Source organism: Solanum lycopersicum, chromosome 6 (genome assembly GCF_036512215.1).
Source record: "Solanum lycopersicum chromosome 6, SLM_r2.1".
Classification (NCBI taxonomy): Eukaryota; Viridiplantae; Streptophyta; class Magnoliopsida; order Solanales; family Solanaceae; genus Solanum; species Solanum lycopersicum.
The window spans coordinates 44,061,112-44,205,290 of record NC_090805.1 but is presented as its reverse complement, the minus strand read 5'-3'; the positions used below and the strand labels follow the sequence as shown (position 1 = coordinate 44,205,290).

The following is a 144,179-nucleotide window of genomic DNA, read 5'->3' as shown; positions in this document are numbered from 1 at the left end:
AGGATGTAATTATTAGGAGCTTCTATAATCAATCAATTTGATCAATAAAGTTTCTTAAGCGCACCTGTTTATAATCATTAAAATGTAGGGGTGAAATTGGATAAACTCAAAAGAACAATCAATCATAGCTTTAATGATTATATTAATGAAATTCAATCATTGGCCTCATTTGACATGTAAATAATAGAGGTGCAATTAATTACAGTTGCTAGGCCATAATGAAGCCACGTGGATTTTTCTCCTATGAAGGGTTACTTGCCCATGATTAATTCCACACTCGTACGCTATTGAAATTAATTGAGCCAAGGTAGCACACGCATCTCTCTTATGAACTTGTGAAATTATAATAAATTTAATTAAAAATATTTAGTTAATATAATTTAATTTAAAATAGTCGAAGAAAAGTATTTGAAAGTGATTTAAAAGAACTCTCGATCTAGAAAATCAGCAACCCCATCTATAATTAAAATAATAGAATATTAAATCTCTAAATGCTCATAATATGTGTTTACTTTAAAAACTTAATTAAGTGTCAAATATACCCTCCGTTAAAAGGTTTGGTTCACTCATGCACTGTCCGTCCAACTTTTGGTCCAAATATGCCCTTATAGCGTTAGTTGTCATGTTGGACATATCCAACTCATTTTTTATTTCTTTAAATGCCATATGGAATTGTCATGTCATCATGGCCTTACCACATAACGTTATATGAAAATGGAAAGATATTCGGACTCATAAACACCTATTTCGATCCATAAATCAACCCCTTTTAAATAAATTATCTGACCAATTTTCAACAATTTTGTTTAATTTTTATTTTTTCGATAACCTTCGAAAATGAGTAATTAATTAACAAAAAAAAAGGAAAATATAAAAAAAGTATAAAATTAACGCCAAAAATTCATAAATAAAAAGTAGGAAAATATGAAAAAAATATAAAATAAAAAAAATTATTGAAATTATTGAATTTAAGTTAACTATATTTATTTGTGAATTTTGACGTATATTTTTTTATTTTGTTTTCATATTTTTCCCTTTTTATTAAAAAATTATTCATTTTTGGGATTTGCCGAAAAATATAAAAAATTTAAAAAAATTGTAGATTGAAATTTTACTATATTTATTTGTGAACTTTTGGTATTAATTTATATTTTTTTCATACTTTTCATATTTTTTATTAATCAATTACTCATTTTCGAGATTTATCAAAAAATAAAAAATCTAAATTTTTTTTGAAATGTTAGATTTAAGGTTACTATATTATTTGTGAATTTTGGCATTAATTTTATATTTTTTTCATATTTCTTTTATTTTTTATTAATCAATTACTCATTTTCGTGATTTACCGCAATAATAAAAATTAAACAAAATTGCTAAAAATGGGTCGGATAGTGAATTTAAAAGGATTGATTTATAGGTCGGATTAGATGTTTATGAATCCGAATATCTTTCCATTTCATATAAATATTATGTGGTAAGGCCAAAATGACATGTTAATTCCATGTGGCATTTAAAGAAATGAAAAATGAGTTGGATATGTCCAACATGGCAACTAACGCCCATAAGGGCATATTTGGACCAAAGTTGGACGGCGATGGCATGAGTGAACCCAACTTTAAACGGAGGATATATCTAGACCTTTTCGAATAGTATAGGGGTATATTTGACCCTTTTCGCTTCCTATATTAAATACTTCACTGGGTCCTTTTGGAAAAACTCCTATATATACCACTCACTCATTGCTTCTCATAAAACACACCAAACTCCTTTCATTGAACCAACAAAAACTCACTTATAGACAGAGAAATGGATCAAAAATTGCCTATTGTAGCTAAAAAGTTTTGGAAGATAGTTCGTGTGGTTTACTTCATGCTAAGAAAAGGATTATCATCAAAGAGGAAATTAACGTTCGATCTCAATTTATTGATGAAACGTGATAAGATTGCTGGTAAAGTTGCCTTCCAAAACCTCATGTTCCATGACCATAACATTAATCATGGCCATTAATCATCGTCAAAAGAATATTACGAGTTCAGCTGCAGTAATAATCCAACTTTCCATCTCCCATTCCACATCAACAAGCGCATTAATAAGCATAGTCAGCTTAAACATGCCAGTGAATATGAGGACGTTTCAATGATGAACAATGTTGTTTTAAAGGCATTAGAAATGCTTCAGAGTGAAACAGAATCACCTGTTTTGCCTGAATTTGGAAGGTCTCCAACGCTTAGGAAATTAAGGATTACTGACTCGCCTTTTCTTCTAAGATCAGACATTGATAATGGTGAAATGATCAATTACGTAGCTGATGAATTCATTTCTCGATTCTACAAAGAATTGAGAAGAGAAGCTTCTGATTTCGCTTAATTTGGTTGTTGAGTTGTTGTTGCGATATTAATAATTATTTTTTTTTAAAGAGAGGATAAAATTTTTTTTTATAAGTTGTAATGATAGTTTATATAGTATCATTTTATAATAACTCTTAATTTAATAGTAAACTAGGGGAAACTAAATCCTGTAATGTAATATTGAACCAAGTTTTTTCCTTTTTTTTAGAAAAATCTAATTTAAAATTACTATTTGAATCCAAGTTAATTGTTGACACCCAATTTTGGCCTAACATTTTAAAAATTCTTTATTTTGGAGCTTTATTTATTTAATAGCAAATTTTGGTCCGATGATTTTAAAATTCATACATTTAGAGTCAAATACAAAAAAAATAAAAAAATTAATTACCTTTCCCACATTGTCACTCAAACAATTTTCAATTTTACAATAGTCCCACATTGGTAGTTTACCCTTTTTGAGGATTTTTGGGTTTCTATATAAACCACTTCATTCAATATTTTAGAGAAGGATTTGGAGGGGAAAATTAAAGAATACTCATAAAATTTTGAGAATTCTTAGTTCCCATAGTTCAAAAATTTTAAAGTGTTTTTGTGGTTTTTCGAGTTGAGGAGGTGGAGTCGTCTCTTTCAAATTCGGAGTTTCGGTTCGCTGGTTCGCTGTCCAGAACCAGGTAAATTTTTTTTTAGCCTTGTTTTATTTAATTTCCAGCTCTTTTATGTTTTCTGTTTATTATATGTAGCTTGTTTTGTTTTTTAGTTTAATGTAGTTCTAAAAGTCAATTAATATTTGTGTTTATTGTAGTTTTAATATTAGCATTATTTTACGATTTGATGTTTATTTATTTATTATTACTATTATTTTGAAATTGTTAGTCAACTATTTGCTATCTTAACTTTTCAGGGTTTTGTTATTATTTTATTTTAATGTTATTTTTAATTTTTATATATTACGTTATTGTTGTTTCCATTTCTAATTATGTTATTTTAGTTTGGTTGTTGTTTTCCATATTCTCTTGGGATAAGTTTGTTATGTTTTGTTGATGTTTAGTTTATGTATTTTATATGTTGAAAAGGGCCGATGAAGAAATAACCGTCGATTTCCAAGGCCTCTCATGTCAATAAGACGGATTTTTATTCTTAAATTATTATTTGAGTTATTCATTTTTAGTTATATTTATTTGGCCTTAACTCTTTTATCAAGTGTCTTTACAGGTACAGGTATCCGGAGGTGCTTCTCCTTGAAATTATTCGAAAAAGTTCGAATTATATTTCATTAATTATTTTGTGAATATTGACGTTAGGTAAACTTTAGGCCGATAATTATTGCTTTATTGTGTATATTGTGTGTTTATTATATGTGTTTATTATATTCTTCCTCAATTTGAAAAAAAAAATTAATTCAGTCGGGAACCACATTTGTGGATTCCGAAGGGTGCCTAACCCCTTCTCTTCGGAATAACTTGAACCCCTTACCTAGAATCAAATTGGTTTCGTAGATTAATAATTGGTTTCCTAGTTTCCCTAAAATTAGGTGGCGACTCTTTTTAAAACTCGTTTATTTTTACAACTTTATTAAAATTGAAACAATTAATTTATTTTCGAGTTGCCGCGACGTTTCGCCCTATTTCGAAAGAGTAGGGATGTAAACATTAATTAAATATTACCAGCCTATTAAAACTAACATTGGGAGCTTGGAGAGTATGCCCATGCAAGTTTATAATGGTTATCTCAATGGATTCAAAATTCATAAGAAACAATAATACAGTGTCCTTACATGATTTTGTAGATTTTTGGATGTTAGCATTTAGTGTAAATTTTTATTATACTTTATTTAACTTTTATGTAATATTATCTCAATAAAATTAGTGATCTAAAATTAGTTTTGTGTATAAGGTGTTAAAGTATATAGACATATATGAACAAAACAAAAATGGTATTTAACTGTTCTTGGTTTTTCGTAGCTATTGTTTTTAGTGTAATATTATTGTAGTATACTTTACATGGTAAAATTATTATTTATAAAATAAAGGTTAATTTAAATTAATAAGATTGCAGTTATGTGTTCTCAATATAATACTTAAATAATAATGTAAAAATAGTATTTATTATTATGAAAATTTGAGTAATTTAATCTAAAATTTTAAAATATTTCTATTAAAATACATAAGTTCCTTTTTTTTTTTAAATATAGATATTGTACAACTCTTTTACAATCTTTAATATTATTAAAGAAAAAATTAAAACTTTTTAAAGTCTCAAAATGTAGATGTCCTAAAGCAAAGTTTTCTCACTCCCTCATGTCCCTTGAGCCACCCCATTGACCCCGGTCAAGGACACAACTATTAATAGGCTTGTATTTTTGCAATAATTTTTTTAGGAAAATATTGAATTCAATAATCAATTTAAAAAGTGTATTGATCTGTGTTATCAATATTTTCGCTTATATTTGTCTAATATGTTTTTATCCCTTATAAAAGACTATTATTTGCATTTTAGACTATTAATTTTTCGTTATTTCATTTCATCAAAACTCTATTGCATATTTATTTACGTGTTTACTAGAAAATGTGTTGTTGAAATTAAGTAGGTTAATGTACTCGTAGTTGAAAAAGTGAGGGAGTTAATTACAAATCAGTATTATTTTATCAAACTTTATATGCAAGTATAGAACTCATGGGTTGCTTGAATATTTAAAAACATAGTTGAAATTTGATTTGAGGAATTTAGGTAAGATTATAATAATTGACCACCTCTTGTATCCCTCTTTCTTCCGGCCAACATTTCAATCATAATAAACAGAAAATAATGCGGAAGATTTAAAAACTCATTAACGAAATCAATAAATAACTTCTAAAACTCAAAACTTATTATTATCCCCAAAATCTGGAAGTCATCACCACAAGAACGTTCTATCCTCAAATTTCTAAATCTAAGAGTGTCTAGGAAGCTAAAATAAGTAAAGAGATAGTCCATGTCCGAACTTCAAGGACATCAAGACGCGAAGGAAATAATCCAGTCCGAGCTAGGAATAATAGCTCACCCTGAAATCTGATTATGCTGAAGTCTGGCTAGAGTTGCGGTTGAGTTGAAGACGACGGTACGTTTGCTGCACTCCACAAATAACAAAGGGAAAACATACAAGTAGGGATCATTACAAAACACAAGTACTGAGTAGGTATCATCGGCCAACTCAAAATAGAAAGCAATATACATCAAATAATATCATAAAATCAACTACAATACTCAACAGGTGACAACAACAAGTACCATAACCATTGGGCACAACCCAAGCACATCTATGAGGACTCAAGCCTCCACACCATACTCATTTGGGAAACAGATTCATTAAATCTGAGTATATTAGCATAATTCAAGATTCATTCTCTTTACTATCCTGGTGGCGGAACGTGACACTCCGATCCTTTACTATCCTGGTGCCGGAACGTGACACCCGATCCATACTATCCTGGTGTCGGAACGTGACACTCCAATCCTTTACTATCCTGGTGTCGGAACGTGACACCCATCCATACTATCCTGGTGTCGGAATGTGACACTCCGATCCTTTACTATCCTGGTGTCGGAACGTGACACCCGATCCACTAACCTCATTCTTTTAGTTCATCAAGCCTTCTTTTATACCAAGGCATCATCATTAACAAGGGGGTTTTAAGGTTTAAGATTCAACAGCCTCATCATGCTTATTTTTATCACAATTATATAATCACATCATGCAAGCACACAATTAAGCATATAGAAGACTTTACGAAATTACCCAATACATATCATTCGCTATTTAGAGTTTACTACGGAATAGCATAAACCATAACCTACCTCCACCGAAGAATCGTGATCAAGCAATCTACTTTCCCAAAGCTGCGTTCTTCTCTTTCTCTCGCTCGTTCCCTCTTCTTCTTTCTGATTTTTCCTTATTCAAACTCTTTTCTTTTACCCTAATTACCATATAATTAAGTATAAAAGATGGTAAAAGTAACCCACTATTTATTCCAAGGTTGTCCCCTTTAACCCCCAAGTAATTGAATTATTAACATTAAACCACTAACTTTATAATCATAAGCAGGAATAGTCCAAAACGCCCCTTAAAAACATTTAACAGAAATCCGACACAGTCAGGTTTACGCAGCCTGTGACGGCCCGTCGTGCCTGCGACGGTCCGTCCTGCAGCTTCCGTCACAAAGTTCAGAGACTAAATTTCACTAAAGGGTCTGTGACGGTCCGTCGTGTCCACGACGGTCCGTCCTTCCATGTCGTCGCGAAGTTCAGAGAGTTGTTCTCAGTACCCAAGTTTTTAGAATCTAAGTGTTTTGGAACGAGACCCCCTCGACGGTCCGTCGTGCCCATGACGGTCCGTCGAAGGATCCGTCGACTCAGACAGTTATTACCAGAAATAAACTCTACTGCTCAAAACGACTAAACAGGTCGTTACAATGTATATATATATAACTACTATGTATATGTATCATTGATTGTGTTTGTATATCTTCATAAAATTTGAATGTGAATCGAGATGATTGTGTTGTATAATTTGTGTTTATATAAAACAAGAAAGAGAGAAAGACAAAGGAGAACTGATAGGGGAAGATTTGTATTTGCATAATTATAAGTGTATAGGAAGAAAATATATGTATTTTTATATGCATATATAGTTTTCTCTTGCTTTATAAAAATACAGAATTTATATATTTTTGTTTGTCTCTCGGTTAGAGAGGCGAGCGAGATCCGTGGCGAGCGAGATTTCTAGGGAGAGAGTTGAATGACAAATATTTTTTATGAATTAGAATTAATTGAAATTGTATTATAACATTTAATTTGAATTAATAATTTGTTATTTCATACCATTTTACCTACATTAAAAGCTATGAGTAGTTAGTAGTCCAGAAATACAAAAATTCTCTCTTAGTTTAATTTTTGTGTTCTTGTTAATTACGTTTTTTTTTTCGAATTGAAAATTAGAAAGCAAAAAAGATAAATTAGAAATAATTACAAGTCGAAGCAAAGCAGATTGTAATGAACCAGGTTATCTAAGTTAAAAATTATTCCTCCCTTCGAGTCCAAGAGAAAATGTGATTATAAGAGCAGTTCAACGTTATGGTCACCTGACAAATTATATGCATACTAGAAAAATATCGTATCTAATTATTGGACTAATTTGATCTATTAAGTTACGTAACCACTTGTTTAAAATCATTAACTAAGTTTTTGTTACGCTTAAGGTGAATGTTCGGATGCAAAAAGAACAAATCAGTCATACCTTTAATGATTTATAGAAGGAATTTTAGTTATTGGCTTCATCTCTTATCTACATTTAACTTTTGTATGAATATTTTTATCCTAGTTTTATATGTTATATTTCACTTAATGAGAATTAAATTAATTAATTTTGAAGCTAAATTGAAGTAGATTATTTTGATATTTATATTAATATGATAAAAGAAAATAAGATAAAATGTTGATAAAAGATAAATGATGGATAAAAATGAAAGGACTTTTCAAAATGTTAATTAATGTAAATGCTGGAGACCTTTTAATATAAAGTGATCATGTGAATATATAAAAAATCTTGCATATTCATACTCATCTCTTTCTTTAATAATTATTGTTGTACCATAGAATGGATATGAAGACACATAATAATATCCACTACTAACACTGAATATACAGTTATTTTAAAAAATATACTATAGAATACTTCACTGCGTCTTTTTCCTCTATATGAAAAATCCCACTATATATACCCCACTCACTCAATTCTTCTCATAAACCACAATAACAACAACTCTCCCTTTCATCAATATTTGTCTCTCCTTCTTAAGTTAAACCAACAAAAACTCACAATTCAAAAAAAAAATAAAAATTCTCCCGTACGTGAAAATGGATCAAAATTTACCAGTTATAGGGAAAAAGTTCTGGAAAATAGTCCGCGTGGCTTACTTCATGTTGAGGAAAGGATTATCATCAAAGAGAAAACTAATGTTCGATCTCAACTTATTAATGAAACGTGGTAAGATTGCAGGAAAAACCGTCTTCCAAAATCTGATGTTCCAGGGCCATAATAATAATAATCATGTTCATCAATCAACTTCAAAAGAGTATTACGAGTTCAGCTGCAGTAACAGCCCCACTTTTCACCTCCCTTTCAACCTCAACAAGCGCATTAATAAGCACAATCACAATGCAGTACCTGTCACTGAACACGACGACGTTTCAATGATGAACGCTGCCGTTTTGAAGGCATTAGAAATGCTACAGAGCGAAACAGCATCACCTGCTTTGCCTGGATTCGGAAGGACTCCAACGGTGAGGCAATTAAGAATCACTGACTCGCCGTTCCCACTAAGAGAAACTGACATGATGAGCAACGTTGATGAGAAAGCTGATGAATTCATTTCTCGATTTTACAGAGATTTGAGAAGAGAAGCATCCGCTTTTGCTTAATGTTTTGGAGTTTTTTTTTTTTTCACTTTTCTAATTGGGGTATTAATTCTGGAAATTTTTAGAAAAAGTTGAACGTTAAGAGTTTATATATGTAATGATACCCTCCCTTCGCTACTTTGTTTCATCATATGGTTAATATATTCAAGGTCTGAAAGTCCTAAAATTTTGAATCCACAAAAATTCTTTATTAGGTAGTTTTTTTTTTTTTTTTGCTTCTTGAAAATCCATACATCGAAAAGCAAAAAGTTCAATTAAAACTAGTAAGTATTACAAGTTAAAGTAGAGAAAATTAATGTTGATGCATGCCAATATATCAAGTCCCGTAAGAATTTGAATCTTTACCAATAAAGTAAAAATTTAGAATGCTAATTAATTTGTTGAACAATTAAAATTTTCTAGATAACTAAGTTAATTTTCGTGCAAAACAAAAAAAAAATCTTCGAACTTCAGTTAGACAGTATCACACGTCCATTAGTTAGCCACCGTGGTCCAAACACAAGGCAGAATTCTTTTATTATGTAATTTGGTCTTTGCCTCTCTTTTTTAACTTTTTATTATAGTGCTTTGTAAAGCAAATCTTTTGCTTTTTAGGTTGGTCATTTACCTGGAAAACTCCTTAGGCAGATACGTCCATACACATACACTATATTTTATTCATTTTTTAAAAAATATATTTGAGAGGAATTGTGGTGCTTATTACTAAAGTAAAGCTGTCAATAATGTATGCTTTTTGAGTGTTAGACCTTATTTTTTGAAATATTCTAAACCTCCTCATGGCAAATGTGCAACCTAACTTGGACAAAGACCAAAATCATAAACTAATTAACTCAAGAGTTTTACATCTAGATATTCATATGTATGTTAATCAGATTTGGACTAGACATTTATCAAAGACAAAGATACTTTAAGAGGTGTGAAATTTAGTAACTATTGAATTGTGGTTTCTTTTAGCCAGATTGATTTAGATTTGAGCGAATCATGATGGATTAAATTAATAAAGAAACTAGTTATTTACTCATTCAAGAGCTCTTTTGGTGGAATGGACTAAAAATATGGATCAAAATTCAACCATCTAAATTTGTATTAAGTCTTAGTTACTCAAATATTTTAATGAGTATCAAATTTGAATTTGATTTTGATAAATTTATAGTTAAAATATTTTAAACATCTTGAATATATAATCTCAAATTCACGTTTTGTTATGAACCAAGTTCAGCCTAATATGTCCATCAAGGTCACACAAGTAGCTATTGCGCCTAGAACGAGCAATAGGATCAAGATAATTTGGGCTCCGGGGTTAGTAGTTAACATGAAACGGTTCCATCAAAAAAGATAGTGAAAAAATTGTGAGAAAAATGTCTTGTCCTCTCATATCCTTTTTATGAATTTCCTTATATTTCGAATTACAAATTAAAGAAACAAATTTGTAAGTCATCTGAAGTTGAATTGAGTTGGTCTTATTATTGAGCTTGTCACACGTTTACTGGCAAGTTACGGTAATTATAATCGTAAAAGATGTTAGAACTAACATTTTCTTTTTTCCCATACACACGTAAAGCACTCAAACTTTATTAAAAGCAAGTAAAGTAAAACGACGTTCCTTTTGATAAAAAACACTTGTCAAACTTTGAACTGCTTTTCAAGCATCTCAAAACGCTTCAACGTGTCATTCAAACTCATCATAATTTCCTTAGATATCTTAGGTTTCAACGTGTCATTCAAACTCATCATAATTTCCTTAGATATCTTAAGTTTAGGTCCTGAAATAGAATAACTTAAAAGATAAGTTGATTTACCATTCAAATCGATCTAAAAGAATAACAATCATAAAATATATTCTTAGACAAATTGCAAAAGACAAATAATTTAAAACTTAATAAGATTTGTAGAAGGTTGAGTAATGAACCCAACTTTATTTTATTTCAATTCAACTCATCTATCCATTTGGTTTTTTATAAATTCAACTCAATCCATCTATTTAGCAGCTTGGATTGGGTGTACATTATTCAAATTAAAGTGAAAAATCAAATCATATTTTAATTTGAATTGATTTTTTGATTTGTTTTTGAATTTATAATTTACTTTGATTGGGTTTTTGTTTGATTTCGAATTTAGAAAAATGAAAACCGAAAATTAAAAAACAAATTGAATAATCAAATCGGATAGAGTAAAAACCAAATCAAATTTATTTTGATTTGATTTGTGTTACATTTTTTTAAAATGAAAAATAAAAAATTCAAACCGAATATTAAAGAACTAAACAATGAAAACAGAATGCAGACCTAATAACCAGAACAATATTAATTTAAGATAAAGAAAATATATATATATATATTATACCAAAGGAAAAACATATGTTTCCAGATAGTGCAGTAGAATAGATATTTGGATCGGAGTTGTTAATTTTCTTATTGGCTTTTATTGGTGGTCCATTTTTGGCCAAAGTATTCGTGCATTATGGACTTTATGTTGCACAAAGTTTTCTTAAAACCATGAGTAGAGAAGGTAAAATATTCATCTCTTTATAGCCAAGACTTGCCCCCTTTTTTGAAATATTAAAAAAGTGGCCTATTATTACTTTTTCGTTTTGGAAGGTTTGCAATAAAAATTACTATCATAAGAGTTTTGAAAACTTTAAATAGAAAGTAATTCCATTAGCCAAAGCTACCCTCCATATACAACAAACAAAAATGATTTCTTGTTTTTCTTTTTCTTTTTTTTCTTATTTTGTTTTTACAGAGCCTGCAAATCTTAGATCTTTCCGTCCCTGCCACGCACTAGGGCTGTTCAAGATCGAATTGAAATCGATATGTCGAATCGATAAAAAAGTTATTTGTTTATAGTATTGGGTTATTAATTTAGTGGTTTTGATAACAGTTTTGATCTTTTTTGTTATCGGGTAATCGGTTCTTAACGGTTTAATGTTTTTTCTTAACGGGTTAACCGACAAACCCCATAGTAAATTAAATAATTTTATTTATACCATTTTGTATATAAAGTCCTCGACTTAGAATTTGATTTCCTACTTTTATTTTTGTTGTCTCAAACACTTGATTATTCTACAATGTAAATTATTTGCTTTTGAGCAAGATGTAACTTATGAACTCAAGTGCAAGGTTTATTTGGTTTGTCACCTTGTTTCTATGTGATTTTCAATGTTTTTTCTTTTGTATCAAATTTTAACGGTTAAATCGATAATCGAACCGATAACAATAAAAAAATCGATAAACCAATAACCGATAAACCAATATCTTAATGGTTCTATAATGGTTTAGCATCTCTACTAGACGATAACCAATAAGCCATCCCGATAAACTTTAAAACCGAATCGAATCGGACGATACACAGCCCTACCACGCATACTCCCACCCTTAGATATATAAGGAAACAGAAATAGCTTTTCGTGATTTTCTCTCTCTCTATATATATATATATATTAAAATCAACTGTCATTGAATTCAATGTCGTTATATACAGGAACATTTCTAAAAAATCTTAATTGGTGTATATATATATATAAATTATACTAAAATTATCTGTCATTGAATTTAATGTCGTTATATAGAGGAACATTTCTAAAAAATGTTAATTGGTGTATACAATTTCCTTTAAGTGATACTTAATGTAAAGGTTGGACACATAATAATCATATCCACTACGTACATTACTTGTTTTTTCCTCTATTGTTGAACGACACTTTCGGAGGGTACGAGCTGTACCCTATAGGCTCTACTTCGAAAAATTTTTACCGGATATTTACGTCAGGTTTTTGTCCAATTTAGTGTTAAATTGACCATTATTAGATTAGGAAAAGAAGCTAAACTATGTTGTCTCCTTGTATGATTTTGTATAATTAATCCTCATTTCATTAGCTGGCGGCTGGAATTGAATTGTCTAAGATCAAACATCTATTATTAATATGTTATATTATGAGGGTCATACATATTCGTATTCTTGATTAAATCAATATTGGAAACTAGTATTATATTGTTCATATTGGATCTTACAGTTGATATTAATGAAAGAAAATGAATCATTATCTCTGAGTTTTCAATTATACTTACCTACCATAAATTAACATTTGAAATTGACTTGAGACGACGGTTCATATTCTTAAGAGTTAGGTGTCCTTTGTCGCCATATATATAGTTTAGATTTCAAATTCGGGTACAGTCCTAAGTTGTACTTTACTTTAGTAAGCACCATAATTTGTCTCAAATTTTACATAACAATCATGTGCATCAATAATTAAAATAGGGTAGGTACTGTATCGACTATCGATCTTTCTGTCGAAAGAGGTTACTGGCCAACCTAAAAAAGCAAAGGAGTTGCTTTACAACCCACTATAAATAATAATAGTAGTAAATAAAAAAGATAATATTAAGTAATTAGAAAAAAGGATAGAAAATTATTTATAAAATGTCAAACCATACGATTACATGAGGGGAAATCACATTGGTCTATTTTGTTAATTGGAGCATTATTTGTCTTCGGGGATGGCCCACCCCTACATAAGGGATGTCATCGGAAACTTAGATCGTTTAATGAGATTAAATTTGGTTTTAATAAGTATATGTATACGAGTATGACACTTTTTAACAAAAGTTAAAATTTTAATCTAATAGTTAAAATATTCGTAGAATTTCTTGAGATTGTGTGTTCTCCACGCGTACATAAATGAACTTCCAGGTTAATCTCATAATTTTATCTGTTTTACATGAGAATTAACTCTAATTAGCAATTTTTCTTTTCCAACTCCAGGTTCATAACAACAATAATATAGGGACTGGATCAAGCATCTTGGACCGTGCAAAATGCGTATGAAGATATCAGTCAACTAATTAATGTAGTTTGTTTTTTCTTTTATCAAACTAAGCAAATTAAAAATTCTGGTCCGTCTTTACCTTTACTTGTATATTAATTCCAATCCCCCAGTTGTCGACAATCAAATTTAAGAGGGATTATTTCTTTCGTTCGGTATTATTTGTCATATTATATTTTTTGAAAGTTAATTTGATATAATTTTTAAAATTAAATTAAATCATATTAATATTATATTTTAAACAAAAAAATTAGATATTCTAGAACTATATGAAAAGTACTATAAATTGCAATTTTTTGCACATCAATATGATAGAAAAATATATCTTAAAATGTTAATCAAATTTTTTATAATTTAATTCTAAAAGTAGAAATTATGACAAGTAATATTGGACGGAGAGAGTATTATTTATTATTATCACATTTAAAAGCTCGTAACATTATTTTATTTTACTTCTTCTATGTCAAAAATTTCCCGAATACCGGAGAAAAGAAAAAGCACTTCAAAAATTTAAGCAAAGGCAGAAGCTTCCCTTCTCAAATCTCTATAGAATCGAGAAATAAATTCATCAGCCTTTTCGTCTATGTGGCTGATGTTATCAGCATCTGATGTTAGAGGAAAAGGCGAATCAGTGATTCTTAATTGCCTGACCGTTGGAGTCCTTCCAAATCCAGGCAAAGCAGGTGATGCTGTTTCGCTCTGAAGCATTTCTAATGCCTTCAGAACGGCAGCGTTCATCATTGAAACATCGTCAGGTACTGCATTGTGATTGTGCTTATTAATGCGCTTGTTCATGTTGAAGGGTAGGTGAAAAGCAGGGCTGTTACTGCAGCTGAACTCGTAATACTCTTTTGAAATTGATTGATGAATATTATTACTATGGCCCTGGAACATCAGATTTTGGAAGACGGCTTTTCCAGCAATCTTACCACGTTTCATTAATAAGTTGAGATCAAACATTAGTTTTCTCTTTGATGATAATCCTTTTCTCAACATGAAGTAAGCCACGCGAACTATCTTCCAGAATTTTTTCGCTATAATTGGCAAATTTTGATCCATTTTCTTGTTTAAGTATCACGTGTAGATATCTCTTTATTTTATATTTTTGAATTATGAGTTGTTGTTGGTTCTGGATAGACAAATATTTATGAAAGAAAGAGGTTTAATTTAGAGGAGGTGTAGTTTGTAGTTGGTAGAGAATTGTGGTTTTATGAGAAGCAAAGAAGTGGTGGTATATATATAGGGGGATTTATATATTAATTACATATAAAGGAAGAGGATGTAGTGAAGCAATCTATATGTTGAAGTTTTTATGTTTAGCCAATATTCTAATAGTCCAATTATTAGTGGTGATTTTCAACATCTAGCTTTAGGACTGTCTTTTAAGTCATTTTCACCCATCAAAGAAATTTCGTAGTAATCTTTTTCCCTCTCCTTTCACGTGGATTACAAATTTGAGGCTAATGGGATTAGGGGTATTGTCAAACATATGGAGATTACTGTTGAATTATTACAACTTAAAATAAGTTGAATCAATAAGTAAGTTAGTTAATCTAAATGAATGACTAAACAATGGATTATGATTCAACTTGCTTAAATAATCTTATCAAGTTTGAAGAAAAAAAATGAACTGGACAAAACATGACTGGAAAATTAAACGCCCACCGTGGGGCTCGAACCCACGACCACAAGGTTAAGAGCCTTGCGCTCTACCAACTGAGCTAGACGGGCTTATTAATATATTTTAGCAACTAACCTTTATAAAACTAAATATTATGTGACATTTCAATAGATCTTGACTTGTTAGAGGATTAGTATAACTAAATGGAACTTAATAATTCTTTTGTACCAAGCACAATATATATCTGTATCATTTATCAAAGTCCAATATATTACCTTTAGGCATATTGTATACTCTCAAAGGCATGACAATTGAAATGTTATAATCAATAAATATTGCAACTGATTAATTAATTAGTCTACAAATTCTCGATCATGTATCCTCGTTAGAAATTTTTTTGTAATTTTTTTTTTTTTTTTTTGCATAAAATGATAGAAACTTTCCCTGGTAGGGGAAGATGAGATTCTAAAGAAGTGTGCTTATACATAATTTCCGAATTATTTATGATTATTTCTGCACGTAAATAAAGTTGTAAATTTGTGGCCTGTAAAGTTTTTTGTATGAAAAATTAGGTTTTCGTAAACAAATTGTATGACTTTTACAAACACAAAGTTACAACTCCAAAAGCAAAAGCGACTCTCCCTTGAAACAATAGAAAATTGATTACCGTCCTAATTTTTATTGTTCATTATTTTATAAATAAACTTTTACTTTTGTTTCACTTTTAATATACTAAGAAATTTTCTTTTCTTATATAAACTATTAATTGTAAAGATATTTTGGAACTAAACCATAAATGAAAGACATTTTTATTTTTTCACATAGTTTAAACTTTAAAGGCTTTTTGTTTGACTATTTTTCCTTGATTATTAATTTCCTAAATCATTTTACAAGACCTAATATGAAACATTAATTAATATGAATATAACACACATATCAATTATTATTTGTTAAAAAGATGTATAACATTCAAAATGGATAAACAAAAATAAATGAAAAAATATATTTATATTTATTTTGGTGTGTGTGTGGGAGGGGGGGGGGGGTGTTTAGAGAGTAGTGCTCAAATTATTGAATTCCACTGATGAAATCTCTCTTTCGTATTTCCTTTTCCTTTAAATTATGTATTTTTAATTATATACTAGAAAAATATTGGATCCTCTTTGATACTTTTGACTTCCAAAAGTTAAGGCACTCAGGTAGTGTGAGGCCTCCTTCCGTATTGCAAATAATTTAAGGAAAAGAAAACAGTACAGAGACTATATAATAAACTATAACTTAATATACCATTCAGTTTTCGAAACGTGGCACAATCTTAAAGAAAAACAACAAGTAGATTGTTTTGTTTTATAGAATTATTTATTCAACTAGTAGATAAAGTGCTTGAATTTAACAATATTTTTTCTATGCACCCTTACCTTTAGTTAAAGGGACTTCACTTGTATATCCAGAAAATTGTTTTGTACCCACTCACGAAGTTTTTGTTCTTTATCACTTTTTTTTTAATTTCTTCTTTTATTAGTGTATGTTCTTTTTGCAATTAGTAATGAGCCTTTTAATGTGCATGATTCGAATTTAGTCGAAGCTTGAATGCATGCTTCAAACGTCAGATGAAAAACTAAAAAGAAAAGAATTATTAGAAATGAGAATGAACGTCAACACAATAGAGTGGGTATTATCAAAAACCAAAAATGACCCTTTAGAGGCTTGCGAAGTACGAAGGGAACTTAAAAGGGCCATATCTTTTAACAGAGCACATTCAAGTGCTGGCCCAGTATCAGATGCCCAACCCAAACACACATCACAACACTAACTTTTTCTTACACAAATATTTTTATCGTATTTACTATTTTTTCATACAGTTTGATATAATTACATTGTATCTAACTATTTAATAATTTTATACTAAATTTCAAGTTAGATACATGAGAAGCACTCTAGATACACACTATATACATGTATCAGTGATTCGTATACGTTTAAAATACCATATATCGATATACGTTAGCGAGATATGAGAGTGGCAAGCGATCGAGATGGAAGGGAGACAAGCTAAATTTGTCTATATATCTCATATACATGTGAATCTACTGGGATTTAGTGTATTTAGAACAAATTACATCTAATTTTGATTCTAGATCTATCAAGATACTTGTACCTAAACGTATTTGAACGCATCAAAATACGATATTATTCGTAATATTGCAAACTGATATGTATCTAAGTAATTAGTTCCTTAACTAGTGAAATTTCTGTAAGTTACCTTTGTTCCATGGGCAAACCTAAAGGTAACCCAACAATACATTTTTAACATTTACATAATTTTATATCTCATTATAATACTTTTTTAACGTTTATATAATATTATTTCTCATTATAGATTGTTACAAAACCATATGCGTATACAACGATAAATGCGGATTGTTGTTTTGTATTTGTAGACCATGTTGTTTTTTCCTGGATCTTTTGGATCCACCTTATCCGTCGTTTTTCTGTTTCTGAATTTTTTCATTATTTTTAGCATGGCAAACACTTGATAATATATTGAAGAATTAGAGCAACATCATTTACCAGAAGTATTTCTTCTTATTGAAAGCAAATTGTCACAAAGTAAACAATTGAGCACACATTCATAATAGTGATAAAGGTCTACAAATATTTTACATCCTTTTTCAAATTTCACCAACAATGTTTTTGTGTTAAAACTGAATTGAAGGAATGAAATCACTTAGGGATAAAAGCACGAGTAATTAATGAATATCCTTAACCAAGGCAAAATAATTTCAATTTGCATGTCTAATCATTTAACGCCAAAATTTCTACAGCAGTAACAAATTGAGTAGGTCGCTTAGTACAGCTCGATCTATTGCCACTGTATTATTGATAAAACGGGAAAGGGTCAAAAATATTCTTAAACTATAAGAAATAGCTTAAATATATCCTTGAAGTATATTTCGGTTCAAATATATCCTTATCGTTAAATTATAGGGTCAAAAATACTCTTTTCATTAACAAAATCGGTTAAACGCCACTAAGATGCCATGTGGATGTCACATGGCATGCCACATAAGCCAATAAAGTTTCATTCATGCCACGTAGACTAATAAACTTACTCCTAATTTTCCTCAATTTTCTCCATTTTCTATAGAATTTAGAAACGATTTCACTGAAAAATATAAAACCCCTTTTCCTCATTTCTCCATGTTCTTAGAATGATTTCACAAAATACATAAGTTCTAAGAGAAAGGGGTTCTATGTTCTTCAGTGAAATCATTTCTAAATTCTAAAGGAAATACAAAAAATTAGGGAAAAGTTTATTTTCTACATGTATTGGAGATAATACAGAATTAAAGGAATAATTATATATGTTGATTAGTTAGTTAGTTAGGAGTTAGTTAATTTGTTAATGAGTTAGTTGGGTTAGTTAGGAGTTAGTCAATACATTCCACATGTATATATAGTACCATACTTCATCTTTGTAAGTCAGTTTTTCATATATACAAATCAGAAATTTCCCAAACTGATTTCTCTCTTCTACTCTGTTCATATTTGTTCAACATGGCACGAGTGGAATTCTATTGGCTTATGTGGCAATGTCATGTGGTATTCACATGGCATCCAAGTGGCGCTTAACATATCCTGTTAATGTGAAGGATATTTTTGATCCTATAGTTTGAGGGGAAGGGTATATTTAAGCCGAAATATAGTTCAAGGATATATTTACGCTATTTCAAATAATTTAAGGGTATTTTTTATCCTTCCCCGTTGATAAAATAATAAAGGATAGTTTGATGACTTAATTGTTATAGCAAGAAAAATTTAATAATTTACTGTCATAATAAGTAAAATTCAATTACTTTACATGACATGAAGAATTTACCAATCATAGTAGATATAATTTGGTAATTATATTTGTAATTAACCCAAATAAGTGCATCAAGGTAACTGAATTGGCAAACTTAAAGTCCAATATAACTACTCAAACCATTAGCCTATCTGCCTTCTTTCAATTTCACTCAGCAGAAACTTCAGTTTTTCTATATACACAAACATCATGAAGGGATATTGGCGTTTTATACACAAACCAGGTAATTAATGGTCTCTGTTTATTATTGTTATTTGATATTTTTTGTGAAAATAGGAAATATATTCCGTCACAAATAGTAATGGAAGGAACCTCAATTTGCTCGTGATGGAAGAGACAGATCAAATTTCCAATCTGCCAGAGCCAGTTTTGATCACATTCTGTATTTCCTTGACATCAAAGATGCTGCGAAAATGAGTACATTGTCAAAGGTTTGGAATTCTATTTGGACTTACCTTTCCTCTTTAGATTTTGGTGATAATTATTTACATAACTCCAAAAACACTGTGGTTAATTTACCAAATTATCGGTTTAAAGCTCTGGATGATTTGATTAAGGTACTTATAACCGGTAATATCAAAGAGTTGTTCATAGATGTTGGAGTATACACTCACAACAAGTTTCTCTGAAGCAATTTTTGCTGCTAAATCATTAAATGTGCTTATGTACGCGAATTTAAGCTGGAACTACCCTCTTATCGCGTTAATAATCTACGAGTGTTGTACCTCGAGGACTCATTTTTGGATGAGAAATTACTTCAAGCTATATATGCAATTTGTAGTGATTTAGAAGTTTTGTATTTGAAGAGATTTCATGGATTAACCAGTTTACAAGTTGCGGGAATGTTGCCTAAACTAAGGACAGTAAAGTTGAAATTTTGCCCCTCCTAAATTCAAGAAGGTTGATATTGTAGCACCTAATCTTAAAGACCTTTATATTAGTTCATTTAATCTGGACCAACGTGTAATCGAGATAACTGCTTGCAAGTCCTTAAAGTGTTTGAAGCTTACTGATGTGGCTGTCAATAGCGAATGGTTACAGAGCCTCCTTCCAAATCTATCAAACCTTGAAGTCATTTATTTGAATCATTGTCAGTCCTTGAACTTCGTGAAGATTTCAAATAGTTGCGTTAAGTTTCTGAAAGTAGTCGCATGCTCTCATTTAATTGCTGTTGATATGGATGATGCTCCTAACTTATTAAGATTTTCCTATGATATTCATCATGGAAGAAATGAACTACTGGCTATTTTGAACCCTAACTGAAAGCTTCGCGATTGCAGGAGGTTATTGATCAAATTAATTTTAGAAGCTCTTGACACTGAATGGTACTCCAAGCTCATAGAGTCTATTGGTAACTTTGATAAATCCAGGGCTATTACACTTAGTTGTGACTCTGATAAGGTACGTGCAGCGAATTGGCTACTTGCCCTGCCAGAAGAAATTGTTCTGGATTTCTCATTGTTCTTATTATTTGTTTTTGCAGGTGATAGTTAATACCGAAAGAAATGAGAGAAAACTTGGTTCCTCCACTAAACATATACATATAAAAATTAGGGACAGGACGAATTATTCAGTAGTGGACGTTGTTGATAGTTTACTTTGGATTTCTCCTCACCTGGACACCTTATCTGTGGACCAGGGTCGAAGCATACAGAGCTTGATCAAGGCAATATGCTTATCTTTCAAAAGCACTGGCTAAGGTTTCTTATCTCTAAAGTTTTTTTGCAATTAGTTTCTTTTGATTCATTGTTTTAGTAACATAGCATCCTTCATGATTGGTTCAGTATCTTTTGTTTAGAGTCCAATTATGAGAAGATTAACCATAACCTAGGAGATAATGGTCAAAAACACATAGATACTAGTCGAGATGTGTTTTTGATAAATAGTTGGTAATAGTTCAGATAAGAAACACAAACACCTTATAGTTGAGGTAGGAACTTGCAAAAAGTGACACTCCAGGTGTGTTTCGGACCATTATCTCCAAAACATAACGGTTTGTAAATCAACTGCTTATATGTATTCTGTCGACTAAAGAAACTTATATGAGCATATCACGTTTTATATATTATACCAACATGCGGTTCATATTTATGATCGGTTGCCTGTTTTACCTTTGTTCCTGTTGTGGTTTTCTCTGGTTTCTTAGTTTACATACAGAAATGCTGCTGATGATAAAGATCGCAAACGTAATTGGGCATCTCTAGCGTGGATATGTTGGAGTCATGGGCTGAAGAGAGTTCAATTGCAAAACTTTACACGTACGGAGCTAGAGAAGTTGAGAAACTATTTTCTAAAAATTTCAAATACTTTGAGCATAATTGAAGATCCACCAGAATGAAGCCTTTCCACTTCTCTTCAATAAATGTACTTGTGAATAAGTTTATACATTATGTGTTGTTGAGTTTAGCTAATTTTATGTTTTGAATAATTTTGTTTTGGTGATTTACTTGTGGGACATTTGTTTGCAATGACATTGATCTGATCTGTTTCTAATTTGAAGTTTCAGACATCGAGCAAATTATCCCAAAACTTTCTCAGTGTATGATTGTCCTGGTGCACAGCTTGACAAATGAACTGATACAGAACCAATTTGATTGAAAGAGCCAGGTATAACAAATTTTTCATGATTCATGAACTTTTGGTGCCCTTGTTTTTCTGTAGATCGGGAGGTGGGTGTTGTCCATTGAGGCAAGGGTCTATAGTTAACAAATAAAATTTCCGCACATACTATCTCCCTAGACCTCACTCTACGTGACTATATTAACTACTCCGTAGTTAAATGAATCTATAAGATTTGTTGTTGATTGTTTTGACAAATTTGTGATTGAATTTTTTTGAAATTGATATACAAAACTTATAACAGCAACATACAAAGTGTAATTAACAAATGGATTTGAAAAAAATAGAGTGAACATAAAGTTTAACCCTATCTCAGAGAAAAAGAGAGAGGTTTCTTTTATGATAAACACTCGACTTAAATGTAAGAAATCAAAGTAATCGTGAAAAAGGAAAAAATGACAAAGAAGAAAACATGTCAATTAACAACGAAAACGGTATAAGAGCATTAAAAAAACAATAATTACAACAGAATGGAGTGATATGATAATTGAAACATAATAAACAACCGTTGATAACAAATATCAAAAGCAAGAAATTACATGCACAAGGTTAATACTACGATATTCGTCACACAAATTAAATAAGGACCCTATACGTGGATATTTGTGCACTTTGCTCTTTACAAGGACCTTGAACAAACCCAAAACTCTTTATTAAAATATAGGTCAAATCCATCGGTGACTTTCTAAAGTTGGCACCAAATTTCATATAGACATCTCAACTATGATATGTTTATTTTAGACACCTCATGTAGGGTTCCGTTATATTCTTTCGACACTTTTCTTACAATAAGAAAAAAGTTGAAGGAGAGTGTAATATACTCGTTGATAATGTGGCAAACGATGAATTAAATGATTACATATGTTATTTTAAGTTAAAAAATATTTTAAAATCTATTTAGTAATTAAAATAAAAATATTATTCTAAAAAAAACAATTTAACCCCTCCCCACCCCCGCCTCCCATAGTAGTTGTCTTCTCTACTATACCCAACAATTTTTTTAATTTGCTCTCTAAAATTGTTTTAGATTCTATTTTTCTTTCTATTTTAGTGTTGTTTTGAGCGGAGGAGGAGGGAGGAGGCTAGGAGAGGAAAAAAGAAAAATTATAAAATATGAGCGTTTATATTCATTTTTTGACGAAAAAGGTGAAATTGAAAATCGTCTTTTTTCATACACTCTATATTTCTTTTGTGCTTTTTTCTTTTCTTTTACTATTTTTCTTTCTTTTTAGTGTTGTTTTGTGGAAAGAGAAGAAGGAGCCATCAAATATGAAATACGGGTGTTGGTATCTGTTGATCCTGCAAAAAAGGTAGAGGGATGTGATAGTAAATTTTTAAAAAAGTAATACACTGAAGAAGAAGAAGAAAAATGACTTAAAAATGGATTGATAAAAAAAAATTAACCTCCATTGAAGGAGTTTAAGCTTGAAAAAATGGTGGGAGGTGGTGACATGAAAATTAGAGAAGAAGAAAAGAAAATAAAATAAAATCATATTTTTCTAAATTGTATCAAATATATTTGTAATGTAGAGAATTATTAATTTATAAAATAAATCGGATCATATATTTATATATGGGTATTTTGAATATCTTATTATCTTATCTAAATGGGTGATTTTTTTCATTAGCTCAAGTTGGGACTAGAGAAAAATAATATCTTAGAGAGATTATTAATTTATCGAGTATCAATTTAATGAAATTTTACTATAAACAGTTTCGCGTGATTTATGAACGATATTTAGAATCCAAGTTAATTTCCAAAATTTCACTAAGTTAAGCTAATTTATACGGGTGCCATCTATGGCTGTAGGAACTCGGTATAATCATGAGTTTTTAATGATGTCTTTTGATTTGACTAATGTTTCGGCGGTGTTTATTTCAATGAAGGTATGAGAAATAGTTGAAGGCAATGAAGTAGATGGACTTCGATACATTTAGAAATTAGATAGAAGAATAAAATATTTATTTTTAATAGTACTCTATTAAATAAATAATTCATTTCATTAAGATAAAGAATAAAAAATAGGCATTTTTTTTTTTTTTTAAAAAAACAATGTAAGTTGTCATAATTTAAGTGAATTGCTCTATTATCTCATCACTTAAATTGTTATAATATTTTCTTTTTTAAAAAAAAATTTAAAAAATTAGTTCAAAAATCAAACAAGTAATATGATAACTTTGTGATATTTCAAAATTTGCTACTAACGGAAGTCCAAAAGTTGCCAAGTGGTGGAAAACCTACAAAATATCAAAGACGTACCTTTTCGTTTGTCGAACAAAAAAAGAAAAACAAAGTAATGTATATCCTCAATTTTCTCCTACTCCAATTCCTAATGTGAACGTGCTCTCTTTCGTGTTTCGACCCTTTATAGCCCCTAAAGGAACAAACCCTTCTTCTTCTTCAGGTTTTAGATCTACCGCGTGTTTTTTTTTCCTTAATCGGGTATTTACAAGTCAAGAAACCCCTTTTTCTTCATATTTGTTACCCTTTTATCTTTTGGGTCTACCCCAAAATTCAACTTTCGCTTCTATAAGAGTTTGAATTTCGAATTTCCGATCCGTTTGTTGGTCAATTTCTCCATATTTTCTCTTTAAAGATTGAATCTTTGGTCCTTATATCGAACTACCACAAGAAGTTTTTAAATTCTGTCCTGTTTAAGTGATGGGGGTTTCCAATTGTTCCATTACTTTGCCACCGACCCAGCAGGTTCCACTGCCTAAGGAGTATGGGGTAACGAAACCCTTGTCTCTAGCAGGACCTATGGAGGCTGATATTCAGCGTACCAAAGAGTTGGAAAAGGTTTGATCTTTAAGGTTCCTTTTTGTTTACTATGTTGATTTTTGTGCTTCAGTATACGATGATGATGACTGTGAATTCTAGTTCTTGGTCGGTGCTGGACTTTATGAAAGCGCTGAGGAGGCTGCTAAGAGAGAAGGAGTTCTCTGCCAGCTAAAGCAGGTAATTTCTCTTTTCCTTTTATGTTTTGGTGATTAAGGAGGAATTCTGGGAGATCAGAAAAAATAGTAAGTTGGTTGAGACTCAAAGAATTGAATATGAAGTAACATATGATTATGAGACAGTGGAGTTTCAATGAATCCTGAATACTAAGTGTTCTAATAGTGAAATTGAATTGGTCCAAATGGATATTGAGAATTCATATAGCTGATCTAACTATTTCGTCTCAATTTGCGGTTGTAATTGCTGATGTCTGAACATGGGATGAGTAGACTGTGAATGGTAACTGCATACAATTTGGATTGGTCAAATATTGGATGGTGGTTTAGATTTCAGCACAGAGAGAACTGATCATTGCTGTGTTTTTTTGGGAATTTCTCTTTATCTTACTGAACTTCGTGAAATAGAAAATGTTGTATCCCCATTCACCTGCATTTATTAATTGTTGACCATCCATTTGATGCTTCTTTGTTTTTCCCTGTTTGGATTTCTTAGTCTGATTCGGCACTAGATTATTACTCACTAATTTGCAGTAACATTCGATGTATTAAATGTAACTTTTTTCTAACTCAGCAGTGTAATATCTGATCACGAAATATTTTCAGTTTTATCTGCTCCAAAGTTTCCTTCTTTCCAGTTTAGTGGTGGGATTGTTTCCCTGATCTCTCAATGAACAAAATGATGTCATTGCGGATGTCCTTTCATGTTAGGCCGTTCTAGGCTAATAGTTTTTTTTTTGCCTTACTCTGTAGTATTCATAGGTTAATACCAGTGTTTTGGAGGACGAAAGGCAACAATGATCTCGTGATGCCAGTAAATACCAAAAAATTAGAATAGTTAATTGCATATATAAACAATCAAAATCTCAATAGCAATAACATGTTAGCAAATATTTCAAGTTAAAAACTGAAAATAGATAGTACATACTAAAGTCTAGAACTTGAATGAGGAAAAACAGAACAAAAGTCAAAACATCGAGAAAAAACACAGTGGTAAAAGTAACTCTGAGCTCTGAAGAAGAAGAAATGTTTATTGGTTGGACTTTGGATTCACCGGAAGAATTTGGCTGGTTCCGGAGAAGTCTTGTTGTGTCGACAGGTTGGAGCCTCTGTCGCAGTCTAAGAATGCAACTGGACATATTTGGAAAGAAACCCCTAAAATTACATTTTAACTTTTAAAACCCTGAATTGGTCGCCTCCTTTAAGAGATTGCAAAAGACTATGTTTTTCTTGCCACGGCATCGCCTTTTGAAGATCGCCTCGCCACAAAGCTAATAGGCGATGAATGGCGTGAGACGATCACCTTTCACAACACTTTTTAATACTAAGATGAAGGAAATCAAATGATATTCCTTAGTCGATGGTAAGGAATGAGGATCACGGGGTGGGTGTTGGGGGGGGACTATTTCTCTCCTTTATATTTTTTTGTTTGGGTTAGTAAAATTAAAATAGAATTTTGTTTTCAGTTTACCCCTCAATGTCTTGTGGAAAGAGTGGAAGAGTAGCCTTAGTTTTTAGCTTGTTATCTTCTTATTTCCTTTGCATTTCAAAATTTTCGTTTCTATTTTTTTCTCAACCCAGTCTAGTGACATTTTTGGATCTTTACCTTCTCAGATTGTGAAGGACTGGGTGAAAGATCTTACTCGACTGAGAGGGTACATTGATCAGATGGTTGAGGATGCAAATGCTGTCATTTTAACTTTTGGTTCTTATCGACTTGGGGTAAGCAGCTTCTTTCTGAAGTTCCCTTGGACAGTATATGTTTAATGTTTTGCTCAGATATACATAACAAGAAATTTAATTGCAGATCTAGAAATAGTCGGAAAGTTGTTTCACTGTGCCACCTAGCAAAGTCTTTGGTGTTATTATATTATATCACAAGATGTGAAATTAACTGTATGCAAGCATGAAATAGTTGGTTTTAATTGTTACAGTTTTTGGGTCAGAGTGGTACAAGTATGCCACAAAAACTAGAATAGTGTCCAAAACAAGCTTGCGTCTCTGGTCCTAAATTGATGCAACTCATGCATTATACTTGTTCTTCAGACTTCAGACTTCTGAATTTTGTATTTGTACCAATCTGATCGTTTTTCACACGATAATATTCCCTTTTGTGACTATTCTCAATTTTCAACCCAAACATAACTTCACTCAGTTGTCCTTACTGTTATTTTTCGTTAAGATAGATTCTTCTACAGGAGCTCTTTGCTCAAAAACACAGTTGGCGCCTGTCATTGGGAGGAGTTCTTTTTTTGGGTGGATGGGTGAATTGGGTGGGTCTGCAGTGCTCTATGCTGTTTGTTTTCTTGAAGCTGCACCTGCTCCCTTAACACATGTAATTACAATTATGTACTATTAAGCTTTACAGTTTGCGGGGAATGACCGATTGTTTGATGTCCCTGAGCAACTCTATTTGACTAATTAAATATGATTTCTTTTTGTAGGTGCATGGTCCTGGAGCTGACATAGATACCTTATGTGTTGGACCATGTTATGTGAACCGAGAGGTCCTTTTGGTTTCTGGTTTTCTTTTCAAGTTTAAGTTGGCCATTTTATATTGCATCTAATATCAACCTTGTTTGCCAGAATGACTTCTTTTTTGTATTGCATAATATTTTGGTGGAGAGGGAAGAAGTTACTGAACTACAACCAGTCCCAGATGCACATGTCCCTGTTATGAAGTTTAAGTTTGATGGGATCTCAATTGATCTTCTTTATGCAAGCATTTCTCTTTTGGTTGTGCCAGATGTAAGTGTTACATCTTTGTGAAAGCTGCCATTTCCTTTTGGCCTCCTCCTTATAACGGACACCTTTTCTATAGATCAAACTTCGCTTCAGAGGAAATCTATTTTCCCACACCAACATTTTGTTCTGGAAAAAGGCCCTTATTTTTCTTAGACTTCTGCTTGTACTCCGGATGCTAATTCCTTTTCACCTGCAGCAATGTGAATTTCAGCTTAATCCTTTCTGGATCCAGGGCTTTTACATTGTTGAATTTCTTCATTTGTTATATTCATGGTATACCTGACCATTCCTGGAGCTTACCAAGTCATGGGATCCAGACAGGACTGGAATACGTGAATGCTCTATTTTCTCTGAATGGAACTGACATTCAATTTATGGCATCAATCAGCTGCTTAGACCACTAATAATAGTATGCCTGATGTTTCCTTTTACATCTTCTTGTGACAGGACTTGGACATATCCAGTGAATCCGTGTTGTTCAATGTTGATGAGCCAACTGTAAGGAGCCTTAATGGCTGCAGGGTGGCAGATAAAATTCTTAAAGATGTTCCAAATATTGAGGTGATGGTCCCCAACCAAAAAGGAAACAGAGGCCAGTAAATTTTTCGATATTCTAGTTCTTGCTAGTAATAACCCATTTGTCTTCTTCAATGCAGTTTTTCCGGATCACACTTCGATGTTTAAAGTTTTGGGCTAAACAGCGTGGTGTTTATTCAAATGTAGGTTCACTTTTTTTTGTACTCCCTCCTCTCCGGCTTAATTAATGTTTGCTATTTTCTATGACTTGTTCGTCTTGGATTCTTTTTTAGGTGACTGGATTTCTTGGTGGAGTTAACTGGGCTCTTCTAGTTGCTCGGGTTTGCCAACTTTATCCAAATGCTGTTCCGAGTATGCTGGTTTCTCGTTTTTTCCGCGTATATACACAATGGCGCTGGCCAAATCCTGTGATGCTTTGTCAGATAGAGGATAAAGAATTTGGATTTTCTATCTGGGATCCACGAAAAAACCCTTGGGACCGGACACATCAGATGCCAATTATTACACCTGCCTATCCTTACATGAACTCTAGCTACAATGTCTCTTCAAGTACTCTTCGTGTTATGACAGAACAATTTGAATTTGGTAACAACATATGTCAGGTATGAATTATTCCCCTCTGTACATTATGTTGTGTAATTAGCTAATACTGGCTTTTACTCCTTTTTGCTTTTCCATATCAGGAAATTGACCTCAATAAAGCCCGGTGGACTGCATTGTTTGAGCAGTATCCTTTCTTCGAAAGCTACAAGAACTATTTGCAAGTTGACATAGTTGCAGCTGATGCTGATGACTTACTTGTATGGAGAGGCTGGGTCGAATCCCGGTTAAGGCAACTTACTTTGATGGTAACATCTACACTTTTTGAAATAAGTGATACTCGAGAGGCTCTGGTTCCTTTGTGTTTGAGCCTCTACAGAAGAAAAAAGAGAAGGTAGCAAGTGAAGCAGATGTTTACCATTTACTTATAATTCTTGTTGTATCCTTGCAGATAGAACGGGACACATTTGGGAAATTGCAGTGCCATCCTTGTCCGCACGAGTATGTGGACCCGTCCAAACAGTGTGCTCATCGTGCCTTTTTCATGGGTTTGCAGAGGAGGCCAGGGGAGTTGGTTCAAGAATGTCAGCAGTTTGATATTCGTGGGACAGTTGACGAGTTTAGACACCAAGTAAACATGTATATGTATTAGAAACCAGGAATGGAAATGTTTGTGTCCCATGTTCGTAGAAAGCAGATTCCCCCTTGTATTCTATCAGATGGTTATAAACGAAACCAAACACCAAGGCTAATGAGTGGGCAGCTGGGAGAGAAGCCTGTCACTAGTATTTTTAGGTCAAGATCCAGAGAAAGAGGAGGTTTGGAAAGGAAAAGAGAGCTTGAATGTGTGGAAGAGAGTCACCAGAGTTTGGACAAAAGACCATCAATTAGCCCTCCAAGAAGGGAATCACCTTCGCCTGAACTTATTGTTGGTGAGAAAAGTGGCATGTTGTTACAACAGTGTTTCTCGACAGTTACTGGAGGGAAGAGAAAGAGTGAAGAAATTTCAAATAATGTGACGAATGATAAGATGCAGTTTGCTGTTCCTGATGAAGATGTTTATATTGAACAAAGGAAGTCACAAAGAGCACAATGTGTGGAAAGTGCAGATGGATGTGTATATCAGTCTGGTGGTGTCACAAACCTTGTTGAAGCTGGTACCTCTGGAGCTCCTGCGCATGAATTGCTCCGACTCGGCCATGATGGTTATGCAGCGGGCAGTACTGGTGGCAACTCTCTCCGTTCCTCTCAGGGTGACTTATACAGAGCAGAGTCCAAGTCTCTTTTGAATAATGTATGTGAAAATGGTTCAAGATTTTTAGAAGATGCGTTGCGGGAGTTAGAGGTTTTGAATCAGTCGATTTTGCCTCTTTTATCTTTCTGACGTCATTGATTTTTATAATTCATACTTCCATTTTTAGCTTTTGCCATAACTTTGACCAATTCTATTCTTTTTGTGTTTCATGAAGCCAAAAGCTGCTCGTGGAGTTTTAACATCTCCGGATAGCATTCGATCGGAGTCTGTACAAAAATCCTCTATAGGGCATGTTTCACGATTTGATACTTGCACTTACTTTTTGTTTTATATATCAGTCCTTTTGTCTTTAAAGGTGCTGTATTTTGGTTCTCTTTTATAGTCTTGTAGGTAAAGTGTTGCATCAACAGCTTGAAAGAAGTGGAGTCGCAGCATTGAGGGATGAAAAGCCAACGCAACATGGTAAGTATGATGTTACTTGTTGGCTGTCATTTCTCTATGTTTTTCTATTCCAGGCAGCTTGCATGTCAAACATTCAGAGGGAGAGTCCTGATATTTTGCGGAGAGTTGGACTCCTGTACAGTTCAGTTTATATATAAAAAGAAAAAAAACACTCGAAACACTGCTGAAACTCTCAATTGATCTTTAGTTCATGGAAAATCTCAATTGTAATCGGTTTATTGGAGAGTTTCAGTCTCTTAATTGTATTTGTATTCCGATGACAATTAATGACACACCATATTTCCCAATTTCCCTTTTCCTTTGTGCGTGTGAATTAGGGTCATTGGTACTTGATGTTTGTAATAACATCTCCTGTGAAATCCCAGAGTCTATGCTAGGCAGAATATATGCAAATTTTACTATCATCTTATCCTTGGTGGTAATTGATGTCTTTAGGATCATGAAAACTGCTTTTCATTAATTGCTCTTTTATTGTTTGTTAAATTAATAAAATAATTTTCGTTTCATATTAATGTGACTCTATCCAATTTTAGAAACTTGGACGGTTTATAGAATCTGAAACACTACTAAATCAATAGATTTATCAATCAAAGAATATAAGACTGAAATTTGAATTAATATATTTGGTTGATGGAACACGCAAAAATTGATGGTGCCTATGAAAGGTCACTGTAAATTGGTTCAGTGTATAATTTGTGTGTGGTCAAAGTAATAGAAACTCTTTTCTTTCTGGATTAAAGTGAGAATTACAACAATATACTAGTTGTTATAAATCTATTGAATTAAGTGGATTATTCATTAAGCTTATCATAAATTTATCCTTATCATGGATATATATTCTCAAGGTGATATGAACCTTTTTGGGATAGAAATGTATCTAGTAATGTGACATTAAATATGGTGACCTTTTGATTGATTTATCTACCTATAAATAGAGATATCACTCATCATTGTAATATATACTTAAATAAGAAAAAAGTCTTCTCCTACATCTACTTCTTTTGTCTTCTTCCTTCATATTTATATTATTCTGAGCTTAGATTTTATAACACGTTATCAGCACGAGTCTCTAGCCAATTGAGAGTGAGTTTTAATTTTTCTTTAACTCATGTTTTGGTTGATCTCATTATGAGAATCAAAGTATTATTTGCATAAAATCAGGTATGTATTTTCTAAAATATTTTATGATTTAGAATAAAATAGTATCCAGTCACTAACAATTATCAGGAACCAAAGGCATATACAACTATTGATTGAATATGACATGCTATACAAAACTTCTTAAATGGAAGAAAGTATATATAAAATTTTAATAGCATGAGTTTGAATATTATTTTGATTGTTTTGAAAGACTCAAAGGATCATATTATACTTAGCTCTATTATACCGTTGGTTAAGTGCAAGACGATGGATTCAAGTTTCATCGCACCAAAAGGGTAAGACATCAGGTTAAAGTCCGGATGCACCATAATGAAAAAATGTTTGAGGGTAAGATTCATGTTCTATCGCATCAAGAGGGTAAGACATCAATTTGAGTTTTAATGCACCATAATTGGGTTCAAGTCCCATAGAATTATGGCGTAACACGTCTTATATGGGTAAGACATTGAGTTTGAGTCAATGCACCATAGTGATGATAAAATGATGACTAAGACAAAAAATAATATATTTTTAATGAAAATTCTTAAAATTCATCTCATGAATTTGCTCCATTCCCTAAAATGAATGTGGTAGCAGTATATGATAAGTTTGAAATTTGCCCACCTGCTCCATTCTATCATACGAATGTGGTTGCAGTGAATAATAAGTCTGAAAGATGACAAGTGATTGAATGTATGAATAAGGGCGTGGATGAACGAAATTATAAATCATCAATATGACTAAATGAAGAACACTATGGGTTCTCCAAAGAGTCCTTCAAAATTTGTAGGTAATTTTTATTATCAAAATGGTATAAAAGGTCATTGGGCTTGCGATCTTGTCGACCCAATATTTGATAAGTTTTATAAATCCTCGATCAAAATAAAAGTATATAAAGTGGTGGTGCACTTTTTCTTTCAAAGTGATGTTGAGGTGTGTCATGGAAATATGATGAATTTTAAAGCCATGATAATGTGTTAATAATGCAAATTTATGAAGTACATAAAATGATTAGTCCATTCCTTGAAGAGAATGTGACTTGTGATGAGTATCGTGAATGCTCGACCATTCTATAAGAGAATGGGTCAAGATGTGATAAAATCATTATGGGTTGGATATATGCCACAACTCACCTCGATGGAAGGTTTGAGAAAAAATGATATATGTCACATCTCATCTCTACGGAAAGTTTGAGAGAAATAAATAAATTTTATTTGTCATGAATGGTCAATGGTCGTGTGCGTTTATATGTCATGGATATTATGGTATGTTTGTTATGAACTACCGAAAGGGTAAAAAGAAAGAAGTAATTCTTGTCTATAAAGGTTATAGTCATGATCAAATATACTGTGTGACAATACAAATTTGTCATTGATTATGTACCTATGGTACAACAAAAGAAAGCAAGAAACATGTCTTGATTGTAATAATTTTTTACCATGACAATAACAATATAGTTTTCTCCTTAAAGAAGATGTTCATCATTTGGATGGCATCATGAAATATGTGATAGTTCTAACGAGTTGTGATATTGCCAGAGGAATAATATTGGGTACGGTTGTAATAAGTCTCAAAAGAAACTTTTTAAGTTTCGAATGAATTGAAAAAAATATTGAGACTATGAATTATGAAAAGGTCAGGATCTGAATTTGTTATTATATATGGATAAATCACATTCATTGAGTACCCCAATGATTATGAGATCGTTTGAAATAAATGATGATTCATTTTGATCTCAAGAGAAGGACGAAGAGCTTCTTTCTTTTTTTTCAAAGGTTCCCTCAAGGGGATTCAATAGATAAGTCAAAGGAGCATGGAGGGGGTGAAACCTGACCTCCGCATTACAACACTAGGAGTGAGGGACATCCTTACTCTCTAACTTATCAAAATAAAAGGAAAGAAAAAAAGGAGGAGGGTTGCTCCTTGTTACATAAGCTTACAAAAAAATCTAGAATTCATAAACTAGAAGCAACCAAACAAAATTTAACCAGGGTCGAATATGAAGTTTCCCTTCTTCACTCGAATTCTAATGTTGGGCTTGCCAACTACATCATTGTTCAAGGTGGAAGTAACCTTAGAAGGAAGATTTATGGCCTCGGTGAAGAAGGTAGTTGTTTTGCAATGTTCAGCCATATTAGCGAGCAAATCAGCTGTAGTATTACCTTCTCTGAAGGTGTGAATGAAAGAGAAGTCACCAAGTGAACTCATGGATTGAATTTGCTTAATATCATCTTTCATATGCCAAGGGGAATCGATCATACCTTTAACCATCTGAATAATCAATAGGGAGTCAGATTCAACAGCAACCCTGTGAAAATCATGATCTAGACACCATCTTAGGCCAGTCTTTAGAGCTAGTGCCTCAGCTGAATTATTTGAGCAAAAACCAAAATAGGCACTGAAAGCCATAATCATTTGTCCAGCATGATCCCTAAGTACTCCTCCACCTCCAGCACTTCCAGGATTTCCTTTACTACAACCATCCACATTCAATTTTAGCTCATTGTAGTTTGGTCTCTTCCATTTCACCAATTTAATTTCAAGCTTTGGTGTGATGTGATCTATGAGATGATAGATACTGATAATAGAAGGTGAAAGTGGAAGTTCTGGAAATTGAGAATTAATAATCAAATAGAGGAGGTTGGAGATTTGATCAATGATTCTAGGAATAGGAATTCTAACACCTTCATGTTTGAAATTGCACCTATACTTCCAAGTTTCCCAGCAAATAAGAGATGGCAGACTCTGGAGAAGGAGTTCATGAACTTTGTTGACAGGTTTGATCAACCACCATCTCATAATCTTCGCCCTGACATTCTCATTAGAGTTGTGAAGGATTCCACAAGTATTAGAGAAATATTTCCAAAGAATACATGCAATGTTTCCATCTCCAAACAAATGATTTATAGTTTCATTGGCTCCCTCTGTACAACAATAGCATTTTGAGGGTCCATGAACCTTAAATCTGCAAAGTGCTTCATCGGTTGCTAATTTACCTCCGAGTAACCCAAGCATGAAGAATGAGACTTTGAAAGAAATTTTGTTGTGCCACATCTTTCTGCTTGTTAAAAAACGAGCCCTGGACTTCCTGATATTTTGCCACGCAGACTTGCTAGAGAATAAGCCTGACTGGTCAGGGAGCCAAATAGGATAATCAACACTTTGAAGATCAAACTTGATATCCTGAACCTCAGAGACTATATTAGCAGGCAAAACAGAATTCAGCTTTGACAAGTTCCGTTGGTTTTGATTAATGAAATCCGACACTTTGATCTTCATAGGTTTATTTCCTTGTTGGACGATATTAGACAAGGCTCTTTTGTTGGTCCAATTATCATACCAAAATGATAAGTTGCCCTTTCCAAGTTTCAAAAATATATGTTGCTCAGCTTCATTCTTGACATCCATTAGCCTTCTCCAGTGATGTGACTGCGTATAACTTTTTTTTCTTGCAATGGGATGATATCTTTTACAATACTTTGCCTGCAAAAAATTTTTCAAAATAGAATTAGAAGTTCTAAAAGTCCACCAAGCTTTGACAGAAAAAGAGATACAAGTATCATGAAGAGACCTGAATCCCACTCCACTTTCATTTTTGGGGTAACAAAGATTTTGCCATTTAATCCAATGATAACTATTCTTATCATTAGAGCTACCCCAAAAGAAATTAGCAAAAGCTTTTTCAATAAGATCAAGAGTGGTTTTAGGAGGATAAACATCAGAAATGATATGCAAGGGAAGGGAATGAAGAACAAATTTAATAAGGACAACCCTTCCTCCAAAAGATAGCATTTTACCCTGCCACCCATGAATTCTTTTAATAATTTTGGCAACCATATTACCGAAGTATTCGATCTTTTTTCTCCCCGAAAAGATAGGACAACCAAGATAAGTAAAGGGAAAATGGGAATGAGAGTAACCAGTCATGAGTCTAATATCATCAATGATTCCCTGAGGAGTATTAGAAGAAACCAAAAAAGAAGATTTTCTTTTATTAACAAGTTGACCCGAAACTAATTCATAGAGCTCAAGCTTCTTCATCATCATCGAAATGGAAAGTATATCACCAGATGAGAAGAGGATGGTATCATCCGCATACTAAGATGTGTTATCATTGGAGATCCTATATCTGCAGAAAAAGGAATGAAGTTATCTATAGGAAGGTAATCCATCATTCTAAAAAGAAGTTCAGCGCCAATGATAAAGAGAGAAGGAGAAAGAGGATCACCTTGTTTTAATCCTCTAGTGGATTTAAAAAATCCATGTCTAACTCCATTAATATTAATAGAGTACCAATTATTGGAAGTTAATCTCTGTATTAAGTCAATCCAAATCTCAGAAAAGCCAAAGTATCTCATGATTAAACAAAGATAATTCCAAGAGACCCTATCAAAAGCTTTGGTCATATCTAATTTAAAAATGACATTACCATTAATATTAGGCCTTTTCATATTGTGAACAAGTTCTTGAGTAAGGATTATATTGTCGGAAATAGATCTATTCTTCATGAAACCAGACTGATTAGGGGAAATGATCTTGCTCATAAGGGGAGTAAGTCTGTTATTAAGCAGTTTAGAAATAATCTTGTTAATGACATTACTAAGACTAATTGGTCTATAATCAGTAAATTCTTGAGGGCAATCAATCTTAGGAATTAATACAAGTGAGGAGTGAGAAAATGACCTGGGAAGCTGCTTTCCATTGAAAAATTCCAGAATCACAGTATAAAGATCTTGAGCAATAATATTCCAGCAATGTTGAAAGAACTTACCTGTGAATCCATCTGGTCCAGGAGCACTGCTCGCATTCATTGAAAAAACTACCTTTTTTACCTCATCTAAAGTTGGAATGATCACTAGGGCATTGTTGTCAACCTCATCAATCACTCTAGGGATATATCTTAGAGGGGTAGTATCATTGCTTATCGATTCTTCACTAAATTGCTTTTCAAAAAACTGAATGTCTTCATCAGCAATGTCTGAAATATTGTCAATCCAAGTTCCATCTTCCTTTTTAATCCTTGTGATGGTCAACTTCTTCCTTTTAGAGTTGATCACAGAATGAAAAAAATTTGTATTGTTATCACCATCAGAGAACCATTTCATACCAGACTTTTGCCTCCAATAAGATTCTTCCTTCTTGATATGCATAATGAACTGAGCATTAACCCTGTTAAGCTCTATTCGATTGTTATCAGAATTGTCATTAAGACATTTATCTTCAAGTTCTTCAATCCTTCTGTGAAATTCTTTGGTCTTGTCAAAGATATTTCCAATATATGCTTAGACCAGTAAGAAAGCTTTTTGCAAGTGTTTTTAAGCTTTAGATGGAAACTCCACATAGAACTCCCATCCACTTTTATATTCCATGCATCCTGAACAACTTGCATAAAATCATCTTGAGTAGTCCAAAAGTCAAGAAACTTGAAGTACCTAACAGGATTAACTTGAGGGTTAGACATAGTAATCAAGAGAGGAGCATGATCAGAGCCTGTTCTTACTAAATGTGATATAGTAGTATTCATGAATTTATTGGTCCACTCATTATTCACCAAACCTCTATCCAACCTTGCCCAAATTCTTTTTTTAGGTTCCCATCCGTTGCACCATGTAAAAGGGGCGCCATTAAAGCCTAGATCAGTCAAACCACAACCACCAATACAATCAATGAAAGGCATACTTCTGGAAATATTGTGAGGTCTACCACCTCTCTTTTCAGTAGGGTCTGTAATAGAATTAAAGTCACCACCAATCAGCCATGGTGTATTAATGCTATCAGAGAGCCTTTGAAGGTTATCCCACAAAGGTTGTCTTAAATGGTCAGTACATTTAGCATAAACCAGGGTGAGGTGAATAATTTCTCCAAAATATTTGATAGAAAAAGTAACTTGTTGTTCCATATCCTCAATGATATTACAACTAATATGACTGTCGCAGAAAAGCCAAATTTTATTGGTACAATTTGCAAAAGCAAATTCAAAACTGAGACGTCTTTTGAACTTGTCTAAATTTTTTTTGTTGCTGAAAGGCTCCATAATGCCAATTACTTGAAGATTATGCATCCTTTTGAGTTGTTTCAATCTGTCAAAGGCACCCTTAGATGTGATGCCTCTAATGTTCCATATAAGAGACTCAATCATTAAAAGGTTGGACTTAAGTTATTTTGATCCTGTGAATAACTCACAGTGTATTTGTTGTTGATTCCTTTGCCTCTTCTGCTAGTTCTTGTGGTCATACCTCCCCTAGAGTGATAGGACCCTCTAGGTGAGAGATTATGTTTTTCAGTTATATCCCCAAAGGCTTGAACCATTTCAGCAAGTGGAGGAAGTTGTTGATTGAATGTTTCCATCAAAGTATCCGCCAAGTCATCACTTGTGGCAGATTTTTCGTCCATGCTAGCATAATCATTCTCAGAGGTGGAGTTGTTTTCAGTCTCATACTCGGAAACTGAACCATCTAGTTCAGATTCATGCAACTCATTATCATCACATTCTGAATCCTCAACAACTTCATTATTATTTAATAGCGAGTTTGAGTTTATGTCTAGTAAGGGTGATTTGGTGAGAATTTGATCAGGAGGATCTGCTGGCTTTTGAGGGGTATGAACTTTATCTCCATTTTGTACGATCTTAGTGTCATTGTCCTCTACAGGAGCTCTATTGTCATCCATAGGTTCTCTATTGATCTTCTTGCTTGTAATATTATCGGTGGAACGAGAACTGGTTGGCATATTCTGAAGTTGTTGATTGTTGAGTGGAGGAGTATTATTCAAAGTTTTGATGGTTTGGTTAGCCTGACCAGAAATCACATTACTTTTTTGAAATTTTTCTTTGTTGCTTGTGTTTATGTCAAGTTGGATGGCATCAATGATTTTGCTCGCATGTTCGTGTTGGTCCTTGCATTGAGGATTAAGATGATGTTCTGGCTGATTTTGTTGAACTTGCCACTGTAAGTTTTTCTTGTTTCTATTTCTTCTTCTGGTCATCTGTTTGAATCCATCAGCATATGCTTCAGTTTGATCTTTGGTGCCCAAAGCTTGATCATTTTGCAGCTGATTAACATGATCATTTTGGTTCTCATGCCCAATGCCATTGCCCTTATTTTCTCTATGCTCATCCCTTTCCTTGTTTCTGCACTCATTCTGAGAATGACCTTGAAGTAGACAATATTGACAGTAGGAGGGGGCACCCTCATATTCAACGTCAAGCCAGTATCCATCTTCAACATTGGAGTCTAGCCTTTTGAATCCAACCCAAATTTGATCTTGTCTAGGCTTTAGCAAATCAATTTCGACCTTCAGCTTAGCGACATTACCCCTTGACTTAGAATATGTAGCCATGTCAGGGGCCATTGCGTTACCAATCGAGCTAACCATCTTAGAAAGAATATCCCATCTAAACAAATGCCAAGGCAACTGGTGTACCAAAATCCACACAGGTGCTAAAGATGTTTCAATTTCAGGTACAAAGTCAAGTGACCATTTGATAATCTTCATGCTATAAGGACCCAATGTGACAAATGATTTAAAATAGATGTGATAAAAATCTGATTCATTGTTGAAGTCTATATAAACATGATTTTGGTCGAAGTAAGCTATTTTGACCGTACCTTTCAAAGGGACATGGCTATTGAAGAGTTTTCTTAGTTCATCCATGTTTGGTTTCCCTTTTGTGAATTTCCCAACAATGGTAAAGCGACAATCTTCCGCAAGATTGACGAAATAGTCTTGAGCCGAGAAATACACCGCCGGCTTTCCCATATGTGTACCATGAGAAATATCAACTGGTTTTTCCCCCTGTAAGTTTGTCTTGAGATTTTCCGAGATAGTTGATGCATAGGAAGGCTTTGAGATAGTGCTCGAAGATGCATTATAAGGTTTAGAATTGGTATTTGAAGTGGAGGGATTGTGGTTTAAGTTATTATTATGTGATGACGGGTGTGATTTAGAATAGTTTGGTGTGGCATGACTATGAGTTGGATTGTTAGTTTCTACTGGGTTGGCATTGTTGGTCCTAATTTCTCCGTCAATGCGTTTTGCCTTGTCAAAATTTGAAGAAACCTTTGGAAATTGATAGTTATTTTTGGGTGGAATCCTCTGTTCTAATGGTTGCATAGGAGGAGTTGGAGCAGAGGGGTTATTTTGTTGATGGGTCTTATTTTTTATGTCTGATGAGTGGGTTTTCTTTGTGTGGGTATCAGTGGTGTCAATGGGATCTTTGTTGTGGTTGAGATCGGAAAATTGGACTATGTTCGGTGGATCCGGTGGAGCTGGTGGAGGGGGTGGCGTTTGGACCGCTAGTCCAACTAATTCTATCGTTGACATGTAGAGAGAAGGCAGAGAGAATTAGCTAGAGAGAGAAGATATTTAACAAAAATAACATGGATGAAGAGCTTCTTGGTGATAAAACTTCACATCTTAGTGCAATCAGGGTACTAATGCATCTTGCTAACAATTCTCGGCTAGATGTGTGTTTTGCAGTAAATTTACTGATAAGATTCGGTTTCTCCCCAACAAAAGGACATTGAAATGGTATTATATATATACTTGAATATCTTTGAAGGACCATAGACACGGGTTCATTCTATTCCGAAGAATTCAAGTCAGAGTTGATTGGTTACGCAGATGCAGAATATTTATTTGATCCGCATAAAGCACAATCTCAAACACACTATTTGTTTGCATATGGAGGCACAATAATATCCTGACGATCAATGAAACAAATGTTGCTATGCAGAAATAAAAGCCCTCCGTGAAGCAAGTCGAGAATGCGCCTGGTTGAGATAAATGACAGACCATATTCAAGAAATGTGTGGTTTTTCTTTGAAAAAAAATATACCAACCACAATGTACGAAGATTGGAGACATCATCGCAAAAAATTAACTGGTGTTTTAATCAGGGGAGTATAATATGCGTTGCACTCTTTTTTCCTTGACCGAGGTTTTATCCCACTGAGTTTTCCTGGCAAGGTTTTTAATGAAGCAACAAATAGTGCGTATCAAAAGATATGTGTATTCTTTTTCCTTCACTAGAATTTTTTCCCACTGAATTTTTCCTAGTAAAGTTTTTAACGAGGCACATTATCAATGGACATCCAAGGGGGAGTGTTATAAATCTATTGAATTAAGTGGATTGTCCATTAAACTTATCATAAACTTATCCTTATCATGAATATATATTTCCAAGGTGATATGAACCTTTTTGGGATAGAAATGTATCTAGTAATGTGACATTAAACATGATGATCTTTTATTTGATTTATCTAACTATAAATAGAGATATCATTCACCATTGTAACATATACTTAAATAAGAAGAAAGTCTTCTCCTACATCTACTTCTCTTGTCTTCTTCCTTTATATTTATATTATTCTGAGCTTAAATTTTATAACATTAATAAAATTTCACGTGATCTGAAGAGAATAGATTATTATCGAGAGACACTTAGCTAGCAAACACATATCAAAAGCAGAATTGAAAGGAAAGATACCATAAATAATAGAGAGCATTTAAAAAGAAAATAGAATTAAATGTCATTAAAGTAATGAGGATATAACAAGTTCCTAAAACTGACTTTCTTGTCGCACTATTTTTAAAACAAAAAAGAAGCACAACCAAGGAAAATGTGAAAAACATTAAAACTGGGGTGGGTGATGCCATGCTCCTATGCCCTCAACCGATAGAGATTGATGATTAAATTTTGGTCAAACTCCAAAGTATCCAACACAACAGAATACACACTACAAATTAGATTGACTTATTTTTAATATATAAAATAACTTTTACGTATTTGGATAAATTAATTTTTTTTATAACACATATTAAGATAAAAATATTAAAATTAAGCCAAATATTACAAGTTAAAGCTCATATTAATTTATTTCTTTAGTTCAATCATTAATTTTGATTTTTTAAAACATCAAAGACTGAATCTTTTTGCAATTAAAGGACTTGATGATGTTGGATTGAAATCCATATGTGTGTGAAGGGTGGGTACTTCATCTGTCTCTGCCGATTTTCCCTCATTCCCTCACCTTTATTAAAATAGTTTCCTCCTTTTTCTCCTTCTTCTTCTTTTTTTCAATGAATTAATCAAATACATAATCTTGATCTGATCTCATTTATTCATAAAGAAAGAACATTATTATTACTCTAATAACAATCCTTAATTAATCTGTAATTTTATACGATTTCGGATAGTAAAAGGATGAAGAAGGCGACGGTGGGTGCGGTGGTGGTAGGTACAGCGGCGGCGGTAGCTGTGGCGGCGCTCGTCATGCGCCACCGCATGGGTAAATCGAGCAAATGGGCACGTGCCAGGGCAATTCTGAAGGAATTCGAGGAGAAATGTGCCACCCCAGATGCCAAGCTGAAGCAAGTGGCTGATGCTATGACGGTGGAGATGCACGCCGGACTCGCCTCTGAAGGAGGCAGCAAGCTCAAGATGCTTATTAGCTATGTAGACAATCTCCCTACTGGGTTTGTTACTCCTCTCATTTCCTTTATTTATCTTTCTTCAAATAGAATTTTATGTATTTAAAAACTACAATACATCATAATCATTGGTTATGTTTGGTGTTAATTAAAGAAATGATTTCATTTGTTCGATTACGTTTTTTTTCTCATGGGTTATAGATGATGACGGACTGAAATGTTGTAAAAGGTTGATTCTTTATGATATAATTTGTATGTTTAAGCTTGGGAGTTATGCTATGTAGATACCGATTACCTGAATTTGTATTGCCGCGTTCATAAGACCCTCCCCTCTGGTCTTGTTTTGCGTGTTTTCGGTCTTCTAACTAGCTACTCAATCTAGAACAATGTTCGGAAAACTAAGTTTGTTGAATTTCATCCGTAGCATCAGAGCTGAATATGGTGCAGTGTATAGGTTGCTGCTCCAGTTCAAATGATCTTGTTTTGATTGTATTCCCGAGTCTAATTCATGTTGGATGTACTATATTATGATTATATGGTCTAAACTAATTTTTTTAATGATCAATGCATTGTACAACAATTCTTAATAAAGTTAGCACTGCCTAAAAGAGCAGTCCAACAAGCACAGAGAGAGGAGTGATTTAATTATATTCCATGTAATGACTTTACTATGTCATTGGTAAAGGTAAATATTTTAATATTTGTTTCTTTGGTAAATTTTGTATTTAGTGATGAAGCAGGAGTCTTTTATGCATTGGATCTTGGTGGAACGAATTTTCGAGTATTGCGGGTACAGTTGGGGGGAAAAGATGGTGGGATTATGCATCAAGAATTTGCGGAGGCATCAATTCCTCCAAATTTGATGGTTGGAACTTCAGAAGTAAGTTTTTGTCCGCTCAAAATGTTGCTCCCTGTTCTGTTATTTAGTTTTGCGTTGATTTTGAACTTTTGAATTTCATATGTTTCAGGCCCTTTTTGACTATATTGCGGCAGAACTTGCAAAATTCGTAGATGAAGAAGGAGAAAAATTTCATCCACCTCCTGGTAAGCAGAGAGAATTAGGCTTCACCTTCTCGTTCCCAATAATGCAGACTTCAATCAATTCTGGAACTCTTATCAGGTGGACGAAAGGTTTCTCCATTGATGACACGGTATCCATTTCCTTCCCAACTACATCTTCTTTGTTGCTTTTCTTAGGCAGTTGAAGTTTGATTTGTCAGAAAGACAACGTTGAGATAATTTCAGTTTGAATCACTCATATGCTTTTCCTGTTGACCTTTCTTTTGGTTAATGGGTTTGATGATAGAGCGTGACATCAACCATGCTTATCTTTTGATGCCACTGGTTTCTTGTTATTCGAAACATTGAATGTAATGTATTCTTTGATGGTACTCACATTGTTTCCAATAAAAGAGAAGTAATTTCAAGCAAGTTACAGCAGTTGATTTTACAGCAACTATCTTAATCTATTGTAATTTTATTCTCAGTTTTTTTTTTCTTCTTATATTTAATGAACTGAAAAATAAGCTCTCACAGTTACTGGATGACAGGTTGGCAAAGATGTTGTTGCAGAACTGACAAAAGCAATGCAAAAACGAGAAATTGATATGAGGGTGTCAGCGCTTGTAAGTTTGCTTGATGTTACTCAGTAATAACACTCTTTTTGAAGGGTGCTTGAATAAATTGTATGTATGTTGCCTAGCTTAGTTGTAAAAGTTTGATTTTGAGTTACTTGTTGATGAAAGGTGAATGATACTGTTGGAACATTGGCTGGTGGTAGATTCACGGATAAGGATGTATCCATTGCTGTGATATTAGGTACTGGGACAAATGCAGCATATGTGGAACGGGCTCAGGCAATTCCCAAATGGCACGGTCCTCTGCCTAACTCTGGAGAAATGGTTTGGGAACTTTTCAATGACTATTGATCTTGTTTCGATTCTATTTCACTTGTTTGGTGATCAACCGTGGAATAGTTGTTGAAGTCCTTTCATGTTACTTTCTAGGTGATCAATATGGAATGGGGTAACTTTAGGTCCTCCCATCTTCCCTTGACACAGTATGATAATGCTATGGATACCGATAGTTTAAATCCCGGTGAACAGGTAATTGCTTATCCACTTGTATACCTTTTGTTCAGTTAGGCTAATCTCGACTTCGCAATCAACTCGATAAACCTGAGAGAGATATCTATTTATCCTCACAGATATTTGAGAAGATATGTTCTGGTATGTACTTGGGAGAAATTTTACGCAGAGTTCTACTTAGAATGGCTAAAGAAGCTGGCATTTTTGGCGAGGAAGTTCCTCCAAAACTCAAGAATTCATTCATATTGAGGTATTTCTTACTAACTATAGAGTTATTAGTGATCATCTTGTGCAAAACACACTTGTTAAATGCCCAAAGAACTGCTAGGTAGTGTTTCTCGGGCCAACAAATTTGCCTACATTCTATTGCTGTTCTGGTTATCAGTTGATCAAGCTTGAGTATAGTAATATTTCTCATGCATTTATGAGTTTTCATTACATTTTTGGTGCTCTACATAATTGCTTTGGCCGCCATACACAACTCACACCTCATATCAAATTCATTGTCTGTTATGACTTGCTTGGTAACATGTTTCACTCTCCTATCCACTAGCCTATTGTTTATTTTTTGCTTTGGAGTTGCAATAAAAATAATTTCATCCAACAACTAATATGCTACTGAGGATACATACTTATTTACGTACCCCATAGTATTTGAGGATCAATCAACTCCAGATAATGGAATTTTGACAAGAAAAAGAGTACTGAACAATGAGAGTTATCGATATATGACCGTAGTTGAAGCAATTATAACTTGATTGTGTGAATTTCTAATTCTCAGGCTACTCAGTCTATAAAGAATGTGCTACATTATATCCCTTCTTTAATGACATCCTTTGCTGTTTTAGCAAATGTGCTACAGTCACACAATCAAGCTATAGTTGCTTTAACTAAGGTGATATTATTCAATCCAAAAGTTGAATAGTCGTTTGCTGTCCGCTTGATGTCTGTCATGTTTACGTTTTTATATTCGAGCAGATGCTCTCATAACAGTTGAAAAAAATATATGCAGGACACCTGAAATGTCTGCTATGCATCATGACACATCCTCTGATTTGAGAGTGGTTGGCGACAAGTTGAAGGATATCTTAGAGGTATTAGCTCTTCCCCTTTATCAATACCTCCCAAGGAAAAAAAGAGAAAGTTATGCCCTTTGATTTGGTGCGGCTATTATTCTTTCTACAAAAGTTTGCACAATATCATATTTGCTTTGGAGCAAATAGAGAAATTGTTTTAATTAGGACTGATGGCGACAAATCAAATTTAAATTTTGGATCTCAAGGAAGTGTAAATCAAACTGTTGATGTTTTTCTCCCTTACAGCAATTAGTTTTACTGTTAGGATTTGATATGATGATACAACCTGAATTGAAACTAGATATTCTGTTCATCCTATTTCAGATATCCAATACCTCCTTGAAGACAAGGAGATTAGTTGTTGAGCTGTGTAATATTGTTGCAACACGTGGCGCCAGACTTGCGGCAGCTGGTATCTTGGGCATTATCAAAAAGATGGGAAAGGATACACCGAGGGAAAGTGGTCCAGAAAAGATTGTGGTAGCCATGGATGGCGGATTGTATGAGCACTATACAGAATACAGCAAGTGCTTGGAAAACACATTGGTTGAATTGCTTGGAAAGGAAATGGCAACAAGCATTGTCTTCAAGCACGCGAATGATGGTTCTGGCATTGGCGCTGCACTCCTCGCGGCCTCCAACTCTGTGTATGTTGAAGACAAGTGAGAGTGATCAAAATGATATTTAGCTAGAGGAAACTCCATTTACCTTTTATATTATGTTTTTTCTCTAGCCTTTTCTTTTTTGTTCTTCTAACAATTATTTCCAGATTTATTATTCCTGGGAATGCCAACATATTTCTTCTGGAAAAGGGTGCAAAGAAATTATATGGAACTCAGCAAACTGCTAATTCTCCCCTTTGGTTTAGTTTTCCAACTGCAACTAAATTTTGTAGGGTTTAATAAAATGGTGTGCTTTTTCATTGCTAGACTTATCTGTTTAACTAACATGTTAGTTTAACCCGCAACCAAACATGGAGGGAGGATGCTTACTATCCAAGCAACTCTCTCGTATATGTTGTTGCTTCTTCCTTTCTTCTTTATGGGCCTATTTCAAATCGTTGATCTGCTAAAGCTCCATAAAAACATAAAAGGATAGAGTTACGTAAACCTCATTTCTATCTCTCAAGTGCATTCTTTATTAGTTTTGACTATTCTTTATTGGTGCTGTCCGTTTTGCTACATTTTCCATCTATACTCACAAAACAAAACATAAATTTATATAATTCACAAATTAATATCAAAGAGAAGATTTATTTGATAAATCGACATTTGATATGGCAACTTAAATCTAGAGGTGGAAAAAGTCTTTCACAGTTCATATACACATGGTAATTAATATAACTCAAATTCAATCATGATATATTAATTAGTCTGCATCAAACATCGAAGTAAACGATAGTGGGAGTTGTTATCAATTTATAGATAAATAAAAAAGACAGCGATTGATTAATGGCTGAACCAAATTTATCGTCTCATCTTCAAAAATAAAGTTATAATTTTGTGGTCCTTTTGGGGTCTTAAATATGGATGGATTTAGACAACTCTACTTTACTTTATCTTTTTTTAGAGTATGCACCAAAATATATATATTAATGTGTTAGTATTACTATTTAGGTTAATAAGATTAGATTACACGATTTTCAATCGTACGCCATCGAAAATTAATAACGAAAGATCAACTAATAATATCTTTAAGGTTTAAGCTTATACTTATAATAGATAATTGACCTGCCATTCTCTCTCTCTCTTTTTCTTAAAATTATTATAGAATAATATAAAAATACTTTTTTTTCTTTCAAATAGAAGTCCAAATCTACTACTATTATAAGTAAAATATAAGGGGTGATTGCAGTTCAATGAGATCTACAGTATCTGAACCAATTAAAGAAAGATTTTTTTTTGAAATTTGAAAAGATAAGCTCTTATCTTCCAAGTCTGAGAAATCGAGAGCTTCCACCATAACTAACTTACCATTTTTACCACCTGTAAATTAAAAGTTTATCAGTTCACAATTCTAGCCTTCTAAAATTAGTCTTAAAAATAATTTATAAATATTAGATTATATTTTAAAACTAATAAATTATTTTGACTAAACTTCAATTACCTAGATCTCTAATTTTAATCGAGATCCTAATGAATCGTTTGGTAGCGATAGTAAAAAATAATTTATGTATTAATTTCTCTATTTATATGTTCTCTGCGCAATAATAATTATTCATTATTGACTCGACATGTATCTTAATAAATAATAGATAGAATATATTGTATTAATCTTTGGATGTATTTCCTATCGTTTTTTACTTGTACATATTCTATAATAAATTTTTATTTTTAATTATAACTTTTAAAATATCAAAAAAGAAAATATTTTTCCATGTTTTTTTTACCCTCAATTGTAAATAATTATTCTCTAAATCAGTTTCCAGTACCTAATACTAAGAGTCTATTCAATATTGCTATTAAAATCTGCTTATTTTTAGAAGCGTTTTTCAAAAATAGCTTTTCAGTAAAGTATTTTTTAAATAAATAAATAAAAAATAATTTCTGTTTGACAAATTCATTTGAAAAGTGTACTTGATAAGTAGTTTGTGTTTGATTAAGTCTTTTAAAAAAAAATACTTTTTTTAGAGTCAAATTACGAAAAATGACAAGTATCAATGTGCTTTTAATATTAAATTTATTTTATAAAGATAATTTTAAACATCTAGTACAAAAAATGTTAATTACATTTTTAACTTAATTAATTAAAAAGTGCGTATCCAAATTTTTAATCAATCTTATTGAAAAATATTGAAAAGATGAATCATTTTGTTATTTGTTACCTATTTTTTGGATTCAATCTTAATTATTATCCTTTTTTTGTTATGATATTCTAAAAAATTAAAAATTCAAACCAAAATAAAATAATATAAAAATTAAGAAAAGAAAAATGTAGTAATTGTTAATTTTTGGGGGGAGGGTCTAAATCTTTTAACTGTTGCTTTTTCTCTTATAATCCTACAAAATTATTACTATTATTTTATTTTAATTTTGTAAAATAATACGAAAAATAGCATACACAATATAAAATAAAAATAATAAAATAAACCATATAAAATATTTAAAAAATATATATATTAGATATGGACTATTTAACAATAAATTGTTAAATAGACACCAACAAGTAAATTATTTCTTAATTTTCAAACTAAACAAGTATTATTGATAAATTATTTTTAATATAGTGAATAAGTGAAAATGAATAAATGGCTAGTTATTAAAGTTATCTATGTATAAACAAATGTAAGTATTGTTTGTAATTTAAAATCTCACGTAACCGATGCATTCATATGCAAGGGAAAATATATACTATTATTATTTTATATCGAGATAGACGATGTTTTTAACTATTACTAAAAAAATTAATAATTTATGGAGAATTTAGTTATTTTATTTATAATATATTATGTAAATGCATTTAATTTATATATATGTATTAGTAAGGCAAAATTTGTAAAGCATAAATAATCTCATATTAATTTCATGTAGATTTTACACAAATTTTATAATACTAAAAGTTAATTACGAGAAAGGGTATGTTGCAGGGGAATCTGGTCCAGTTAATTAATCGGGTTTTAGAGAACACGGTCCAAGTCGAAGTCGGTTTCAGACTACTATCCGGCCCTAGCTAAATGATTTGATTTTTCAACGAAAGATGGATTTAGCATCAGATCTTGGAGAAGAATAAGATCACAAAGCACAATAATATTCTTTTTTAAATTATAACTTTTTTTAAAATTTAATAAAATTGAATCCATTTTAAAACATCATGATATATCACATTTCAATTTGAATACATCCTTCAACATATAATATATCGTGTTTTAATTTTAAATATATTATTCGATAATACATCACGTATATCTTGATACATCAAGTAAAATGATACATCCTACAACACATAAAATAACGTCTCGATACATTATATGTATTTATATACATCATGTTAAGTAATGTTTCCAACTTGTGTATCACGTAGAGTAAAATATCCAATCTATACGATGCATAAGTGATGTATCCGATTTATACATGGCATAAAATAATGTATTCTACTAACTACATAAAGTAGAAACTTGTGTAATTTTTTGGAGAATTTTATGAAATATAGTGAAATACGTTATGTATTTAGATATTTTTTTTCCTGGGTGAATAATATACATTTTAATGAGCTGCTATATGTGGCTTCAAAACGAGCTACAAAACAACCCCTAATACCATAGGCTGCTGCTTAATTCAAAATCCCCGGATTTGTAGGAAATTTGAAAAAATAAAACTCCTCTATATACCACCTCAAAACAATTAACCAATTAATTATGTCCAATTAATTTGAGTGATTATATAATTGTTTTCACACTTATATATATTTTTACTCCTCGTCTTCCAAAAATATACTTAAAAGATAACAGAGAGATCTGCTTTCTCCCCACCATTTCCTCTGTTTTTTTTTTCAATGGCAGAGTTTTCTGAACAAATCGTTTTAAGTCAATGAAAAAATCAGCTGCTTATACGGAGACCCATATCGGAAGGATCTTTTTTCTATTAACACCTATTTTGGCTCGTACACTACTCAAGTGATCGAATTTCAAGCTATCATTTTTGGTAAGTGCTTTTAATGATGGTAGTGAAAAAAAAAAGATTAATTCATTTTTGGGTCTGTTTGCAAATCCTGTTTTGGATGTTTCTTTTTAAAAGCTCAAGAAGAAGAAAGCCTCATAATGGGTCTCTGTTATATCCACAACAAATTCACGGGGGTTGTGTCAGCCGCTGAAAAATTTGGTGGTGGGGTTTAATGGGGGTGATGTATTTCTTCATTTTTATTTTATTTCACGTTGCTCCAGAAAGTTAAAGAGAGAGAGAGTAAAGTATCTTTGAGATTATTAAGGTAAAAAAAGTGAAGAAAGTTTGGTTCTTTTTTTTTAAAAAAAAATAATCTTTAATACAGTGGGCTATGGAGAAATTAACAAGATTTTTTTTTGGAAGTTTCATGCATTTTCGGTGATTATTACTACTTTTTGCAGTTTTGATGATTTTGTCTGTTAAATTTGAGTTTATTTTGACCAAGAAATGGGGTTGGGGGTGCAGGTAAATGATTATGCTTTATGTAAGTTACTTGAGTTTCTTACTGGTGGAAGTTATAATACCTTATTTGAACTGCAGGAGGAGGCAATAGTTTGAATCAATTTAAAATATTGTAGTTCAAACTTTATTCAATGTTTTTTTTTTTTAATTTTTGGGTCTGTAGTTTATTGTTTGTTTGGTGGTGAAGTTTCATTCAATCTTTTTTGCCCCCATTATATAAATATATTTTTTAAAAACATATTTCTTGCTGCCACGCCTTTTTGTCTTGTTTCTCAGTTCTTCACGAGGTTGTGTCAGTATGAAATTTTTTCCCCAAAAAAAATAAAAATCCAATCTTTAACCCAAGTATTAATTATTATATACTGTTTGATACCTTTTATTATTAACTTTTTCCTCCACACTGCAATGTTCTGTTCTCATCACTTCGTTGCTCGCAACATGTAAAGTTTCTGTCTATTTACTCCTATATATCTCTCTTTTATCACATTTATTTTCTTAAGTTTGTAGAGAATGGGGAAAGCTTCAAGATGGTTCAAAGGGTTGCTTGGGATGAAGAAAGACAAAGAAAATGTAGACAATATGTCGAATTCTTCCGATAAGAGAGATAAGAAAAGATGGAGTTTTGGTAAATCGTCTAAAGAATCCATCGGTGTTGGTGACAATCCGGTGAACTTTCCGGGAGGCGTGCCGGCGGTGGATTCTAATTGGCTGAGATCTTATATTTCTGAGAATGAGAAGGAGCAGAGTAAGCACGCAATTGCTGTGGCTGCAGCTACTGCGGCAGCAGCAGATGCCGCGGTAGCTGCAGCGCAGGCGGCTGTTGCGGTGGTGAGATTGACTAGCCAAGGCAGGGGTGCTATGTTTACAGGTGGGCGGGAGAAATGGGCTGCTGCTAAGATTCAAACTGTTTTCAGGGGTTATTTGGTAAGTCATTAATGTTGAAAATTTTGAATCATTTTATTTAATAAGTTTTTTAGGGTTGCTTAAAATGTCAGCAAAGTTCCTTCCGAACATTCTAATCGAACAGTCCTATTGCCTTTGATTTTCATGTTGGTCTATGAAATTATTGTCTTTTTTTTTTTTACCTATGCAACATTTATACTTTTCCCTCATTTAATGCCATCCAATAAATTTGAAATTTGAAATTGTAGTAGTAGTATTTGAATTTGGTCTTTGGAGTGATGTTGAAGTTTCATTTCACTTTTCACCTTTTTGTTTTGCTTTTATGTTTGTTTCATTGTCTTTAAAGTTGTTTAGTATACAAGATCTAATTCTGGGCTTCCTTTTTTTTTTTTTTGCAGGCTAGAAAAGCTCTTAGAGCTCTCAAAGGGTTGGTGAAATTGCAGGCTCTAGTAAGGGGCTACCTTGTGCGAAAAAGAGCAGCTGCAACTCTTCACAGTATGCAGGCGCTCATCAGAGCGCAGGCTGCTGTTCGATCTCAAAGAGCTCGTCGTTCAATGACTAATGACACTAGAAACCAACCCGAGACCCGAGCTAGGAGGTCCATTGTAAGAATCTACTTCCCCTGGGTTTATTTTAGTTGTGTGAATTGAGGAGTAGTTAATGTTCTGTTTTTGTTTTGGTTTGGCAGGAAAGATTTGATGAATATAGAAGTGAATTCCATAGCAAGAGGCTTTCAACTTCGAATGATACATCGTATGATGGATTTGATGAAAGCCCAAAAATTGTAGAAATTGACACATTCAGGACCAAATCAAGGTCGCGTAGAATGAACAATGCTTGTATGTCTGAATCTGGCGATGAGCAGCATTCTCAAGCTATGTCATCACCACTCCCCTGTCCACTTCCAGCTCGTCTATCAATCCCAGATTGCCGTCATCTTCAGGATGTTAACTGGAGCTTTCTAGCAGACGAACAATGCAAGTTTGCCTCTGCACAAACTACTCCTCGGTTTGCAGGTTCTGGACGGTCCAACGCACCACCTACACCAGCCAAAAGCATTTGTGGTGATGGATACTTCCGAGCTTATGCCAACTTTCCTAATTACATGTCTAACACACAGTCATTTCGTGCTAAGCTACGGTCCCATAGTGCACCAAAACAAAGACCAGAGCCAGGGCCAAAGAAGAGGCTGTCGCTGAACGAAATAATGGCATCAAGAACAAGTTTTAGTGGAGTTAGAATGCAAAAGTCATGTTCTCAAGTGCAAGAAGAGTACTGTTTCTGAGTAATATTTGGGTTTGAATCATAGATTATAAGATATTGTTGGATGTATAGAGAAGAAAGATAAGGTTGAACTTCTCTAGTGCTTATCCTTTCAAAGAAATGGTGACAAATTAGTACTAGGATAGAATGAACGGTGTGCTTGTGTAAATTCTTTGACACTCTTTTTATGAATCAATCTTTCTTCTTCAATGTAAGTTTTTTTTTTTTTTATCAATCTTCAGCATTCTAACATTGTTGACTCACAAAAGTTGTTAATTCCAGTGAATCTTGGATTATGAAACGGCCCTTTTGACTACACCCATTACAAAAATCAAAACTTTGAAAATACACCTAATTAAATATATAAGGGCGTCAAAACCCTTTTTATGCCTTTTTATTTAGGATTGCGTTCAAATTGAAGTTTTAACATGTATTTGAAGTTAATGTAAATTGAATCAGCACAATTATTATAAATCAACTACTCCCTCTCTTTTTAATTACTTGTCAACTTTTAAATCGACACATCTATTAAAAAATTAATTAAATTTATCATTTTAGATCTATTAATTATGAAGTTAATGAATTAAAAACTTAAGATTTTCAAGAAATTCTACATTTTTCAAACTAATAAATTAATCATATAATATGTAAAATTATTTTATCCTTTCTTAATTTTTCAAAATGGAAAATAATTAGATTCAACTAAAAAAAAAGAACAAATATAGAGTCAAATATGCCCCTAAACTATTCGAAAAGGTCTAGATATACCCTCCGTTTAAAGTTTGGTTTACAGATGTCCTCACTGTTCAAATTTTGGCCCAGATATGCCATTATCGCCTATAGTGGGTATACCGGACATATGCATCTCATTTTTTATTTCTTTAAATGTCACACGTCATTTTGACATTATCACATGTCATTTATATGAAAATGGAAAGAGATCAATTATGCCCCTAAAAAATTCAAACACCTAAACACCTAATTTGACCCATAAATCAACCCAATTTTTAAAAAAATTATCCGATGCATTTTCAACAATTTTGTTTAATTTTTATTTTCTCGATAAAATTCAAAAATGAGTAATTGATTAATCAAAAAAGAAAATATGAAAAAAAATATTAAATTAACACCAAAAATTCATAAATAAATATAGTAACCTTAAATTCAACAATTTTAACACTTTTTTTAAAATATATTTATTTTTTTGATAAATCCCAAAAATGAGTAATTGATTAATAAAAAATATAAAAAATAAACATTATCCAAAAATAAATATAATAACCTTAAATTTCAACATTTTTTTAACTGAATTTTTTAGGGGCATAATTGATCTCTTTTCATTTCATATAAATGACATGAGTGAGGTAAGGTCAAAATGAAATGACTATTTCATGTGACATTTAAAGAAAAGAAAAATAAATTGTGAATATATTCAGTATATCAACTAGCGCCCATAAAAATATATTTGGATTAAAACATGAGCAAGCCAAACTTTAAATAAAAATATATCTAGACTTTTTAAAATAGTTTAGATGGTATCCTTTTCCCAAGTATAATAACTAAAATGTATGGAAGAAAATATTTGTTTAGGTCGATGAGGAGTTTGTGTGTTTGTGGTGGGGTAAGGTGCATAAAAACTAAAAGGCGTATGGTAATAAAATCTAGTCTTGAAAAGTAAGATGCATGTTTCTTGTATGGAAAATTGTGAATACTTTTGACAAATATGTTTTTTTCCCAAAAATCTTATATCAAAATACTTTATCTATTTCCCATAGAGTTAACCTTCTAGGTACCTTCTTATTAGTCCTTGCTCATGTAATAGAAAAATAAATATTCTTACATTTTAAATTATTTATCCGTATTTTTAAAAATATTTCTTAAGATATTACTTCTTCTATCCGTATTACTATCTATATTAAATTATTTATCAATTTTGTAAAATCTAAATAAAAATTAACTATTTTATTCAATTAATTATGTTTTAAAATGTAACTACTATTAAGTTTCTCCTTCATTAATCGTAATTTTAATAAATAAGCACATAAATAGAGTGTATTAAATGAGATAAATAGGTAATCTGAAAAGATTTCTAATTTTTAAGGTGGGCGTGAAGAGAAATTGTATTAGTATTAAGTGTCTACTATTTCAAAATTGGATTTTCATTTTTAAGATATCAAAAAATGCTATATAATTTTTCGTACATTCTCAATATTAATTACTTGTTTTTTTATATAAACTTTCAAAATCTAAAGTTATACATTAATTAACATAAATTATGTAATAAAATATTTATATTAATCATTATTTTTTAAAAAAAATTCATAATAGTTAATAAATACAAACATACAAATAAAAAATACTTTGAAATATTTATTTTAGAGTTGACAATAAATAATTCAAAATCGTGAAAATTAACAAATCAAGCAGGCAGGCACTGTTCTCAATCCATTATCCATTGTTTATGCAACCAAAAATAATACTCCTTCCGCTTTACTTTTGATAATTCGATTGACTTAACACAAAATTTAAAATATTAATATTTTTAAATTCTGTGATGATTAAATATATAAAAATTATAAATTGTATAAAAATGCTTTCTAGTGTGATAATTTTAAACATATTATGTGCAAATTTAAATTATAATAATTAAATTAAAAGGTTCTAAAAGAACATTTACTCTATTATAAAATAATTTAAATATATAAACAAAACAAAAAATTAAAATCGACCGATTAAAGTAGTTATTATGTATTTGTGATTCGTTTCTTCAAATTTCAAATTTATTCCACTGGTTTTGGACAAGAATATTCCCTAGTGACATCATGAACAGAAATTGAAAATATTAAACACTGTATTTTCATCCTTTCAATTTGAAGTTTTTTAATAGAATAATATTTTGGGCCCTACCTTACCTCCCCAATTTCTGCTAGATTTGCAGAGATATATTATACTCACTTCCAAAATAAATTATTTAAATGGACCCCCAACGTATTTGTTCTCTGCTCATCTTGTTCTTTTTATTTTATTTTAATTTAATAATGAGATTCCTTATTGTAATGTTTTTTAGTATTTGAAACTCATTTATATGGGGTTTACATAGGCAATGTAAAATTTCATAACTATAATCTACGTGTCGCAAAAGTACATTTTTTGTTATTCTTCATACCACCTTTTCATTTGCTAAAAAAGTTATGTAAAGGACTAACGTGGCCCATGTTTTATATATATATATATATATAAAAGGCGGGATGATATGGAGACTCATGTATTTGATTTTATTCGTCAATTTTCATTACTTTACCAACGAGACTCTTAAGCTCAAACAAAACACACCATTTAATTAAATGAGAAATGATGTTTGTTAAGGACCTAAACATGTTTAATTAGGGAAAGACATTACATTAAAAATGAATTTTTATTGATAATTAATTAGCAATTGTCGTTAAATATATATTTTTAACGGCAATTATTATTCCTTGTACATGTCTCTAAAAACTTTAACATTCTTTATTAATATGTTTATTTTTTACCGCTAAAAATTATTTTTATTATAGTGAAAAATGATCACCAGCAAATATAATGTGACGAAATATTATATAACTAATGAAATTATTAACTTCTTGATTCGATTTTTTTTATTTCGATTCAAAAGATTAAGACATATAATCAAATGAAAGATTATCACAACACAATATTACTTGTGATTTAAAAAATGCAATTTTTTGAAAAAAAATAAAAGCATAGAAAGTGTTAAATGGAATCTAAAATCCAGAATTTCTAATCAGCAATGATTAATAGTTGATTTGATAGATAGTTTTGGCCTTTGGTGCAAAAAGGATATTTTAGTCTTGAAACTTGTACCCCATTGCATCATCACACCCTCTTAATTCTTCCTAAAAGACATCATCATTTTTAAGAATATAGGAGGAAGGGTCTTTATGTAATTATCTACTCTTTGACTGTATCTACCTTTGTGCAAAATTATCATTATTATTATTATCCATACACACCCAATTTTTCCCTCCAATTATATATTACCTAAGAGACAATAAAATTTGAATAAGGATCTAAGTATAAAATTAACAGTGGTGAGTCAAGGATAATGAGATTTCATATTTAAAATCTTTTAGGGGTAAATATGGAGCAAATTATTTATTATATCCACGCACACCTAGTTTTTCCCTCTAACTATACCTAAGAATTAGTCGAGCGTCATTAGATTTCATGTCTAAAATTTTGTAGGTATTATATAGAATAAATTATTTATTTCATTGGTCGTCGATAAATAATTATACTCGCTTGTTAAACATATATTTTTTTTTAATTAAAAGTTTATATATATCTAAAAAAATATACATTTCTTGATTACTATTTTGTGGATAAATATTTATGTCAATTATTTTACTGAATTATTACTCATTTCATCTCAATTAATGTGACATTCTTTCCTTTGCAAATAGATTTTGAAATTTCTAGTCTACCTTTAATAATGAGATTACTTATTATTAATAATGAGTAACATATTTTAGATCACAAATTTCAAAAAAAAAAATCTTTTGTAAATTTTGTGTCAAGACAAATTAACCATCACACACACACACACACATATATATATTTGACGATAATATATATGATTTTTTCTTCATTTATTTAAGTTATGATGGAAAAAGTTATTTGATATTGATGCACATATACGATGAAATTAACCAAAACTTGTATGAAAACTGAGCGGTAATAAGAGAATGAATGAATAACCCTAATTAGTTAGCATGTCCGTTAAGAAGTGGTAGAATATATATACACATGTCAAGTGTAAAGAAGAATGACAAGAAGAAAGACAATGGACATGTGAATTAGTTGCATTGCTTTCGTCACATAACGTGGTCCTCGTCCTATACTATAATAAATTAAATAATCTTATCTTAGGATCTAATTTGTTTATTCATTAACTTACACGAAAAACTATGTTTACTTGAAATAGGAGTATATTATATTATAGTCTAGTCCCATATCCTCGTAATAACATGATTTCAAACTTTGAAATTTTGAAAAGTGAGTGTGTTAATGTGGATGAATTAAAACATATGATTTGAAACAAACGGCTCATTTGTTGTTTAGTCAAATGATTTATGAAATACAGTCTGTTTTTCCATTCACTTTCTAAGTAATAGTTTCGATGAAGTTTTTATGAAATAAAAGACAAAAGTTCCACAATTTTGACCTTCCAAGAGAATGGATCGATTCAATCAAAACCAAAAAGGGAGAGAGGGGCCTAAAAAAAGAATTAGAAAATACTAGTGTATATGGTTTATATATATAAAAACATGCGCAGATAAAATAAAAATTTATTTGTATCGAATATCTACTCCCATCCAATAAAGACATAAATAACATATAACTGAACATATAATAATCAAAGATAAATAACTTAATCATAATGGACAATTAATACATGAGCATAACTTAATAGATTTAGTTAAAAAGGTGAAAGATTCATGAGTTGTCCAACTCCACTTGTTATTTGGGCTCCATTTTACAGTGAGAATGTTCAAATTAAATGAGTCAAAGGCAGCCCAAAATGATATAGGAGTGGCGTCATTTGCACTTTTACTATATTGTTAAAAAAAGGGATAAATTATATATAATAGCAAACTAATAACCTAAAATTATATATACAATAAAAATACTCTCCTGCCCAGTTTCTTTTGCCTTTCTCTCTTTCTCGTCTTATACAAATTCAAATTGTAATCTAATTTCTCTCTTTCTCATTTTATACAATTCGATTCAATTGTATATTCCCTGTTCAAGTCTCTTTTATCTTTTTCTTTCTCATTTTATACAAATTCAAATTGTATATAATCGTTCTATACACTTATAATCATACAATTCGTTTTATACACTTCGTTTATACAATTCTCTGTCCAAGTGTCTTTCTCTTTCTCATTTTATACACTTCGCTCCAACCGTATGTGTATAGCAAATTATACAGTTTCTATGTTTGTTATAGAGCACAATTATGCAAACTTTGCTATAGCATACAAATATACATTTTTTATTTGTTATATGTGAAAGTTGTCTCAAAAAAAAATCACCGACATAATAGTTCACAAGTTATGTTTCATACCTCTTAAAAAATTATTTCATAAGTTATGTTTGACGCTTCTAAAAAATTTACGTTTTGCTAGAGATGATCAAAATTTTGAAGTGTAAAAATTTTAAAATTTAAAGATCAATGTACCCAAAAGTAAATCGTGTTATTAATTTAAGGGAGAGTGATTGAGGGCCTAGCTAACTATAAACATAGACATTAACAATATTGAATTACGAAATTGTAAAGCATAGTCGAACAAATTCTTCCATAAAAAGAGGTGTGAGGGAAAGTTTCACATAAGTTTCCCCATTCCCGAGTGACATAAGGGAAAAGGGGTCTTTCACAATTTGGTTTGGACCCGGCCTGTACTTTTAGTGAGCAACCAAACCTGACAACCGTAAATTAGTAATCAATCATGATACCATGTCTACAAAAACCATTTATTAGTTAAAAAAGGAATAATTTAAGTTAATATGCTAATTAAGGTGATCATATATCTATTTAATTAGCAAAACTAGGTTCTTTGTACAGGAATTAGAGGTGGCCTACTCCTGCTTATAGAAGAATTTGGCCTTTTACTAGCATAACAAGACGATAAAAATGAACTCCTCGAAGCTTTCTTGAACATGATTGTCTTAGGAAGTGTATATGACTTGTATAACGATTTCTTCATTTTCCTATTACAACGATTTTCCTTCTTTGGAAGATCTTCTAAACTTGTAACACTTCCCAAACATGTAAATGACTCCGATTTTCCATCATAATACTCCGAAAGCCCTTTCCTGCATTCACAAATCGTAACACGTTACAATACTAACGTTATAGTATCAGTATATATAAGTTAAATTATTATAATTTAAATCGCTTACTTTATTGGCAATTGAGTCATAAGAGTGGATAAATCGGACAAAGCCCCATCCGAAGATGCATCATCCATTGTATCTAGTGAAGAATTACAATTTAAACTCGAAATCGTTGACGACGATTCTCCGATCGATGAAGACGATGGACTATCATTATCACCTTCATTGATCATCCATGAAGAACAATTTTTGTCCTCCAAATTATTACCACATTGAAACCATTCATCTTTAAACATCTCAATATTGCTATCACCCATTTTTCGTACTAGAAAAAAGTGAAAAGAAACAACTTTTTGGTCGATAAAGGTTGGAAAAAAAAACATGGGATTTTTTTGGATGTTGAGGAAACACACACACATATATATATATAGGTGTCTATGCATAAGAAGATAATGTGTGGATTTAGTTGATTTTAAAGATCAACATTTAAAATAAAAGTACACGTGTCAAAAGCTGAATAGGAAAGGCAGTCTAAATAGTGGGAATTTTTGATAAATGAAAAATAAATAAATTGAGAATTGAATATGTCCTGCCTGCTTGCCTTATCCTAATATTCGATATTATCTTCTTTTATTGTTGGTTGGTTTCCAATGAATGCCTTCAATATAGAGGATAAACATTACCATTTTATTTACTGATTTAATGCCTTGTATAAATATTTTTTACGTTATTATCAAGTAGTAATTTTAATTTAATATGACACGTAATCAAACTTTTTATGTCCAATTTAACTCCTCTTTTTTTTCTCTCTTTTATATGAAAAAGGTTATTATTTAATTTGTATCTATTTTTAGAATAATTGAATATTATAAATTAAAATGATTTTATCTTATCGACACGCAAAAACTTAAAAAGTGAACGTATCGATCATTAGTATGAGTCTGGAAGATAGAAAGGGAAACCATCCATATCCGTGTCAGTGTCTGTCTTGGTCTCTTAGGCCCTCAATTAGGCAGACATATATATTCGGAAAAATTAAAAAATAATTTGATATATAAAATATTTCGTGTTAATATAATTAAAAAAAATTATAACTTTAAAATGTAGTTTTTTTAATATATATTACTAGCTATTTTCACGATTTAATTCATAATTTATAGATAATACGAAAAATATAAAATTTAATTATTGTTTCAAATTGTTATCAAAACAATAATTCTACATTAACTGATCATCACCACTGACTTGGGAGACGAGAGAGGTATTACTTTAGTTCTTCTTTAGTGACCACTCAAAATATGATAAAATATAGTAGCAAAGGATGGGAAAATAAATATGAATATATCCCTCATAAGGAAAATGGATGAACGTAACGCTTACTACTTCAATTTAAATAGAAAAAACACTTTGAATTTATAATATCGATGTAAAGAGTAATTTCTTGAATCTCAAAACGTTCTAATTCTTCGATTCAATCATATCAATAACTCAATCAGAATAGTTCTCTCCAAAATAGTAAAAAATATTGTAGTTCTTCGATTCAGTTATATCAATAACTCAAGCAAAAAATTTCTTTTTAAAATAAAAAGAATTGTAATACTTATACAATACCTTTTGTTTGAACAGTATATGCCTTGTTTCAACATTTTATTGCCAGTTATGTTGCATGTTATTTTGAGATCTTTTTATGTATAAAAAAATAATTTCTTAATATATTATCTTATATTAAATTAAAATTAAATTCATGTTATTCCTTTACGTTTCATGTCAAGTGTTGCAAAATTTTTTGATCCTTTTTCTGTTTTGCTTTGTATAGATAAGGATGACAAAAAGGACCAAAATATATGATCAGCCAATTGACGCAGCCACTTGTTTCTTAGTATACTGCGTTATACGTTTATATCACCGCTCAAACAATTGAGACCACGAGTTGATTTAGATCGGTTATTAATTTAAATTAAAATTAAAATTAAATTAATTTAAATTTATTAAAATCAAATAAAATTAAAGATAATGTATATTTATTGGTTTGATTATTTTTGCTTCTAATTTGATTCGATTATTTAATAATTATCCATACATAAAAATAAAAAAACAACTCATTCAAAACGTGAAAAAAATGACGATAATCCATTCAAATAAAAAAAATAGTTAATATGAATGACATTACAGATTCCGATCATTGAATTTACAGAGTAAAACTTCAAATTCCACTGTTTTAGCATTAGAAGGAAGAGACAATAATACTTTTTTATTTCACAATAAAGAATTTCGATAGACACTCATATACATAAAATCAATAAAAAAAATGCTCTCAACTTGGACATTTTTTTCACACGTAAATTATAAATAAATTTGATGAAACATATATAAATTTTTTTAATCATTTATGAATATAAATATTATCTATGTATAGTAATAAAATTTATGTATATAACTTATTGATTCGGTTCGATTATTTCTTTAATTTTTTTTGAACAAAATCATAATCAAATCATATGTTATCGATTCTTAATAATCTAAAATTAAATTAAAATTCAAATTAAATCGATTTAATTCGATTTTTAATCCAAATCATAAACATCCCTAATTGAGACTCAGCGTTCACGTCATTCCTAAATGACTTATAACTAAAAAATATTTCCCAACATTGATTTTTTTGAAACCCCGGCCCAACAAATGTATGAACTTTTCGATGAACGAAGAATATAAATACGATGAAGATTTAACAATATAAAAGAATGCGACCAAAATATGAAATTTCTTCTTATAACAGATTTGAAAGATTATAATCTGTTTTGATCTTTTTCAATTTTTATTATTAATGTTGTTGACTCTTTTGCAACTCTTCAAAGTAGAGGAAAACAGTTCACTCCTAAAAAAAAAAGAAATCCAATTTAAACATCTTGTTTTATTATAAGACGTGGTACCAATAAAAAGTCTTAAAAAGTGATCAATACACAAGATTTAGTTCAGTAAACTATATAACAAAATTAATAGTAACTTTTAGGCTAGTTATTTTTGTTTAGGAAAAAAAAAGAACTTCAGTGACTAGATGAAGAAGATCAATCATTAAAATACAAAAAAAAAAAGAAGATTAATTATGGGATTTATGAAATTTCAATAACCCTGGTCTATAAGGTAGTCTCCAATTTTCTCAACAACCATGTTACACTGTCCTGGAGTCACTGGTTCTTCGTAGATACCAAAAATTAGAGCTTGAACTGTTTTCTTAATTGTTATTCCACCAGCCCCCTACATAAAACACGACTACAATTAATTTATTTCTGTTAATTAATTGTCGCTGAAGATAATTATAAATTTAGTACTCAGGCGCTTTTCATCGCAAAAGATTTAGTAGCAGATTTGAATTGATTTTAATGACAAGAGAAGAAATAGAAAAAGTAACAGGGGAGTGATTGAAAAGAATATAAATTTAATCAAATATTAATATAAATACCAAATATCGAGCGAGAAATTAAAAATTTTACGAAGAGTGGTATAAACACCTTTTTGCCACGGATGACAGCGCCAGGTTCTCCTTGGATGACCATGTACTTTGCGCCGCCAAGGAATAGCCCAGTGGGAGCAAGAAATCCAGGTTCATCAAAATCTTTCATGATATTAATAATTTCCTCTTGTTTAAACTAAAAAGACAAAAGATACAGCACATTAATTAAACATTTATACTCAACAACAATGTCATACATTTACCATAATGTCAAAAAGCTACAATTATTAACAAGAACACATGCAACATAATCATCAAGCAACCATCATGTTCGAAGCCAGTCTTTGATATAGAAACGATATTGACATTGCCTACCAGTTCGCTCCACTCCTCCACACACAGTATATTTGTTCCAATAAGTCAAATTCAACCTTTATCATAATGTCAAAAGCTGCTAAGGCACATCAATTTATCTCAACAAAGTCTATTAAGTAACAATTAACCAACATAATCATAAATGATAGATGTAATTTCACAACAAAAGGATAGATCCATTTCCAAGAGATGTAACATTGTACAAAGAAAAAAAAAAGTGAAACGAATAGATCCACAAGAAGTTACTCGATAAGTTCACTATTAGCCATTGATCCAAATATCACTATTAGTCGATAACACACATATATATATACTCGATAAATTGTTATGGACATTGATCTAAACATTATTTAAAAATCCACAAAACTACATAAAACATACTCGAATAAATTGATTCAGACAATATGATTATATAAATTTAACCTTAGGGAATGCAGAGCTTTGAGCCCAAACGCTGCCATCAAAGCCAAGAATAGCCGCTGAGGTGAGGCGATGGCCTTCAAGGTCGCACATCAAGTGATCATCTACATAGGATTGCCACGACATTTTGGCTACTAAAAAATGTTTTTTTTTTCCCTTAATCCTTAATTTGTTCCTTGAATAGTTTGTTAGAATTGGGGATTTGGTTGTTTCAAAGGAGCAAAAGGGGGAAGAAGAGTATAAATAGGAAAGGTTTGTAAAAGTTGGGAACTCACTTAGGTCTTAGGTGTTGTGTTTGAGGAAGAGAGAATGATGCGGGATGTAACAAACACACAGACGAATCTTTTTTTTTTTTTACTAGATAATCAATATGTATTCTCTTTAACATAGATAAACATTTTTTGTATACTTATATAGAGTTAATTAAATTTAAATAGGGCAACTTTCACATATAGCAAATAAAAAATTCATATTTGTATGCTATAGCAAAGTTTGTATAATTGCGCTCCATAGCAAACATAGAAACTATATAATTCGCTATACATATACAGTTGAAGCAAATTGTATAAAACAAGAAAGAGAAAGACACTTGGGCAGAGAACTGTATAAAACGAAGTATATAAAACGAATTGTATTATTATAAGTGTATAGAACGATTATATACAATTTGAATTTGTATAAAATGAGAAAGAGAAAAAGACAAAAGAGACTTGACAAGGAATATACAATTGAATCGAATTGTACAAAACGAGAAAGAGAGAAATTAGATACAATTTGAAAATTATATAAAACGAGAAAGAGAGAAAGACAAAAGAAACTGGGCAGGGGAGTATTTTTATTGTATAATTATAAGTGTATAGGACGAAAATATATGTACTTGCATGTGTATATACAATTTTCTCACGCTTTATACAAACAGAAACACAATTTATACATTTCGCTTCTGTTTGTATAAGTGAGAAAGGCGAGGGTGGCGAGCGAGATTTGGGAGAGTGGTAAGCGAGATCTGGAAGAGGGGAGAGAGGGGAACAAAAATATATGTATTTATACAATTTTCTCTGCTTTATACAATTAGAAACAATTTTTATACACTTGTGTTTGTATAAAAAGTGGGGAAGCGAGCGAGAGATTGGAGGAGAGTGGCGAGCGAGATATTTGGGAGATCGGCGCCTGATTTTCCAAACGTTTGCTATGGAGCACAATTAAATCAAACCTAGCCACTCTATTTTATTTTAGGTTAGTAATTTGCTATTATATACAATTTTTTCATTTAAATATAAGGTAGTAGATTATAGATATTAGATATTTCAACTACTATTCGTTAGCTTTTTAATTTAATTTAATTTATTATTTATGGATGTAAAAATCTAATTCCAACGAGGATCTCAATTTCATGTTTATGAACAACTAGATGTAGTTATGGGGACAACCCTTTTGCATCTCATTTTTAAAACTGTGACAGCCCTATATATGTTGAAAAAACAATAAATTAATTAATAATTATATTATATCACTCCTAGTTGTCATAAATCTTGTCACATGAATTGAAAACACTTACTAATGTTTTTTTTTCTTTTTCATATTTACTTGACCATGTTTAATTTGGTAGACCCTTAAAAAAATAGTACTTTTAAGTAAATACTATTAACACTAGTATAGCTAGCTGTAACTAACTTTGTGACTTTACCATTCTATGTAACTTAGCATATGCAAATTAAAAAGAATAAATCAAAGTTGCATCTGCACAGGCCCATTGTAAGCCTTCCTCATACTTGTAATTTATTTGTCATCCACTACAGGGATGGGGTACCTATCCTTAATGGTGATGTCAAGGTCCTCAAGTTTCCCAAGGAATTCATCAACAGAATCTAGTCGGCTCAATTTATTAAATTCCTCAACCACATCTTCCACTGGTATATAACCATAACGACTTATCAGTTCCTGCTTTAACGCGATCTAAGTCACTAGCCCTCCGTACAATACCAATGACTGATACGGTACCTCAACCAATTTATTCAAATAAGAAATAACAGTTTTGTTCATCAAGTATTCTATACTGATCAAAGTATTTCTATATTGATCAAAGTATTTTTCATATTTTCGGATCCATACCTTCAAAAATGGGCAATTTCTATTTGGCCGATTTTTATAATCTTGAGATGTTTGGATTAGTTGGAGCTTTTTCTAATGGACCCAGCCGTTTAGAATTGGCTCCAACGTGTCTTGAATTTCAACGTGCCTCTTGTTGAGATGACAAATAAGTTACTAGTGTTTTTCAGATCTAGTATATTTGGAAAGTATCTAGACATGTCCAGTAACAAAACTCGACAGTTTCATATGAATTTGGCATATCATCTTCTTCAATGAAAAATTGCTACTCATGAAACAAATGCACTTAAAATCAACTATTCTGGCATGCCAATTTGGTTATTAGTATGTTAAGTTATTATTTATTTTTATTGTTATTTGTTTTATTATCTATTGTGTAATTTCTATGTTTTAATACCCCTCCTGATATATTTACTTACCTGCTTAATCCTCTACATTGTTTGCTTATTTGTTTGATTCTCTAAATATGTTTGTTTATATGTTTTATTTATTTTACCATTTTTTCTAAACTGTCTATTTGTTACAGGTTCTATCGAAATGCTAAATGTTTACTGCTTTCATAAATTTACATTTCGCTTATACTTTCACTAAAAAGGACCATCTAGAACTTGACTATGCACCTGGTTGGTCATCATGGCTAGTACGGGCCATTTTCAAGGTCAAACGAGCCTCGAAGCGCGCATACCCCCATTTAGACGATTTTTCGTGTGCTATAGCAAATCATTTTTTGGGTGATCCGGATTCTGACGTCAAAAATGTCAAAATTTTCTGTGGACGTCCATTTTATACCTTGGACATGCATTCGGTTTGCCCTCACGGCTAGTCCGACCTATTTTCAAGGTCAAACGAGCCCCGAAGAGCGCATACCCCCCATTTAAACAATTTTAGTGTGCTATAGCAAACTATTTTTTGGGTGATCCAGTCCGATGTCCAAAATGCCAAAAAAATTTATTGACATCTGTCAAAACCTTGACTATGCATATGATTGTCTCTCACGGCCAGTCTGACCTATTTTTAAGGTCAAATGAGCCCCGAAGCTCGCATACCCCCCATTTAGACGATTTTCAAATGCTATTGCAAACCATCGGTGATCCGGATTCCGACGTCAAAAATGCCAAAAAAAATTTTGGACGTCCGTCAAGACCTTGGCTATGTAGCCGATTGTCCGTCACGGTCATTCCGACCCATTTTCAAGGTCAAATGAGCCCTAAAGCGCGCATACCCCCATTTCGACGATTTTCGTGTGCTATTGCAAACTATTTTTTGGGTGATCCAAATTCCGATGTAAAAAATGCAAAAAAAATTGTGGAAGTCGTTTAAGACCTTGGCAATGCAGCCGGTTGGCCCTTACGGCTAGTATGACCCATTTTCAAGGTCAAACGAGCCCTGAAGCGCGCATATCCCCATTTAGATGATTTTCCTGTACTATAGCAAATTATTTTTTGGGTGATCTGAATTCCGACGTCAAAAATGTCAAAATCTTTTGTGAATGTCTGTCAGGACCTTGGCTATGCAGCCGGTTGGTCATCACGGCCAGTCCAACCCATTTTAAAGGTCAAATAAGCCCCTAAGCGCGCATACCCCCATTTAGATGATTCTCGTGTGCTATAAAAAACCAATTTTTGGGTGATCCGGATTCTGACGTCAAAAATTCCAAAATTTTGTATTGACATCCATCTAGACCTTGGCTATGCAGCCGGTTGGCCATCATGGCCAGTACGAGCCATTTTCAAGGTCAAACGAGCTCCGAAGTGCGCATACCCCCCATTTAAATGATTTTCAAGTGTTATATCAAACCATTTTTTGGGTGAGCCGGATTCCAGTGTCAAAAATGCCAAAAAAAAATTGATCGTCCGTCAAAACCTTGGCTATGCAGTCGGTTGGCCCTCACGTCCAGTCCGACCCATTTTCAAGGTCAAACGAGCCTCGAAACGCGCATACCCCCAATTTTGATAATTTTCGTGTGCTATAGAAAACCATTTTTTGGGAGATCCAGATTCCGACGTCAAAAATGCAAATTTTTTTGTAGGCGTCGGTCAAGACCTTTGTTATGCAGTCGATTGGCTCTCACGCCAGTCCGATCCATTTTCAAAGTTAAACGAGCCTCGAAGAGCCCATACCCCTCCCCCCACCCATTTAGATTATTTTCATGTGCTATAGCAAATCATTTTTTGGGTGATCCGGATTTCGATGTCAAAAATGCCAAAAAAATTTGTTGGCATCTATCAAGACCTTGGCTATGCATCCGGTTTGCCCTCACGGTCAGTTCGACCCATTTTTAAGGTCAAACGAGCGCCGAAGCGCGCATACCCCACCTTTAGAATAAATACAAATTAGAAAAAAATATCAAATTTATAAACTATGCAACATAATTTTTGAATGAATACAAATATTAATTGTATATATACGATTTTAAATACAAATTGAGAAAGGATACAAATTTCTGAATTTTTTTTATATATATAAAAAGAAAATATTTTGTTCTTCATGTAAATAATATACATATCTAGTTAGTATATATTTGGGATGGATTCAATTAGAAACAAATACAAGATTCACAACTATACAACATGAGATTTTGAATGAATATAAATATTTATAGCATACATACTAATTTGAATATTAATTAAGAAAGGATATAAAATTCTAAGAATAAATTACAAATACAAATACATAAAAATTTCATAGTATACAACACAAATCCAACAAAAGTTTATTAATAAATTCTGAAATGTCATAGTCAGTAAAATTTATTCATAAATTATTGAATATTTACAAATGTGAAAAAAATACAAAGGAATGAAAAAAATTAATACATTATCAAAATTAACAAAAACTGACCCCAAAATACAATAATAAAATAACAACTGAATACAAAATACAAACTAATAAATATTGCACAATGTACATAACAAGAAATTTACAAATATATTCAGTACATATTGTTGAACAAATTGTTATTTAACTTCAACTCAACGTGCGAAAATCTAAACATGCAAAAAATATTTAAATACCTTTTCATCAACAGTTTGGTCTTCGCCGTCTTTTTCTTGTACCCTACGAGTTACGTTTCCAATCTGAATTTGATGAAGCCTTTATTCTTGTCGTCTCTCTTCCCTAATTTTAGAAGCAGATTTTTACAATATCCACTAATTCTTGAGTAATACATAGATTGAATGATAGAAAATCACTAGAAACCGTTTTACTAAGATGAATAGTGTCTCTTAGAATTATTCTTTGAAGAGTGTTTTATAGTTCTAAACGAGAAGAATCCTACTTTCATCAATGATTTAAACAACAATAAAATGAAAATAAATCTAAAAGAAAAAAAGATAACCATGAAAATACCTTATTTAGAGGAATTTGTGTGAATCCAGATTTTAAAGATATAAAAAAAGTATTTCGGTAGAAGATAATAAAAAAATTGGAGTTGAAGAAAAGAAGGATTTGAAGGTTGAATAGAAATATGAACATGAAAATATGGAGAGCGAAAATTTTATTTTTTTTACTTATGGAATAAATATGGAAGAGAGAGATATGGAGAAAAATTACAGATTTTATTTTTTTTAAAATTAAAATAATTTGGGAAAAGTGAACTATGGATATACATAGAAATATACATAAATTATTTTTTTAAGAGATAAAATAGGAATTTAAATCGGAAACATATTCTTTTTCAAAATAATGACATTTTAAATAATATTTTTAAAAAAATAAATTTTTAGTTTATAAGTTCGGGCCGCGCGGCTAGGATCATTTCATTTCGGTCCATGTGAAGGAAAATATTGATTTGGCCCATTTATTCAGGATCCTCCTCTCCGAATCTATCCAGAGAAAACTATAGTGAAATGGAACTGATGGAAATACAAAGAAATCCATATCGATTGTAACGATCTTCATGATCTAAAACCCAAGTGTTTAACAACACGAATAGTTTTTTCTGAAGGTAATTTCTCCATTAATTGTGAATTTTTTTTTTTTTAAACTTAGCTTGGAAAATTATGGAATTGAAGTTCATTTATGCCTTTATGGAATGATCGGTGTTTGGAATCAGATTGCGTATGTCTTTTGTTTTAATTGTAAGTCTTTGGAGATTCTCTAGTGAGATGATGAATTACTCAAATGTTGGTTCTGGAAAACTATTTTTTTTTAATTGACGCGCAATGCATCTACATTGTTAATGTGGTTATGAGGTTTGGATTGGACTAGAATTTGCAAATTAATGTCCCGTTATCTGTAAGTGTGCGTATGTGAAGATCTTAGCAGCCTCTGTGAAATTTGAGGCTCAGTAGAATATAGTAGCAGCTTGTGGGTGGTTTTGGAGATTCTTGTGGCAAGGATTACCACTTGATTTTAGATTAGTGTTTTAGCATAGTCCATTGACTATTGCATCAGAAATGAAAACATAGACATTTTTGGTGTATGTGTTAATCAATGTATTCAGCTTGGATATATCCTACTACTTTGGAGATGACTGATAAAGATTTAAGTGCTGCCAGAAGGAAACCATGATACACTAGTGAAATAACTAGCACCATCATGCTTTACTTCACCAATTCTTTAATATAATATCCTAGTTAGTTATTTTGTGAGTTCTGATTTAGTTATTTTAGGTATTTGTTTGAACTACATTGTTGGATGATTCAAAGGGAATCTTTGGTTTATAGGAATCTGAAGGTAGTGATCTGTCGTGTTGTTTATTTAAATCTAGTTGACATTTGATTAACTTCAGAAGCACTATAAAAAAATAGCTGTGCACTTTGGTGGACGACCATACATTCTGATAAAATGTAGCTTGGTCTACTATCTGCTAGGTTCCTCCATTCTATCCTTTTTTCCAGTAGCTGATATGCTTCTTCTGGATTTGGATTTCTTGGGAACGTTTTGTTTATTAAAATGTCATTTCCTCTCCTCTTCTCTGTTTAAAATATTTGTGTGGCCTGGACAGAGGCTTTCTATGAGCTTTTGGCAGTTTTCGTTGGAATATATATGGGTAGATGATTCTATAGATGCCAAGAGTAATTAAGTCATAAGACTGTGCAATAAAACCAGATAAATAGTTGGGAGACATAAGGTAGCGAAACATATAGTGGAATAGTAGTGTTATCGTTGGGTAATGTATTCTTTGGTACTAGGATATAATTTTTTTTTATACTTGAACCGTATACTGCTGTTCTTCTAAACGGCTCAATCGGAGGTATATTCAATTATTCAGTAACTGTGTTGAGCTTACAGTTCTGTTCTTGTGAAAGAATGGATGCCATTGTCTTGGCTTGAGTGGTACATAGCTTTTGATCATGTGTGTTGCATTCTTTCAAGTGCACAATGTGCATTCCCTTTCTCCTTTTCTATGTTTGCTTTTCCTGCTTTCATTTCTTTGGTGATTCATTCACAAACCGCTGCCAAAGGGCAGTGACTTTTGTTTGTAATTTAATGTGGCATTCCTCATTTACAGTTTGCACAAGTGAAAGAGTCACTATGGAATTAGCTGACAGAACGATTGGACTGCTTTTGACAGTTACTAGCTTGTCAATTTTCACATATTATACCTTCTGGGTCATCATTCTGGTCAGTTCTTTTTTTTTATCTGTCTTACAAGATGTAGTGACCTTTAAGACCTTTTGTTATCATATGGGGGTTGATATATGCTTTTTGTCTTTCAGCCATTGGTTGATACTGATCATTTTGTGCACAAATATTTTCTACCTCAAGAGTATGCAATTCTTATTCCCGTATTTGTTGGAATGACACTCATCTGCTTGTTGAGCATGTTTACTGGATATGTGATGCTCAATTCCAAAAAGAAGAAGGCATGATACAACCATGTTAAGCCTGCTGCTAGCTGTTAGATTATATGATTCTTCATAGTTCTTCTTTTGAACAGCTTGTTTCACATAAATTCTCTTTTCATGTGTTGACAGTGATCTGAAAATTCCAGATATGCCTTCAAGTAGTCACTAATATTGACAACAAGCTCGTTTATGACTGTTGAAAAAGTATTAGATGAAAATGTGATTGTGTTTATAAATATTACTGTTGGCATCAGCTGGGCAGTATGAAACATCTCAGCTATGAAAATATGTGCTGACACAATTGTTACTCATTCCAGCAGCCTTACGCAAAAGAATGAAAAAGGAAGTTTCTAACCTGTGTTATGTCAACACCCTTCTTTTTGCCCCCATGATTTTTGGAGAATGAAGTCAAAAAAGTGACAAAATAGTTCAACTTAAAGGACAGTCCTATAATTGTCTAGCAAACATAGTTCTTCTGCTATTAAAGTTTCCATAGAAAACACAGTAGGAACTAACATATAAACAAAATGTATTATTGAATGCAGACCAATTTGCAACTATGTATCTTTCCAAGTCTAAAAGCATTTGATAGATCTGATTTCCTTGGGACTAGAGAGACTTTCATTCTTTCTGTTCATTTTATGTACAGTCCTATGAAGAAACTACTTCTCATCTATTCCAAGATGACTACAAAGTTTCAATTATTTTTCACTACAAATTGTTCAACTGTTAAATGATTTTAAGGCATCACATCCCAGAAGGACTGCCCTGCTCTATCACCCAAATGAGACGAAGTAGTACCCTCGTCCATTGACTCCAATGCAGGCAACTTATCACTTCTGTAAAATACAAACTCATCTTCTGTGTTCACTTGTTGTTTGTTCTTCATGTTTGGATCGTCCTTTTCGTTAGCAATAGTGGTAGAATTCTTCTCCACAAGCTCGCGATACATGGATGACCGAAGCAGAAGGCTGAGAGCTGTAGGTGAAGGTGGCTTGTTACATGGGCTTAAGGGCATTTTTCTCTCAATAGGTTCTTGGCTCTGAGGAATAGGGGGCAGAGTTTCTCTAGTTGTGGAAAAATAATTGGAGCCAAAAGTGAATTGAGGGTCATTTATTGGGTTTATGATGTCGTTAGTGTTGGTTTGTATAGCCTGATTTTCTGATCTTAATTCTTGGAATGCCATTTGCGTATTGACTCCTGGTTTTAGCCATCTTATATAAGTGCTTAAGTCAAAATTAGTCACCGCGTTAATCCCTCTGTATTCAATTGCAGCAATATCATAAGCTCTAGCTGCTTCCTCTTGAGTACCTACAGAAATGAACACGAGATTCGAGTTGGTAGCCTATTTTAACAGTTTTGATTCGATCAGTGCTAAAAATAATGGGGTGAAAGTACTTACTGTAAGTACCTAGGTAGAGGTATTTGTTACCAAAAACTCGTCCTATTCTTGCTTCCCATCTACCATTGTGATGATGCCTGAAGTTACATAATCCGTTCAAGAAAAGATCATCACTAATTACTTTGAACAACAAATGGTAAAAGTTTTAGAACAGGTGGTTGAATGAATTTAGTTACCTAGCTACTCCTCTGTATTTAGATACACCTCGGGCGAAACCACTGCTTCTCCTGCATTAGAAGAACAAAAACTCAGGTCAATTTTGGTTTGTGAAAAGATTTCTTAAATCTGATTGAAAATCAAGTTCGGGTAAATACCTTCTTAAGGAGGCTAAGTACTCCTCTTTAGTCACAGTTTGCATTATCTCAATTTCCTTCTCATAATCAGATATCTGTTGAGATGTTTGAGTGAGTCAAATAATTTCAAACAAAAGAAGAATTGTGAGTCTGAGATGATGATGATTACTGGAAAATTAATGAAAGTTGATGTGCCCCAGTACTTGATTGCAGCTAAATCATATGCTCTTGCTGCAGATTCTTCCTCATCATATGCTCCTGTTCAATTTAAAACACAACATACAAGCCAAAACTCAATCCTCTTGAATGAACCAAATATTGGTCTATAGCACCACTAAGTGCACTACACTTACCAAGATAGACTTGTTTTCCTTTCTTTTTCTGAGTCACATTCCAAGAACCCTTATCCCACAAATGAGCCTCATAACGCCCTGTCCATCGATGCCTAAATACCAAGGCAATTGATTATTAAGTTTCTTAAATGAAGTACTTCTACTAAAGTGTCAACATTTTTAGTTAGTACTACCTGCTAACTCCTCTGAATCTTGAACTTCTTTTAACAGTGGGTGTATGAGCAATATTTTGATCAACTTTAGATGAGTCCATTTTCTGCTGCTCAGCTTGTTGGCCAATGTTATCATTCACTACTCCAACTGCAGGAGGTGACCTTCTTCGTCTTTTCACGCGTTTTGTTGTCTCTGGAATGCCATAATCCACCATGGACATGCTTCTTTTTCCAGGGCTCGACATCTCAGACTTAACTAAATATGAATCTTTGTTCAAATCCATTGATTCTTTCAATTTCCTGCTAAATATGAACCAACAAAAGCTGTGTCTTTTATCTTTGCTTGATGCTTAAGTTGCCACACACAAATGGATGTATATATAACGTATCGAGTCTTTTTGTCATTTTGCTTTGTGTTAGTTTTATACTGTCAACAACCTAATAATTCGATTTAAGACAAAAATAAACGATGATTTCATGTCATCTCGAGTGTCCTTTAGCCAAATTAATGCTCCTCTATATTAATTATAGATTTCACATGACTTAATTCTTGACTTCAAACGAATACAAGAAAAAAAAACAAAAATATTTGTTGGATGTTTTCAAGGTTTTATGTAACACTTCCAGCTTAGCTACTTAATTTTTCCCCAACAATAACTACTAGAAACAAACGTGAACGAGTGAAAAATGTGCTATAGAACATGATTTTTCCATTCATTTCTCATTCAATCAGCTTACTGAGAAACGGTGAAATAGTGAAGAACTTTCTAATTTTTTCATACAAAGATTCAATTAAAATATGTGTGGAAATAGTACTACACGTTTTCTTGTGGAAAAAGGTGGATTTTTTTTTGTACTGTATTCTTTATTTATAATCATAATATTTACATGACGTTTCAAATTGATTTATTTAGATCTCAAATTAGCAGTTAAAATGAAATTTTAGTTATGTGCCATCGACCCTCTTTGTAACGACGTCCTTTCTTTACGTCCTTTTTCGTTATTATAGTGAAATGCTAAAGACTTGATCAGTATACTATATCAATCCTTTAGATCTTAATCATGAGCCTTTACACGTGTGCCAATAATTAACATGTCTGATGTCTGGTTCCAATGTTCAATAATTCTCATTTAGAACAAATTAAGGATCTCATATTTGCAGACAAAATAGTAAAATAAAAATACAAAAGAAGTCAAAATAGATCACCTGCCCTTTGTCTTTTAGATATCGAAATCCTTTAAAACGCATTCTACCTATAGCTGGTCTTTTATTTTCTTTGAAAATCCAAGCTACAAATTTGTCTTCTTAAACTTGAGACAAATGATAACATTTGTTGTTTAGCATTTGTAGTTTGGTTGTTTCTTTGGATTCTTCGTCATTTGTGATGGCTATTTATTATGTTTTGTCAGGTTAACGCAAATTCTTTTGTCCTTGTGCTGTCAGGTTGTCTAGTGGAAAGTTGATAATCGTTACTAACTATGGAACGAATCTCGTAATATTCTCTCACAAGTACATTGATACCATGGCGTAGTCACATAGGACGAAGGGTGATGATTGTGAAATCGTATTTGGCTTGTTGGCTCTTTTTCATCCTTCTTAACTGGGCGAGTGTGTGTTCAAATGCTGATTGTAGGAGTTTGTTGGTCTTTTTATGCACTTAATAAACCTGAGATGATACAGATAAACATCATCTTTGCCTTGCTCCACTTCTCGACTCACTAGATTCATATCAAAAATGTATTTCTGCATTTGCAATATGTTAAAGAGGAATATCAGAGGTTCATATTAGGGGTTAAACATGAAAGTTCGATGATGAAAACACGAATCATGGGTTTTGAGGCACAAAAGATGAGAGTCTGTCACCTTAACTATCACTAATTAACTGTTCAGGCATAAAAGATGAAACATATTTAATGTAAAAATTTTGTCATTTAGAAAATAAAATAAGAAAAAATAGTTCAATCATTCAAACTGGAAAACTATGATTGATCATAACAACAATAGAAGGGTCTCCAACACTATAAAACAAAGAAACAGTATCTCAATACATTTCAGGTGCAGAGGCTTTAGTGCCAACACCCTAAATCTAGAACCGAGAATCTGTCATAAACAGAATTTCTACAATCATGTTATTCCTCTATAAGTTTCTTCTTACAAGTTGCAACTTTCATTTTCATAACTCATAACTTGCACTGATGGTGAAAGTCATTTCAACAACAGAAAGAAGAATTAATTTTTTTTTTCTTGACAGTAAATTACTTCATGTTGGATTATTTCTTATGAAACTACATCCTCTAGCTTTCCTTACATTTTGATGGAGCATCAATTGCCTCACCCTCTCGGCATCCTCCCATTTATCACCAAGGACATACAAGTCTGAGATAAGGGTATAAACCCCTCCATCATTCTCTGGCCTCACCACATTCATGACCCTCTCAATCACTCTTTCTGCCATCTCAAACTGTTTATGCAACTTGCAAGAGGACAAAAAAGAACCCCAAATAACTACGTTAGGCTCTCGTGGCATTGTATTGATCACTTCATATGCTTCCCTTAACAATCCAGCCTTCCCAAATAAATCAACCATGCAGCCATAATGCTGAATTGTTGGTCTCAGTCCACACTCTTTGATCATTTTGAAGTATCCCCGACCTTCATCGACCAGACCTGTTTGTACACAAGCACTAAGTACCCCAGTGAAAGTAAACTCATTTGGTACAACACCCCCTTGTCTCATTTTCTTGAATATCTCCAACGCTTCAGTTCCGAAACCATGTTTTGCTGCTCCACAAATTAAAGCAGTCCAAGTTACCACATTTCTATCTTTCATCATATCGAAAACCAGAGAAGCAAAATTCAAGAATCCACATTTAGCATACATGTCTACTAAACAAGTACCAAGCTCCACATTCAATTCCCAGTTATTCTTTACCGCAAAACCATGGACTGATTTCCCAAGAAGCAACCCAATTGAACCCATCTCTGAACACCCCGCCAATATCGGCCCAATAGTCACTTGATCAGGTTTTAGCTGCTCAAAAATCACCATTTCCCGGAAGAGCGCCACCCCTTCCTCCCAATGCCCAGTATTCATGTACCCAGCAATCATCGCCGACCACGAAGCTAGGTCTCTCATAGGCATTTCATCAAACATCTCCCTTGCTTTTTTAACATCCCCAGATCGAGAAAAACAAGTAATCATCGTGTTCCACGTGACAGTATTTCTCACAGGAATTTCATCGAACAGCTTGCAAGCATACTGAAACGAAGTCCCTATGTAGGCATTCAACAGAGATGTGGCAACATAAACGTGGATATTAAAGCCTAATTTGAGAAGATGGGCATGCAGATGACATATCAGGGAAAGGTTACCCAAATAGGTACAAGATTTAAGAGTGAAAAGAACGGCGAAACTGTCGAAAGGAATAGCTTGGCGCTGCATCTGGGCATAGAGTGTCAAGGCTCGTTGAGGTGATTTTGCACTTTTAATAGCAAAAGACCATGAATTGAAGGTTCTTAGTAATATCCATGACGATTTACTATTAACTGCAGCTTGTCTCAGTACGCGGTAGAGATTCGTAACCATAGCTTTGATCTTTCTTCCATCTAAGCCTATGGCGCCTCAATGGTAGGCAACAACATCACTAGCATATTTATTTTTGGTTAATCAAAGAATTTGTGGATGCAACTTTGATACGTTATTACTTGCGTGAACATTTATGTATTCCAAATATATTTATAGTGGTGGACGTAGGTCAATTGACTGAACTACGTTAAATCTGTCTTTTAATATATTTCTAGTTTATTTTCTTACTCATGACCTTTCGAGAATTGCTTTGCTAGCTTTCGTATTACACGTGTTTATTTCGATACTACCATACTTCATATATTTTACTTCCTCAATTTTAATTTGTTAAGATATTTTTGACTTGTCCTAGAATTTCAAAAAATAGATGATGACTTTTATGAATCTTGTGTTTTAAGCTAAAAATACGCTAAATGTATCAAAATGATAATTTTGTGATTTTTAAAACATGTGAAGCAAAAAGTTAAGGATTTAAAAAATTGTCAAAGTCAAACCAATCAAACATTAAATCAGCAAAAAGTGGCCTAGGACCAAATAAATACACATGTATCAGAGGGGTTGAATCTAACTAAGTCTTAGCTGTCTCATATTTAGTCATCTAATCGATGATGATTGGAGCTATAACAACTAAGCATTAAACGATTTTACGGAAAAAGAAAAAAGAATTAGAGTACTTCTCACTACGATTGGATACATATTTGATTGAAAGAAAACTGCTAGGAAAACACTGTTCTCAATTTACCATAATCTTGAAAAACTGCAATCTTCTTTAATATATAAAACTTGAAAATGTGATAGAAATAAAGAATCAGTGTCATATAGTCATGAGTTGGGGATTTACATTCCTATCCTAAATTATATAACCCCCATAACAGTGGTAACTGCATGAACATCTACACCGCATTTGATTGAATTTACAACAAACAAATTTCCTAGTACAAAATGTACACACACCAAAAAAAAAAAAACAGTATATGATCTATTAACAAATGAAATCAAAATGCTTCCTATCATATTCTTTATGCAAAAATAAATAAATAAAAGGTTCAGTTTTTCGTTTCATAAACTTCAATTCGTGCTCCTTTCTAGGATTCCAGTTTCAGCAAAGCAATGACTCCATAAACAAGTCATCTCGAGGCTCGTCCTTAGTTCTCGAAAACACATTATTGTCCTGAACTTGGTTTTCATATGAATCCCCTGAATTTGCATATCCTGAGAAACCATAATTATTAGGCTTCTGCAACATCTCTAGTGTAAAGGGTGCTCCCATTTCAGACTGTTGTGGCCTTATACTTTGTAATGGAACTTGATAGTTGGATTGATGAGATGTCACAGTAGGCCTTATGGTCGGTGCCATAGGTCGGTTAATTGAGTGGTTGCCACTGCCCCTTGCTGCTGGAACATCATGGTTGTGCTTCCCTTCATAGGTTGTTATCACTGACCTTATGTCTTGTGATGCCCTTTCCACATGTTTTCTTACTGGACATCCCGTACTTGTGCATTTGTAGTAGCTCCTGTTACATAGTACCCAATCAAGAAATTAGATTCATTTTTTGTTTCAAAATTAAGGAACTTCCAAACTTGTTATCGAGCCAAATTTATGGATCAAAGATGAGGTTATTTACCTGGGATTAGGATTTCCTTTCACTACTTTTTGACCATACTTCCTCCATCTATAACCATCATCTAGGATATCGATGTCACTCGTAGTTTGAACTACAACTCTAGGTTCTCTAACTGTCCTACTCCCTCCTAGTGCAGATACACCTTCACTTTCGTTTTCTCTTTTCCTGAAAACAAGAAATCAACAAAGTTAAAAATGTTAACATTAGCTAAAAAATGGATCCAAGATTACTATAATATAGACCTCTCTATAACAACATTTTACTATAACAATGATGTTTCATTTCATGTGGAAGAGATCATTCACGTTATATTATATGTTCTTTATAACAAACATTTTACTATAGCAATAAAAAATATTGGAACTGTTGAAGGAAGCCCGAAGGAACATGTCAAAGGAACAGGTTCACTGCAAGGGTTAGAGTAGTCTAGTCCTAGTAGTACTGTTAACTCTAACTCGTCAGCCAACTTCAATGGACCTGTTTCTTTGACATGTTCCATTAGGCTTCAGGCTTCCTTCAACAGTACAAATGATAACAATGATGTTATAGAAAGAATTGACTATACATAATATATTATTGTTTCACTTACCATCTTTTTGAGTCTGGTTCCTCTTCATCAAGATCATCTCCTCTTGACCTACTACTCTTTTGAGAAGTGTGTTCATGATCATCATCCCCAAATGAAATCGAAGAATTCTCAGGTGTTGCAACGGAATCCATTTGTCCATTTGAACCATAGGATTGATGATCTGGAATTTCATTAGTTTGTGTATTGTAAGATTGGAATGCAGATGAAGCTGTGGATGATGACGATCTTCTGGTAGACTGAGGCTTTGGATGGTTGTGATTACCCTTGTACACAATTTCAGTAATTTGACCATCTAAAGATCTCTCAACCTTCTTCTTGGTGGGACAATTTGGGTATGTACACTTGTAGTAGCTTCTCGGATTTTCACTACCTTTTACTTGTTTCTGCCCGTATTTCCTCCAATTGTATCCGTCATCTGACCTTTTCTGCTCCCTTATACTCTGATTGTATTGGTTTCCACTATTGTTCTGATCATTATTATTCTGCATAAAATTCTGTACAGTGTTGAATTCGGATCTTCCATTAGCATTTTGATCATTCTGTTTTGTGGGCTCTTGACAATTCCATGCTTGCTGCCCCTGATCAATTTTACACAAGAAGAAAATAGAGAGTCAGTCAATTAACTTAAAACACTTCACAAATCAAGTTAGAATTCAAATACAGAAACACAAAACATACTTTCCCCGTCTCAAATTATCTGTAGTTTTGCCTAAATATATCCGTCTCAAATGATTGTGTGCAATTACTTCTTGAAGTTGCCAATTTACTCTATTCCTAATTGCCAATTAAGATTTTCTACTCATTTTCGTTGACAAGATGACTTCAACAATTACATAAACACATAAAATTGAGTAAACAGAGATTATAGCTTGAATATAAACAAGGTTTAGTAGTTTTCAACCCTCATGTAAAGCGAAAAAAAACAAAAAACGATAGATAATTTGAGACGAGGGAGTACCAGAGGGACATGGTTAGTTTGAGATTGAGAGATTGATGATGCAGCTGTCCCTACTTGAGGCTGGAAAGAAAAATCTGAGTAGTTTTTGTCTTCCTGTTTCACATCCTGATGACTACTGCTCTTCCAATTAAAAGCACGAGATGGAAAACTCCCAGTCGTCGGAGATGGAAGAAGCTGCAATTACAATTTCAAAAGAAAAAAATCAATAATCTTGAATCCAATGAGAAGAGAGTTTTAAAATAGACCAGAGAGAGAGAGAGAGGGGTTTACTACATACGTTTGAAGAAGACAAAAGAACAGGGGAGTCTAAAAGTTCAGTTGGACTTAAACCAGGAGGAATAGCAAAGTAAGAGGAAGGCGAAAAAGGAGGAGGCGATAATGGAAGTGAAGGAGGTGGAAGAGATTTGAATTTAGGAACTCCAGAACCAGTCCTCTCTGCAATTCTATCAGCAAGTCCTTTGGTTGGATAATCATCAGAAGCAAGAAGGTCGGTGAAAGAAGTCGTCATGAATGAAGAAGATGAAGTGGGAAAAGAGAAACTTGAAGCAGCCATTAAAAGAAAGAAGATACAAGAGTGCAATGGGAATTCGATTATATAACCTTTCGTTTGGAGTGGGTGGGATATTAAAAACAAAAATGAACACGTATTCTACAATCCACTAGCTTTTTTTTTTTCATTTCTCACTCGATAATATTAAAATTTGATTAAATTTAATAATTTATTTGATAATTGACATTTTTAATAAAATTTCCTTTCTGTCAAATATAAATTCTAAAGTTTTTAATTAAAAAATAAAACAGTGTCATCCAAGCTCATTGTCTTTTTTATTTTTCTATTCTATAGATATTTAAAGAAACTTCTAAGATCCTCAAAATAGCTTTGACCGTGGAAAATGAAATCTAAAAAATAATACTATTTGTGTGTTGAGTCAAAATTGGTGGCTTTGACTATAATAGATACATTTACACAAATTGTACAAGAAAAGAGAGGCTGCTATTGTAATGCAATTACGCCAAACGCGTTATGTCGCTGTCGTTGTGATGGTGGTACCCCACTGGCCACTATCAGTTGATTAACTAACAATCAATCAATCACGAGGCTCTTTTATCGGGCGAATTGTCAATATCCTTTTTATCTAATCTTTTTCCATTCTTTTCGAACCTTGTTTGGATAGATTTAAAACTAAATATTTATAGCAATAAAAAAATGAATTAACTTTTTTCTTTTTTTAATTTTCTAATGATACAATTCAATTTTGTTTTAAACATTTTAATCATTTATGCTCATTAGTGAGAGTTAAAGGTGGTTGTGTATTATTCTATTTGCATCAAAACAAAGGAGTTTTTATCTTTAACCTAATAAGTAATAAATGATCACAAAAGAAGTTTCTCAGAATATATTATCGATATCAGTCTAGATAGTCGAGATATGTTGCAAGTGCTATTTTACAATGTGTTTTTATTATATGTTTTATGATTAATATACTAGAATTTTAGGATTACGTTACTCTGATTATTAATTAAAGAGAAATTCATTTGTTTAAGTATAAAGTCAATTTAAGCTAAATGTATACAAGTCAAAGAAGCAAGCACATCAAATTTTATTGGACAAATAACAAATGTCATGCTCTCTAATGGATATTTCCCGTTATTTTATTCATTTAATTGTTTATACACTTAAAATGGATAACGATTGGAACAGGAAAAAGTTTCTTTCTAGAGGTGTATATTCTTCTTTCAGCAATTATATATTTAAATGATTGTGGCCAAAATAAAAGATTTGATCAGTTTACTGGCCGCTGTGTTTAACCAATGCAGCAGGTTTTCGCTTTCTTTTTTGTTTTTTTTTTTATTTTTTAATGATAAAAAACTGAATCTCAGTGGATCGTGAAATTTTTCGCTCGAAGCCTGGCGGACATTGAAATCTGTGCCATCTTCGGCGTCCGTATTCGTAGCCACCTTCAACTCAAGCTTGTAGATGCCATCAAAGAAGCTGGAAATTAAATATCATGGTACGTAATTAATGAAAAGTTTAATAATGTAATCTTAATTTCTTTTACTTACTTGAAGTAATTATTTTGAGCCATTTGGATAACTTTTGATTATTATTATTATTATTATTGTTAAAAGAAAAACTATTTCCAAAGAAGAATTTTTGACTTCCATTTTATCTGAGAAATCACATATTGTATTCTCAATTAATTAAATGGCACATCTAATCAATATATCAATTTAGATCGGGTTTTTTTTTCGAAAGATAAACAATAGAGCTAATTGAGTATGTGCAGAACAAGTTGGATTGTATCACTATAATAGTGCTTCATGTAATGCACTCTATTAAGAGGTTAAGTACACTACATGAAGCACATTATGTGCAACTCTAATAAGCATCATATATCCCAGCTCGCGTTGTACTGCAGATCTGCTCTTGAAATCATACTTTTCTGTAGAATTTATTCGAAGTAGCCAATATGGAAGAAGATATGTGGTTCAATGTCCCTTCAACACAAACCAATTCACATTCAAGATCGGCAATATTCTTAAATTCACGATGCACTAGTCAGATATGAAGAAAGTAAAGAATGAAACTTGTGGAAGGGTACTGAGTACAGAAGATACATCTATAAAAAAAAAAAATTGATTTGTAAAAAAGTACATGTGGGCTTGATCCCACTTTAGAATTAGTTTTGGGCTACTTAGACAGCATGTGACGAAAATAATCTCATGTTCAGCCCCTTATTAGTTTAACTAGTGTCTGATGTCTCAAGCAATTTTTTATAAATTTATTAGAACGATTAAAATTCTATGACAATATATATGTGATGAGTAGTAAAACTCAAGTATTTTTCATTGAGTCAAGCTAAACCTGAATCAAATTGAAAAGTCACTTTATTTTCGTAAAGTTATATATATATATATATATATATATATATATATATATATATATATATATTACGCCCTCCGTCCTATTATATATGTTATCCTATTCTATGAATAGCTGGACCACAATACTTATTTTATAAAATTTATGCACAAATTACCATATTTCTCCTATTATACCCTTGATAGTATAGCTAATTAATCTTGTCATTTATTAATAAAAATGACTTAAAAAATATTAAATAAGGGAAGAATGGCAGCTCGTCGATCAGACGACGCTCGTCGCTGCCATTTGTAGTTTCGACCTGCAATCTGTCTGCTAAATGCTGCCAAGTGAGGGGTGAATTAGGAGTCTAGGAAATAGAGTCTAGTCGGTTATTTAGTCTATTTTGGGTATATTAAGTTGGTTAAAAAGATCAAAACTCCATTTCCAAGTCATCCTTCAAAATTAGACTTTCCAACTGTCTTTAGAAACCTCCATTGGAGATCAAGCTCAAGAACAACCTGGGGGATGGATTTTTATGCTTTCTTCTTCAAGTTTTCATGGTATTCTCATGTAGTAAGGTATGGTAATCCTTGATCTTTAGTTAATCTTCCATCTAAGGAGTTCCTTCAAAGATTTCAAAGACAATTCATGATTCAACTTCCTATCTTTCAATCTAGTCATGGGTTCATTGTCAAATTGATTTCAAAAGCATCCTAATGATGAAATTATAATTAGCTACTGTTTTTATGATGAATTTCGATTCAATTTCATGAAGAACTCATGATCCTCCTAAATTCTCAAATTGACCTATAATGTGAGTCTTGTTATATCTTGATTCTATGTTGATTGAATTATGATTCGATCATGTTGAATTGCCTATTACTATTGTTATCTATGTGAATTGGTTATGAAGTTGAGAATTGATCAATGATGATCAAAGTTTATAGAATTGGTAAGTTGACCCTAATTCCTAGCCTATGATAGTTAAATTGACATTGTGTTGTATGGTCCACTTTTGGTGGTGATGTTTACTCTCTTGCCATTCTTATGATGTGATCATGGCCTTGAAGGCAAATTGATGTTTTGTGAAGTGTGGTTATGATGATAACACATGTGTAGTAATATGTCTAGTCTTCCCTTCTAGTTTATGATCTAGGGTGTATCGTTAATGTTATGAACATGTGATCGATTATGTTAGGGTTAGTTAAGGTCTATATGTGTTTGGTTGTGATGAATGTCATTCTAGAACTACCCCTAGCTATGTACCTCAATATGAATGTGTGGTATTAAGCATGATTAGGAGTCTTAGATTCAAATGATGAAGATGTCTTGTCTCCTATGTTATAGTGTTGGTGTGTGGTCTATAGGTATGACTTGAGGGATATGAATATGTGTTGTACTCCTTGAAGAGTGGGTGTTTCTCTTATGTGATCATGATGACCATGTACACACATCTCTCATGCATGACTACAAGTGTAATATGTTCATGAAAGTATGAGAAAGGTATCTTAACTAGGATGACTTGATGGGTGTACCAGTATAGGTAAGGATATAAGACTTTACCTATACATTGCACATGTGTACCTTGAAAAGATAGTTCCTAGGGTGATCTCTTTATGTATATAAATATGAATGTATGATTAAGCTATGGACATGATAATTATGAGATGATGATAAATGCATAATTGTGAGGGATTAGAAGTGATCTCTTATGCATCTTAATGTTATGTTATGAAGTAAAGTATATGAATTATGAAGTATGATCATGTAGTGTCTAAATGTGTTTATGTGGAAGGTTTCCTCATATATGTACACATATACACATGAACATTGCACATGTGTACCTTGAAAGGATAATTCCTAGGGTGATCTCTTTATGTATATAAATATGAATATATGATTAAGCTATGAACATGATAATTATGAGATGATGAAAAATGCATGATTATGAGGGATTAGAAGTGATCTCTTTTGCATCTTAGTGTTATGTTATGAAGTAAAGTATATGAATGATGAAGTATGATCATGTGGTGTCTAAATGTATTTACGTGAAATGTTTCCTCACATATGTACATATAGACATACATGAACGAATGAAACATGTTATAATAATCTAGTAAAGTAGGGTCTTTTGAAAGGTATTGCTCAATTTTACTCTAAACTAGACTATGTTATGTCCATATGAAAGGATATTCTCACATGATTTAGGTGTTGATGAAAGGACATTCTCATCATTAATATATGAGTTATGCATATGAGGGGTTGATTTCCTAAAGCCTATTTTTATAATGTAATGTTAATAAAGACTTTTCAAAAAGGGAACTTAGCTTAGCACCGAGTGAACTTGACATTGATAGATGACCATTCCCAAAAAGGAAGGTATGTTCACCAATGTCCTTATGAGATGGAAACATCCACATTAGCAAGTCAAGGTTTCTAGTAACAATCTCCTATTTTCTTAACTATGTTTCCCTTATAGGACCTAGAAAGTGGATCCACCTAGATACTAGCATGATGTTAATGTTCTACTTTGGCAAGTAAAGAACCTCTTTTTGGTGTGGGGTTCCATGACACCAGATTTAATGTTTAGCTCACATGGTCTAATGTCGCTTGAGCCTAAGGTTTCCCTAAAGTAAAATGAACAATAGAAGTAAGATGATGAACCCTAAATCGAATCACCTTAGGGAAGTTGCTTAGTGTAGGTGAGGGTATGGTTCTTTACCTATGCATTGCACAAGTAGCTCTTGGAGGAGTTCTAGGAGGAAGTTTTATATGTATATGTATATGTATATGCCTATTATGCATGAAATTGTTGTATTGTCCTACTTGCATTATGATATGTATGATATTGGTCTTATTGATTATATGATGAATGTCTTACTTGATATGCATGTAGTTGGCTAAATTTGTCATGTTGATGTATGAAGTATGTGATAGTGCTTGTGGTCTCTTTGTGGGGTTACTTAGTATGTGTGAGGTTATGAGGTTTCACATTTACATTGCACTAGTAGGCTTAGATTGAGATTATGAGTAAGGTCTTAGGATGTGTATTAATGAAATAAAGTTCAAGTATGCATTTGATGTCTATTGTCTCAATATGACATTATTGGTAGTGTCGACTTGTATGTTGTCTTGAAATGAGTATAAAGACTAAATGGGTTATGATAGGAAGAAATAAGTAAATAAGTCTTATATGATGATATTTGAAGTATGTTGGTTCATATGTGAAGTATCTGTTCTACGATATGTTATGTTTCCATGAATGTATATGTTTGACTTAATGAAGATTAAATGAATGTTCACCTTGTTGACCTTAAGGTGATGCTTGCGTGTGGATGGTGGAATGAGACACTATTCATGCATTGCACCAAGTATTACTTAAGGGTTACTTTGGGGTAAGAGAGTTAAGGTAAAAGAAAGTTAATGTTATGAAAATGATTAATGTGCCTTAAATGTGGTATGAGACTTTATATTATGTTATTGGTATAGTACATGTGTATGTGGAGTATGGAGAGCTATATTATGTTATTGTGCCAATGTTTATGAAGTTTTACTAAAAGGCATGTTGCATAATTTCTAACTAAATGTCCTCTTTAAGTGCACATTTTTGCATGGTTTCCATACTTAGTGCATACTTGTACTAATACCATTTTTCTTCATCTTTTACACAAAGTGTAGGTGGTGATAGCTAGAGGATGTCTCCTACATGAAGAGCTTGGATAGATCTCCCAAGTTCAAAGAAAGGGATCCTTATGATTCAAGGAGAAATAGCTTAGATATTATTTTATGTTGTTAAAGTTCGTGTCCGTATTCTACTCTATTGATGTTGAGTCTAAGATGGCAAAAGAGACTTAGAGTCTATTTATGTACTTATGATATATATATATAATGAAGAGATGTTCTAGCATATGATGTGCTATGAAAAGTTTTAAATTTTCCGTTAAATTTCCTATGACAATGCGATGAATGTTGTCTATGGGCTTATATAAGACCTTCGAGATGTCCAGTACACCATGTTACTTCTAGGGGGTGCTCCCCAGTCAGGATAACATGATTAGAAATATGGACAAATCGAGACCCGAACCGATTATTCAATAAGAAGTTTATACTAAATAGAGACTCGAATTGTTAAAACATAATTTGAACCCAATAGCCAAATTATCAATTTGAATTATCAGTTTCAGTTCAGTTTTGAATAATCTTGTTGTATAGCCACCACTCCCACAACCCTTAGGATCGAGCATAAATATTGAAAAACTAAAACATTAAACCGAATTAAAACTTTTCGATTATTTGGTTCATACTTTTTGTAACTTCAATTTTTTGGTGCGTTTTCGATAACACAATTTCTGTATTATGGTCTTTCGGTTTGATTTAAATTTATGCACATGTATACATACTATGTTAGATATTACTTGATTGTTTATACTATACTAAATAATGTTTAATTAATAATACTTATATTTCCTTTTATGCCCCTTAGTAGTTAGGTTTTAGGTTTTAGGTTTTAGGTTTTAGGTTTTAATTTCAACTATCGGTTGTTTACTCATTCTGCAACAGTCGCCGCACCTTCTCTTCCAAGTTCCAGGCTTCACCACTCTAGAAACTTCCAGCTTCCGTCGGACAGTGTCCTCCGGCCAACATACAGTGTCCAGCAAAGTGTATTTGATTATTTTCGTGATTCCAGCAAACAACGTCCACCATTACTACCGCGATTCCAACAAACAACGTCAATTGTTATTGTCGTGATTGCAATTTCTTCTACTTTAAGGTATTTCATCCTACAGTACGACAAATTTAGAAATTGAAAATTAAAAATGCTGAAATAAGAGAATCAAAATCGAACTAACGAATGCCAACCCTTGTTATAAACTAATCAAATAAAAAAATTAAAATTCACTTATTTTTCCTATTTCAATGTTGAATTTTGGTCTCAATTTTTGTGTTGGGTCTCGATTTGAGTGGCAATGTCGAATCATGGTTGGAAATCAGAATTTTACTATTAAAGTTAAGTTTAGATCAAGGTACAGATCCGTATGGGGTATGGGTTTGAGTCCCGTGTTTAAAAGTTAGGTCCTAAATTGTATGTCAGGAACATGATCGGGCTGGATCCTAATTTGGAAGTCAAGACCTTAATCGGGAGTCAAGAGTTAGGGTCGGAGTAAGGGTTGGGTCTTGAGTCGGATCCGGTTCAAAATTGGAGAGAATGGAATATTGGTGTCGGGGTCGAGGTCGGGTTGGCTCTCATAATGAGGTTGGATTTGGGTTTTGAGATGGATATAGGGTTTGAGTCCAAGTTCAATAGTGAGGTCCTAATTTGGATGTCAGGAACAAAGTCGGGGTCATGTTTTGATTTGAAAGTCAAGACCTTACTCGAGAGTCATGAGTTAGGGTCGGAGTAAGGGTCGGGTCTCGAGTCGGATTCCAGTTCAAAAATTGGATCAAATTCAATGTTGGAGTCAGGTTCGGTTGGGTCTCAGTTTGAGTTCAGAATTAGGATCCAAGATTTGTCTCAGGTCGAGTCATAGTTCGATGTAGGGTATCGAGTTTGGGTCTCAAGTCTCCAATTGGGTTAGATATCACGTCAGGGTCATATCTCAGGTCTAGTTCATATCTCGAGTGAAGTGTTGAAGTTTGATCCTGATTCAAAAGTTGGATCCTGAATCAGAGTAAATCCCCAGACAAGGTTAGATCTCAGGTCGAGTTTTGGGATTAGATCCTGATTCAAAATAAATTATGATTTAGATTTTGGGTTCAAAAGTTGAGGTCGTGTCTCGGGATGGAGTTAGGTTCTGGAGTTGGAATCATATTTCAATTTAAATGTCGGGTCTTGGATCGGGAACCATGGTTAGGTCCTAGGTTGGGTATTTATTTCATGTCTTGATTGGACCTCGATCAAGTTCGGGTTCTTGTTTGAATGTCAGGTGGCATTTTGACATTTAGGTTCAGGTCCCGAATCAAGTGTCGAGGTCAAGTGCCGAATCGATTGTTAAAGTTGGTTTTCAGGTCAGAAACTATTTTCCTACAACAGTATTTTTCTACTCACTAGCCAAAACTAAAAGATATTTTCAAAAAAAAATATTTTTCATTCACCAAGCATACACTAGAAATAATTTCAGAAAATATTTTGTAATCACCAACCAAATATGATAAAATAAGTTAGAAACCAACTTATTTTCAAGAGAACATTTTCCATGATAAACATTTTCCTTCATACCAAACACTTAGATCACTAAATGGAAAAATATGAGCCCTTTTTTTTCGGATCTACAAAAATCTACAAGTAAAATTATGAAAACCACATGGTAACAAACATACAATTACAGAAAATGGAGGAGTTGGATAACAAAGATATTTTTCATAGTGGTCTAATTTTTTTTTTCATCTAATGTCTGATACTCATAGTAATTCAATATAATCCGTAAAGAAATGTGAAGTGTGCAAAATTCCCTTTCTCTAAATGTCTCCAAGTTAAGGTTGTGATGTTTTTTTTGTTCGAAATTAAATTTATTATTTAAACATTATGTGATTTTGTAGAACCCGTTCGACATTTTTTTGTTGGTGTGGTCGTGGAGCGCAAATGACTACTCACACTCCAAAGAAAAAGGAACGACATCTCCACGAGGTAAAACCTAGCTTTTTTTTAGCAAGTTCCTACGAACATGTGCCACAGGTAAATAAAAACAGTAATTGTAAAAGCACAATAGTCATTGAAATTAAAGAGGTGTACAAATAAATAAATAAATAAATATTTTTAAAAAGAGCTAATAGTAATAATAACAATAAAAAAATTTGGAGGAAGTATTTGTTTTACTCGTAGTGAACGTTCATGCAATCAGTGCGTTTGTTTTTGTCTTTTTCTCCATGGCAAAAGGCCGACATTTATCTTGGATGATCAGAGTGATTTAAGTGTGTTTCTTGTTTAGTTTTAATTTTATATTATTATTTAATTTAATTGTTTTCGTCGTCTTTTACGCAAAATATAAAATTGTAAATATGTGATTATCTGAAATATGTGTTTTATTTTATTTAAAGAGATATACAAAGTAATTATACTCTATCAAATATCTTTCTTTAGGATGGACAAAGTTGTCCAAGCTCGTTAGGACATCATAATTATAAAATAAATAAAAAGGAGTGTGCAGAGTGTTCAACACTTGAACATACATAAAGAGTGCTCAATATATATTCTTTGAACATGTTTTAATTTGCTCTCGAATAACATATTCTATATTATTAAGAGTAAATCTTGACAATTTATTCAAAATATTGTATTTCCCCTCATTAACTATGTGGTACTAAAGTTCTGAATTTGATGTCAAACAATGTATGAGCTATATATATCACACAACTATTAGCAACTTTGATTTTTATCACCATTAGATAAATATATTGTTGCACAGTGCAGTAAGCAATATGTTGTTGTTTTTAGGTGCTTTTTATGATTATTTTGTCAGGAGACCATGTCCATTTACTTGTTTGGACTCATATAACCCATCACACTATAATTGTCCCCTGTTCTAATTTAATTTTACTCTATGCTTGACTCATTCGAATATGTTACTGTTAGGAATTTGTCTTGATTTTCTTATCATATTTGAATTTTATTTTTTTCTGAAAAGAATATCAAAGCATTTCCATAATTGCTTTTGCTTTTTTCGAAAGAAAAATATAATTCTCTTATATATTTGGTTATTCTCTCCATGAGAAACAGTTTAAAACTTTATGAATTGATCTCATCTTCTTATATAAAAAACACAATAACATTCACAACACAAACATTTAAGAGTTTAACTTATGGAGAGATTTTTTCTCTAAAACTTTTATGTTTTATATTAGTTTTTTTCATATGTAGGCAAAATGGTTAAATCATATTATAATATTATGCTTTAGTATGATTTTTAGTCATTTGAGTTATCACCTCAATGATTTGTAATTGAAAATTATGCATGAAATCTTGATTAGTTTTGAACCTAGCAAGTGATATCAGATCTCATGGTTTAATGATCCTATGATCCAATGGATCAATAATCTAGGTTAATCGAGTTTTAACACATGTTCAAGATGGTATCAAATCAACTTTCAAATAAAGATAATGAAGATTTGAGTCTAATTACACGTGAAAAAAATTTCAACTATATTCTAAACAATTTTGCTGCTCTATCCTTAATATAAAAATATTTTTCAACTCATATTTACTTATGCATGATCTTCAACTTTCAACCTTTACTATTTTTTAAGGCTTAGTGTCACGGACTTAGAGTATTTGCTAAAGCTCCATGCGGCACTGACAACTTACTCACGAATCTTTCACGATCTTGTAAGCTCAAGTAAGTCCTTTTATACTAAGATCTCTAAGAGAATGAAAAGAAGACTTAGAGAATTTTGGAAGAAGGTTTTTTACTACTTAGGAAGATTTCTTAAAATTTTCTTGGATGATTTACAAATGAGAGTCTCCTATTTATACTACTTCTTGGGGGCTGAAGTGTAATTTATAATTACTTACAAGTTCCTAAGTTATTTACACTTTGGTCCCCTTTCTAGAGAAGTCTACACTTTTTAGGATTTTCCAAAGTAGAAAATATCTAGTTCCTTCTAGAACTCTCCAAAGCCTTCTAGAAAGATCTAGGGGCTAGTCTTCCAACAAACTTCTCCAAAACTCTAGACTTTTTCGCCCCTATCCGGATGCAAAATCTTACTCAAAATTGGCGGGACGTGACACTCTCTCCCACTAATTGATGCGACAACACGCCGTATCGTCGCCGTATCGACAACTGAGTCTTGTCTTCTCGTATGCGCGACCAACAGTCCATGTTTCCATGACGTCCAGAATTCTTGTCGTCGGACTTATAGGTATCATGCTTCTTAGGATGTGGTTGGTGCTCCTCGCCTTTGCTATGATCTCTCCCACCAGTTCATGACTACCTTTCATCTCCTCTGGCTATGTCGGGCTTCTCGTGCCTGAAGTCTGACAAAGCTTCGTCCTGCGTGATGGCTTCATCAATAGTCATGACCTATCGGCATTCCAACTCCATCCTGGCCCAACTCTGTAGACCATCCATGAAGTGGAACAACATATCTTCATCTATGAGGTTGGAAATCTGAAGCATGAGGGTGGTGAACTCCTGCACATGTGCGCGTATGCTTCTCATTTGCTTTAACTCCTTAAACTTACGCTTTGCCTTATAGATGACGTTGTTAGGGGAAAATGTCTTCTTGAACTACTTGTGAAATTGCTCCCAAGTGTTGATGGTGCAACTACCTTTCCCAATTTCTGACTCTTTATGTCTCCACCACAGCATGGCCATCTCCGAAAGATATAACACAACGGTGTTGATGTTATTCTTGTCGCTCTTCACTTGGTTACACTTGAAGTAATTCTACAAGTGCCACATGAAATTCTCCACCTCTTGCGCGTCACAGGCGCTTTTTAATAGAGGTGGCTTGAGAGCCTCGACCTTGGCCTCACTATTTCAGTCAAGCAACGATGATCCTCCAACTTCCAAGCTTTCCTTGTGTGCTTTTATCTGGCCTTCATGGTCTCAATTGTGCTCAACGCCTCCATGAGCCGACACTCCACGGAAGTTATAGCCTCCTTCATCTCGAACTCGAAATACTGGTGTTCCTCTAACTCCTTGTGGATGTTGTCGGTCTCCTTAATGGTGAAGTCCTAAAGAGTCTTGAACTTGCCATCGACCACATTCAAGCGCCAGCCTAGTATCTCTATGGCCCGCCTCACTTTTTCAACCCTTTTTATCCACTCCTCTCTAGGTATGACGTTAATAGGCTCCTCGTCACGGTCATCGTCACTTGCTTCAGTGGTTGAAGGTGTTTGAGATGTTAGCGCCTCTCTTAGTGTGGGATCGAGCAACATTTCCTCACTACTCTTTTGGTGCTTTTTCCCTTGCGGTTCTTCCCTCCACCCTCCAACTTGACGTTGGTGGTGCTAGCAAAATTTACGTCTCTTTCGTTATCTTTCACGATCTTTTAAGCTCAAGTAAGCTCTTTTATACTAAGATCGCTAAGAGAATAAAAGGAAGACTTGGAGAATTTTGGAACAAGACTTTTTACTACTTGGAAGATTTCTTATAACTTTTTTGGATGATTTAGAAGCGAGAGCCCTCCTATTTATACTACTTCTTTAGGGGCTAAAGTGTAATTTATAATTACTTACAAGTCCCTCAGTTATTTACACTTTGGTCCCCTTTCTAGAGAATTCTACACTTTCTAGGATTTTCAAAAGTTTTCCTAGAAAATATCTAGTCTTCCTTCTAGAAATCTCCAAAGCCTTCTAGAAAGATCTAGGGGCTTCTAGAGTCTTCTACAAACTTCTCCCAAACTCTAGACTTTTTCGTCCCTATCGGAATGCAAAATCTTACTCAGAATTGGTAGGACGTGACATTAGGCTCCACTTTTCAACTCATGCATATTACTTTTAACACATGAATCCACTTTTAATCATGCTCATAACTTTTAACACAGGGCTCCAATATTTTTGACATGTACTTACTTTAATACACGAGACTTCAATTTTTAATCCATATCGATCTTTAATCATGAAAAGTAGCAGAGATGAAGATTGGGTGAAGAACAATATTATCATGCACAATAAGAAGATGAAACAGATATTTTTAAGAAAATCCATCCAAAAGGAAAGATTACTTAGGGTTTTGCTCTAATTTTCTTATCATATTTGAGTGTTTTTTGCTCTGGATCAAAAGTCAAAGCATAATTGTTTTTACTTTTTCTGAAAGAAAAATATAGGTCTCTTCCATATTGTTTTATTCTTTCTTTAGAGAAAAAAATTGGAACTCTATAAATTGAAACCCCTCTTCTCGTATAAAAAATGCAATAGCATCCACAACGTAGATATTTAAGTAATTTGCTTATGGAGAGATTTTCTCATTACAACTTTTATGTTTCATATTAGTTTTTTCCATATGTAAGCCAATTGGTCAAATCATATAATAGTATTATGATTTTTAGTACAGTTTTTAGTCATTTCATTTATTCCCTCTATGATTTGCAATTGTAAGTTTCGGCACGATTACTTTTGTACCCAACAGTTGTTTCGCTACTTGTGATGGGTAAGAACTAAAATTTAGTTAGTTTTTAGAACATTTTTACTCTAAAATCAATTTACTAATTTGTTCAAATTTTATGTGGAAAGTAGTTTACTATGGTTGGGTTTTTTTTCTTTTTTATTTTGTTGCAAGGATGATGATTTTATTTTATAGTGCATTTTAGTTAGACAAATAGATGGAGGTTTATGCTTTTTAACATGATGGAAATGCTTCTGTTATTTAGCTTAAAGAAGATAAAAAGTAGATTTTTTTTTATAATTATGCTTTAGCTTATGATTTTCTTTGTCAACTTGCAGAAAAGCATTTGTGAGATTTGCAGTGATACATGTTTTCAAGAAGCAATAATTACTTGTTATGAATGCAAAAATATTGACGTGCATCAGTAAGTTCTCTCCTGATATTGTGACAATCAGTTGGGAACGCTGACTCACTTACTTCATCTGCTTTTCTCTTTACTTTCAGGCATTGCGTGAGTGTAGATGAAGCAAAGGATTGGTGTTGTCAAAAATGTAATATTGACAAGGGACTCGAAAATGAGAACACTGATGGATCAATGTCAAAGAAGATTTGTCAGAGTAATCTGCCACCAAAGAAACGTCTGAAAACTCGAGAGCTTAGCAGTAGAATGATTATGACACACTCTTCTGATCCTTCTCTAGTTCATTCCTGGAAGTAAGTATTCAAATTCATTGTTTCTTCCCCATCAATAGGATTAGTTACATGTTATATTTCTTCCTCTTTGCATTTCAGGGGAAGTTTTGACATCTTCAATCATTTCGAATTCATACATGGGGTATTCGACAATTGTATTGAGGCACATCCTCCTTCCAAAGTTAAACGTAAGGTCTATGATATCTCAACTGCTTTCCCTGATACTCTTAAATTTGAACTGATTGCCTACGAGGATATCCAACAAAGTCTATTCAACAATCATATTCCGGTTAGAGAAGATATAGGACTATATTTCTTTGCAAGCGAGAAAGAAAGGTCAGTATTTGTCTTATTTATCTATCTATAAATGGGTTAAGGGTTGCAAAGTGAAAGAGTCCCGTTGCCCAGGAATGTTTTTACAAGAAATTTATTTTTCGTTTCTCAGGTGTAGGTCTACGAGATATAACGCTCTAGTGCAATTCTTGTATAGAAATGATTTGGTGATGAGAACATTCATAGATAATACTCAGCTGCTTGTATTTCCATCCACAGCCTTGTGCATCGATTCTCAAAGTAGGTCTATATCTTTTTTTCTCATTTTCAATGAACGTTTAGGTAATATATACACAATCATTTTCTTTTGAATATAAATGTGTTGTAGTCTGATTCTCATGATCAGAGACTAGATCATTCGTTGAATATTAATGTTGTTGCAGGATGGAACGAAGAGGGCTTCCTGTGGGGATTATTTTACCGCATGGGACAAGACAAAAATGGATCTGCTGAAGTGATTGATATGGAAGTAGATATGATAGCTGGAGAAAATGTAGGAACTATGGATATTGTTGTCTCCACAGTGATTGATATGGAAGTAGATATGATAGGTGGAGTAAATGTAGGATCTCAAGACGTTGTTGCCTCCAAAGGGATTGATATTTGAGCAGACATGATAGCTTGAGAAAACGTTGGAACTATCGACATTGTGGTCGATTTAGCTCTTTAACAGAAATTATTACTACTGCAATTTAGTTTGTGAATTTGTTGGTATGACAGTGCAACTATTTTCTTAGCATATGTGTTTGTTATGAATTGAGTAATAGACATAATCTATTCTAGCTTTATGTTTTTGCATTTCCATTGTTCATTCTCTCTACTTTCTAGTTTTGTTCATGACAATATCATGACAGTTCTTGAGAGATTGTTTTGCTTTTATATTGTTGTTTGACTTTATCTTTATCTATAATATACATTTTAGCTTCTGTCGTATTGTAAAAATTGGATTGATATATGTCTCGATTCACAATTGACTTTGGGATATATAGAATGGAATCACAGTTGAAAATTTTAGTCATGACAATCACATATAGTAATTTCCATGTGTTACACTAAAAATGGTATGTACTTATTTTAGTAATATGATATTTACCTTTGCTTTTTGTTTATTGGGCATCTATATAACTCAAAATGGTCATTATATATGCTCCTCTTAGTTTGGTATTGTTAGAATTAATTAGATATCACTTTTTGAGCGTACATTTTGAACGTGGCCTGCACTCGAGAATTATTTATGATCCTCAAGTGAATCATTGACCTGACTGACTATTTAGCGGAAGACTTACTCAAGCATAAAGAAATTTAAAAACATAAATTCTTCGTAACTTAAACCCAATAATTTAAACATAAATTATACTTGAACCTTGATCATCAATAGAAAAAAAGGAAGAGGGAGTGGGGTGGGATGAAATAGAAAGAAAAAACTGAAAAAAGCTTGGTCATCAGTCTAAAAAGCTTAAAATATAAAGTTTCATTGAGTTAAAGTATTTAGTTGACAAATGATCAAGTAGAATGTTCCGTATACAAACTCATACAGGTTCACAAACCATTTTATTATAATATATTGGGATAATGCCCAAGTACCCCCTTAATCTATGCCCAAAATCTCAGAGACACACTTATACTATACTAAGGTCCTATTACCCCCTGAACTTATTTTATTAATAACTTTTTAACCCTTTTCGGCCTACGTGGCACTATCTTGTGGGCCCGACGATGGTTGACTTTTTTTTTCAAACCAGTGCCACGTTGGCTAAAAAGGGGTAGAAAATTACTTATAAAATAAGTTCAGGGGGTAATAGGACTGTTAAAAGGATTCTGCTTGAAGAGGAAGAAGAAGAAGAAAAGAAACGTGAGAGTAGAAGAGAGAATCTCAATGTGTGTTTGGTGAAAGAAAAATTGTTATTCATCCACACTGCACAATACATGTGATCTCTTCTATTTATATACATTTAATTATAAAAGAATCTAACTAACTAATCTTGTTAATTAGCAAACTAACTAATTCTAAAGTTAGTTATAATTACATTGTACACTTTCATATTCTCAACACTCCCCCTCAAGTTGAGGTTTGAAAACATCTATCAATCTCAACTTGTTTAATATGTAGCGATGCTGTTGTCCTCCTAGAGATTTAGTCAGAATATCAGCTTCTTGATCAGTACCAGATATAAGCATTGCCTTGATTAACCCCTTTTGTATTTTTTCTCTTACAAAATGACAATCTATCTCGATATGTTTGGTCCTTTCATGAAAGATAGGATTACCAGCAATCTGTACAGCAGCCTTATTATCACAAAACAAGTTTACTGGTAATTTTTCCTCCATATTCATCTCTTTCAACAGTCCTACAAGCCAGATGATTTCTGAAACTGTAGAAGCCATGCTTCTATATTCAGCCTCTGCTGTACTTCTTGACACGGTTTCTTGCTTCTTTGACTTCCAAGATACCAAAGATTTTCCCAACTTTATACAATAACCAGTTACTGACTTCCTTGTTACTGCACAAGATGCCCAATCAGAATCACAAAAAGCATTTATTGTATCACTCTTGTCACTACTCAACAAAATTCCCAAACCAGGATTTCCTTTGAGGTATCTTACTACATGGAGTGCTCCTTCCAAATGGGATTGTTTTGGATCATGCATATACTGACTTAAAGTTTGAACTGCATAAGAAATATCTGGCCTAGTCATTGCCAGATATAGTAACTTTCCCACTAATCTCTGATAAGCACACTTATCTACCAGTTGTGGATCATCATTCTCTTGTTTCAAGTGTTTATCATATTCTGTCGTAGTGTATTTCATATGTTGTTCCAAAGGTGTCATTGCAGGCTTGGCCCCTGCTAATCCCCATTCTGAAATTAATTCCAAAGTGTACTTTCTTTGTGTCATGAGTATTCCCTTGTCTGACCTCAGAAACTCTATGCCCAAAAAATATTTCAACTCTCCCAAATCTTTTATCTTGAAATTTTGCTGTAAGATGCTTTGAGACTCCTTGATGAGCACCATGTTGTTACCAGTAATCAATAAATCATCTACATATATGAGTATAATGACAATTTGTTGATCAACCTTCTTAGTGAATAAGGAATAATCATGTTTACTCTGCTGAAGACCAGACTTGATCAATGCATTTGTTAACTTGATATTCCATTGCCTAGAAGCTTGTTTAAGACCATATAATGATTTTCTTAACCTGCATACCTTTGATGTCTCCCCCTTACTGCCAAAACCTTGAGGCAGTACCATGTACACCTCTTCATGAAGGTCACCCTGAAGGAATGCATTAAACACATCCATTTGAAAAACAGGCCAATTATTCATAGCAGCTAGAGAAAGAGTACATCTAACAGTGACCATCTTGGCAACAGGGGAGAAAGTGTCATGAAAATCAATCCCCTCTTGTTGAGTATAACCCTTTGCCACTAAACGAGCTTTGAACCTTTCAATAGAACCATCAGCATTATACTTGACCTTATATACCCATTTACATCCAATGGGAAGCTTTCCAGCTGGTAAATCAACCACCTCCCAAGTTTTGTTTTCAACTAAGGCATCAATTTCAGTTTGCATAGCTGTGATCCATTTATCATCTAGTATTGCTTCAGAATAAGTTTGAGGTTCAACAACAGAAGAAAATTTGGATAAGAAGGCCTGATATTTAGGACTAAGATGTGAGTAATGAATAACACTATTAATAGAATGATAAGAAGGAGAAGGTCTAGAATGAGTTAGAGGATGTACATAATCAGATAACCAAATTGGAGGTCTGGTGGCTCTAGACAATCTTTTGGGAGATGTTGTTGTTGATGTAGGAGATATTGTAGGAGAATGTGTAACTGAAGGTATGGAAACAGGAGAAGGAGAAGCAGGATTAGTAGAAGGATTCTCAGGGAAAAAATTTGAAGAATCAGAATCAAAAAAATAAGGAGGGATCTGATTTGTAGATTGAATAGTAGGTGAAATGATAGATGATTGCTGGAAAGGAAAAATGTGTTCTCTAAAATGAACATCTCTGCTAACAAAAAATTGATGTGATTGAAGATTGTATAATCTATATCCCTTTTGTGTGGAGGAGTATCCCATAAAGACAACAGGGATTGCTCTAGGAGAGAATTTGTTGTATGGATTTGGGTCTGTAGCATAGCAAAGACAACCTAATGTCCTCATATGTGCTAAACTAGGAGCTGTTTTATGTAGTTTTTCATAGGGTGAAAGACCATGTAATACTCTAGAAGGAAGTCGATTGATAATATAAGTAGCTGTAAGTATACAATCACCCCAAAATTTAAGGGGGGTGTGACCTTGAAATCTTAATGCTCTAGCAACCTCAAGAAGATGTCTATGTTTTCGTTCAGCTACCCCATTTTGTTGTGGAGTATATACACAGGTTCTTTGGTGAACAATACCAAGAGAGTTGAACAAAGCAGTGCATTGAGTGTTCAAGAATTCTAAACCATTATCAGATCGAATGGTCTTAATGGTTGTATCAAATTGATTCTTAACAAGGAGAATAAAGTTTTTCAAATGAAGTAAGCAATCACTTTTGAATTTCAACAAAAACACCCAAGTCATTCGACTGAAATCATCTACAAGAGTAAGAAAGTATTTATTGCCATTATAAGTCTCTTGTTTAAAAGGACCCCATACATCCATATGCACCAATTGAAAAACATGAGTAGAGACAACAATATGAGTAGGAAAAGGTTTTCTAGTTTGCCTAGCTAAAGGACAAATATGACAATTACAGATTTGAGAAATATCCAATGTAGGTTGAATAGCATTTATCTGATTGAGGATAGGAATGGGTGCATGCCCAAGTCTTTGATGCCAAATGGAGCTTTTGACATTTGCAGACTGTGTTGAGAAACAAGTATGTGAAATGGCAGATGTTGGTGATTTTGTGGATAGAATGTATAGACCATCCTTGACCTTACCAATCCCCTTCACCTTGCCAGTGTAAAGATCCTGGAAGAGGAAAAAATCAGGATAGAATGTTGCAAAACATTGCAAGTCTTTAGTGAGTTTGGACACTGAAAGTAAGTTGTATTTAAACATTGGTATGTGAAGGACATCTTGAAGAGTTTGATCTTTGTCTAGAGTACATGTGCCTTTATGAGATATTTGAGCTATGTTTCCATTTGGAAGAAGTACTTGGTTATGTGCAGAAAGAGGAAGAGCTTGACTAGATGACATTAAATCCAGATTAGAAACCATATGGTTTGATGCCCCTGTATCAACAATCCAGAAGTTAGTCTTAATACCAGCTAAAAAACAGTTAATTGTACCTGACATATTTGCTACATTCTCAAGAGTTTCCTGCTTGTCAATAAGGTTTATCAATTTCTGAAATTGTTCAGCTGTGAATCCTTGAACCTTATGATTCATAACTCTCCCAGTTTGTGACTGCTCAAAGTCAGAAGAAACCATGTTTGCCTTATGTGTTCCATAACCCTCAGATCTATAGCCATTCTGCCCTTGATTATATCCTGAACCATTAAAATTTCCTCCTCTAGAACCATTCTGATCTCTTTCTCTATTCCTGGTGAATTTGAAATCTGGAGGATATCCAATCAATTTGTAACATTTCTCTCTTATATGGCCCTTCAAATGACAGAAATCACACTGAAGATGAGCATTTCTCCTTGGTCTCATATTAATGTTGTTTCTTTGGCCTTCATTCATATTGGTTGATCCTGATGAGTCACCAATTTCATATCGAGAAGCCATAATTCCTTTCCCTTTCTTATTTGAATCATGTCTCATTACAGCAGTTGCTGCAATAGCTGAAGATTCACCATCTTCATAATGTGTATTAGTAACTCTTGCAGCCATATTAAGATGATCTCTTTGACTTTCTTCATGGATAATCAATGAATAAGCTTGGTTTACTGATGGCATAGATGGCATCATTAAAATTTGGCTTCTTGACTGACTGTAATTCTCATTTAAACCTCCTAAAAATTGCATTAGCTTTTGTTGTTCCAGATTTTGAATATACTCACAAGATTTATCACATGAACAAGAAGGAGGAGGAACTAAGGACTCATATTCCTCCCAAAGTTCACTCAATCTCGAAAAATACACTGAAATTGTAGAAGTACCTTGAACCAATGTTGCTATACCTCTGGAAATATGATAGATTTTAGTAGCATTTACCTTATCAAATCGATCCTTAAGATCTACCCAGACTTTGTGTGCATTTGATGAATACACAATGCCATTAACTAGATCCTTTGAAACTGAACTCATTATCCATGAGAGTACAACTGCATTTGCCCTCTCCCATTGATGAGCCATCTGTCCTGCATACATATCCTTCCTGCAGGTACCATCTACGAAGCCAATTTTGTTCTTTCCCAACAAGGCAATTCGCATCGATTTACTCCAAAGAGTATAATTCTCCATACCAGTAAGAACACAATGAGCTAGATTTACTCCCGGAATATCTGAATTCTGCAAAAACAAAGGATCAAAAGAATCAAAAGTTGATCTCGGAATTTGAACATTTTCCGATCTAGTTGCATCAATTGATGATTCACTTCTAGTCTCCATTAACGATGAACTCACAAACTTGAGGGATTACAGATGAGAAGAAGAAGAAGAATCTAAGAAACTATAACTGCCATTAATGGCTCTGATACCATGTTAAAAGGATTCTGCTTGAAGAGGAAGAAGAAGAAGAAAAGAAACGTGAGAGTAGAAGAGAGAATCTCAATGTGTGTTTGGTGAAAGAAAAATTGTTATTCATCCACACTGCACAATACATGTGATCTCTTCTATTTATATACATTTAATTATAAAAGAATCTAACTAACTAATCTTGTTAATTAGCAAACTAACTAATTCTAAAGTTAGTTATAATTACATTGTACACTTTCATATTCTCAACAAGGACCTTAGTATAGTATAAGTGTGTCTCTGGGATTTCGGACATAGGTTGAGGGGGTACTTGTGCATTATCCCTAATATATTCATGTTTTTTTTAAATTCTTTTTAAAATACTATTTCAGATTTCCCGAATCTTGAGATACACTTCTCTTATATAATTAATAGGTCAAATTCATCAGTGGTCCTGTAAAGTTGACACGAAATTTCACTTAGGCACCTCAACTGGACGATGATCATCTCAGGTAGGATCCATTGTGTTAATTTTGACCTTTTTTTAACAATCCCCTAAATTTACATTGTGCATGTAACACACTCGTGAATAATGTAATTTCATGACTAATTAAAGAAAGACACGTAATATTTAAGTACAAAATAATACTTTAAAAATACATTATAAAGAAAAATTAATTTTAATCCAAAAATAATAAATAAAAGCATTCAATTTCTAAAACTCCAGCAAACTATCCCACCCCTTCTTCCTCATTCTTCCAATTTTTTTCCGGCGCCTCCTCTTTACCCCTAATTTTATTTTTTTTTGGTTTGTTTTAGGGGGTTTTAATTAAATTCAGATTTTCATTTTTCTTTTCTTGCAGATTCAATTTGTATATCAATTTCATGCTTTTAATTGTGCATATAATATTACAATGCCTCCAAAAAAATAAAACTATAGAAGGAGCTCAGATATGAATGCTATGTATTATGTGTACGTTGTAGTCCCTCTCGTTTAGAATGAACTTGATGGGTGTGATAGATGTACAATGTTGTGTGGCACTGAACTTGAAAGATTGCAATAAAATTCGTACTTGTTGGAGCTAAAGAAAAAAAGAATGAGAAGATGATGATGGTTATGGTAATTTTTGAAACTGAAAAAAAATCAAAAAATTAATAGTGATAGTGACAGCGGTGGTGAATGGATGGTGTGTGGTGGAGGAGAGAATGAGGAAGAAGGATAGTTTTGACTTTTTAAGTATTATTTTTTACCTGAAAAAGAGCTCCTTCACGCGCTGATTTTGGGTGCATTATACTTATCATATCATGTCAATAAAAAAGAATTAAAATAACATAATAAAATTTTATTTAACGTGTTTAAAATGAACATTAGCTAATTAAAGAGTTTAAATAAAATTTTATGTTAAATTTAGAAAGCTATCGATGAATTTGACCTATTTAATATTGATGTATAATAATAAGAAACCTCAAAAGTAAATGAAAGAAAGAACATTTCCTTTTCATTTTTATTATTCTAGTTTCAAATGTCTTCTGTTTCTTTAAAAGAAAATTTAACCTGGAAATGTCATCTAAATAAATAGATAATTACTCTCGGAATCTATTAAGGGAATTAAACCATAATTAACTGCTATATGATAGCTTGCTTATGTAATTTTTCTAATAAATTGTATATTTAGATAATTTTTTTATTTATTAACAAGTCGTATTAAATAATAAAAATTAAAAAAAATTTATAGTGTAAGATAAGAACTACAATCTATCCCAACTAATTTATATTTTACAGAAAATTCCTTAAAAAGATTGGCGTGTGATACATGGCTACCACCTGATACATAGTAAATGATACACAGTAAATAAATAACTGTTGAGCTAAAAAGGGAAAAAAATATAATAATTAATTATGTTGTGTCAATTAGCTTAAATTACGACTAACTGATCCTAAATACTTCATATCTTAATAGGTAATTGAGTAACACGTTACAAATTTCAAATTTCAAAACTATATCATCTCCATTGATGAAAAGGTTATGAACATCCATTGAGAAAACGAGAAATTCAAATAAATTTCTTTTTTTTCCTGCTACATGATGAATATCAATTTTACTGAGTCATTCAGGAATTTGAGTGAGCGAAGTGTAATATGAAAGTTACAAAAGCTATTGAATTGTTATTTGACAATTAATTTTGTTTTTGAATCTCAAAGCAGCAATTGCAGTCGAGTTGGATATCGATGTATCAAGAAAAAACATTGAAAATTATAGATGTGATGACGAAATATAAGATAAAGTAACACTTGTAGATGTGATGGTGAAATATAAGATAAAGAACAACTTCAGTTGCAAAGTAAAGAGATCTGATAGACAAAGGTATAAGAGTGTTTGAAATTTTCAGATCTTTAAATGGTGATACAATTTTTTTGTTTGAATGTCTAATACATTATGAATTAAAAAGTATGTGATTAAGATTTTTGTGTAGATGCTGAATATGAATTTTGGTATATAGAGTATTTATTAATACATTAAGTGAATATGGTTGTAACTTTACTGAATTTTATAGCAACAATGATCTTGTATGAGTTTGTTAGTTCGTTGATACATTGAGTAAAATCTGTTATAATAAATGATTCATTAGTTCTTAAATATTATTGATACGTTGAGTTAACTCTGTTGATACTTTAATATACTACTGCTGAAACAGCAATCATAAAGCTGATACATTATAAAATATTGCGATACGTGTAGAATTTTTCGAGTTCTTGCATTGTAAAAATAGAGAAATAGGCTCTCATACAAAAGACACATTCGGGAGAAGATTTGAGGAGGTGTTGATTATAAACGCGTCTAAAAGTTCAAAGATGAAGGCATGTATCATGATATATTATTTTATATTAAATGTATCGAAATCATTGATTCATCTACAGTTTGAACATGATTTCTTTGAAATAATTGTATATTTTACTTTTTTAATATGCGCATGTTGTTCCATCATCTAAATTTATTTTCTGGTTTAGGAAGTTAGAAAAAGATACATTGTTTGTCTTGAGCGAAAAGTATGTCGTTATGGAAGATTTCAACTAGATGAGATACCTTGTGCACATGCAATCGTTGGTTTAACAAAAAAGGATGTCAAGATTTGCATCCATATTGACATATGAGATTCTAATGGTACCAATTCCAGATAAGGAAGATTGGTCAGCTCCTGACGATGTGGTAGCTGAAACTATGTATCCATTACCAAGAAAAAGAAGAAAAAAGAATGTAGATGAAAAGATCAGTGTGAACATAAATTATTGTGGACAAGAAGGACACAACAGAAGAATTTGTACTTTTTTTTCAAAAGAAAAGTGAACTAACCGTAATTTTTTTAAGACAATAATATTTTTGTTGAATAATTTTTCACGTAAACATTTATCATTTTAAGTACTGTTTACATTTGTTATTAATCAGTATTGGTGTCTAAAAAACACTTGGTTATGTTTGTGTTAAATAAATTTTAAGTTCACTTATAATTATAAATACGTTGTTATGACTTGTGTTGAAAAATACTTATGTATCAATATTACTTTTGTTTAATAAAATATGTTATGCACTTATAATTATAAATAAATTGTTGAGTAACGTATATACTAATGTATCATGTGCATTAAATAACGTATCAAGAACATTTAATTTGATAACATTTGTTAAGGTTACTGTATCACAATGACTATATATCATGTATCATGTAATGTATATTAAGTATCATGTGTGATAGTTATTTGATACATACATTAAACAACTATTTTTAGCACAACTATTTGTGTTGAAAAATACTTTTGTATCAATACTACTTTTGTTAAATAAATGTTGTTATGCACTTATAATTATAAATAAATTGTTGAGTAACGTATACGCTAATGTAACATGTGCATTAACTAATGAATCATGTACATTTAATTTGATAACATTTGTTTAATTATAGAAATTTGTAAATGAAGACAAATATAAAATCTAAGATTAAGGAACAAAATATATTGACATTAAAAGTCAGACAAAATAAGTTTTTAGAGAAACACTCCAACACTTAAGTTAATATACATTAAAAGAAGTACTAACTAAAAAATACTGTCTATCCATCTATACACAAAAAATATTCCGGATAAACTAACGCGTCATGATTTGGTGGTATGAAATGACGCTTAGGCTTTGATGGATCGTCATTATCACTAATATACCTTCTGCGCCTTTTGACTGCCATATTTTCTTAGCAAAGCTGCATATCTTGAGAAGAGATAATCAAACCAGAAAGCATCATATTGGATTGTAATTTCATCGCTATGAAATTCATAAAACGCGCTACAAACCATCCACAATCCCTACAAATGTAGAAGATACATCAAAAACGAATTTAAAATATACTTCAAAATAAAATTTTATAAAATTTACGGTGTGTCGCTTCCTTGATGAATAGTGTCTTGTGCTTATTCAACAAGAAAAGGGTGTTTTGGTTTCAATAAACCTTCAATTCCTTGTCCTTATAAGTATCAAGAGATAACCAGTTGGTTCGCTCCGATTGATAAAAAAAATCCACTGTTCTAGAGGTAAGTAGGCGACATTAGAAATAATTTTTTAATGTCACTCGAATAAATTTTTCTCCTTGATCCAGATGTTGCGTCGTAAATACGTATAACCTCTTTTTCAGAACAACAACAACCAATATCCAATGAAATTATCCATCATGATTCACCGAAGTAAACATCATTTACTGAATGTCATGGTAACCTAGCCGGAATCTCAAATCCATTAATTATGTATAAACATATATGCTGGATATATTTATAACTTGATACATTGAAAAGAAAAATTGACAAATGAACAAAAATTAAAGACATAAAATAGTATAAACATGATACATGTTGAATGTATTTATAACTTGATACATTGAGAAGAAAAATTGGTAAATTTTTTAATGAATTGAATAGAAAACATGAGACATAAAATAGATATAAACATGATAATGCTGAATATATTTTAACTTGATATATTGAGAAGAAAAATTGACAAATTTTTGTATCAGTTGAAAGAAAAGGTTGAGAAAAATATCCATGAACTTTATAGATTTGTATCAAGTATATGTTATGTTAGTACTGATACATCGTGAAGTTTATTAAACATATCATTCATGTTCTGATTGATTGAGAACATAATGAAAAAATTGGGATAAAAAATTAAATTACATGATGATATATTACAATATGATAACATTAATCTATTAGTAATGTATCATAAATTTCAAATTAACAACCGATTCAAAGTTTGAGCAACAAAAAAAACACAAAAACAGATCAAAACTCATTACCTCGAGTAGATTCGAACAAGAAATTGGGGATGATATTTTTTTTACTCTTTTTTTTAGGGTTTTCCCCAATGTTTGCTTTTGAAGAAGAAAACACATCCTTCTTCACTTTCTCGATACTCACTATTGGCCATAACTAGAGAATCAGACAATTTTTTCGATCTATTTTCAACAACCTACGTCTTCATGTTCATAAACACGATTTATCGGATAGCATTATCTGAATAATACCTAAGATAAATAAAGGAGGATCCTCCATAAACATATTAAAATTTTGATTCTTTTTAAAAAAACTATGAACAAAAGTAATGAAAAAGAAACAATACCTAGAAAGAATGGGAAATTCTTTGACTGGAAAGAAAAAAAATTAAATTCAAAATTAGAATGATAAGATCATAGAAAAGAAAATATGACGCGATTTCAAGAGTGAAATATTGGAGAAAGAAATGTGGGTTAGGAGATGGAAGGTTATATATCTACTATCTAGGGAGTTGGGTTTAAGGAGTAAAAAAGGAATTTTAGTAACATTTAAAAAAAAGAGAGAATAATAAAAAATAAATAAACTAATAATGTGTATATAAGTAACTTTTCCATAAATAAGGGCCCAATTTGGCAGTTGGCATGTTATAGCCCAATTGAGAAGTTGGCATCAAATGGTCAACTTTGACCTTTTCGGCCCAAATATATAGCCCATAAACATTTTGCAAATTTCAATTTATTCCTCTCTAAGATATTTAATTTCTCCCTCTCTCTCCTCTTGAAATATATTCTTCTTTCCATTTATCTTCCTATATTCTCCATTAATCCGCAAATTTCTCAATTGGAGTCATACGATTTATCTAGGCAAATTCTTTGTTAAATTCGAGCTAATTATTCTGATTTTTTAAGATTTCTCATTTGAAAGTTTCAAGTTTATCGTACGCAAAATCTTGTTTGATAAAAAATCAAACCAATACTAAAAAGGAAAAAAGCCTATTTTTTCCAATAGATTTCAAAGTTTATCACATACCAAATGTATACATAAACATATATTGAACGCTTAATACTAAGTTTAGATCTGAACATACAAATAAATTATTCTTTGGTTTCGAAAAGAATGGCCTAATTTCTTTTTTAATATATTTTAAAAACAATGACTCGTTTCCTTTTTTAGCAATACTTTAATTTCAACTTTATACCTGCGTGACATGTTTAAGGTTATAGGATTAAATGATTTTTTAATACATTTGACATAACTTTGATTTAGAACCATAAAATAAAAAAAATATTTTTCTAATTCTGTTCCAAATCAAACTAGGTCATTTTTGTAAGGATAACTTTCACATATAGCAAATAAAAAATTCATATTTGTATGCTATAACAAAGTCTGCATAATTACGCTCCATAGCAAACATAGAAACTGTATAATTCGTTATATATATACAGTTGAAGCAAATTGTATAAAACAAGAAAGAGAAAGACATTTGAGCAGAGAACTGTATAAAAACAAAGTGTATAAAACAAATTGTATTATTATAAGTGTATAGAACGATTATATACAATTTGAATTTGTATAAAATGAGAAAGAGAGAAAGACGAAAGAGACTTGACGAAGAATATTCAATTGAATCGAATTGTATAAAACGAGAAAGAGTGAAATTAAATACAATTTGAAAATTGTATAAAACGAGAAAGAAAGAAAGGCAAAAGAAACTAGGCAGAGGAGTATTTTTATTGTATAATTATAAGTGTATAGGACGAAAATATACGTACTTGCATGTGTGTATACAATTTTCTCACGCTTTATACAAACAGAAACACAATTTATACATTTCTCTTCTGTTTGTATAAGTGAGAAAGGCGAGGGTGGCGAGCGAGATCTGGAAGGTGGCGAGCGAGATCTGGAAGAGAGGAGAGAGGGGAACAAAAATATGTATATTTATACAATTCTCTCTGCTTTATACAATTAGAAACAATTTTTATACACTTGTATATGTATAAAAAGTGAGAAAGCGAGCGAGAGATTGGAGGAGAGTGGCGAGCGAGATATTTAAGGAGAGAGGCGCCTGACAATTTTTTGCAAAGGTTTGCTATGGAGCACAATTAAATCAAATCCTAACTACTCTATTTATTTTAGGTTATTAATTTGCTATTATATAGAGTTTTCTCTTTTTTTAAAAATGGGGGAGCATATACAAACGGGTACACTAGTGGTTGTCTGTCCAACATTGTTGGGCCGAGTGAGATGGGTCAACTAAAATGGACCCATTGATCTCTTCAAGCAAGCCCACAGAGACAGAAACATGTCAAGGACATCTCTAAAATCTAACCAAAATAAACGTCATACATAAATCACAAAATTAAAGACATATTTACCCCTTTTTCAAACAATTTTTTTAATCACTCACTCTTTTTTTACAATTCATTTATGTGAACTCCCCCCCTCTTGTGGCTGTGGGGGTGGGGGAAGCTTAGGAAACAGTGCGAGAAGAAGAAGAAGAAGACGACAAAGAGAAAAGCAGGGAGAAGAAAGTGAAAAAACAGAAACACAAATATAGATATTTCTCCGTTTCAATTTACGTGTTCTAATATTGAAATATTAAAAAAATAAATTATTTTTAACTAAACAAAAATCTTGTTACATATCTTTTAAATTTTTAATTATGATAATTTATAATTTTACTTAAAAAATAAAATTTATAAATACGAATTTAGAATTGAAATTTTATAAAAATAAATAAGAAGAGACATAAATAAAGAGAGAGAGCCCGCCTTGAATGCCGGGCAGACAAAGACAGCACTGATTATGGGAAGGTTGACAGAGACGATGCAGTAATTGAGAGCAAGTATAGTCTCTTTCACTCACCCCATATTATCAAATTCTTTTAAATTATTATATTTTTAATTAAATAATTTTATAATCATACAAAATATTTTTTTATATATATAAAGCTTATTTTAAATCATAATTCGATTAATACATCGTTTTATTGCTTTTTTTCTTATAGACTCTACAATGTTTCCTGATAATCTACTGTATTTTCTTTCATTTTATCCTTCTTCGATACATTTGAGTTAAGGTTCAAAAATACCCTCCGTACATTTTATCCTCTTCAAACATCACTTATGAAATTTCATTAGATATTTATAATAATGTTATTATATAGGTCACACAAACTTAAGTGTCACATAAAATAAAACTTAAGCATAGATGAATATGTCACGTAAGGTGTAATAATAAGACTCACCCACCCTAGAGCTAGGTAGATATAAAATATGCTCCACACGAAGCCAGTAAATAAATAAAAAAATAGAGTGAAAATGTGCGGAGGAGAGTGTATAAATAATAAATACAGAGAAATAAAAGAGTCAGAGAAACAGTACGTAGTGAAAAGGGTCTGTATAGATACATAGAGTCAGAGAGAGGCGTCAATCATAAAACAATGGATTGCAAAATCATTGAATGAAAATTGGTCCCCTCTTCTCTTTAATCAATAGATGAAACAGACCGAAGAGAAAAATCAAAATCCCATTCTCTTTTCTTCAGAAATTTGTACCACACTGCATCCATCATCCTTCTCTTCTATCCATGTCTACGTATCCTTGTATAAATGTAACTTCTCAATTAACTATTTCCTCCGTCTTATTTTATTATGTAACACATTATCAATATTTTGAATCACATTATCGTAATCGACTTGCAGTATTTTTTACGTGGTCTAAAAATATATAAATTTTATTTTTAAAAAATTGAAAATTTTATACGTAAATTCTCAATCAAACTTAAACTATTTTATTCTCGAAAAATAAAAATAATCGCATAACATTAAGACAAGAAGAGTAATACATTCAATTTATCTAGTAGCATTTGACTAGGTACTAAGTATAAAAAACAAAAAAAATTAAAATTTGTAATCTAATATTTATATGGCTATAAAAATATTGGACATGTCATGATTTTATAAGTTGATCTTGTCGCCTCCACAATCTTATGATAATAGTTTAGGGTAAATTTTTAGTTCTGATCTTAGATCCAGCTTGGATTGGCATTCAAAAAATATTAGTTTTTAAGTTAAAAATAAAAAGTTTAATTTAAATAATTTGTCAGTCAAAAAAATAAAAATTAGAGGGAGATATATTTTAATTTTTGACTTATTTTAAGTTATATTTAACTTTCTAACTTATTTTAAAGCATGTTTGACTTATTTTAAATTATTTTTATATTTATTTAGCACTTTCAAAAGTCAAAAACTAACTCAAAAATATATTTAATTAATTTTTAAGTCAATCCAAGCACACTATCTTAATTATTTAAAAATCAAACATAGTGATAAACTACACTTATCTTTGATTAAATATCACTTTTAAAAATGTCCTACTATCAAATTAAGACAAAATAAAATAAGGAGTATTAATATGTAAATGATATTAATGGTGTAAATATATTTTTACTGCAGGACCCTGTTGGGACCGTACATGGTATTTAAGTATACTCTGCATTGACTAGTCACTAGCATTTAATGGTATGGTGTTGTTAATTTTTATGTTTTGGTCCATATGCTTTTTGCTTTTTTCTTTGTATTTATTTGGGAGTCATTCACCTGCGAAAATTTCGCCTTATATTATGCGTTTATTCTACTCACATTATGTTTAATAAAACTATACTCTAGTGAGATGTTTTTGTTTTCTAGTTTTTTACTTCTTTCCACATTTTATTCTTGTCTTTTTCTACCTTCCTTACCATTGCATTAATTTACATCTAGATCTCTCTCATCCATCATAAATTCTATATAGAGCTAATAATCGTGTATACTTTATCCTTCTCAAATTTTATCAATGAAAAATATTGAATATGTAGTGTATGTTATAATGAAGGGAAACTTTCACATAGCCACTTAAAAATAATTAATTACTTTTCATAGCTATAGTTTGATAATTACAAATTATAGCTACATATTATATGGAGGAAAGAGGCGAGCGAGATTGGGAGAGAAAGGAGAGAGGCGAGAGAGAGGGAGAAAAGAGTGTGAGAAAGGTGAATTGTATATGTATATTGGTTAGATAATTGTATATTATACATATAGAGTTATATATATGGCAAGAGAGATTGGGAGAGGGAGGAGAGAGACGAGTGAGACTGAGAGAGGGAGGAGAGAGGTGAGCGAGATCGAGAGAGGGAGGAGAGAGACGAGTGAGGCTGAGCGAGGGAGGAGAGAGGTTAGCGAGATCGAGAGAGGGAGGAGAGAGGCGAGCGAGAGATGGCAGAGAGTGGGAGAGGTGAATTGTATATGTATATAATTGTATATTATACATATTCATTTGTATATATGGCAAGCGAGATAGGGAGAGAGAAGAGAGAGGCGAAAGAGATTGAGAGAGGGAGAGAGAGGCGAGCGAGAGAAGGCAGAGAGTGGAAGAGAGGTGAATTGTATATGCGTTGTATATTATACATATGTATTTGTATATCCTAGCGAATTATACATATATAAACGTGACTAATTATACAAACTCGAAGTCTGCTCACGTAATTAATGTATAATGTTAGTAGTAAATGGTAATTATAGCAAACTATAGCTATGATGAGTAATTAAATAGTATAAATTTGTTTGTCGTGTAATTTTTGTTAGGACCGAAAATAAGCAGGTGTAAATGTGGAAGCTAGCAAAGCAAACCTCGAAAGACCACGAGTAAGAAGACAACGAGAAATATACCAAAAGACACAGAGATTTAATGTGGTTCTGTCAATCGACCTACGTCCACAAAGGAGATGAGCAATCCACTATAAATATGAGAGTACAAAATACAGAGAGAAACAACCTCAACCAATTCACTCGGAATACATGGGAGATTCACACAAGTGATAATGTATCAAGCTTGTGACCCCCAAATTCTCTCTCTAACCAAAACTCTCAAAGCCTCTAAGACTACATTGTGAATGCTGATTAAGTTAGAAGGAACATGCCTCTATTTATAGAGTCCTAAACCTTTTCCTACCAAAAAAAGAATAGTCAATTCAAAACTTTTTCCTAAAAGGAAAACCTATTTATGGTAAGAAATTAGGGCAAATAAAACCCAACAATTTTCCCTATAATAACACATGTAATATATTTTAATTAATGAAAACTCTGATAGAGACATATAAGTGGTTCATCGAATTGAGATTTTAATAATACAATCGAAATGCTTTCTGGGCATTTTAAGATATATGTATATGTCCAGATTAATCGTTAGGAGGCAATTATTGAAAATGGGTTGTAAAAGTCAAGAAAAGGTGTTGGATAATCACTTTTTAGTACCAATAATTATTTCAAATTGTCAAACTTAAATTATTTAAATAAAATTTCTCCAAGGCAGGAGACAAAAATTAACGTGTGACATGACATGCAAAATCTCAACAATAATTTTTGGTCTTAGATTCAAAAAGCAAAATTGATAACACAATTATTACCGAAATCTGCTTTGGAAAAGTGGTGCAATTGCTACCTAGCTTGTAACAATTAATTGTCTGATCATAAGCAGTAATCATTTTTTCAGAAAAAAAATCTTAATTATCAGAAGTTCATTACATGGTTACCAGTTTTGTGCTTCATCAACTATGCAGTAGGTGTTAAGTTCATGATCATGCCAGCACTAATGTACTTAAAGCACTAATTAATCACTTTGGTAATTCATATTAAGTCTATAAAAAATAACTCTCAAGTTAAGATTAAGGTATGAGTAGACGATATCTTCTTAAGATTCTATTTGGAGAATTACCCGAATATCTTGTTTCTGTAGATTGATTTCTTAAAAAGCACTTGAATAGGCTCTACTTTTTTATTCGATCAAAGACTCATCATAATCTTTGAATTCAAACTCATCCAATGCTTAGTGTATACATATAACATCTATTTATATATGGAAAAACTATGTATCCTAATGTTATTTTGTTTTATTTTTCAATCTGATGTCTACTAATTAATTAAAAGCTCAACTGATTCGATTTCATTCGAAAAGTCCCACTTCTAAGAAGGTGTAAGATTTTCATAATTTCAAAAAAGTAACTAATTTACCGGCTCGAACACAGAGATCTGAACTCTAATAATGAATTCAGAATTACTTACTCAACCATCACTATATTTAGTCTATTACCACTTATTAGTTGCATCAATTATTAATGTACGATTTGCGACAAACTTCAAAGACTTTAACCTTGCAAGTAAGTTAGCTAGTTCATGGGGGGATTGTCAATCTGATCTATATAAGCAAATTATTAGTCTATTTGTCAATCAATATGAGACTCTAACTTTCATCCTAACATGGATAATATTTGAATTTTTTTTTTTGTTGTTGTTGATGTGAAAATTGATCATGGGAAAGAGAATGAAGCATAGTTTTCAAAGTTGCATATAAAATCAGGCTTTTAAAAAGGGGTCCCCAAAATCAAACCAACTTTATTCATGTAATTAAAAGGTTTCTCGAGCTACTCAAAAGCCTCTCCCTTCCTCCCTCCTTCACCCTCTCTGGACTCTGCAGCAAATGTTAGTACTCTTTTTTTTTTTTTTTTTATCTTTCAAAGTCAATATTGAAGGCTAACTAAATCTGAATCGCACACTATAGGATTCAGAATTCATTCAAAGAAGGCGCTCTCAAAGTAAAAAATCTTTATACTCAAAACTTAAATTTGAGATATCTCATTATGGGTGAAACAATCTCACGACTACACCACACTAGATATTGATATGTTAGTACTATTAATGAAAAAGAAAGGTCAGAAAAGAAGAGAAGTTTCAAAAACCTGCCCACCCACCCTATTCCCTGTTTGAAGGGTATAGAATAGGTGGGGGTGTTACAGAAAGAGGTGAAAACAAGACGTCAAAATAATTTTATTAGGTTCAGTAGTCACTATACGTCTGATTTTGGGGACATGTATAGATTGCGTGGATCGAGGATGAATAAATGATAGTGTAATGATGGTTAAATTATTTGACATTCTTCCTCTTTCTTCCTGCTACACCATCCTATCCTATGACCTCTCCACGTACGGCTATACCTTATCTATAATTTATTTATTATTTATTCTGTCCAGCCATATTTATTTACGGCTAATTTTATATATTCTTAAAAATTATAAATATAATTTTTTTAAAAAATATAATAGAGTATTATATTACTTTCTCATCTTTAGGCTTCTTTTGACTTGCTTACATAAGTAAGTAAAAATAGATAGGGAATTATACGCCCTATTAGATGTTTTACTATTTTTATTTTGTACTACGCACTTGCACAAATTAGAGTACCACTTGGGGAAAAAAATTGGCCCCTCACTTTATAAATCATGTCGTCTTTTTTGACATTGTCAAGATTTCTCGTTATTGTTCATCCAAGTAATGAAAATGAAAAGTCCTTTCTATAAGCTTTTACCAAACAACTTCATTGTATAAGTTTATTAAATGAATATGAAATGCTTAAGGGGAAAAAAAGTAGAGGTGGACTAAATAAAATGTTATGTCATATTTTACTCGCCATATATTAATAGGGTGACTTTTAAAGAACATTTATCAATAGTTTAGTGATTTTTTAATTTCTGATTTACTATCTTCCATTTTCTTAATCTTCGTGTGTCTTGATTAGCAAGGGTGGAGCTACGTTGCATTGAAGGAGTTCGTCCAAAACTTCTTCGGCAAAAAATTATATTATTTATAAATAGTTAAAAATAAGTTTATAATAGATGCCAAACCCCCTTCGACTATCTATTTCTATATATTATAAACCTATTAGTGAAAATTCTGGTTCCGTCTTTGTTGTTCAGCTAGCCACAAGTATAAATGCTTGATTATAGTCTTGAAGGGAAATTCATAGCTAGTGTATCTATTTATTGCTAATTTTTGAGAGCAGGTTGTCAAATGTTTTTCAACAAGCTTATATATTTACCTAAACAGTGCAAGTGACCTAAAAGATAGACAAGAGAACCTACCATTACCCAAATTAAATGCAAAATGAATATTGCAGCTTTATCCATGGACTCAGTTTGAACTGTGGAAATTACACTCTTCAGCTAGTTTGACCGGTCAAAAAAATTAAAGAAATAAAAGATATTAAGATTTTGGTGATTTTAAATATATTAAGGCTATTTTGTAGCAATAGAAGCATGTGCTAAAACGTAAACGACTTACTTGATCAGCCGAATAAATACAAAAATAATGTAATTTTATTTTACTTGATTACTTGTTTTTACTTATCCATTCTAATAGATCAAAAAAAAATTTATTTTAATTATATGACTATCTCTAAAATTTATCGGAGTACTAAATTAATATTTTTAAGAGAAGAGTACAAATTATACTGAACAATTAATAAGAAACTGAGGGGTATAAAATATGAAGGATGTAATGATACATTTAGTACTTACTAGGAAACTTATAGTACGATTTCGGAGAAACTAATTTGACAGTATTATTTAATATTCGATTATAAAATATCATAACATTGAAATTAATTTAACAGTATTATTTTTAGTGATTATAAAATATCATAACACCTGAACTTGAACCCCCATCATTTAACACAAATCTTGTCCCTCGTCCCAACCAAAGATCCAACCTGACCCCAACTCAGGGACCAACCTCAACCCCAAGGGTCAGGAGTCGGGGTGAGGACTCAAGTCCCAAGTCAGGTTTGAGAGTCGGTCCCAAATTAGGGTCAGATCATGGTCAGGAGTTGAATTTTGAGTCATTCCGTAGAAAAGAACTAATATATTAATTAGAAAAGGGACATATTTTATCCATGGTATTTTCGAATCAAACTATTAGAGTATAGGGTATTTTTGGACCGAACTATTGACATAAGGGTAAATTCTAGACCAAACTCTTAACTGAAAGTATTTTTATTCAATTTCTCATAGGATTAAGGGCATTTTTGAAACTATTTTCATTCTAACTTCATATATGAGAGTTATTTTTCTTAGATTTTTTAATGATTGTGGTGTCAAGGTCAGCTTTTGCGCATCTCCACTTATTCCACGGATACCTATCACGTCCCAGGCTCCCACCAACAACAAATATATACCAGATAACTCAGTCCATCAATATTATGACAGAAATAAGTTTTTGCTTAAATAATATATTTTAAAATAATCAAACATGAAAAAGTTAAAAATCAATTTAAAATATCGAAACAGACCCTCACTCTTGTGACCTTTTCTTAATTAGTAGTTCAAGTCTCTAGCCTCATTCTGTGATCCACAACTCTAAAAATCAATTTAATTAAATTAAGTAGGAAATTGGAGTATGTATTAACATCAATCTATAATTTTCCCCCTTTAATTTAGGGTTATATAAAGTTTTGTCCAAAAGCAAACAACAATTTTATTCTTTACTATAGCTAGTAGTGTCAGTGTTTTTTTCTTTAATCTTTTGGGTGGGGGACCTCTGATAGGAAGGTGGGAGGATATTGGAACTAGTAAAGAATTTTGAATGAAGTACTATATAGACTATAGTAGTAAAGATAGTGATAAAATTAAAGGAAAAGGTATATTATTCACATAATGAGCATAAAAAGGGAATATGGTAACATCCTTTTCTTCTTTTCATCTTGTCCTTTTCTTTTTGTTATCTTACATTTCTTATAACTACATCTTTTTTTTAGCTCCTTTACCACTAATTCTTTTCATCTTTTCCTACTTCCCCCCCCCCCCCCCCCCCCCTTATTGTGATAGTGTAAACCATGTGACAATTAATACTTTGGAATAAATAGAGAAAACTTTACTCACATCTAATATTTATACACTAATTTAATAGGTAAATGACATGAGACGTTACATAAAATGGTAAAAGGTTTAATTTACCATCACATGTTATTTACTACAATCATGGAATACATAGATGGGAAAAAGTGCATATGAGTATGGGATTTCGGTATCGTTATTTAATTTATATTTTTTTGTAAAGTTATTTTGTAAGTTTGTTTAAATTCATAAACAATTTCTAAAAATTTCATATGGGTAAAGTTCAACCACATAAGGCAGAAGTTTGGGGTTTTTTTTTTGTGTCGTCTCAATTTAGCAATTTTCTTGTTTGAACTTCAGTCATATATGCCTCGTGATTATACTTTGGTTATTTTTTCTTAAACTTCAGCTATACGTGCTTAAGTTTAATTATTATTTTTATTTCGATCTTCTCAGTTTAAAGTTTGCACATGTGAAGATGGTTGACGAAATAATACATGAATTTCACCCATAAAAACTTTAAATATTGATTCTTTTCAAGTCTAATTTATTTCGGACATCGCAAAAGATTTAAAAAATGATTCCATCGGATACAATAACTTTTAGCTCGAACTTGAATACATATTAAGAAATTTGACTACTTCAATTATTTACTGTTTCACGTATTTATTTAATACTATTGATAATACGAGAAAAAAATAATAAAATTTCTTAATATACTAAAATTGAAAATATATCAAGTGAAATGGAATAAAGAGAGCATATACTAAGCCATTTCTTTTCTTTAAAACATTATAAAATAAAGTAAGTCATGCAATTACCAAGGATAATTAAAAAGATAACTTCCTAGATACTAGTTACAAAAAGAGAGGGGGAAAAAAGGTCTCTTTTTTCTTTCTCCCTCTAATGACTACTCTAATAATACACAAAATCAATTAGATTTCATATTCTTCTCTCTCTCTCTCTCTAGAAAAAAGAATAAAATAAGATATTGTTTGATGTAGATGACTCACATATTTTCCCCCTCCTTCTCCTTATGCCTTCTTCCTGTCTTTTTTGTCTCCTTGTCTTTCTTTTGCTTCTTTTTTTTTCTCTTCTTGTGGGTACCTGATTCTCTTGTTACTTTTTTTTTTTTAACTTTTGCCTTGTCAGAAATTATAATGATTTCAAAATGAGTACTACTTAATAACTTATCTGCATGCAATTTATTTATTTTATATTACTCTCAAGGCCTTCCCAAAGTGAACTCCAAATTAGGCTTCTTTGGACTTGTCTCTGTTATACTTGAAGAGCTCACTTCTCCTGATAATCTATCATAGCTTAAACATTTTGCTTCCAAATCTATATGCTGATTTTTCACTGTTTTCTGGGTAAATTAATAAAAAAAAAAGTGAATCAATATACATATAGTACTATACACAATGTAAAATGTGCAAATAAAGGGAGCAAATAGTTCGATGCACTAAACATCTAGCTATGCATAGAGTCTGGGAAGGGTAACTAGCTAGGGGGAGTACAACAATTATTACATGAAGGAAATAATATGACATTAAAATGTTATTCTTTATAGTATTTTTACATCCATATTATAGAAATTACCAATTATTACATACTCTAAGCAATATATTATAGTGAAATTAAAAAAAAAAGACATCTTTTTAGGAAAGAGTTCCTCACTTTAGTTTGAAATGGCTTTTGAAAAATGAGTTATGCCTTATCTTTTGTAAAAACTTTGGAATCCTTTCTAGAATGATATGTCATTCTATTTTTATTTAGGTTATAATCACAAGTCAATCCAAATTACTATACGGATTTAACTTATATATACTCACTATTACCAACAGTATCATTTTTAACATGTTATATCAGATAGTCCGTCTCAATTTCTAAATAACTAAATTAATCGTTTCACTTATTATGAATCGTAACTTTGTAGCTAACTTTTTGGTTAATTATTCAAATATATAATTTTTATTTCAAAAAATTTAAAGCTTCTTTACTATGTATAAATTTACGATAAAAGATTTAAAAGTCTGAATTTCGAAATGAAGTTGAGTAAGTTAGTACCTCAAGAGATGGGATGTTCCCAGGGTAGTCACCATGTTTGCCATGCAGCTGCCAACTTTCTCTGCTACAAAAACCATAGCAATTGAATAGAATATTTTGAGTCAGTGGAAGCCATGCATGCAAAAGAAAGAAAAAGCAGACTTAAGGAAAATGAAAGCCATCTTTTTTATAAATTACACTCTTATTTAAAGCTTCCTATCTTTTTCTTTTCTATCTTTCTTCACTTAAATTATGATATATGACCCCTTTTTTGCTTAAAGTTGCCACCACACATGTGATGTGAAAGCCACATTTTAACTACTCAAAATTAAAACCAAACTTCAAGGAAGTTTTCAAAAAATAGTCATACACCTTTAACCTTTGGTACCAAATTAAGTTTAAAATTTAAATTTCTACATATGGGACCATTTTATTACTAGCTAAATTATTATTATTTTTTTCAACTTTAGCACAAATTTTTAGGTCCTCTTTGAAATAGTTATGTGAGCCCACAAAATCCAAAAGAAAGAGATATGTTCATTAGTTAATTCCTAGACTAATTTTGACATATATGGTAAACATATATTTCCAAATCTTTGAATTTCTCATATTATATTCTTCCTTAATTTAATTATCATTTTCATCCGTTGTTGCCGACAAATGGAACATAGCAAGATTATAATTCCTTCCCTCTTCTTCGAAATTGCGTAGACGCATATACATCGCCATTTTCATATCTAAACTTCTGATCTTACATCGGATATATTATTATTCTTTTTTTCTGATCATCTTTTAAACATACATATGCTACTACTTTTTAAGATGCTCTGGCTTACACTTTAAAGGAGAATCACTTGTCATTCCTGGCTATGATATTTTCAGATTATAAAGTTTTAAATTCTTTTAAGATTTTCAATTGTGTAGTCTATAACTTTCACCTTTGATTCCTCTCATGGCCCTTTTTGTTTCTTTTTTTAACTTCCTTTTAAGTCCATCCAAATAAAAGACCTAACAAGCCACAAATTTATTCTCTCTTTTTAATTTTTCTAAAAAGAAGTCCAGCTAAGTATAATAAAAATAATACTAAACAAAACAAATCTTATGGCCTAGCTAGTGGACACTTCTTTTGTCTGATTTGTTAACTTTGAAGGAATACAAATTAAGAGTTCTCACGTCATACGTGGGGTTCTCAATTTTCCTTTTTTATGTTTTCCTATCATCATTAGGATCAAATTCATAAAACTATCTATAGTATAAACATGTCAAGTTACACAATACTACCAATATTTAAGTGTACATATTAGCAGTGACGAAATTAGAATTTTAATTTATTAAAGATATATGTATTAGCAGTGACGAAATTAGAATTTTAATTTATTAAAGATATATGTATAACAAAAGTAATTTTTGAACAATATATACAGTGTAATTTTCCGTTCTTACCTCGAAGAGTTGCTCCAAAGACCATGATAATCTATCTCTTGAAGATGCATACTATTTTTGCCTTGTTGATCAGATAAATCAGGCTTTTTTGAATTTTCCATGTCAGGCATTAAATCCTCTGAAGTTTCCCCAGAAGACCCATTATCGAATACCTCAGATTGGCCTAATTAACAAATTCACATTTAAAAGAAAATTAATATTATAATTTCTTTATATGTAAATTTTTTATTTTTTTTTATGAAGTACAAATTAAATTAATGATATTATAATGTGATGGATATATATAAACCTGAAGAAGCTGGAACTGCTGCTCTATCGGTAGTCTTGACCGTCCTATACATCTGAAAATTATACATTGATTTTCACAGTTTATGTTATACATTTTATTAACATGAAACCAAATATTCAAAAATTATTTATGAATATACGTAATCTTGAAACTAAGATATGTTACTTGCTATAACGACAGTAGATTTTGATTAGCATATATATTATGAATGTACTCAAGCTCTGGAGCACAAAAATACATAGTACGTTCTAGTATGTATTATTACAGCTATATACATAGAAAAAGAAAAGAAAAATGTAAAGAGACAGTGAATAGGCCTTTTCTAGTACTGTAGACAAGGTAGCTTGATGGATACAATTCTTAGTAAAGTACTTCCACATAAATCATGATGACTAACTTTTTGCTTGTATCCCATCTACTTACCATACATATGTGTCCATGGACCATGCACCACATTTTCACACATAAACACATGTACATTCACAACTTAACTTGCACACATATACACTTTGAGTGCGCTGAGTAACACTTAAATATTTTATACAGATTTAAGTGTCTACTTGTGCATATCCAAAGTTAAAGATCATAGTTATCATCTAACAAGTTAAAAGGTATTTATATATTATTCCTTAGTGATTTTACGCACTTTGACACATAAGCATATGCATAGATAAAAATGTAGTTACAACTTACACACGGAAATATCAAACATTTTTAGTATTAAAGTGTACGTTTGGTGTGTTAAAATCCATAAAGATGAGGTATCATTGGGACATGATTGCGTTGTACTTATTTTGGATAGAAAAATGACATTATTTTATTACGAGTATCTCCAACTTCCAAATCCTTCTAAATTACCGGAAGTCTTAGTTACTACTCTAAATTTAGCTATTTGATAATCTTTATTCCCATACCATCTCATTCTAAGATAGTGAGATAAACATAATATTACTAAGATATACATTTAAAATAAATAGTAAAAGTCTGATTTTTCGCTTCTATTCATTTTTACATGCCTTAAAAAGAGAGTACAATCACTCTCTTTGTCACATAAGGTAAAGAAAACACGTCTAAACAGTTTAGAGTGATCTTTAGATATTTCGCACTAATTTATTAGTTATCTCATTTAAGAGTGTCTAAACTTGTCTGGCTAAGCTGCAACCCACCCACCCACACTACCCACCCCCACCTTGTACATTCTTTGGTATTTTGTCTGTCTCTAATATTGTATTATTGATGAATCATTATGAAAAAAGACTCTTTTCCCCTCTGTTATTGAACCCCTTTTATTTTTCTTTCTTTATTATTACCATATTCTTCTACTACAACTACTACTGCTACTACGTACGTACTTAGATAAATGGTTCATTCTCCAAAGCAAAATAAAACACATTATAGCCTTTGCAGAACCATCAGATCTATTTTCTAGACTAGGCTAGCTACCTAAGTATAGAATAAAAAACAAACAAAATTGAATTTTTTTTTAAAAAAAAATATGTTACATTGGAATTTGAAATGTCTGTTAATTTTAGACATTTTTCTTCTAATAATGTTAAGAATTAAACTTTTGCGAAGACTCCAAACTATTGTTTGCACCCACAGGAAATTCAAACTAGCTAGTAGTATTAAAATTCTACAATCAACAAGAAAATGAGTTGAAAAAATGTACAAAATTTTACCTGTAGATGGGATTTAACATGTGCCAAAGTGAGATCTTTCACATCCATTAGCTCAAGAACTGATTTGGGTGTTGCTCCTAAAAAATCCCCAAAAATAAATGAAATTAGTTAATTTGCATAATTGAATGGATATTACTTCAAAGATAAAATCTCATATTTTTTTATTTAAAAATAAAAAATTGGTGGTAGGGGAAGGAGAAATTGGGAAATCTAACTCTCACCGACAAAATGAAAATTCAGATAATCAGTTGAACACTCAATAAACATAATTTAATTTAGTTTTGCATATGTATTTATGGATCAAGATGAAAGCAATAACAAGTTCCTATGAACCCTCAACGATGAGTCATACTGTTGCGATCAACTAATATTCAGCCCTTTATCACTCTGATCGGTGAAAAAGGAAAAAACAAAGTACTACGAGATAGAAAAGAAGCCTACTTTCATGGCCACCCAAGAGCTCAACAGCATGAACAAATCTGGCATGAAGACTACTAGTCCATCGCATACGTGGCGCTCTCATGGTACGTTTAGGGAACCTTGATAAAAATCTAGATCGCATTAGCCCACCTTGATGATTAGAATGATGAAAAGGGATAGTTGTTGGTGAGGAATTAGGTATAGTTTTGTTACTATTGTTACTAAAACTACTAATACAATATCCAGAAGAATGTATAGGTAATGTAGGTGTTGTTGTAGGAGCAGTATTTTCAAAGGTTTGGTGAGCAAATATTGGGTAGTTATTATGATGATGAGAAAGAGGAAGAGGAAGAGGAAGAGGGTTTTGATTGTACAATGGAATTCCTCTTATAGGTCTCATGATATTAAGTTGTTGTTGATTTTGTTGGTGGATGAAATTTGTGTTTTGTAGGGGATGAAAATGGGAAGAGTTAATTAGTTGAGTATGATGAGAAGGTTTATAATTAGGATTAGATAAAGAAAGCTCAAAAAGAGTATTGTTGTTATCAGGTTTTGATTCTAAAGCTCTTCTCAAGAAGAATAAGTCCATCTCATCTCTATCAATATTGTTATTATTACTACTCATAGCCTTCCATGTTGTTGTTGTTGTTGTTGATGATGATGATGATTTGTTGTTTGGAGGACTTATTTGTAAAGATAAGTCTGGTTGTGCTGGGAATAGCTCCATGTATATACTTCTTCTCTTTCTTTGCGCTAGCGCGCTGCGCTTACTAGTAACTTATGTTATCTTTGTGTTGATCAAAAGAAAGGTAGTAGTAGTAGTACCAAGAAGGAATTTGAGATTGAGTTTTTGAGAGAGAGAGAAATGACAAAGGATGAAGATGAAGTGAATGGTTGTTTCTTTTGTGTGAAGTATATGTGAGAAAATGACACTTTGAGAGGCTAATGTGGGGTAAGGGGGTGTAGGGGGGTGGGGGTAGGGGGTAAAGAGGAGATTGTTCCTTTTTGTGGACGTGGGGGTAAGATGAGAAAAGTGAAGAAAAGATGAAGAATAAGGAAAGTTAAATAAGTTTTTGGTGAAGGAAAAAAAAAAAGTTTTGGGGCTTTGTTTTCTTTTTTACTTTTTCTTTTTAACCCTAAGGTCCCTAGTATTCTTTATGGAAAGAAAAAGGAAATTTATTTTAGTGTAAGCTTTAACCTATGCATTTGTCGCTTAATACTAATTAACTTTCTAATTCAACAAAGCTATATATTCACTTGACCTAAATATGAAGTACTACATGTTCCACTCTTAATTGTGTGAGTTCAATTCCTTGTAGTTACTGGTCCTAGTTTTAAAATATTTTTATATTCTATACGATTAACTCTTGAATCGTTATCTCTCGTGTTCTATTATGAATATTTAAATTATGTGCATAGGAGTGTGTGTATATGACCATTATTATAATGTTATAAGTTAATTTATTATTTGTATGACCATTATTATAAGGTTATAAGTTAATTTATTATTTCAGAAATTTATCTATAGATGTTTTATAAATAATATAATCATTCAAACTTTTTATACCATCGCTATATAGAAATTTATCTATAGATGTTTCTATCTAATCATATGAATTTATTATGTTAAGTGAACAATTAAGAATAAGAATGTGTATTAATTATTAATTGTATGATTTAGTGATAATACTGATCAATGACTACGTGAATTGCTTAAATAATCTCAATCAGCAATTTTTTTTGCCCCTTTTAACTCCTTCCCACAACCAACCCTAAATTTCTAGATCTTACAATTAATATGAAATGATTCAACATAAATTTGGACCTACTAATATTAGACTGTAAATCACCTAATTATGGTAACACATTTGGTTAATTTCATTTGGATAAGACACAGCTTAAAAATTATTTGCCGCTTCGTTTTTACACTAAAATTTATTTCCTACAAGTTCACTGTACTTTGGAAAGGCCTCAGCCAAATGGTCCTTCACATTAAAGTCAATGAAAAAGTTAAAAACTTCAATTTATCTTATTCTTTGGCCCTTCAATTTTAATGGACTATTTTACTTTGCTCCAAATCATTTTGAACTTATTAGGATATAACAAATTATCTTTAAATGTAACTTTTATTCTAATATTTAGTTATTCTACCACATTTTCTCAAATATTGAATTACTTTTTTGAAAAAACAAATCATTATAATGTGCACGTACGCATTCTCTTAGTTCTTTTCTTAAAAAAAAAAATCCACTAATGAGTGTTCATGGTCAACACAAAAAAAAAACTATATTTAGTCAAATTATTAATGGAATTAAATAGACCAGACTCAGCATGACATGAAATGCTTTTTGGTTAATGAATTGTATCAATAAATAACGGGATGAGTACGTTTTGGATCATTTAATCATCTAATTCATAAAACTATGTATAAAGTGTGTAGATAATATATATTTCATATTAATATAATATGATATATATCTAAACATTAATGGTATATATATTACGTATATTTCGATCATATTAATAAATTAGTTGATTAAAGGATAATATTCCTAACTCTCTCATAAATAATTTGTCAAATACTACCATTCTCAAAATTGATAATTAAATTCAATACAAAAAGAAAATGTAATGGGACTCCAACTATTTTTGCCCAAATAGAACACACATCATGATTGGTTTTACATTGAATTTAATAATCAAATTTGAGAATGGTAGATTAATTTTTGTATATATATAGAGGTATGAACACATCCATCAAATTGGAATAACTCCAAAATTTGACCTACCAAAATTGTATTTTATTCTTAGAGATTGAGACATGTAGTACGTAGTGTCGTCTCAACGATATATATACTTACAAGATTTCATATTTTTCCTGGTGTCTTTTTCCCTTAACAATCCAAGATTGCCAAATTCAAATGGTTTCTTAGTTTCGAAATTTTTAAAAATTATTAAGAACGTCAAAATCCGAATGCTTTAAAACCAAAATGCAAAACAATAAAGTTTATTCAAAATTGATCAAACAAGTTATCTTTGTTCTCATTATGATTGCGATTGAAATTCTTAATTGTTTAGTTGATTTACCATCTGAACTTTAATTTACATTGTTGATGATGGTTGAATTTTCAATATTTATAAAGTCCCCTTCACAACCCCCAATTTTATGTTGGGCGGGGATGGGAGAGGGTTGATGTTTGAAAATTCATGCAATAAATTATTGCGATATTAGTTTCTAAAGCTAAGAGAAAATTGAAAAAATACTGTTACTGTTCAATAATTAATATTTATTCACTATATTAAAAAATAGATGTCAAATATTTGTCGATTTTATAAAATTCATGGATAATTTTATACTTAGTTTTTAATTTACCTTTATCATTAATTATAGTTATTTTTCTATTACATTTTTTGAGACATTGTATTTATTATATTCGAAGGGAGATATAGTAAAATTACTCTTCTATTTATAGTTTCTTAAGGAGCGTGTCAAGTCAATAGTGAACAACTATTGTTGAACAAACAAAATAATAAGAAAATGAACGATAACTTTGCTTCCTATTTTTACGTCCTTACAAATATTACATATGCATATCGATGAGCAAGACTAGACGAATTTTTAGCAACCATAATAATAACGATAATAATATATCGATAGGCAAATTATGTGGTGCCTAATTGATGGTCCATTTTGTTTACTAAACATATACATATTTGGTCCTATATATTGATTTCCTTGATGAATTGACAAGACTTTAGAATTTCGAATCAATCATTTTCTCGCAATAAGTCCATATCTAACATTTTATATGATCTCCCTAAAAGAGAAGGAAAAGAAAAGAATTACCTAAAATATTTAAAGAGAAATATATTAATTAATATTTTGTTTAGGCAATTATTTACAAGTTCTTATTTCAAGGAATATTTTCATTCTTCGTTGAAAAGAATCGTGTATATACAAAATATTCATACAAATTCAACTTACAAAAGACTTTGTGCAAAATAGTCTATGTATGTAATTTTGGGAAAATAACATGGTCTACCCAATTTATTCTTTAATTCTGTTTTACCTTTTGCATAACATAGAATCCAATTGCAATATCTTCACATGTGTGTACATATATTAAAGAATAGTAAGGGGAAAAAAAAATAAAGGGCAATTAAATATACTAGCAAAATAGAGAGAGAGAGAGATATTACTAGCAAAGTGCATATTAGTCAACAAGATTAGACTTTGAAATTATTTTATTAGCCTAACACAAATAAACTAATATGGCAAACATACACCTTAAATGCAGCTAATGTCATGTTTTTTGTTAAAAAATAAAAAATCCAAAGAAAAAAAATCATAAAAGTGTCTCTAACTTATAGACTCTATTAATAATTAGATATATAATTAATGCACGATGATTGTGCCTGGGAATTTTCATAGCAAACAGACATAAAAAAAAAAAACCTACCCAAGAAGATACATTCTACCCTATAGATTAAATTATTTAAAATCAAAATATTTATTTAAAACAAACTGTAAAATAATGTTAAGTCAAGATTATTTTTTGAACCCCACAATAGTTTTTTTTTTTCTGGAATACGTTGAATTTATTTACCTGTTGGTTTTCCTAGGCTTCCCGGCAGCATCGTGCAGATTTATATTAAGAAAATACTTAGAAAATTTTAACCTAAAGTTAATTTTCTTTTATTTGAATATTTTATTTTATACATCAATCCCAAAAATAAATTTAACCATGAAATCGCATAAATCTAAGTGCGACAAAACACGTCCTAAATATCCAAAACTTTCATCTTTAATCAAAAAAAATTTTAACCCGTGAGTAAAAATTCAAAATGCAAATCAATATTTAGTCATACTTTAATATTAATACCGAACATATCTATTATATAGTCAACTATTCATCGGTAACGAGAAGTGTATATATTTCAAATATATATTCCTAATTGTGAAGATTTGGAATTTTTTTTAAAAATATATATAATTAGGTTGGAAGCATCCAGGTTACGTTTGTCAGTAATCAATTTGTTTTTTACTTATATTGGTTTTCCTTGTTTCACGCTAATTCTCAGCTTCCCTAGGCATTGGACAATAGAAGGAATCTTACATTAATACCGTTATTTATTTAATCATATTCTAAGCATATATGCTAATTATTTTAATGTTAGATCTCTATAGAGAACGTTATTAAATAGTTGGAGACAATATCAAGTGTGTACTCGAGCGAAGTACGTTTCATTTAATTATTTAGGTTTACATTGTTTTGATATATATTATGAGTTTCAAGAATGATTGATCTGACATACCATATATGGTGCAAATGTTGAGCAAATTCATGATATATTTTCATTTTACTTTTTAAGATAATGATATCTAAGTCAATTTTTATACATCTAGCTTGCCTACATTTATCATCTCCTACTAACAAACAACAGATATATGATATTTTCAAATTAATATAATAATTAGAAAATGGGTTTTTGGTCAATTAATATTGACTTTTCAAAGTGAAAAGAATATGTCTTTTTTTTTTAATCCAAGTTCCCGTAAAAATGAAACATAACATGACTACGCTTAGCTAGAGAGCGGAATATTTAGCAAAATTCCAATAATTATTACACTATCTTATTTTTGAGTAACATTGTCTTTTTAAACCTTATAATTAGAACTGTTAATATGGTTTAGCTCCCGAGGCCAGTCTAGTCTAACTCGCTAAAAATACTAACCCATTCATTAATTGGGATGTTTCAGGGCAGGTTTAGTCGAAGCGCATTGAATTTATGACTATTTTTTAATTACATATTAAAAAGTAGCCACTGGTTGCTTTAATTTGTTACTACATGAAGGTTTGAGTTGAATTGAGTTACTGAAATCCATAGCTCGTAAAAGTTGATACTTCTTCAAAGCTTCGGATTTGAATTTGCATTCTGTCAAAGCCTAATTTCAAACTCGAATTTGAAAATTATAAATCAAATTCATACTTACGGATCTAAAGTAGAGTCACTAAAAGAAATCTGTAAATTACCTGAGAATTTTTCTGGAAATTAGTATGAAAATTTAAGTTTTCTGAAAATTTTCTTACTAATTCTCAGAAAAATCCCCATGTAATTCACAATTTTCTTATAGTGAGTTACGTCAAAGTCTATGTTTAAACCTTACATGGTTATTCTAAAGTTAGGATCTCGTAGAAGCCAACTTCATATCTGTGATAAGCTTGAATTTGAGATCATACAACTAATTTCGAACTTTAAAATTCAAACACCTATATAATTTATAGTTTATTTTTAGTTGATTAAACTTGAGAAACTTAAAATGGCTGCTTGTACACTTGGCCCTCAAGAGGATAAGGATAACTACGATTGTAAGGTCACAAAAAGTGTATAACATTACAAGGACAATGAAAACTAAAAAATAAATAAATGAACAAACCGATCGACATTCAAATAGGTCACTATGTTTGAATGACATGATTTTGAAATTATTATAAATTAAATGGGTCAACGTGCATGTTCATTCAGTAGCCTAACTTTGAGCCAACAAATGGCAGCAGTGAATTAAGTAGAAAAAAAAAATAAACCTAATTCCAAGAAATCACATTTGACTTTAGTAAGTATTGATCATGAGTTGTCAAAATATATTATAGATATATCATGCAATATATATGGTACGTGTGTTCTAATTGTAGTCTTAAATGCTCTACTAGTGATGAATAGTTATAATTATATCTCGAATATGCCTCAATTATTTGATATAGAATAATGTTTATGATCTTGTACAAAATACAATCATTATTATATATGTAGTACTATATTAATTAGTTTGATGAAGTTTCTTTTTAATTTTGGCATTGCCTAGCTTTGAATATAACGTGATAAGTCCAACTTCTTTTTTTGATGAGGCAGCATCACTAAATGCCATAGAATCCTATTTTGAAAGTTAAGGGGTCATACTTCGTAATCTTGATTTATGTGATATTATTGATCGAATATAAAATTTAAAAAATAAAAAAAGTTAATATGTTTATTAAATTGTCTTTATTAAAGTTATTTTAATGTTTACTTTTAGTTAATTCATACGTAGATTTGATAGTGAGTCAAATTATGAATATTTTATAACTTATGGGTTTATATATGGGTACTGACCATGCTGGATCATACACACGAACTTTTTTTGTTTTTAATAGTAACAAAAAAAAATATATTGATACACATATAATTTCAGTTATCCAAATATATGATAAAAAAAGGAGATAAAATATGTCAATCATCTCACGATAAAAAGTAAATATAAAATTATATGTATGTAAATCTTGTTTCATGTGCATTAAAAGTATACATATAGGTATTTTTTTTTTCATCAGAATTTTGAACGTTAAAAAAATATAATTTTCACTTTGATCTCACTAAAATAATATAAATATTTTCTCAATAAAGTAAAGAACATATCCAATTTTTACCAAGTATAACAACTATACAAAGTTTTTCTATGCAAATTTCTGCTTGTGCGGGTATATATATATATACACTATCTTTTAGATTTGTTCGATATAAGAGATCGATTGATGACAATAAACAAAAAAATGAGTGGAATTTAATCTTTTAAGAATAAGGTTTCACAAAAAAATGCATTAAATTATATTCTTCAAATATTTAGTCAAGCACTTACAGATTCCACATGCTTAACTTGGAAAAGAGATGTTTAGAATAATTGACACCTGAACTAACCAAGATGCTATATACTCTATGATAATTATAATTTTATTTAATAAAAGATCAATAATCACAGCTTAATTAGAAAGGAATCTTAAGAGCGACATATTTTCTTCTATTGCATATTTGACTAAATCTTAACTTATTAGTGCATAATTTTCTTTTAATGACTTTGTTATTTACTTTAGCAAAGAAATATGCTATTTATAGTTTTATATACTAATCACCTCTCTATATAAGGTGAATTTATAATTTTCTTTTTCGATCTTTATGATTTTATTGTCGCTTTACTCATTACACTTTTCAGAATTAGAATTTCAAAATGTAATATTTATTAAAACATAAATAATATTTAATTATATGTATGTTTAAGCTCTGTATTAAATTAAATATTGAATTCAATTAATCACAAAACTAAATTAAAATAAGTACTCGTACATCATATATGTTCATTTTGATTTAAAGTCCGATTTATATTATTTATTACACATTACTACTTCCAAAAAGAAATCATTCTTCATAATTCAAATCAAAGAAATATTGGTTTATTCTATCTCATAATTCGTTGATCAAATTAATGATGCTCCTTTTAAATTAAACAAATATGTCTTGCTAAAAATATAAAGCAAACATACAATTTTAAATATAATAAAAGGAAAAAGAGTGAATAAAATATTTGTTATATATAGTGCACAAAAAAGAACTGTCACTTAAATTGGAAAAGATATTGTCCATTAGTTCTTTAGAATTTTATTCTTTCAATGACTTAGCCAACTGGGAAAAATTCTCAAACCAGATAATTTTTTTAGAAATAGACCCTACAATTGGTACAAGAATAATAAAGAAAAATCATATCATTTTCAATATATTCCCTAATCTATTAAGACATTTTCCCATGAGAGAATGATACATATAACTATCCTTCCTTTACAAGCAAAAAAGATCAATATTCTTAAAGTAGACTTGACCATACTTGAATAAATAAATAACAAAATAAGAGAATTAATTAAGGTATGATTTGTTTTCAAACAAATGAAATTAAAGTTTTTTATTTTATTTTCTTTTTGATGTTCCGAGCCTATATTGAAGTCCCGACTAAATTTGGAGCTCATTATTCAGGGCTCAAACCTAAGACCCCGTAAAACAGTTTCGCCACTACATCATATTCCATGTTAATAAATAAAAATAATGATTGACGCCTATTTTTATCTAACGTAGGTATAGGATCCTTTTAAATTATAAGACTTAGCACAAAATGTCAAAAAGTTGAAAACATATTGAATCTTTCATGTAGAATTTAAATAAACAAGTGAACCTCTTCGAAATGCCATACATTTTTAATGACAAAGACTTGAAGAAAATTATGTTCAGATTTTTAGACAAGAACCCGTTAACACTTGGCTTTTAATTATTCTTTATTCTTTTTATGACCCTAATAGTTTAATTCTTTTTCTTTTTTAAAGAAGAAATATGGTGAAGGTACAGAATTATATTATTAACCGATAAATTCACTAATCAGAACAATAATGTACTACTAATGGGACTTATACCTAACCATTCAATATGATCCAACGGAATGGGAAAAGAAAAACCGCAGATCTCATTCGATATTGATTTTGTCCTCCTCACCCGAAGCCATGAATTTGGCGATAAATGTAAAAGTTTTCTTATTAGTCGTGTTATAAATGTAGAACGTTAAATATACACTCGTAATAGCAAACATTTTGACTTATATACGTCATATAATTTTTTAACAAAGCTTGTACACCAGATCACCCTTCGCCAGAGGTGGCTCCATCCGTCCCCATCTCCACCACCCAACCTCTCGTAGTACTTGCTTATTAAACATAAAAAATAAGTAAAAAAGAATCACTTTCAAACGAACATCGAAAAATTGACTTTTCTTCTACAGTAAGAGAGAATTATTGAACGACAATCCGAAGGGCATATTTATTGTCATCTATTAGTGGTTGAACTCTAGTCATTGTCCATAATTTTCTCACTTTTTTTTTCTATAATCAAGAATAAAGAAATGACATTAATAATTATTGAGGTAACGACATTTTTATACAACATGCAAGTCCAATCAATCAATGAAACTCACGGACAGAAACACTGATCCAAATTAGGAATGGTAGAAACTATCAACACCAACTTTGTAAATTGTAATATTACCCTCATCAACCTAGAACTGTGCCAAATATCCTTGGGTCATGGCCAGCCTCACCTGGGAACACACCAATAATTTTGCGGTATCCAGCGATAAATCGATCAAGCTCATGCAAACTCACAAATATTGGAGACATGTAGTATAAGAGAAAAACGGAGAAACAAGAATGTTACACAAGGTGTGCGACATTCATACCAGTAGACAGCAGTAGTATAGAGTATAGACCAGAAGCTGATGCCGCCAGTTGGGCAATTCACTGTATTCCAGTTTTGATACAGTTGGAGTGAGATCTTACAAGACACACACACATATATATGGACCAAAGGCAGAAAGAGGATGAAATATAAACTTCATAAGCATTCACTTCAAAGAGTAGCTGAAACTAAACTGTTTTTAACCAGTTCAAATAAAAGAAACTAACTACTTCACGAATCCATATTCTAGGACAAAAGAACAGATGCTACTATCACATTCCAGTAGAAAAGGAAATCCAACCATCTAAACGATCTCACTACAACAGAGAGAAGGTGTTCCACATAAACACAGTTACTCGGTCTGTGGCTCTATCCAATGGAATAGGGCAGTATTTCCTTTGAAGTCAGCACTTTGTGGCTCTTGCTTTGGCTGAACCATTTCAATGGGTTTTGATTGTATCTGCCAAAGAGAAACAAAACAAAGAAGTAAACAAACAATAAGATAAGATTAAAAAAAAGTAAAAGAAGGAACACTTCGGCTCATTTGACTTTGCAAAGAAGAAAAGATGATCTCGGCATAAACCAAGGTAACTGGATACCAATTTCATGCCCTTGTAAGTAACTCATGCAATATGTAATTAATTAATGCGGAGGGATAAAATATAGAGTGAGAAAATGCATTTATTAGAATATCTAAAATAGTGCAAATACCCTTATATCCATTTTTACTTTAAAAAATAAATATAAGCCAGCTTATAAATATAAGGCAGCTTTTAATTTAGACAAGAGGTCACTTGACATGTAACTTCACAAATTCTCAAGATACAAGGCACAGGACATACCTTGCACAGCAAACTTTTCGTTGTGGACTTCAACAGAGTAAGGCCTACGATTGCAACCAACCGTTTCTCAAATTCATCCCTACATATCTTCTTGAACTATCAATGTCGGAGAAGAAACCATAAGAGAAGAAAATCATTAGAACAACAAGATGAAATACAAAATTCAGGTGTAAAATGAGAGGAAAAGATTCTGTATATATACAAACCCCAAGCAACTCATAACTTCTAGTAACATGGTTCATTTTCTCGGCATTTACTACATTGGAGATTGCATCAATCAACAAGGAGAATGGCACCCCACTGGACTTTGGAATCCTCGCAGCCTCTTCCAGGGCCAACTTAACTAGTGATACTTGAAAACGATGACTTCCCTAAAGATGAAAACACAAAAACTGTCACCTAAAAAGATCTGCAGTTAATTGATGAACAGATACAATTCCAGCAAGGCTGCAAAACAGACATGTTTCTTGTAGGACATGTAAAACAGAAATGTTACTTGTGCGGCAGATGAAGAATACCGGTGTTAAAGCATGTGCAAGAGCAATTACTATGCCTTTTCAGTAGTGGATGCAGATTATTTGTTGCAAACCCGTTAAATAATATCAAACAATCTTCTAGAGAGTACTTTATCAAGTGCCTATGGCATCAATGTTTTCCTAGATAACTAGCATGCATCTGAGGAAGTAACTCAACCATTGATCAAGAAGATAAATCGACACAATAAATATAAGCGCAACAAACATGTCAAAGCATATAAAGTAACTTACAGTTCTTTTGATGTTCACTCATTTTGCCAAAGAAACTCAAGACATGGCCTTTCGAATTAGTGAACTTCATGTTCCTCTTCTTTGCCTATTGTGCTTGATTTCTTTAAAAATTTTCAAAATCCTAAATTTATTTCAAAAATCGATTTTGTTGCATGTCCAACACTGTCTCTCACAACTCCCCCATCTTATAGTTTAATGAAGATCATATAATAAAATCCCCCCAACAACCTAAGTGTACAATATTGTAGCTAAACTTCCCAAGTCCTTCGGAAATGTATTTGTGGGTACCTGTTCCACAGGGCCCCGAGGACAAGTATTGACACCTGAGACATCAATCCGACTATCATTTCCAACGCGGGGTCCTGTAAAAAGCGTGGAAGCGTTAATTCAAGTGCTGCATGATTTTTCAATGAAAAATATTTAAAGTTTTCCGCAATTTTTAAAATGCTAAAAATAAAAATAAAAGAGAAAATGAACAAAAGGAATCTGAAATCAGCAACAAACTTGCCACTTCATTTATTTCACAGATCTAGAGAACATTGAGAATTTCACCGCATAATTCTTATATTCAAAGTTTTTCCAGAAAGCAGATGTCTCAAAGGAAATATACTATAATTGATCATAAATTGGAAAAATAAGAGTATATCATATACCGTGTCTAAACCAAAATTGGTTCTCCTATTTCACTTCCCAGTCAAATGAATAATCCTTCACTAACGCATAAATACTTCTTGTTACTTTGATATGACACAAATGTTGCTTGTATACTTTCGACACACTTACTAAATAACTAAATCTTATTTCCAAAATACTAACTAACTTGAAATTCAATTTTAACTCCAAAAATTCATTGAGAAGAATTTGGTTATGAGGAAAACTAGGGCTCAGAGTAGAGTTAAGATACTGTACTTTTTTTCTGGCATTTGACTTTCACAAAGATAAAAGTGAATATGATACTTCTGAAAAGTTTAATGAATAAGGGTGAAGTTTCCATTACAAGGAAAGAGACGTGGGAATGGCACGGCATGTAAAGAGAGAGTAATGTGAAGCAGGCTCCATGGCTATAGACACTAACAACAGTTTCAAACAAAAATTGTTAAAGAGTTATAAGACCAGTACGGATGGTGTCATCCTAATCCTTCAATATAGGAACAAAGTGGAGATTACCTTCAGCTCCTGGAGGAATTCTGAAGCTCACAACACACACTGGGTATATATGTGTGTTCAAATTCATATTCCAAATAACATAATGAGTAGGATTCTCGAGATCATCAACTCCACTATCATATTTTTCATCACTGGGATGCCATTGTTCAGATCCGCAGTGTAAAGGTTCCATATTACCCAAAATCACACGAGCAAAAACCATGTAATGTACGCCATTTTCATCAGCATCGCAATTAATAGCACTGGAAGAGGAAGAGAGATAAAAAAATGAAGGTTGATGTTAGATCCTCAAAGAAAACAATAACAGACATAAACAAGACAAAAAAAAGAGAGCTTTCTTTGTTAGACGTGTGGAGATTCATATTACGAATCATACAAGAATACAAGTCACTCCTCTTCACTAAATAAAAAAGAAAACCTACAGCATTCTTTTCTTTAGGGCTTAGGTATTGTTTTCCTCTTTTTCTTTTCCGAGGGTGGGAGCCATCAAATGATTAGGAAGTACCAAATCAGAAAAAGCTTTTTATCTGGTAACTGACCGCAGTTTGACCTTGTGGAAAATGCAATATATAGTCAGTTATGAATGATGTTCGATAAAGAGAATGTATTCAAACCTTTTGGAGGCACAATGGAGAGCACTAAGGTGAACACCAACTCCAAATTTAGGCCTATACTTAGATCCTCCAGGTGCAAGGCCGTACTTCATAATTGTAGATATCAAATCTTTAGAAGCGGCAAGCCATGCATATCGAACATTTGAGTTTCCACGATATTTTTGCGTTATTTCAACCTGCTTCTCAAAGAGTTCTAAGCGAGTTGTCAAATAATTACTAGAGCATTTGTTAATTTTGATCTCACACTTGTTAGGGTTAACATTCATTCCCATAATAAACATATTTTTGACAGATTCTGCATTCACAAATTTCAGGCTAGCTTCTAAGTCAGGAGACGGTGTTTCTTGGTTCTGTTTATTTTCTGCAACTTGTGCAATTTTTGCATCTGATTTTTTATAATCAGCAACTTCTTGACTGTCTTTAAGAGGACATACTTTATTCCTCTTGTAACCAATATTTGACTCTTCCACATCTTCTTCCAAATTGCGATTATCCAGTCCATTTAAGTCAGTGTCGAGTTGCAACTTCATATCAGTTATCCTATCTGGCTCAGTTGTCATAAACTCTTCAGTTCTCTTTGACAGGGTTTCAAAATTCCCAAGCATTTCACTACTGATAAGATAAGACTCAGGGAAGAAACACCTACCTACTTCATCTATCCAGGCAATAGGTTTCTGTAAACCATTTATTACATCTATTTGAACCATATGTAGAATATCAAGAATTATATGAAAGTCACAAACTTTCACCTCAATAACAGTCTTTTTCGCCCGAAAATCTTCTTTAACTATAGGAATAATATCTTGAGGGAAGTCGGTCCATTCACCGTTCTGATAAAACAGTACACGTAGCGGCAGTCTGCTTCTCTTAAAGTTCAGGTAGTTCTTGTGTTCAGATATCCTGAGATGTGATTGACTATTAGACTCGCAGTGAACGATCCTTTTCCTCTTCTCAAGCTTTCTATCACAGTTGGATTGAATTGATATTTTCTCACTGCTGGCTCTAAGCAGATGTGCCAAATTCTGAGTAACCACTTTACTCTTTTCTCCAACCACAGTCCTACGGCCACTATCTAAAAATCCAACCCCCTTTGGTTCCATTTTATCTACAGATATAACTATCTATTTACAAGTACCAAAAAAAGGCTAAATACTAATAGTAAAAACCATCTGTGATAAATTTCCGGGAAGCTACATCATATTGAAGAAAATGCAAAACCTAGCAAAGAAAAACAAATAGGAAGTCAATCAGTCAAAATAGGAAACAATAACAGCATCTTCATGAATATATCAGTTGACTGCAACTTAAAGGGCTTTGTCCAGCTTTAATTTTTTTTAGAAAGCAGATACTTGACAAATTGAACAAAGGCATTCCGTAGAAATATAGAAGTCCATACATACTACTAAAGCAACCGATGCCAAGTGACTTGAATAGCTTATTGGTCTAAGTTTCTAACACAAACGTATACTTGACCACAGGAAAGGTGAGAAGATAAAACATTGAAATGCATCCAACTGAAGTCACAAACCATTTACCATTTTTGAAAACAAAGATATATTTTATCCTAAGCGGAGAAAGAAAGTGTGCGCAGAACATAGGTTAGTTTGAGATACTGACCGCCTTCTGCACTGCACGGCGATTGCTGTACAAGTCAATTTTCTCCATAAAGTCGGTGTCAAGTCAACAAATTCTTACCTTTTGCACAATGCTAAACTAACAGATATAATCTAATTGGCTTCCTCTGAAATGTAAATTTTGTCAGTTTCCAAATCAAAAGCAAATGCATAATTCATAAATAAATGTCTGAATTCAAACTTCTGCACTACAATGCAATACATAATTGGAAAAGAAACAACAATTTTTTTTTTTAAAAAAAGAAGAGAGGTCAATGTCCTCCTCCATCAGTATTCTCCTAAATATATTGATCCCACGTCATAGTCCACCATTTCTCTTCTCAAAGAGAGAAGATTTTTCTCTATCCCAATCCATCCATCCCTTCATCCTATCATATTATTCTAATGCGAAAGACATCCTTGCTTAGAACTCTCCAATGCATACACACTCCCCTTCCTCTCTCCCATTTTACCTGTCGTTTAACTCAAAAAAATTGTCCCAAAATAATTGTAACTTAAAAAATTCATAAGTAAAGTTGGCAATTGTTTCCAACTATAAGCCTTTAACATTAAAGAAGTAGTAGTTCTTTTTAATACTGCTTAATCCTCAAAAAACATTTGAAAAATACTCCCTAGGGTTTGAACTCATTCCCATTTCAAAACTACTTCAAAAAAAAAATTCACGAATTTAAATTATTACAAAAATGTAGGTTAGGAAAAGATCTTCCACAGATAAACCACCTACAATTCAATTTTTTTAACCTCGATTATTACTTTCTCAACCAAACCCTAACTTTCAAATCACTAGTATAATAAAGAAATCAAAATTCAACATCTTAAAATGCTCCCAGTCTAATAACACCACCATATAGAAAAAGCAAAAAAAGGTACCACCCAAATAGGAAATCAGTCATAAACAAGCAACTAAACTCAATTAAATCGCAAAATTAATCCCAGAAAAAACTAAAATGCAAGCAAATACTCCCAGAAAATCAAATTCAGCTCACAACATTTCCAGAATAAAGCAAATCGAAACAGATAAATTCAGATCCCTAAACTTTTACAAGAAAAAAACATGAACAAGGGATTCTTACCACGATAATAGATATCCTTCATTGATTAAAAAAAAAAAATTATCAAAGCGCAGAGCGGAGAAAACAAAGCAAAGTAAAGCAGATGATATCAGTGAAAAAAAAATTGTTCAATTTTTTTGTAAAATTCATTTATATATATATATATATATATATATATATATATATATATATATACAAAATGGTTTTTGAGAAATTCAACTAATAGTATACAACATTAATTACTGGATTACCAAAATTTTATGATTTTGTAGACTTTGAATGTTTTGGGTTTTATAGCTTGCTTAGGCGCAAAGGAAAAGAGGAAAAAGACAACGGCACATAAAAAAAAATAAAAAATAAAACTACTTGCCCCTTTTTTGTTTTATTATCTAAAATGGAGAATATATTAATTTTTTTCCTTTAATGAATTTAAAAAGTCATAATACATTTATTTTTAACTTACGTCAAATTATATCTATGTCCTTCAATTTTGGATATATACAAGTACTTAAACTTGTATAAAGTTGAACAAATAGACACATATATCATACATGTCATTTTTATCTTACGTGGTGTCCTATGTGTATTATGTCACGTAGGTCTCACGTGTCTACTTGTTCAAGTTTAAATGTCTACTTATGCATACTCAAAGTTGAAGGGCATAAATGTAAAATAAGGTCAAGTTAAAGCGTACATTTATGTATTATGCCATTAAAATTATGTAAATTAATATATTTAAACAATAGAAATTTTTGTGTTACTTGTTGGATTGAGAAAAGTAAAAAAAAAAATCCTAACTTGGAAGTACAAAACTAGTGAATAGTGAATATTTTATTATATGAAACACTTTATTTTGAGAAATTAATTTTTTTATTTTTAATTAATTTTGTTAACACCAATATTATTGGTAGAGTAAAAAATTGTTACTATAACAATAAATTCATACACATAAGGAGAAAACACAATATTAATATAGGATAAATGATAAAAATTTTACATTTAAGTTCTCTTATTACCATTACTTATTATTAGTTTTACAAATTTTCAAAATTCTTCATTTTCACGCTCAAGATTAATGTATCAGCGCATCAAATTAATGTATCCCGCGCATCAGAGTAATGTATCTCGAGCATCAGATTAGTGTATCATCTATAAAATGTACACCAGATTAGTGTATCATGTATAAAATGTAATATATCTTATTACACGATTAATGTATCTCGCACGTCAGATTAATGTATCAGCGCTTATATTATTATATCAGTTTGAGAGATTTTTGTAATTACAAACTTATAAGGGACAAATGATAATCTTGCCATAAAGGTATATGATGATTGTCCTTTGCCCATTAATATATTATGAGATCATATTGAGCACTCGTAATCATCAATACTGATTGTATTAAAATTTGTTACAGTTTTGTAAATTCATAAACTAAGGCTTTAGAGAAAAAAAAGTCTTGAGCACATTGTGTGGATGAGATTGAAGCCGCTAATTTCAATTGTCAGAGGAAATTCAACTTGAGATTAACGATTCAATAATCAAGTTCAATGGGAAAAAATGAACCATATGATGACTCATTAGAAATGCAAATATTAATTTTTATTCTCTCCTTATTACGTAAGTGTATCTATCTTGTAATGATTTGTTTAGATAGTATATATTAACTTTTAATGAAATTTTTATTTTTGTATAAATGAAGTTTTAATCCTCTCACTTGGTGAATCCTATCAATAATCTCACGTTTGTATCTCTTTACTTTACCAATTATGATAAAATATCACTAGTTATTAGTAACTTTCGTAATCTTTAACTCATGTTCATTCACTTACATATTATTTTACATATGCTTATTGGAATAGATTAGACATATAATTTGATTATCAATTATTAATTTTCAAATATACTAATCTGCTAGCTAATTGATTAGCTTGGTTTGGTAATGGAATAGCAATAATCATAATAGCAATCAACTTGAGTCCTGGCTAATTGAGTAGCCCAAATTCCTAAATAGAGAGCAAAATTGAACAAGAGTAGTCGAAAATTACTATTACTTTTTAGGGTTAGTAGTTATAGTAGTATATAATATAAATACAACTAAAAAATTAAATGTGCTTTGAGTTCTCAATTTAGAATATATTATGGAAAAATATTAGACAAGGCTTTAACCTTTAGGGTTAATATTATACGTTCTTTATTACTTTACATATCTAGAATAAAAGTGTGAAAACTCTTAACGACTTAATTATTTAACAAATAAGAAAATTGAGTAATTCATTCTCGTATCAATTAGTCGTTTTATGAAATTTTACTTTATTCACATTTGTTTATTTGATGGTAACCCAATATCAATAACCCAGTGATCTAATTTTATGTTGGCTTATTGATAATTTAATTTTGAACACCCCTACTCCATGTCATCTTCCATGACCTTTAACTTGCGAGACAAAAAATTTAACCTCTTTAGAGCTAAATACAAATTCTACTAGTGTTATTTTGATGTTTAAAAGTCATTTTCCTTATGTTAACATAATCTTTGAATGCAAATCATTGATGAAACAGCTAGGAATCTCAACCCTGGTGTACGTGTACAAGGAGCAGAATATGATACTGAATGTGCTAGCTAAAAAGGGCCTCCATTGTGTGTCAAACAAGCATTACAAGTAGACATCGATAAAAGTTTATTTTTCTCGAGACATTACATTTTGCAAAACTTTAACTCAATGTCATACAATCGAACATTCAAATATAAGGGATCACCCATCCAATTTTGTATTCTTGATTAATTAAAAAAGAAACTCATGCAATTAATATACTTATCTCATCTACTACGTCACTTCCTATTCATTGTAAGAAGAATTTTTCATCTATAAATGGTAAGGCTCTTACACTGTTTTGTAGACGAGAAAATATGGAGCAAGTAAATATGAGAAGCATTATTGTGTTGAAGCTGATGTAGCGATACAATGAAAGAGAGAGTTGATACATAAAAAAATATATCTCATTTTATGGTATAATACACCAAAAAAATCTACGGTAGAATGTCATGTCATCTAAATTTAGGTTAATGTTTTAAAAAAATTATTTTAGGAGTAAAGTAGAGAAAATAAAATCACAGAGTGAATTGGTACAAAAATACCCTTCTTCTACCTTTTGGACCTAAAATATCCTTGACGTCAACCTTTGACCTATATTTTGCCCTTATCTTTAATAGCCTAAATTTTTTAGTGACGTGTCACTATAGCTATTCTAAAAATTAATTAAACTAATTAAAAAACCATATACCCACCAATAGCCCTCCCGTAAACTTACTCAAATACTCAAACTGCAGTAATTTTGTCAAAGATGTTATATTCTTTGATTCAAGACACGAAGTGTCAAGGACTACTAGGGATTGCTAATATCTGAGTTGTTTTAATCTCTAAAGTTGTGATACTGCTACTTTTGCCTGCATTCCTTTATCTATCACTCTTAGATTGATTCAAGTTATAAATGATTGAGGAGTTAAACACATGAAATGATAATTTTGGAAGTCTCATTTGTTTGTCTGACTTAGAGATGCCATTTTGAAGATGGTAATAGAGATTACTTGAAGATGCTAATTCATTTTCTTCCTATTTATTTTTGAAAGTAATCTACCAATGTTTCTATTGATTTTACTTCCCAAGGTGTGGTCTGAGTTCTTCTAATGGATACTTTACAACTACAATATAACCTTCTATCTAATTTGTGTCCCTCATAATTTTCTATTTAAGGTCATGTTCTCAATAAGTTCAAATTTCATAAACAAAGAGAGCATTATCATATTTGCCTAAAACTTGCTCCCTCGTGTCGATAATTTTGCTCAAGTATCTTTTATTGTTTTGGAGTTAAAATCATGTTGATCACGATCAGGAGCTTTGGTGAATTGATCTCTGGGGATAAAAACAGAGATGAGATTTGGCCGGAAAGTTAGAGTATTTGGGTAAGTTTACGGGTGGGCTATTGCGTGGGTATATGGTTTTTTAATTAGTTTAATTAAATTTTAGGATAGCCAATAGGATAGTGACACATCATTTATGAATTTAGACTATTAAAGATAAGAGTATAATAGAGCCCAAAGGTTGACGTCAAGGACATTTTAGGCCTGAAAGGTAGAATAAGGGTATTTTGTACCAATTCGCATAGTTGAAAGATATTTTAGGTCTTTTTTCGTGTATATATATATATATATATATATATATATATATATATCACATTCTACATCAAAAATGATCATTAGCGGTAATTAATTCTTAATTGCCGCTAAATATGTTTTGTTAACGGCAATTAGCATTCTT

At 31.8% G+C, this 144,179-nt stretch overlaps 11 protein-coding genes, 4 long non-coding RNA genes, 1 other non-coding gene and 2 pseudogenes across 27 annotated transcripts; 9 read left to right on the top strand and 9 right to left on the bottom strand.

Moving 5' to 3' along the window:
- The first annotated feature begins 1,755 nt into the window (after positions 1 to 1,755).
- On the top strand, positions 1,756 to 8,984 carry LOC101253388 (uncharacterized). Its single transcript, XM_069299357.1, has one exon. It carries the CDS (start codon positions 8,241 to 8,243, stop codon positions 8,802 to 8,804), a length of 564 nt encoding a protein of 187 aa, XP_069155458.1. The 5' UTR covers positions 1,756 to 8,240; the 3' UTR covers positions 8,805 to 8,984.
- On the top strand, positions 1,807 to 3,164 carry LOC101253095 (uncharacterized; annotated as a pseudogene).
- A 5,030-nt stretch (positions 8,985 to 14,014) lies between the features above and the next one.
- On the bottom strand, positions 14,015 to 15,706 carry LOC101253695 (uncharacterized). The gene has a single exon (XM_004241702.5). It carries the CDS (start codon positions 14,683 to 14,685, stop codon positions 14,137 to 14,139), a length of 549 nt encoding a protein of 182 aa, XP_004241750.1. The 5' UTR covers positions 14,686 to 15,706; the 3' UTR covers positions 14,015 to 14,136.
- Positions 15,285 to 15,357, bottom strand: TRNAK-CUU (transfer RNA lysine (anticodon CUU)). Its single transcript has one exon. It is a non-coding gene; the product is annotated as a tRNA-Lys (tRNA).
- Positions 15,707 to 17,755: 2,049 nt separating the features above from the next.
- On the top strand, positions 17,756 to 21,605 carry LOC109120501 (uncharacterized). Its single transcript, XR_002027910.3, has 3 exons — positions 17,756 to 19,543; positions 20,393 to 20,513; positions 20,596 to 21,605. It is a non-coding gene; the product is annotated as an uncharacterized lncRNA (long non-coding RNA).
- A 2,788-nt stretch (positions 21,606 to 24,393) lies between these two features.
- Positions 24,394 to 30,512, top strand: LOC101254002 (nuclear poly(A) polymerase 4-like; annotated as a pseudogene). Its single transcript, XR_011221797.1, has 11 exons — positions 24,394 to 24,531; positions 24,613 to 24,690; positions 26,301 to 26,408; positions 27,131 to 27,193; positions 27,273 to 27,434; positions 27,879 to 27,992; positions 28,088 to 28,150; positions 28,241 to 28,570; positions 28,652 to 28,816; positions 28,960 to 29,853; positions 29,978 to 30,512. The product of XR_011221797.1 is annotated as a nuclear poly(A) polymerase 4-like (transcript).
- Positions 30,513 to 41,211: 10,699 nt separating this feature from the next.
- Hxk2 (hexokinase) lies at positions 41,212 to 45,887 on the top strand. 2 transcript variants are annotated; one of them, XM_010324011.4, is made up of 10 exons: positions 41,212 to 41,351; positions 41,563 to 41,841; positions 42,526 to 42,676; positions 42,765 to 42,947; positions 43,347 to 43,421; positions 43,542 to 43,697; positions 43,803 to 43,901; positions 44,003 to 44,133; positions 44,896 to 44,977; positions 45,284 to 45,887. In XM_010324011.4, the coding sequence occupies exons 2-10, from the start codon at positions 41,570 to 41,572 to the stop codon at positions 45,623 to 45,625; spliced, it is 1,491 nt and encodes a 496-aa protein (XP_010322313.1). In that variant the 5' UTR covers positions 41,212 to 41,351; positions 41,563 to 41,569; the 3' UTR covers positions 45,626 to 45,887. The 2 variants fall into 2 exon arrangements, with proteins under 2 accessions (XP_010322313.1, NP_001234406.2); NM_001247477.2 differs by having other exon boundaries at positions 41,337 to 41,841; positions 45,284 to 45,802.
- A 3,240-nt stretch (positions 45,888 to 49,127) lies between these two features.
- LOC101254305 (SUN family protein SUN18) lies at positions 49,128 to 52,455 on the top strand. 4 transcript variants are annotated; one of them, XM_026031600.2, is made up of 4 exons: positions 49,128 to 49,599; positions 50,587 to 51,003; positions 51,381 to 51,587; positions 51,671 to 52,455. In XM_026031600.2, the coding sequence occupies exons 2-4, from the start codon at positions 50,590 to 50,592 to the stop codon at positions 52,265 to 52,267; spliced, it is 1,218 nt and encodes a 405-aa protein (XP_025887385.1). In that variant the 5' UTR covers positions 49,128 to 49,599; positions 50,587 to 50,589; the 3' UTR covers positions 52,268 to 52,455. The 4 variants fall into 4 exon arrangements, with proteins under 4 accessions (XP_025887385.1, XP_004241751.1, XP_019070079.1 ...); XM_004241703.5 differs by having other exon boundaries at positions 49,181 to 49,599; positions 50,580 to 51,003; XM_019214534.3 differs by lacking the exon at positions 49,128 to 49,599 and adding an exon at positions 49,744 to 49,882 and having other exon boundaries at positions 50,580 to 51,003.
- A 6,129-nt stretch (positions 52,456 to 58,584) lies between these two features.
- On the bottom strand, positions 58,585 to 59,697 carry LOC101254600 (uncharacterized). The gene is made up of 2 exons (XR_011221796.1): positions 59,206 to 59,697; positions 58,585 to 59,118 (listed from the first exon to the last, which is right to left on the bottom strand). It is a non-coding gene; the product is annotated as an uncharacterized lncRNA (long non-coding RNA).
- A 2,333-nt stretch (positions 59,698 to 62,030) lies between these two features.
- Positions 62,031 to 63,728, bottom strand: LOC101254907 (profilin-1-like). The gene is made up of 3 exons (XM_004241705.5): positions 63,389 to 63,728; positions 62,649 to 62,786; positions 62,031 to 62,394 (listed from the first exon to the last, which is right to left on the bottom strand). Exons 1-3 carry the CDS (start codon positions 63,509 to 63,511, stop codon positions 62,260 to 62,262), a joined length of 396 nt encoding a protein of 131 aa, XP_004241753.1. The 5' UTR covers positions 63,512 to 63,728; the 3' UTR covers positions 62,031 to 62,259.
- A 5,521-nt stretch (positions 63,729 to 69,249) lies between these two features.
- LOC101255206 (dolichol-phosphate mannose synthase subunit 2-like) lies at positions 69,250 to 71,522 on the top strand. Its single transcript, XM_004241706.5, has 3 exons — positions 69,250 to 69,440; positions 70,950 to 71,062; positions 71,158 to 71,522. The coding sequence occupies exons 2-3, from the start codon at positions 70,973 to 70,975 to the stop codon at positions 71,308 to 71,310; spliced, it is 243 nt and encodes an 80-aa protein (XP_004241754.1). The 5' UTR covers positions 69,250 to 69,440; positions 70,950 to 70,972; the 3' UTR covers positions 71,311 to 71,522.
- A 17-nt stretch (positions 71,523 to 71,539) lies between these two features.
- LOC138349168 (AP2-like ethylene-responsive transcription factor At1g16060) lies at positions 71,540 to 73,832 on the bottom strand. Its single transcript, XM_069299356.1, has 7 exons — positions 73,508 to 73,832; positions 73,335 to 73,426; positions 73,151 to 73,239; positions 73,003 to 73,076; positions 72,865 to 72,915; positions 72,689 to 72,765; positions 71,540 to 72,597 (listed from the first exon to the last, which is right to left on the bottom strand). Exons 1-7 carry the CDS (start codon positions 73,768 to 73,770, stop codon positions 72,026 to 72,028), a joined length of 1,218 nt encoding a protein of 405 aa, XP_069155457.1. The 5' UTR covers positions 73,771 to 73,832; the 3' UTR covers positions 71,540 to 72,025.
- Positions 73,833 to 75,396: 1,564 nt separating this feature from the next.
- On the bottom strand, positions 75,397 to 77,073 carry LOC138349167 (pentatricopeptide repeat-containing protein At5g66520-like). Its single transcript, XM_069299355.1, has one exon. It carries the CDS (start codon positions 77,071 to 77,073, stop codon positions 75,748 to 75,750), a length of 1,326 nt encoding a protein of 441 aa, XP_069155456.1. The 3' UTR covers positions 75,397 to 75,747.
- A 768-nt stretch (positions 77,074 to 77,841) lies between these two features.
- On the bottom strand, positions 77,842 to 80,815 carry WRKY31 (WRKY transcription factor 31). Its single transcript, NM_001319981.1, has 5 exons — positions 80,523 to 80,815; positions 80,246 to 80,419; positions 79,288 to 79,865; positions 78,699 to 78,863; positions 77,842 to 78,587 (listed from the first exon to the last, which is right to left on the bottom strand). Exons 1-5 carry the CDS (start codon positions 80,796 to 80,798, stop codon positions 78,173 to 78,175), a joined length of 1,608 nt encoding a protein of 535 aa, NP_001306910.1. The 5' UTR covers positions 80,799 to 80,815; the 3' UTR covers positions 77,842 to 78,172.
- Positions 80,816 to 81,999: 1,184 nt separating this feature from the next.
- Positions 82,000 to 87,018, top strand: LOC112941701 (uncharacterized). The gene is made up of 2 exons (XR_003247253.2): positions 82,000 to 82,257; positions 86,790 to 87,018. It is a non-coding gene; the product is annotated as an uncharacterized lncRNA (long non-coding RNA).
- Positions 87,019 to 94,309: 7,291 nt separating this feature from the next.
- Positions 94,310 to 95,977, top strand: LOC138349058 (uncharacterized). The gene is made up of 2 exons (XR_011221586.1): positions 94,310 to 95,182; positions 95,292 to 95,977. It is a non-coding gene; the product is annotated as an uncharacterized lncRNA (long non-coding RNA).
- Positions 95,978 to 118,588: 22,611 nt separating this feature from the next.
- Positions 118,589 to 124,734, bottom strand: LOC101255801 (probable transcription factor KAN2). Of its 2 annotated transcripts, none has more exons than XM_004241708.5 (6): positions 123,723 to 124,734; positions 123,282 to 123,358; positions 121,603 to 121,654; positions 121,314 to 121,476; positions 119,892 to 119,955; positions 118,589 to 119,190 (listed from the first exon to the last, which is right to left on the bottom strand). In XM_004241708.5, the coding sequence occupies exons 1-6, from the start codon at positions 124,426 to 124,428 to the stop codon at positions 119,050 to 119,052; spliced, it is 1,203 nt and encodes a 400-aa protein (XP_004241756.1). In that variant the 5' UTR covers positions 124,429 to 124,734; the 3' UTR covers positions 118,589 to 119,049. The 2 variants fall into 2 exon arrangements, with proteins under 2 accessions (XP_004241756.1, XP_010322703.1); XM_010324401.4 differs by having other exon boundaries at positions 119,892 to 119,952; positions 123,723 to 124,728.
- A 9,171-nt stretch (positions 124,735 to 133,905) lies between these two features.
- LOC101256097 (inactive poly [ADP-ribose] polymerase RCD1-like) lies at positions 133,906 to 140,170 on the bottom strand. Of its 6 annotated transcripts, XM_004241709.5 has the most exons (8): positions 139,882 to 140,018; positions 138,792 to 138,915; positions 137,175 to 138,392; positions 136,561 to 136,802; positions 135,682 to 135,755; positions 134,833 to 134,997; positions 134,627 to 134,722; positions 133,906 to 134,244 (listed from the first exon to the last, which is right to left on the bottom strand). In XM_004241709.5, exons 3-8 carry the CDS (start codon positions 138,272 to 138,274, stop codon positions 134,137 to 134,139), a joined length of 1,785 nt encoding a protein of 594 aa, XP_004241757.1. In that variant the 5' UTR covers positions 138,275 to 138,392; positions 138,792 to 138,915; positions 139,882 to 140,018; the 3' UTR covers positions 133,906 to 134,136. The 6 variants fall into 6 exon arrangements, 5 of the variants coding, with proteins under 5 accessions (XP_004241757.1, XP_010322706.1, XP_069155453.1 ...); XM_010324404.4 differs by lacking the exon at positions 138,792 to 138,915 and having other exon boundaries at positions 139,882 to 140,170; XM_069299352.1 differs by having other exon boundaries at positions 138,792 to 140,101.
- Between the last annotated feature and the right edge of the window lie 4,009 nt (positions 140,171 to 144,179).

What these genes read in the sequence shown, in the direction of transcription:
- LOC138349167 (XM_069299355.1), bottom strand. Translation starts at nt 77,073, where the DNA reads ATGGTTACGAATCTCTACCGCGTACTGAGACAAGCTGCAGTTAATAGT.
- LOC101254305 (XM_026031600.2), top strand. Translation starts at nt 50,590, where the DNA reads ATGGGGAAAGCTTCAAGATGGTTCAAAGGGTTGCTTGGGATGAAGAAA. An exon ending in CTGTTTTCAGGGGTTATTTG is followed by an intron (nt 51,004 to 51,380) that starts GTAAGTCATTAA and finishes TTTTTTTTGCAG; the next exon opens with GCTAGAAAAGCTCTTAGAGC. An exon ending in CCCGAGCTAGGAGGTCCATT is followed by an intron (nt 51,588 to 51,670) that starts GTAAGAATCTAC and finishes TTGGTTTGGCAG; the next exon opens with GAAAGATTTGATGAATATAG.
- LOC101253695 (XM_004241702.5), bottom strand. Translation starts at nt 14,685, where the DNA reads ATGGATCAAAATTTGCCAATTATAGCGAAAAAATTCTGGAAGATAGTT.
- LOC101255801 (XM_004241708.5), bottom strand. Translation starts at nt 124,428, where the DNA reads ATGGAGCTATTCCCAGCACAACCAGACTTATCTTTACAAATAAGTCCT. An exon ending in GCTCTTGGGTGGCCATGAAA is followed by an intron (nt 123,359 to 123,722) that starts GTAGGCTTCTTT and finishes GGGATTTTTTAG; the next exon opens with GAGCAACACCCAAATCAGTT. An exon ending in CTTTGGAGCAACTCTTCGAG is followed by an intron (nt 119,956 to 121,313) that starts GTAAGAACGGAA and finishes TGGTTTTTGTAG; the next exon opens with CAGAGAAAGTTGGCAGCTGC.
- LOC138349168 (XM_069299356.1), bottom strand. Translation starts at nt 73,770, where the DNA reads ATGGATTTGAACAAAGATTCATATTTAGTTAAGTCTGAGATGTCGAGC. An exon ending in AGGAAAACAAGTCTATCTTG is followed by an intron (nt 73,240 to 73,334) that starts GTAAGTGTAGTG and finishes TAAATTGAACAG; the next exon opens with GAGCATATGATGAGGAAGAA. An exon ending in CAACTTTCATTAATTTTCCA is followed by an intron (nt 73,077 to 73,150) that starts GTAATCATCATC and finishes ACATCTCAACAG; the next exon opens with ATATCTGATTATGAGAAGGA.
- LOC101255206 (XM_004241706.5), top strand. Translation starts at nt 70,973, where the DNA reads ATGGAATTAGCTGACAGAACGATTGGACTGCTTTTGACAGTTACTAGC. An exon ending in CCTTCTGGGTCATCATTCTG is followed by an intron (nt 71,063 to 71,157) that starts GTCAGTTCTTTT and finishes TTTGTCTTTCAG; the next exon opens with CCATTGGTTGATACTGATCA.
- Hxk2 (XM_010324011.4), top strand. Translation starts at nt 41,570, where the DNA reads ATGAAGAAGGCGACGGTGGGTGCGGTGGTGGTAGGTACAGCGGCGGCG. An exon ending in TGATGGTTGGAACTTCAGAA is followed by an intron (nt 42,677 to 42,764) that starts GTAAGTTTTTGT and finishes CATATGTTTCAG; the next exon opens with GCCCTTTTTGACTATATTGC. An exon ending in ATATGAGGGTGTCAGCGCTT is followed by an intron (nt 43,422 to 43,541) that starts GTAAGTTTGCTT and finishes TGTTGATGAAAG; the next exon opens with GTGAATGATACTGTTGGAAC.
- LOC101253388 (XM_069299357.1), top strand. Translation starts at nt 8,241, where the DNA reads ATGGATCAAAATTTACCAGTTATAGGGAAAAAGTTCTGGAAAATAGTC.
- WRKY31 (NM_001319981.1), bottom strand. Translation starts at nt 80,798, where the DNA reads ATGGCTGCTTCAAGTTTCTCTTTTCCCACTTCATCTTCTTCATTCATG. An exon ending in AAACTAACCATGTCCCTCTG is followed by an intron (nt 79,866 to 80,245) that starts GTACTCCCTCGT and finishes AAAATTGATCAG; the next exon opens with GGGCAGCAAGCATGGAATTG. An exon ending in GAACCAGACTCAAAAAGATG is followed by an intron (nt 78,864 to 79,287) that starts GTAAGTGAAACA and finishes TCTTGTTTTCAG; the next exon opens with GAAAAGAGAAAACGAAAGTG.
- LOC101254907 (XM_004241705.5), bottom strand. Translation starts at nt 63,511, where the DNA reads ATGTCGTGGCAATCCTATGTAGATGATCACTTGATGTGCGACCTTGAA. An exon ending in AAAGCTCTGCATTCCCTAAG is followed by an intron (nt 62,787 to 63,388) that starts GTTAAATTTATA and finishes TTGTCTTTTTAG; the next exon opens with TTTAAACAAGAGGAAATTAT. An exon ending in CTGTCATCCGTGGCAAAAAG is followed by an intron (nt 62,395 to 62,648) that starts GTGTTTATACCA and finishes TGTTTTATGTAG; the next exon opens with GGGGCTGGTGGAATAACAAT.
- LOC101256097 (XM_010324404.4), bottom strand. Translation starts at nt 138,274, where the DNA reads ATGGAACCAAAGGGGGTTGGATTTTTAGATAGTGGCCGTAGGACTGTG. An exon ending in CTCCATTGTGCCTCCAAAAG is followed by an intron (nt 136,803 to 137,174) that starts GTTTGAATACAT and finishes TTCCTCTTCCAG; the next exon opens with TGCTATTAATTGCGATGCTG. An exon ending in CGAAAAGTTTGCTGTGCAAG is followed by an intron (nt 134,245 to 134,626) that starts GTATGTCCTGTG and finishes TCTCTTTGGCAG; the next exon opens with ATACAATCAAAACCCATTGA.